Source organism: Talpa europaea (assembly GCF_964194135.1).
Source record: "Talpa europaea genome assembly, chromosome: 9".
In the NCBI taxonomy this organism is placed as follows: Eukaryota; Metazoa; Chordata; class Mammalia; order Eulipotyphla; family Talpidae; genus Talpa; species Talpa europaea.
In genome coordinates, this window is record NC_140076.1 from 23,421,628 (window position 1) to 23,565,806 (window position 144,179).

Below are 144,179 nucleotides of genomic sequence, written 5' to 3' on the forward strand. Positions count from 1 at the left end.
TTTAAGACAAGACTGAGACGGGGACACTATGGATGCCCTCTTACAGCTCCAGTGTGCTGTGGCTTCCCAGGTGAAGGAAGGCAATTTCCAAGTAAGACAGGGTGGAGCCCCAGGGTCTGTGGAAGACCCCTCACGAATCAGCCATCCACCCCATGGCTACCCGATGCCCTCCAGCTAGCCAGTGTCACCTACTCACTCTGCAAAGACATCCCGATCTTTCCAACTAGAGAAGACCATTTTGCCACTGCTGTGTCGTAGTTTGGGGCATGCACTCTGGAGCTGGCCAGCGTCCAGACTGGTTGGGGTCACTATCTAATATTGTGTGATCTTGAACCTTCCTTGGCCTCCCTGCGTTCCCCACTGGTAAAGCAAGAATAATAATACCTGTTGCATTTGTTTCCTATTGCTGATGTGACAAATTTAGCAGCTTACAGCAACACAAGTTTATCATTTACAGGCATTGAAATGGGTTTCACTGGCTTAAACTCAAGGAATGGGCAGAGATACACTCTGGAGACTCGGATTGAGCATGGTTCCTTGCCTTTCCAGTTGCTTGAGGCGACCTCACTCCTGGCCTGCTGCCTCCTTCCTCCTCCGGATGTAGCAATGGCGGCTGCATCTTTCTCATACAGAATGTCTGTAATTCTGCCCTTTCTGCCACCACTTTTCACTTAGAAAGACTCTGGTGATGATATCGGGCCCACCTGTTTCAATATCTTTAGCTTAATCAAATCTGCAAGGTCCCTTTTGCCACGGAAGGTGATGTATTTACAGGTTCTGGAGGGTGGAACATGGAAATCTTTGGGGACCACTATTCCTCACACCATGCACGTCTCATGGCTCTTTCAAAGGACTGGAAAAAATAATGTGTGCAAAGAACTTGAGTCTAGTGCTCAGCACTTGGAAAATCCCTAGTAAGTATTGACTATTATTACTGTTATATTCCCCACCCTGACCCTATACCCACTGCAAACAAGTACTCCATAAATATTAGTAATTATTGCTTTTGCATGTCATTGGGCCTCCCGTCACTGCACTTAGCATTTCTCTACTATGGGATTTGTCACTCCATGTTGTACTTAATTGTTTACATGTCTCTTCCCCCATCTCTTCAAGGAAAGCAATGCAAAGCAAGGCAGCACTGACATCACACAGGACTAGGAATAAAGTGGGCTCCCGGGGAATGTTCCAGGAAAGACTCAGGGCCAGACCCTGCAGCTCTAGCAGGGGAGCAGGCATAGCACAGGGTGGTTCACGGGGCTGACTCTCAGGGGAAGGCGGCACCCTCCAGCCTTCCCGGGCAGTCCAAGATTAGTTGCTGTCAACCAAAAGGGCTGGGCTAGAGAGGCTCAGCAGCATGACCCCCCCACCCTTGCTCCCCATTAAGATGCCAATCTTCTGGAGGAGATGTTCAGCACAAACAATTAACCTGTCCCCACGGGGGCCACAGTGGAGCAGGGCAGGTGCTTGGACTGCATTTGATTCTTTGCCCAAACGCATGAGTAGACTGTCAGCAGTGGGCTGGAAAATTTCCATTTAGCAACACCACTCTCTTCCACTGGGAGAACTAGCCCAGGGCAGGGGCCTGACACACCTTTGCTCCCTGAACTCCCCTCAAAGCACCTCCTGAGACCCAAGAGCAAGTGTAGAAATTAGAAACTCAGGATATTCTAACCCTTTCCTCTTGCAATGATCGGGTATGGGCAGGATAAGCAATGTGGGGTGGGTAAGGAGCAGGTTCTCCCTTTGTTCTTCTGTATCACTTGTGCCACCAAGGTGGCCAGGCCCACATGGCCCCTTCCCTCGGGGCGGCCCAGAAAGGGGGCAGAAGTCACCTGGAAAACAAATCCCTGGTCCTTGTTCTTAAACCCTGAGTTCTCTCAAAACTGTTTATGATCATCTCCTTGTCCACATTATTCAGCCTCATCTCTTTCCAGTCCTCCCACCCTGTGTACACACACACACACACACACACACACACACATTCTTATATGTACACATGCACACATGTACAGAATGCACACATGTACATACATGGGTACATAGATCCTGTGTCTTCTTGTGTGTGTATGCATGTGTGTTGGTGTGCATATACGTGTGCATGCATGTGCACACACACGCTTGCACACTCGATACACTATGCGCTGTCATATTTAGCTAATTGAGTTTCTGAACTCATTGTGCTTCCTCATCTCACACTGCCCCCCACCACCTTTGTACCCACTGCATCCCCTTTCTACAATATACTTTACCCTTACTGAGTTACCTCTTTGTCAGATATCAGGCCCACCTGGAACTTTCAGTACTCAGTGTTGTGCCTGTTTACTCAGATGCCTAAGCAACAACACACACATGTCATTCATCTCACCTTTATATTCCTAGTACCTAGGATAGGCTTGTGATGACTATTTGTAGGCAGGTGGGTGGGTGGGTGGGTGGGTGCATGGAAGGATGGAAGAATGGATGGATGGATGGATGGATGGATGGATGGATGGATGGATGGATGGATGGATGGAAGGAAGGAAGGAAGCACGGATGGATGAATAGATGGATAGATGGACATACTGACAGATAAATGGGAAGAAATAGAATGAAATCACTTGTTCATACCCAGACATACGCCCAGGGAAACTGTTTGAGCTCCAGTCCTCTGGGTTTCTTGTCTAATGCCCACAACGGCCATGATGATTCGCTCCATACTGCCTCTTCCGAGGCTCGTTGGACGTCTTCAGGATAAGGAGTTAGGGGAGACCCCGTAGTTTAATTAGGATCTAGAAATCCCTTCAAGTCCTCAAAAAAAAAATTAATGTTTCATCAGGCTGGCCTTGTGATGGGCCACTTGGGGAGACTGTAAGTGAAAGCTCATCGCTGATAACGTATCAGGGACATCTCCATAAGACGCAGAGCCTGTCCTGGCCTAAAGTGATGGCCGTGCCACACTGAGAGATAACAGGCTGAGGCCTCTGGAAGGGGCTGGTGGCTGAGTACAGGGATGAAAAATGGCTGCCTGGTGCACGGTTTCAGTGTTGGTTCTATCGCAGAACAACTGAGGTTCTTGCCCTGGGGGAAAGGGCTCTTTGGAGTTTTCTTTCTGGGGAGACACAGGGGAGGGGACATAGCCTGGATCACTTATCACATAGACCTCCCCCAACAAGAGCACCTCCCTGCTCCCCACCCACCCCCATGATGTGGCACCTGAGCCATCTCACACACCAGCCTCCTCACAGCCCCTCTTTCTTCTCCGTCCTCCTGTCCCCAACTCACTCCTCTTCCTAGGGTCTCCATATGGTGAATGATGCCACCCCCATAGCTCACAAACTTTACTTCCCAGCCCCTCCCTTCTTCCCGACCCTGCCCCCCAGCCCACCTCATGAGAACATCACTCTCTCATTGGGAATCACTCTCCAGACTCTTGCTGTCCACCCAGTGCCCCACCCACCATCAACACCAGCGTTTCGATTGAACTATTGGAAAAGAACAGCAGGGCCCCCCTTTTTCATTTCTTCCTAACTCAATTCCATCCCCCAGAGTTACCTTTGAACACATACATTTTGTTGAACAAAAGCACCTCTTAAACAATTAGCATGCCCCATGCACTCAGGCGGAGAACACAAAGACAAATAAAACACAAGCAGATAGATCACCCTCCTGGTCTGGGCTCTCTGCTGCTCATATAATAGACTCCACTCTCCTTAGCACCCCAGGCAGGGCCTTCTGAGATGAGGCCTCAAACTGACTTCTCCAGCCACAGCTCCCTCCAAAAACCCAAAGGTTACTAGCACAAGGCAACTCGCTGTCCACCCAACCCAGCGCTCCCTGCTCTGAGCCTTCCTTCCCCATCTATTCCTTCTTTTCTCTTTATCAAAACCCTCTCCATCCCTCAATAAGAAATGACTCAAATGACATTTCTTCTGTGGAGGTGCCATCATCCTCCAGGTTGGAATTAATCACCCAATTCTCTTCACTTCCAAAGCACAGCTCTAATGCCAGTACTATAACATTTATTTCTTCCAGGTTCATGGTTTAGGTAATGAGGTGTGGAAATTATTATCTAATGGCTGACACTAGAATTTCTCTTAGGGAGGAAAATATTGTCCTTTGGGAAAATACCTTGAACTCTAGATGCAAGTCCCTCCTTTGGGGTTCACTGATTCAAGGGAAGGTTTCTCCTGTGACGGGAAGGATGGGGTTGGGGATCCTCCCATGTACTGCCTTTCCCAGGCTCCTCTACTTTCCCAGAATAGAGACATGAATGAAATGAGGGAATTCCAAGGGAAGGGCAGTCCAGGTGTGTGCAACACAGGAGCAAAGGTGTGCTGGGGTGAAGCAGCAGGAAGAGGGAGTGTGTGCAGGGGACTAGGAGCTGCCACTAGCATGTAATATGGGGGACACAGGAGCCTGCTCAGGGCTGCCCGTGGAGCCTGCTACAGGAACATACATGCTTCCCGTGCACTAGTTAGGCCTCAGCTTTCAGAAGGTTCACAGGCCTCTGATGCCTGGTCCTAAAAATCTGATGGGGCATGGACCCCAGGTTAAGAAGGCCATATTGACACCTAAAACAAAGGTAACAAAAGCAAAAATAACTGGGACTATATCAAACTGAAAAATTTCTGCTCAGCCAAGGAAAAAAATGAAAAGATACCTGCTGAACAAGAAAAATTATTTGCAAACCATAAATGTGATAAGGGGCTAAGCTCCAACACATATAAAGAACTCATGTAACTCAACAGAAACATATCCAAATAATCCAATTTTTAAATGGACAGAAGAATGAAACAGACATTTTTCCAAAGGAGACATAGAAATGGCCAACAGGTAGGCAAAAAAGGTGGTCAACATAACTAATCATTAGCAAAACACACAAGTCAAACCCACAATGGGATAGCATCTCACACCTGTTAGAATGGCTATCCTCAAAAAGACAAGAGATTGCAAGTGTTGGTGAGGGTGTGGGGAAAGGGAATGCTTGTGCAATGTTGGAGGAAGTGTAGATTGGTGCAGCCACGATAGAAAACAGTATGGTTGTTCCTCACAAAATCAAAAATAGAAACACTATTTTTATAGGAATTAACGATTCCACTTCTGGGCATTTATCCAAAGAAAATGAAAACACTAACTCAAAAAGATAAACCCCCATATTCACTGTAGCAGTATTTACAATAGCCAAGTCATGGAAACAATCTAAGTGCCCATTGATGAAAGGATAAAGAAAATGTGAGATAGGGCCTCCCCAGTGGCGCAGTGGTTGAGCACTGGGTTGCGAAGCTGCCCGCAGCCTTTATAGAGCCGGTTCAATCCCCAGCTGCTCCCCGGCCCACACCGTGCGCAGTGCGCAGACCTCTCCTGCCATCCGCTGCTCCCCTCAGCAGTGTACTTTGGTCCTTCTGCCTGTTCTGCTCCCCGCTCTGGCTCAGTGAATTCTCTCACCCTCCCACACTTCTGACTGTACCCAGTGCTTGTATAAATAAATAAATAAATCTTTTTAAAAATAAATAAATAAATAAAATTACCACAACTCATTTATTAAAAAAAAAAGAAAATGTGAGATATATATATATAGATATATTTATATATAGAGAGACCTATATATAGATATATAGAGATACAGATATATTGTATAGATAGATATGTGCGTGGTGTGTATGTACATATTATATATATGTACATATTATATATAATTAAAACTGTGATTGATTATATAATGGAATACTATTCAGCAATTAAAAAGAATGAAATCTTGCCATTTGTGACAGCATGAATGAACCTTGAAGGCATTGTGTTCAAAGAAGTAAGTGAGTCAAAGAAAAGACACGCGCCATATGATCTCACCTATACGTGGAATCTTAAAAAAAAAAAAAAAAAAAAACCAACCTACCAAGTTCTACTAAGTTCATAGAAAAACTAAAACTAAAGACAGATTGGTGGTCATCAGAGGTTGAGAGTGGTATGGGCAAAATGGGTGGAGATGGTCAAAAGGTTCAAACTTCAGGTTCTAAAATAATTTCAGGGAATGCAATATACCTCATGGTGACTCTCGTTATAGCACCACATTATACATTTGAAAATTGCTGAGATAATAAGTCTTGAAAGTCCTCATCACAAGAAAAAAAATTTTTGTTGTAACTATGTCTGAGAACAGATACTAACTAGGCTTATTGTGGTGATCATTTCCTAACATATACAACTATCAAATCATTGTGCTGTATACCTGCAACTGCAGTGTTCCATGTCAATCAAGCCTCAATAAAAAAAATAACTTTTTAATTAAAAGAAAATTTATAAAAAGGTAGCAGGGACCTCTCCCTTAAGCCTTCTTCACACCCAAAACTCTGCTAAAATAATACTCCTTCTTATTGGTAAATGGCCAAATAATGCAAAAACTCATTCCAGCAAAGGTCTTTACGGGCCTACTTGGATTGAAGTAACTCATGCTCAGCCTCTAAACACAGCTCTCCTTGACCTACTCCTGCTCTCAGAAGGGAAAAACTGCAAGATGAATTGAAGTCAGAACGAGCAGAGGCATTGGAGAGCTCCTTACTCTCACTCTGTTCCCACAGGGCCTCGGCGTTTCTCTTGCTTGGAGGTAAGGAGAGGGCCACAAGGTCCGCAGACCACCTAGCAGATTAACAGCTTGACAAGAGGGGCTCCAGCCTCCAGCTTTCTGAACCCAGTTCTTTTTTGGCCAAACAACTCAAACATGGGAATTGTTAAACTTCAGTTTTGCTTTTCTTTGGACACATTTCCAAAAATAACAATCATAACACGAATGTTTAAATAAAAATAAATTTTAAAAATCACATTCTTGCCCTGGGACCACAGAGTCCAGGGCACATACAAAAATCAAGGACCACTCAGCACCCCAGGCTCGAGAGGGCCCACCTGCTAGCGGGGTCATGCTACTGCCTGCCAGCAGACAGCCCTTCCAGGACCAATCAGGCCCACTCTGACCCCCCCAGTCCACCTCTGCCAGGCTGAAGTGGCAAATGTCTGGCCTGCCTGGCCAGGCTCCCACTAGAATTCTAAGACAAGGACTGAGATGGAGAGGAGCAAAAGAGGACCATTTCTTTCAGCCTGTGTTCTTCTCAAATGTTTGGATGTGAGACAATAAATGTCTATAAATATTGAGACACTCCATAGTGGTTAAGAGCATGGGTGCTGACATAAGACACGTTGGTTCAAATCTGGCTCCTCTACTTACAAAATGGATGTCTGGGTTGATTATTTTAACTTGTAGCTTGTTCCTTACCTGTAAAAATAGCATAATACTCATGAAAGCTTACCAAATGCTGAACACAGGGTTTATTATACGGTTCAGTAGTTAAAAGACACAGTCTGTCTGGTTTTGAATCCTTGCTCCACTACATATTAGCTGTGCAACTTTGAGCAAGTTGCTAAACTCCTCTGTGCCTTAAATTTTGTCAACGATCAACGGAGCTGATGATCATAGTTGTATCTCTCTCATAGAGGTACTACGGGAATTAAATGAGTTCGTATACCTAAATCATTTAGAATAGTGCCTAGAACAGGTAAGCACGGTGCAAGTATCAGCTATTATTATTTAATAAATATTAGCTATTATTATAAATACACATTTTGTGGTTGTATTTACAATATACATTAGGGGGCAGGTAGCATGACAAAATTATATTGTCAATAATGTTCTGCAATTGCTGACTTTACTGCCTTGCATTGCATCTTGGAGGTATTTTCATATGGATCTGTAAGGATGTCCCTTGCTCATTTTGAACCACTGTACCACTGCTCATGGCACTGAACTACAAGAAAAAAGTACCAGCTTATTTAATGATTCCCCTGTTGGTGAGCACTTAGGTTGTTCCTCATTTGGGGCTTTTATAGGCCGTGCTGCAATGATCTTGCTTGCTCTCTGAATCACTGTGTGAGTTTTTCTCCAGGACAGATCACTACAGGTGGCATGGGTGAGTTGTAGGGGATATGCATTTTGATTTTTGATGGATGCAGCTAAGTAGCTCTCCAAAGAGACACGACCACCCACAGTGCACGAAAGTACTCATTTCCTCACCCTTCCCAACACTAGATATTTTATCCATATTTATAAAGTTCTGTCAGTCTTACAGGGGTAAAAGAACTCATTTTACAGTGGATTTCCCTCTTTCTTGTGAGGCTAGCATCTTTTCGGCCTCATGTTTATAATCAGTTGTGTTTGTCTCCTGTGATCTACTTGTTTACAGCTTTGGTCTGATTTCAGTTGGGTTGTTTGTCTTTTTCTTATTGATTTTTAGAGCTTAGTGATTGCTTGGATGCAGAGAATGTGGAAGTTGAGAGAATTAAAAGTCTTCAGATTTGGGCCAACGTGCCCCAGGGCATCCCTGGCATGGAAGCACCAGAAGGGAGATGCCCAGGCCGGGGCTTTGGTATCTGGGCAGCTGCTATATCCTCCCTACCTCCCACACATGGGTATGGTCCTAAGTGGGACCCCGAGCTTTAAAGGATCAGTAGCATTAGTAACCATTAGTCACAACGAGCCAGGAGTGTGGAATGCCCACCATCCCACACACGTGCCTAGGCGGTGGGGAACACAGCAGTGAGCAAAGAAACAAAACCCCTGCTCTTATAGTAAGAAGAGGCAGATAATCAAAGCTAGCCATAAATAAATAAATTTCAGATAATGGTTCATGTGGTAAAGGCAATAAAACAGTAATAGAGAGGGCCTCCCCTGGTGGTACAGGTGGTTGAGCACAGCACTGTGAAGCTGTCCGCAGCCTCTGCAGTGCCGGTTCGATCTCGGCCAGCCGGCAAGGGTCCCACATGGCGCAGCATACCTCTCCTGTCGTGCCCACTGCTCACCTCAGCAGTGTATTTCATCAGTCTGCCTATTCTGTTCCCCGCTCTGTCTCTGGTGAATCCTCTCACTCTCCCGCGCATCTGGCCTGTACCCCAGTTCTTGTATAAAGAAGTAAATCTTTAAAAATATATATATAGTAATAGAGAGCACGTACAAATGGGTAGTGCCCTTGGGTGTGGTCAGAGAAAGGCATTCTGAGGAGGTAATGTCTGATTGTAGACCTGCGTGAAGAAAGGGAATTCCACCAAGAACTGGGAGAAGAACTTTCTAACAGAGACGATGATGGGCGCCAAGGCCTGAGCCAGGCTAAGAACAGGTGTTACAGGAAGAGAAAGAGGACCAATATGATTGGACCGCAACAAATACTGGGGTAAGGGGAGACAATGAGGGGCAGGTAGCATAAGAAGAGCTCATGAGAATTGGCGGGATCAGGTATGGACCCTTGAAGCCAAGACAAAGAGCTTGGGGTTTATTCCTGTGGCAAGAGAAGCTCGTAGAAGGTCTAGGGTGCTAATTAGGAAGTCATGACATGATTCACACTTAGAAAGTCACTGTCTGAAGAATGAATTACAGGGAAGTAAGAGAAAGCAGCAAGAAGACCAGTTCAGAAGTGACTCAGGTTTCCAGTGAGAAGCGAGTGTGGTTTGGATGCAGATATTAATGATGGGGGTGACCATAGGTGGGAAATACAGGGTCTCTTTTGGGTAGAGTCCAGGAACCTGCTGATGGGCAGATGGAGGGAGGCAGGGAAAGAAAGGAGGCAGAGTAGGTCACTAGACTTCTAGGCTGAGAAACTGGATGAATGGTGAGGTTATTTACGGAGATGGTGAGGGAGGTTGGGCTGATTGGGGCTAGGGCCAGAAAATAAGCAAGTTGTTACTTTACTTACTGAAGGCCTTCACGCATCTCCACCGCCTACTTGAGACAAGCATGTGACTTAAGTTGAGCCTTATCAGGCCCTTGTTCCAGATGCTTTGAAGCTCCTGGTTCAGAGTGCCACAGAGATGGAGGATGTGTTTGAAGGTCAGACCCACAGTTTAGCCAAGGGACATGAGGATAAGGCTGTCTTTGAGGTTCACCCTTCACTGCAGTTCCTGTAGCCCAGTCCCCAGCTCTTTTCCAGCTTGGTCTCCAACTTCCTGTCTCCTCTGAGCACCCCCATAGCCTTTCAATAGATTTATTTTCTGTTTATATCAGCCAGAGTTCCCTTCTGTTGCTCACAACCAAGAACCCTGACTAATAATATAGCATAATTAAAGTCACGTGACTGGAGGAGCCCACCAGGGTGAGAGCACAGAGGAAGGATAGAGGATGAGTTTGCCTATAGATATGAACAAAGATTCAGAGACTGGTATATATTAAATTGTGTCTCAACAAAATTCATGTTGAAACTCTACCCTGGAGATGATGGTATTTTGAGGTGGGGTCTTTGAGAGGTAATTAGGTTTAAATAAGGGTGAGGCCCTCGTGATGCAGTGAGTGCCTTAGAAGAAGATGCCCCAAAGAAGTTGTTTCCTCCCTTTCCCTCTCTTTCTGTCCACACTGAGGATAAGCCATGTGCAGGCCCGGTGAGAAGGTGAACACCTGCGACCCGAGCAGAGAGCTCTCACCGGACGGCAGTCCTGCTGGTGGACCCTGATCCTGGCCTTCCCAGCCTCTGGAACCGGGATAAATCACTCCATTATACAAGCCCCCCAGTCCATGGTACTTTGTTAGGAGATCCCTAGTTCAGCCAGAAACCAAAATCTCCAGGGCGCCAGTGGCTCCCAGGAGTGCAGGGGTTACTGATATCTTTAGAAACTAGCCCTGCCTGAAGCATTTCCTCCCAAGAGGCAGGATGTGTCTCAGGATAAGACCTTCTAAGTGGGGGTCCTGGTGTGGTGAGGGATGCTCTATTTCCTCTAAGAGCAGAATTGGGGGTGGGCAGATGGGAACAGTCAGAAGGACATGTTACCACTAGCAATGCAGTCCCAGGAGGTGAATTGTCCCAGGTAATGCTGCAGTGATGAAGAGGTTAAGAAAAGGAAGAGGAGAGGGAGGTCGCCAGAGGGAGCAAGAGCACCTAAGACCCCAAACAGAGCAACTTTCCCTAAGGCATTCCTTTGGCAAGAACCATCTGGGAGCCAGACACCCACAAAGGGGGTCCACTCCAGCTCGATGGGACCAGACCAGATAGCACTAATACCTGAGAATGCTCACTGCCACCTCCATCGCCCCCAAGCCCTCCGCCTGCACCCGGATGTCATTCCACATCCCCTCAGTAACAGGAACACCGGCTCTAGCCTCTAGCAGTGGAGGAAACCAGTAAAGGGAGTAGAGATCCAGGTGGTGGGGCCAAAGTGTGCCCAGAGTGGGGGTGGGAAGGGGGGACAGCTCCCACCTGGGGGGAGCACCTGAGGTTGGTGCTGAGCAGGGATGGAGAGCACTGAGGGGAGATGTATAAGAGGAGGTGCTCCCACCCACGGAGTCTAGAAATTGGATGTGTAAAATCTGAAGTTGCTGGGCCTGTGGTTTTCACAGTTGTACATTCAAATCCCCCGAGAAGCAGATTCCCTGGAATCTGTGGTTTTCAAAAGCATCACCCACCTCCTACTTCCTGGTGCCTGAGAAATCCCAACCTTTGCCAAAATCATCCAAAGGGGTTTGCTTAGCATATATTCCACCTTAGGCAGGATTTGCCATGTTGGAATATATCATTCTCAACAGCCTTTCTGTTTAAAAAAAAAAAAAAAAGAGGGAGAGAGAGAAAGAGAGAAGAAAAAGGGAAAGAGAAAGAAATGAAAAGAAAAAAACTTCAAAAAAAATTTTTCAAGTCAAACTGCTGCCCCAGTGACTATAACCTTTAACCCCCAAAAAGCCCCACCATAGCTTTCAAGTGTCAATCCAGGTGCTGAGCCTGAATTACCTAACCTTCAGCTTTAAAGAGCCAAAGCAGAAAGGTCAGAAGGAAAACGACAGTACGTTGCAGGAAGTTTCTCTGCTTCGGATACTTGAAAGGTAGAAATTTCAGAGAGGGACAGACCAAGAGAGTCGCCATTTAAAATAAAAGAGCTTCAGCTCAGCAAGCTGAGCAAGTCAAACTCCTTTTTTAAATATTTATTTATTTTATGCATACAAGAGCTGGGGTACAGGCCAGAGGTGGGTGAGAGGATTCACCAGAGACAGAGTGGAGAACAGAACAGGCAGACTGACCAAAGCACATTGCTGAGGGGAGCAGCAGGCGAGTCAAACTCTTGAAGCCATTTGTGACTTAATTTCATCCCTTATTGCTTAAATAATTAGAAAACTTTTGGGGAAAACACAGAAGGGATCCCTTACTCCCATGCCTCATTTAGCTCCCCAATGCCAGGAACAGTGTCCCCCAAAGTGTGACCAGCAGTGATGGCTATTAGGTCAATGGAGGACCCCTGCAGTTGAGTAAGTTCATAAAATGCTGGGTTACACCTCAGTTTTCTATGCATAAATAAATAAATCTTAAAAAAAAAAAAGTTAAGCAGCTTTTGCTCCTCTGGGACTCAGCTGAGCCACAATTATGCTATAGCGTGGTGTTGTCCCTCCTTGGGGATTTCCATTCTTGCCCGCCAAGAAATCCCTGTTTGAAGTAGCATCCCTCAGGCCTGTGGTTCATGGGCCATCTCTGGGACTTTCACTTTCAGCCAGCCCGTCTGGCCTCAAAGCCTCCCATACCTCACCCCGTGTATCCAGCCCATCTGAAGCTGAAGTTCTAATCACATGAGCTTTCACAAAAACACTTAAAACACTTTCCTGCTTTGCTCTCACTCCTCTCTCTGCCCGGAATGTCTTTCCTCCTCCTCCTCTTCACCCTCAAACTTCTACTTGAGTAGAAGCCCTTGAGCTCTTGCTCAAACACACGGCCTCTGTGGACCTTCACCTGCTCCCTCCTGCAAAAGTTAACTGCTCTCTGCTCTGGGCTCTGTCACCTGCATCATGATGAGCCCAAGTGTCTCTGTATTAATTGAGAGCTTCAAAAAGGCTGGAGTGTGAGCCGACGCCGGAAATGTGTGTTGGTAATACTAATGGCTCCCATCTGTTGGCACTTCCTAAGGCCGAGCATTATTGTAAACTCGTGACATGCATTAACACATGTAATCCTCACTCACTGGCTGAGTACAATGATTATCAATTATTACTACCCCAATTTTATAGATGAAGAAGCTAAATCAGAACAGTTACCGTGCCCGGTGAGTGGCAGAGTGGGGATAAGACAAGACCGCATCACTTCACGGAAGAGCAGCAGAGAGGGGCTGCTCCGGGCCTCAGTTCTCTCTCCCGCCACCACTCATCCCGGGCCATCAGCTCTGCCCTTCGCCTGGCTCCCGGCGTGCTGCGGGAGCAGCAACCATTCCAGAAACACTGTCTAGAAGAAAAAAGAGACACGGAGCAGAGGCTATGAGCCTCTGGAGTCCCCAGAGCCAAATAGCTTGACTTCAAGGTGCGTGACCATAGTGAGGGTCTCGGGGAGACACAGCAAAGATGGAGTGGCTGTCTGGAAAGGAGCCCCCTCTTCTCTCTTTCCCCTCAGGTTTTTGCCTATAACATCCTCCCATCTCATCTCTGTCTTATGCACCCCTGTTCTTTTTTTAGGAATGCGCTTCAGCCTTACCTCTTTCAGAGGTTGGCTGGCATGACACCCCCAGGATGGTTCGATGCCCCTACTGTGCGCCTCCGACTATGCTACACTCACCCCTGGAACCCTGGAAATTCCTTGTCTCGTGGTCTGACTTCCACTGTGGAGTAGGAGCTGAGGGAAGACAGAAGCATGAACCTGGCACCGTGTCCGTGACCACCGCAGCTCCCACCAGGGACAAGGGGCTTTAAATACCTACTGGGTGTTAAGCAGAAGACAAGTCACATGACCGAGGTGTTGGTACATGGGCTTGCAGAGCATTATCGCATCTGGGGGGGGGGGGCGGTCGGGGGGGGTCTGGGGAAACCTTGACCCCATGTCCAAAGAACACAGTGAGCCACATGCAAGGAAACTGTCTCCTGGGGATCTCTCCCACATCCATAACCTCCCCAAGGGGCAGTCAGGGGGCAACGTGAAGAATCTTAAGTCAGGGCCTCCCTGGTGGTGCAGACGGTTGAGCGCCACACTGTGAAGCTGTCTGCAGCCTCTGAAGTGTGGGTTCGATCCCAGCCAGCCCAGGAGATACCCACATGGCACAGCAGACCTCTCCTGTCTCACCCGCTGCTCCCCTCAGCAGTGTATTTCAGTCAGTCTGCCTGTTCTGTTCCCCACTCTGTCTCTGGTAGATCCTCTCACCCTCCCATGCATCTGGCGTGTACCCCAGTTCTTGTATAAATAAATAAAAGCAAAAATGTGATTTAAAAAAAAAATCTTAAGTCACACAAAACCAGAAGGTTTGAGCCCATATGTGCCTTCTGCCTGCCCATATTCTTAGGTAAGTCTTATCATCTCCCTGGGCCTCAATTTTTTCATCTGCAAAATGGGGTGAAAGCAATGCTTCAACCAAAGGGTGGTTGGAAATATGAAATGAAACAATTTGAAGAGAATCAGGCGCATGTAAATCCTCAAATTGATGCTATTCTTCTCCGCCACATGCACACTCACAGTCACAAAGCAGAGCAGAAGTGGTGACCTGTTTTATAACCACATCTCTGGGCTTGGTCTCTGCAGCCCAAAGAGATTTGCTATTAGGAAGGGCATGATGGGCTCTGGGTGGGGTGTGTGTTGGCCTGGAGTGCTACTGCCCCTCAACAAAGATGAACTCAGGAAAAGGGAGATGAGGTCATCGGCAGTGGCTGGGAAATACAGGACAGTGGCAGGGTGGATGCCAGCTCTCTGAGTAATCATAGCTAATTGCACAGTGAGTTGGGCAAGTGTTTTAGGAATAGAACTTTCATTAATTTTCCCTCTAGGACAGTTTTAGGAATCCCTGCAGAATGAGTTGCTCAACAGTGTGTTAGAAAGGATGCTGGACAAGGAGTGGGGACGCAGGTTCTTGTCCCTGTTCTCCAACCTTCTTCCTGACCTCGACCAGGCATCTGCTCTGTTCTGGCCCCGGATAGCCAGCAGTATTGAAAGCACCGTGAGCTCTGCGACAGGGCTGACAGCATGCAGACTCAGAGGGCAGCCCTTACAGGCTCCAATTCCAGCTCTCCACTTAGAAACTGTAACCCTCAGCAAGTCGTCTAACCCACTAAGCAAGTCTCGAAGCTTGTTTTAAGTGAATTGAGGATTAAAATTGTACCTACTTCAAGGGAACGCCTACCTCTGTTCTCCTACCATTCTTACAGGGATTAAAGGAGGTAATTACATAAAGCTCTCAGCCAGTCCTGGCACATGAGCACTCCACAAGTAGTAGCTCTTATGATTATTTTGAGTCGGGAATTCTCTTGGCACTTTTGATGACAGTGAAACCTGGGAAAACCTCACACAGACCATGCTTTGACAGGAAGGCATAAATCCCCTCCCAAAGGGGACATCACAGCCCAGAGGACAGTGAGGGGCTCTGGCTCAGGGCTTTGTTGCATTCTGCTTTATGCAGCCTCAAAGCCCCTTTGAACTAGTCAAGCACCTTATCAAGGTCTCTTCCTGTTAGGTGCTAGGTTGATGGCTTCTATTTCCAGCAGGGACTGACTCCACTCAAAAAGTGAAAGGGAAAAAAAAAAGTGCTTATATTTGGGGAAAATGATATTTTGTATCCATTACTAGTTTTTAATGTTCTGTTTTAAAAGGAAAAAGATAAACCTTTGCTCTGCCAGGTTACAAACCTGGTCTGGCAAATCAGACAGACTAGATTTAAATCTGGGCTCTTTACCACTCACTATCCATGACCAAGCTAGTAGCTTCATCCCTCCCTGGCTCAGCTTCCTCTTTTGTAAAAGGGGGCAGAATAGAATTGCTGGTGGGATTAAGAGTGATGATGCAGGTAAAGCTGTTAGCTTAATACCTAGCATGATAATAATAATAACACCACATAGGAGTGTATTGTTATTACCAAGAAAAACTAGTAGGGAGTTCAATTAGCAAGCCAGACACTTGTTAGGAGGCTGTGAAAATTCATCAGGTAACACACCAGTGGGTGTTTAGGCAGCTGGTCAATGTGAGCCAAGCACAAACAACCTAAGAGTCTACTGAAGAGCTCAGACAGGGGTTTGACCCAGTCACACCAGCCCAGATTCTGTCCTCGCCTCCCTCCCAGCCCTGTTCCTTCCTTACTTGCTGGGTAATCAGGCAAGTTCCTTCACTGCTCTAGATGTCAGTTCCCTTGCCTATCAGGGGTGAGGATTGCACTGGAGGGTCCTCCAATTTCTAAATTCCTGTCATTTAAGAATTATGATAAATACCTAAATAATTGTCATTTGCACATTCATCTGGTTACCTAATCAAGTTTTTCATAGTTATTTAAATTTGTCACCTTTAAGCCTTAGAGTAAATGTAGGGTGAGCTGATATCTTTAAATTTATTTATACTCTGCCTCGAGATACGGTTCGAAGGTCAGAGAACCTGGCCCAGAAACTGGCCTCAGTCTGCCACTTTCTAGGTGTGGGACCCTGGAAAGGTCACTCAACAGCCCTGGTCTCGGTCTTCCTCAGCGGTGAAATGAGAGTAAGGACAACTACCACACCCAACCTTTGCAACGATGACAGGAGAGAGGAATGGTTCAGAGGAGAGCAAAGCTGCCCAGCCAGGCCTTGCCAAGGGCCTCTCCTGACTCTGGCCCGCAAGGTGGGAGGAGACACTCCTTTCTCCTAGACTTGTACCTGGTATTTGCTGGCACCATTTCTGGCCACCCTCCAGGGTGAGGCCCACCTTCTAATGGAGTCACACAGAGGAAGCGTGAAGAAAGAAACCAGACCTGAGATGACACTGGGACCCTAGCGCCCATTTCTGATGCTTCATGTTACATGAGGCAAAATGCCATTTTTGTTTAAAAAGATTAAGATTTCATTTTTCCCAATAGTCACCCTCTAAACTAGACAATTTACCTATTTATTACATGTAGCGTCCCTCCTCACTAGAATGTAAGCTCCATGAGGGGAGGGTTTTTATCACCGACACAGCCCCAGCACCCAGCTCGGCGCCTGGCCCAGAGTCGGTACCCAATAAATATCTGTTGAGAGAACAAATAAAGATGCTTTGAAATCTGGAGATTGTTGCAAATGCCTATAATAATATCTATAAGATTTTTTTCATTTGTGATGGATTTGTCATTTAATAACCTGAGACAAAGACACTCTCAGACCCAAAGACAATGGCTAAACTTCAGAGCTTCATCTCAAAAACACAAGGCAACAGGCAGTCAGGTTTTGCATTTGGAGGGTCCACTCCTGTAGAGTTTCTCCCTAAAATGCTGTGTATCTCAGGTTCCTGTCCTTGATTCTCTTCTCATTCCTCATGTTCTTCTTCCTTGTTCTCATCCCCTCCTAGGGCTTTAACTACCACTTTCTATGCTTAAGTGTTCTAAATCTTTCTCCAGCTCTGACTTGTAGAGAAAGATAACAAGCTATTCTCCTGACTGTTCCACTTGGATGAACAGCACACAGATGATGCGTGAGTGCAAATACAGAATCCCTTGTTCAATACTTTATTATGGACATATGTCTCTGCTTCTGCTCCTCACCTTTGCTCCAACCCAGACCACGGTCATCCCTACAACAGCCTCTTAAGCAGACTCTGCCCCCAGTTTCACCCACTCTGAAGCCATTCTGCCAACCATTAGGTAGGACTTCTAACACAAAGTCAGATTCTTGAAAATGGCCTATGGTGTGACTTCTGCTTCCTTCTCCAGCCTCACATGGCAACCCCCTGAATTTTGTTCAGATCCTTCCCACCTGTCATTCTTTTACTTGAAACACTTTTGCTGTTACCCACACCCTTTACCCTTCATTAGGTTTCTTCCTGTAAATATACCTTGACTACTGGAGACCCTGACAAGCCTCTCCTCCAGGCTCCACGCATCAGTTGGTGACCCTCCAACTGAGGGACCACAAGTCGATAAATAAACATGCTCCATCAACACGCCTGCTAAGTCTCTTCAGAAACGATACAAGAGACACCACAACACAAACTTGCACACATATTTCATGCACTCTGGTTTATTATGGGACACACCCATACACGTTTAACCCCCGGAGTAGGGAAGAGACGGCTGCAGAAACAGTCATTCCTACATAGTTCCTCTCTTTCCAGCCTCCACCCACCCAACCCCAATCTGAGCCTTTGGGGCAGGATGATTGGCACATCTGGAGCAACATTTGGGGGAGTTCATGCACCCTAGGGGCAAGGTAAAGGTGCCTAGCCTACCATCTTGTGTCCTAATAAATTTCCTTTTCACAGAAATCAGGAGAAAAGAGATCCTGGATGAGAGGCAAACATTTGTACTCCCGATGACTTCATTTTCTGGTATCCTGATCATTTAAAAACTTGAAAAAGAACAGGATGTCTTTTCTTTACCCACATACCTAATTATCAAGAATACTGAGACTGTTTATATCATTTTAGGGGAATAAGATAAGAAAACATCTTAAGAGGAAACATGACCCATTCTTTAAGAGATGGACATCATATGCGGGAAAACATTCTAAATGAGATCAATATAAACAGGGTTCATTGTATTTTAAATAGCAGGATTTAAGTGGGCTTTTATTCATAACTGTGATGGCCAGTCCTTTAAATTATGCTGAAGCATCAGAGGGACAAAAGGAGAGACAGGATTAAGTGATGGCCTGGAAGCCTATCTGCAGGATCCTAAATGAAGCAAAATTAAAATGCATTTTTTTTCAGAAAGCTAAACAAATTATTAGTAGGAACAATTAAATGATGATAATCTCTAGTAAAAAATTTTTTCTGTTTTCCTATTTATAATAGAGCTAGAAGGTGTCAGCATCCTCCAGTTACATGTGGGTTGGTCCAAAGCCAAGCTTTAATTTAGGATAAAATTACTAAGGGAAGAAGTGGGGAGCGGGGACAGAGGCTGGTCTAGATAGAACTATAACCCACACTTAAGTTAGTTCCAGGTTTTGGCTATGAAACCACCAGGAAATAGACAATTCATCCTGAGGAATAGGGGTTGAGAATAATCAGGAATTTTCTTACGGTCTAAAGAAGCAGGTATCACTTAAGGAGCAATTGTTACAAGCAATCTCAGAAACATGTTTATTTCTTAGGGGAAAAAATAGGCAGCTTTGTGCTTTAAGTTTGGACTTTTGAGCCCAAGTCTATCAAGCAATGCTCAGCCCCATTTTACAGGGCTTCTGGTTAAAGACTCCATTTTCATTTTAATGAAAAGATCAGTTAAATCAACCCAGGCAAACTCCTACCTCCTTCCCTCCATCTATCCAGAGAACACACTAGAAGACCTGAGTCCCAGGAAGTCGGCGACATACGTGGATATTTCTAATTTACGGATAGAAAACTCTCCAGTTAAAAAACAGGCTAGCTAGTAATCTATTTAAAACCACGGCTGACATGATAAATGAAACAGAATAAATGTATACAGCGAGTGAGTCTCCTCGGAACACGAGGGGACCTGAGCGCTTCTGCTGACAGCGACTTTCCCGTCAGTGGCCTGTCTCTCTTGGAGGCAGCTGTCAATCACGGGCCAGCCCGCGCTCCCGGGGGAGTTCATTGTGCCCGCAGACAGTTGTGGAATAACTGCTCCTAGGCGTCGGAGCAGCAGATGGAGTGTATCTGTCAATCATTGTCACTAATTATTAACTTCTGTCACTCAGAGCAAGGCAACATTTCGGCGCCTGATCCGCTGTGATTTGATCTGCCACGCCACCTCGGAGACAGACAGAGGAGTCCTTCATTCCGGTCACACTCCCAGCACTTTGCTGGGTCAGCCGCCGTGACTCAGTGTTGGTGCCCCCGACCGCCGGGTACACGTGGGTGTGCATGCACACGCCTGCCTGCTTCGGGAGGCACCGCCACGGAGAGGGGTCCCCTCTAGGGGCCCGGGCTGGTGGTGCTCCTGCTCATTAATGATTGAGGCAGGACAGTTTTATCTTGGCCGCTGGCGGAACCAGGGCCAAAGTGTAAGAAAAGACCAATTTAGAGGGTTTTCTTCTCTTCACACCACCTTGGGACCAGCAGTTATCAGCCAAGTTCACACTGATTATATTTCTATGATCTTTTCTTAACCCTCTGATTTGGGAGCTGGAGATGTCAGCCTGAATAATTAATTAAGGCATCTGTAGTAGGCTTTGCAAACAGGGACTGCAACCTAAGGGGATGTTTGCTACCCTCAAAGAGCCTCTTCCTGACAAGGGTGGGGAGGGGCCTGGAGATCTTCAAGGCCAACTCCCCCAGAGTGACACACCACTGGCCCAAGGTCATAGGGCCCACTGTACTGGCACCCCCAGGAGACTCCTCACCCATGCACACACATGGAGCTGGGGGGCTCCTGGGTGCTGCACCAGCCCCCTTCTCCCAGTCCCTTTGGGAAGTTGGACCAGGCTGGATCAGCCGAGTGGTTCCCCACTCCTGCTCTAGAGTCAGACTGCTGGGTGACTGTGCACACGTTATTTTACCTCTCTGACCCCTGATTTCCTCATCTGTAAAGCAAGAATAATCTTAGAGCCTCCCTCAAAGGCAGAGTTAAATGGGAATATTCCGGGTTAAAGTACCTAGCACGGTGCCTGCCTGGCACATCTGAAGTTCTCAATCAGTAGCAGCAACAATTGTCTACACCAGACCAGTGTAGTTAGACCAGGGGCTGGTCTAACCTCAAAAAGTAAAAATTGGAGTTTAAGAACCACGGGGAAATGCTCATCAATTATTATTTTTTAAGTGCAAGTGACTAGATTGATGTTAGCAAGGCTCTGAGTCTAACAAACCCAGTTGTAGTTCCCATAACTAGGTCCTTAGGGGCCCACTTTGGTGGATTGACAAGGATTTGTGGTAGACATATCAATATCAATCGTTTATGTATAAATAGTAATGCACTTGGCTGGGTCTCTTCAAAATCAGTTGTCCTCTTAGCGAAGTAAAATACTCCCCCTCATGCATGTTGCCATCCCTATTTGCTTCTGCAAACCCTTTCTTGATGGAAGGTACTCTGGGGAGTTCTAGCCAAACCCTGATTAGAGACCAAACCAGATTCCAAATTCTAAAATCACAAGGTCTGACTGTGTTTGCAAAAGCACCCTACTGCTTTCAGCACCTGCAGGGATGCTGTGGACCACCCAAGATGAAAAGCTAGTGCTTTTTCCAAACCTCCAAGATCCCACTAGACCCACTATTTCAGTTTCAATGGCTGTATAATAAATCATTCCAAAACTCAGTGGCATAAAACATTCATTTCTTACCTCCTGGTTCTGCAGGTCAAGAATTTGGACAGGGGGCCTCCCTGGTGGCGCAGCAGGTTGAGCAAAGTGCGGTGAAGCTGCCTGCACCCTCTACAGTGCGGGTTCGGTCCTGGCTGGCCAGTGAGAATCCCACATGGCATAGCAGACCTCTCCTGTCTCGCCCTCTGCTCCCCTCAGCAGTGTATTTCAGCCTGCCTGTTCTGTTCCCCACTCTGTCTCTGGTGAATCCTCTCACCACCCCCATCTCTGGCCTTTACCCCAGCTCTTGTATAAAAATAAAATACATAAATCTTAAAAAAAAAATTTGGACAGGGCTCAGCAGGGATTGGTCTCTGTTCCGTGATCACTGGGGCCCCAGCTAGATGCTAGACCAGCTGGGGCCTCCCAGACATCTCTCTCCTTGTAACCTCTGCACATGATCTTTAGACAGTCAGACTGCTTACATGGCAGCTCAAGGATCCCAAGAGGCATGGAGAAGAAAGGGAGGTGGAGGGAAGGGAGAAGAAAGCAGGGCAGGGGAGGAGAGAGAAGCTGCCATTCACTTATTGACCTAATCTCCCAAGTCACGCATGCTCACTTTCTCCACACTCTCCTGGTCAAGTTAGTTACAAAGACCCAGGCAGGTCTGGCAGCAGGGTCAGCCTCACATTGTAAGGGCGTGAGTGGGATGTGCATGGGAGCGGTCATCTTTGGAAATGACCCCCTGCCACACCATCCATATGCCCTCTCCTGGAGGTGGGAAGACAGACACATACCTCCCGCTGGGACAGAGTGAGAAACCTAGGGCCTCAATGGAAGGTCTCAGGTAGGCAGACCCTCTGAAACTCTATGTGGGGAAAGATTTGAGAGCCTACTTTAACATCACGCTCAGCCTCCACACAGTGGGTTCCCTCATGGTCCATGTCCTTGCTTAGCATTTACCCTGTTAATTCCTCAGAAACCTTCAAGCCCAGGAGAACCTTCATTCTCCTCCTGCCTTAGCATACTCCGTTCCCTGTATAGGAATCCTCAGGCCCAGAGGGGATAAATGAGTCACAGCATCCTCATGGTCATCTGGCAGAATCACATGCCAGGGTCTCACTGCACCCCAGCCTGTAGGGTTCCTCAAGGAGAGTCCAGGTATGGATGCCCTTTCCTCCATGGGCTCTGGATGGGCTCCTTCCTGCTCTCTCCCAACTAGCAGTAACCCTAACTGTGTGAAGAGCATAAGACCCTATGAGCTCAATTTCACACCCTGAGTATATTCAAGTCTTTCAACTTGAGTGACCAGACCCAAGGCCTTAGGCAGACACTGTTCAACAGAACTTTCTGTGTTGAGGGCCTCCCTGGTGGCACAGGGGTGAAAGTCTCAGTGCTATCAAGCTATCGTCAGCCACTGTAGCATGAGTTCTATCCCCAGCCAGGGAGCTGACCCACATGGAGCAGCAGACCTCTCCTATCTCACCCACTGCTCCCCTCAGCAGGGTATTTCAGTAGATCTGCCTGTTCTGCTCCCCACTCTGTCTCTGGTGAATCCTCTCACTCCCCACACCTCTGGCCCACACCCCAGTTCTTGTATGCATAAACAAATAAATCTTTAAAAAAAAAAAAAACTTTCTGTGTTGACAGAAATGCTCTGTATTATCCAGTTCAGTAGCCATTTGCCACGCCTGGCTATCAAGCTTTTAAAATACGGCTCTTGCGCTGGTTCTTTGAAAAAATCAATAAAATAGACAAACCCCTAGCCAGGCTCACAAAGGAAAAAAGGGAGAAAGCACAAATAAACAGGATCATCAATGAAAGAGGAGAAATCACAACGGACACAGCAGAAATCAAAAGAATAATCAGTAACTACTATGAACAGTTATATGGAAACAAGTTTAACAATCTAGAGGAGATGGACAAATTCCTACAACTCTACAATCACCCAAAGCTAGATAAAGAAGAAATAGAACACCTAAACAGACCAATTACAATTAGCGAAATTGAAATGGTCATCAAAAACCTCCCCAAAAACAAAAGCCCAGGACCTGATGGATTTACAAATGAATTCTACCAAACATTCAGAGACGAATTAGTGCCTATCCTTCACAAACTCTTCCAAAAAATTGAGAAGGAAGGGACAATACCAAACACGTTTTATGAAGCCAACATTACACTAATACCAAAACCGAACAAGGACAACACAAAAAAGGAAAACTACAGGCCAATCTCCCTAATGAACACTGATGCAAAAATCCTCAATAAAATTTTAGCTATCAGAATCCAACAATGTATCCATAAGATAATTCACCACGACCAAGTTGGATTCATTCCAGGGGCACAAGGATGGTTTAACATCCGAAAATCAATCAACGTTATCCAACACATCAACAAAAAGAAATATAAAAACCATATGATAATATCAATAGATGCTGAGAAAGCTTTCGACAAAGTGCAACACCCATTCATGATAAAAGCCCTTGAAATTCTTGGGATACAAGGAACATACCTCAACATCATAAAGGCCATCTATGACAAGCCAACAGCCAGTATCATTCTCAATGGTGAAAAGCTGAAAGCAATTCCATTAAGATCTGGAACAAGACAAGGATGTCCACTCTCACCATTGCTTTTCAATATAATACTGGAAGTCCTAGCCAGGGCAATAAGACAAGAGAAAGACATCCAAGGAATCCAAATAGGAAAAGAAGAAGTCAAACTATCACTATTTGCAGACGATATGATATTATACATAGAGAACCCCAAAAACACCACAGAAAAGCTAATTCAACTCATCAATCAGTTCAGTAAAGTGGCAGGATACAAAATCAACACGCAAAAGTCAGTAGCCTTCCTATACACAAACAATAAATCTGAAGAAGAAGAAATCAAAAAGACCATCCCTTTTGTTATTGAAACAAAAAAAATCAAATATTTGGGAATAAATCTAACAAAAGAGGTAAAGGACCTATACAAAGAAAACTATAAAACACTGTTAAAAGAAATAGAAGAAGACACAAAGAAATGGAGAGACATCCCCTGCTCATGGATTGGAAGAATAAACATTATTAAAATGGCCATCCTTCCAAAAGCAATATACAGATTCAATGCTATTCCAATCAAAATTTCAATGTCATTCTTCAAAGAAATAGAACAATTATTGATGAAATTCATATGGAATCACAAAAAACCCCGAATAGCCAAAGCTCTCCTGAAAAAAAAAGAAGGGAATGGAGGCATCAGACTCCCAGACTTCAAACTATACTACAAAGCCATAATCATCAAAACTGCATGGTATTGGAACAAGAACAGACATACAGACCAATGGAATCGAATAGAAAATCCAGAAATAAACCCACAGATTTATGGTCAACTAATCTTTGACAAAGGAGCAAAGAATATGCATTGGAGCAAAGAAAGTTTGTTCAATAAATGGTGCTGGGAAAACTGGGTCGCTACATGCAAAAGAATGAAGCTTGACCACCACCTCACACCATACACAAAAATCAACTCAAAATGGATTAAAGAACTAGACATAAGACCTGAAACCATAAAATATATAGAAGGAAATATAGGCGAAACACTACGTGATTTGCACATCAAAGACATCTTTACAGACACATCACCCAAAGCAGTGATAGTGAAGGCAAAGATAAACAGCTGGGACTACATCAAATTAAAGAGCTTTTGCACAGCAAAAGAGACAATAACAAAAACAAAGAGAAACCCCACCAACTGGGAGAACATTTTTGCACCCAACACTAATGATAAAGGACTGATCACAAAAATCTGCAAAGAGCTGATGAGACTCAACAACAACAAAGAAAATAATCCAGTCAAAAAATGGGCAGAAGAGCTTAAAAGAAACTTCTCTGAAGAGGAAATGCAAATGGCCAACAGGCATATGAAAAAATGTTCAACATCACTTGTCATCAGGGAAATGCAAATCAAAACTACCATGAGATACCATCTTACACCAGTGAGAATGGCACATATTAAAAAAACTAGCAACAACAAATGTTGGCGAGGGTGTGGAGAAAAAGGAACCCTTCTGCACTGTTGGTGGGAGTGCAAACTGGTCCAACCACTGTGGAAAGCTGTATGGAGATTTCTGGACCTACTAAACATAGAGCTTCCATATGATCCAGCAATTCCACTCCTAGGTATTTACCCAAAGGACACAGAGACATCAATTCCAAAGAACACCTGCACCCCTATGTTTATAGCAGCACTGTTTACAATAGCTAAGCTTTGGAAACAACCCAAATGCCCAAAAATAGATGACTGGATCAAGAAGATGTGGTACATATATACCATGGAATATTACTCAGCATTCAAAAAAGATAAACACATGCAATTTGCTGCAACATGGATGGCGCTGGAAGGGATCATGCTCAGCGAAATAAGCCAAAAAGAAAAAGAAAAATACCGGATGGTCTCACTCATAGCAGGAATCTAGAAAACTTAAATAAGGGACCAGGAAAATGAATAACTATAAGAAAGTGAAAATCAAAATCAACAAAAAACTATGAACCAGAGACACTTTTAGGGGGGCGGGGGCGGGAGGGGAGGGATTGGGGTCAGAATGGGGGGCTGCAATTGTATGGGGAATATAACAATAAAATTTATAAAAAAAAAAAAATAAAAAAATAAAATAAAATAAAATACGGCTCTTGCAACTGGTGGAGTACATTTTAATTTTCACTTAACTTAATTAACTTGAACTTAAATTTAAAGAGCCACATGGGGCCTCCTTGCTGCTACACTGGGCCGGGCGGATTACCTTCTTCTCAGACCTCAGAGCAAGTCTGAATCCTGAGGCAGAAAAGTGGCTGAAAGCTCAAGGGCAGCCCTGCGGAAGCAGGCTCACCTCTGTGTCTGCAGCCCCCTGGGTCCTGACTAGCTGGGAGCTTCATTTAAAGACAGGGAAAGAAGAAATTATAGAAGGTGAGTTCAGAGCTCCTCTCTGCTGATTGCTCCATTCAGTACACTCTTTTCTGAAAATTATATTCAGACTGCTTCTCTCACTAAATATTAGAAGGCAGGGAGCTAGAATTCAGCATCAAAAAACCAACAGGCTCCTTGCTGAGCATCCTCTCCATCACCCCGACACCTGCTCAGAAAGCAGAAAACATCCTGGGCCAATTTTTTGTCTTTTAATTCTGGGAGACCAGAATGCCAGAGCCCCCCTGCAGGCGGGAAAAGGGCGTGCAGGGGGAACGGCGGCTGGAAACACAGGACCAGCCACGAACTTATCCCCGAGCTCAAGAAGGTTTCAAACAGAACTAATGGTTCAGTGATAGACCTCATTAGCCAGGTGGGCTTTTACCTTTTTCCTTACTATGATTGGATTTCCACCCCACCCCTCTCTGCTACTGAGCAGAAGGGATTTTGTAATAATGTTAAATTATTTGCCATTTCCGAGAGGGGGAAGAAATCAATTAAAAGGGAGTCAGGGAGAGGGTAAAAATGAAATTCTTCATCATTTGTGCTGATCATTTCAGATAGGATTTTCCCCTGCGGGGCTACTGCAGAGAATAACAGTACTTCTAGGGCATCTGCGAAAGCAAAAGTCCTCTCTCTATGGTGATTAACGCGTTACCATCTCCCACCACTTTCCTAGAAAAAGCACCAGGAATTCTTCAGTTCCACCTCCAGCAAGGCATAGCCCCGTGGACTTCACAGTCGACTCAGATTTGGGGTGCTGGGCGAAGGAGGTCCTATGGAGAGCCAGCCGCTCCACGCTCACTGTGGACGAAGGCAGACCTTCCACAAAATACAAATCCCTCTGTCCCTCCCACAGACCTTTCTGGGGAAAACCTGACTGTCTTCTAATGACAAGAGAGAAATGAACAGCCCAACCCCTAGCCTGCCCTACCCCAGTACCTAGCCAGAAGCTTCCAGCATTGCAAGCAAGCCTCTCAATGTGCTCTCATAACCTCTGACAACTGGAATCGCTAACAATATTTCCGCTGGAGAAACTTTTATAAAATATTACAATCAATTCAATTGCATTAACACATCTGAACCTCTAAGTTCAACACAGTGGAAAACAATACTTCTCTATTACATCAAGTGTCTGGTCAGATATATATCACACGGCACTGAAACCAGAGGCACTGGAGGGGGACTGTTTATCCCAACTTAGCAAAAGGAATTATCTGACAGTTGGAAATGAAAAACTACTAATAAACATTACGGTTTATTGAAAAGTTTAAACAATAAGATTAAGGAAACTTCTGCAATATTAAGAAATGTATATTATCCTACTTTACCTTGCTTGGGGAATTCCTCAAGGATTTATTATTCTGTTACACCACCAAAAAGCCTGTGTTATGTTAAGGGATTCTGCCTTCCTGCCTGCATTCCGCATGAATCTAAAATTAAGAGGCAATCTTTCTTCAGCACATTGTACTTCCCTAAATTAGGTTTGGTTTCCAGAGCAGAATTTGGAAGTCAGTGTTTTTTCTCCCAGTACCACTGGCCCTTAGTAATAAATGCTCTAGAGAAAAGAACCCCCTTATCTCTCATGCTCTTGTTGTTAACCCTGAAATGTATGCACATGAGGATGGCCGAGGAGGCTGGCATTGGGAGCTGATCCCTGGGGCTGAGACTCAGGACACGATGCATGGAGAGGAGCAGTTGAGTGGTCTGGACTTTGGCCACCCAGGAACAAAGAGGCTTGGGTATTTCAAGCTTCCAGAAAACAGCCTCCAAAATACTCATAGATCTCAGGTTAAGTGCCCTTGACCCAAAGCAAAGCCCTGCTCCCTGGATGGCCTTGTTCTGTACCTTCACAGATTATCTCTCAATAGGTTGCCACTTGGCCCCAAAAAGCTCACCAATTTTCTCTCCAGGCATGATTTCAGGAGAAGCAGCTAGAGTGTTTTGGCCAGGCTCTAAAGCTCCAGAGAGAGAAAGAGCTGAGCAACCTCTCAATCGCTTAACAACTCCTCTCTGCAAACAAGGGGTGCTAAGAACACAGGCAGATGGACCCCCAGCCTGAGAAACCTACACAGGGACTTTTCAAACTTTCCAGGATGTGATTTGCATCCCTAGGCCCCTGCACCTGTGGTCTTGATGGTGCTCCCACGTGATGTCTTTGTTCTGTCCCACATCACCCCAGGTTTAAAACTCAGGCCCTTGATCAGGACCCACTGGAAATCCATTCACACTTAGCATTTAGTGAGTTTTGGTGCAATTTGTGTAGATTTAGGAGCAGCACAGGGTGTGGAGAGAAAGGGAGAGAGAAGAGATGTGTGCACCACCACCCCCATGCCCAGCCCTGGCTTACTAGGTTCCCATGACTGGTAAGTGACCACAGGCATCCCACCACGCCTGACACGTCCTCTGCCACATGCCCATGTCTTTGAACTGCTCCTGCAATAAAGGGACAAAGCACCTGAGTCATCCACCCTGAGCCTCCTAGAAAGATCAACCGCAGGTGACGCCGCCAGCTCTCCCTCACATGCGCCTCCTAGGATTTGGCTTCTCCCCTCCAGATTGCTGATTAGTACCTACAAAAGGTGAATCTGTCATTCTAGTGGCATTAATGCGGCCCAACCTAAATAAGAGGGTGTTTAGATCCAGATGGCGAGGACCCATTTGGAAGACCAGGACACAGGATGCAAAATACCTCGGTTTCTGAGCCTCAGTTTACCCCTACTACAGAATGGGAATCATTGTATGCCTATACTGGCACCAGTTAACTCTTCACCGGTGCTGGCATCTTGTATAATCTGAAACGCCAAACCAACACTTTTTGATCCAGAATTGCTTTGTCTCACCAACCTGCTGCTGCAGCTGTTGAGCCTGCCCCTCCACTTACACGCTAATCAGCTAAAGATCCAGTGGTCTCTCGAACCACCCTCGTGGTTGGAGGAGTGAGGGCAGAGCCTGGTTTCTGCAGGTTAGCTCATTTAGGTCTTACTTTTATCCACTGTGTTCGTGTATGTTGGAAATGTCCCCAAATGCATTTTAATCTCCATCTGCCATTATAGGGAAATTTTCCCAAATTTTTTTATTATTACATCTTGTAGCTCTAGAATGTAATGTTTAGCCATCAAACCTCAAGGCAGACTTGTACTTCAAACTCCAAATCTTTCCTGTCTTAGAAACTTTTGCATCGTGAATTGTTAGCTGTCACCCCAAAAAGTAGTGGTTTGCTCTGGTATTCAACTGTATTCTTTTTCCAGCATATTAGGTCCATGGGAAGTCACCAGGAAACTGCATTTTTAATCCAAGGAAAGTTATTTTACCAATTGAACATCCTGATGATGACCATATATCTAATTTACACAATTGGGGGAAAGTAGACAATGAGGCCAAACAGAACAGAAACAATCCAAGTCCACAGGAATATCCATTCATGATGACATTTGTGCCTGGCCCTGTAGCCACAGCCCCCATATAATCTAAACCCTCTTAATGTGGAAACCTCCAAGCCCATTCTATGCTTTGTGGAAAAGATGTGGGGGTGGGGGAGGAGATGCTGCAAAGAGAGACAGATACAGAAAATGTTTATCTTACTAAACATTAGGGAAGATCGTCCCAGCTTTGCAGGCTTTCTGGGTAAAAGAAACAGCATTTTTCCCATTATCCAATCTGCTCATCACAACCTCCTGTGCCCATCTCATAGATGGGGAAACGAAGTTCAGAAAAGTGGTTACTTGCCAAAGATCGCACACTATTGGGGATTTGAGAGTTGGGAACTTGGACTCAGGTCAGCCCATCTTTAAAGCTCTGCCCTACCCCCACTGCACTTCCCAAGAGCACTCTCATCATCCAGTGCTGCATCCTATGCAGCGCCCATACCTAGATGCTCAAACATCTGCAGGAGCAGGGGGCTCACTCCTTTCTGAAACACCTTCCATGCTCCATTCTTTTTTGCCTCTCCAGTGCGGGGAAGCCAAGAAGCTTTCACCTCCTCTGAGGTTGGATAATAAGAAAGAAGTCTTAAAGATAACTTCCAAAAAATTAAAATTAGAAAGAATCGTTCAAAATAAGGCAAAAAAAAAAAAAGAGAGAGAGAGAGAGAGAGGAAAATACAGCAACTGCCAGGTACCTTGCCAGCTCCGAAGCATTTGGCAATTTCAGTTCTTTAAGGAAAACAGGAGCAGGTGAAGGGAATAGGAGATGGAGACCGCATCACTCCTGGCGTCTCGTGTCCAGATCTGCTGGGTCAGGATGGGAGCTCCACCTGGGAGCTGCTCCTATCGCCAACCCCACGGAAGCCCAGGAAACTGGGGTTGGCTTTTCTCACACCCTTCCTCTGTGACTGCCAGCAGGGAAAAAGGACACATATTTTGTGGATTGGCAGGGAACTGCAACTTTTAAACTGATTGAACACTACTGAGGGATTACAATCAATTTTGCTGTAGTAAGTCTCATGACTTACGGTGTACCAGGCTCTATGCTGACACCTTTTCTTGTCACAGCATCTTTTAAGAAGACTCTGTTAATGTCCCTGATTTACAGATGAGGATTTGAAAAACTTTTTTATCTCTTCGCTCTGAGGCAGTCAATTGCCTCTTTGAGCTTACTGCTCTCTGCTGCTAGCAAGTGGCAGAGCTGGAAAATGACCCATTGGCTTTCAGGGCCTGTGCCTTAGCTACACTGCCTCAGTACCTTGTGGCTATATTGCTCATACAACAGTTGGCAGCATGGGTCCGCTGGTAACTTTTTTCAGCCAACTAACTAGCCAACTATCTAGCTAAATCAGCTAACTAGCTAATCAGCCAACTAACTAGCTGAAGAAATCATATAGAAACCACAAGTCCCAAACCACTGGTCAGAGCAGAGAACACTAAAAAGCTTCTTGAATCTGTTTCAAAACCAGTGTAACATTAAGTGCTTTTAGTGAAAGAGCCCACAATAAAAATGTTGTATCTTGTTTGTGAATAATGAATAATAATCAAGATAGATTAATGGCAACCAGAATCCTGCCACGCATTAGAAATCTAACATAGCATAACTAAACGAAGTTCATCCCAGGAATGCAAGGTTGGTTCAGTTTTAAAGAATCTATTATTATAATTCACTATAATAACAAATCAAAGACTAGGGACCACATTATCATTTTATAAATGCTAAAGAAGAAATTCTAAATTTCAAGATTCATTTCATAGTTTAAAGCAGAAAGGAAGACAAAATAGGATAGATTAATTTCATTAAAATGAATTTTATATATTAAGCATCAAAACAAAATACACACAAGAATGTGTCGACAAGAATGCAGAACAGCCAGAATTTCATACTCTATTGGTGGACATGCAAAACACTTTGAGAAAGGGTCCAGTCTTTTCCGTAAAATTAAATATACACCAACTGCAACCTAGTAATTCTACTCTTAGATGTTTTCGCAAGTGAAATGAAAGTAAATGTCCCCAAAAGACAAATGTTTATGGACTCTTTACTCATGCTGGCCAAAAAGTGGAAAGGGTTCAGTATCAATCGACAGAAAAAAGGTTATACAAACTGTAGTATATTCATATAATGAATGTCTTAGTCTGCTCAGGCTGCCAGAACAAAATACCATAGACTAAGGGAACTTACACAACTGAAATATATCTCACAATTCTGGAGACTGGCAAGTCCAAGATGAAGGTGCCAGAATGGCTGGGTTCTGGTGTGAGCTCTCTCATTTGGTTGTAGATGGCAGCCTTCTCACTGTGTCTTCACATTTAGGAGAGAGAGCACAAACTTTCTGGTGCCTCCTCTTATTAGGGCACTAATCCCATAAGACCAAGGCTCTACACTGATGGCATCATCAACCCTAATTGCCTCCAAAAGGCCTCATTTCATGGATGGTTAGGGCTTCAACACATGAATTTGAGAGTGGAAAACAGACACAAAGATTCAGTCCATAACAATGAAACATTACTCAGCAATGAAAAGGAACTACTGATACTGGATGAATCTCAAAAACATTATGCTTTGTAAAACATGCCTTACACAAAAGTGTGATTCCTTTTATATAACTAGAGCATAAGTCTGACCTATGATAGAAATATATCAGAATTCTGGTTACCTCAGGTAGGGAGTTGGGGACTGAACTGAGAAAGAGCACAACAGAACTTTCTGGAGACTAGGTACCAGGAGTGATGTGTTCCCCATAGTGGAGTAGGGACTAGCCCTACTTCATATTAAAACATATTACAAAGCATCAATAATTAAAACTATTTGGTACTGAAACATGGACAGACCAAGGAATATGCAGAAATAAACATAAATAAATATCAGAATGTGGTATATAATAAAGATGACATTTCAAAACAAAAAGGAAAATTTTCATTATTTAATAAATAGTATTGGGGTAACTGGCTAGTCATTTGGGGAAGAAAAGCTAAATTTTTCCTTCATTTCTTATAGTAACCATATTCTGGATAGATAAAAAATTTGAACATTAAAAATAAAAATGGTGATTTTACAAAAGAAAATATAAGAAATATCAATGAACTTTTGAAAAAAAAATTTTTTTTAAGATTTATTTATTTATTTATACAAGCACTGGGTACAGCAGACGCACGGGAGGGTGAGAGAATTCACCAGAGCCAGAGCGGGGAACAGAACAGACAGACTGATGAAATACACTGCTGAGGGGAGCAGTGGGCGACAGGAGAGGTCTGCACGCCATGTAGGACCCTCACCAGAGGCTGGGGATCAAACCGGCACTGTAGAGGCTGCGGGCAGCTTCGCAGCCCAGCGCTCAACCACTGTGCCACCAGGGGAGGCCCTGAAAAAAATATTTTAAGAACTTTCTAAGATACTTATCCTAGAAGCCATTTTAAAGTTAATAAAGTTAGCCACATAAAAATTTGAAAATTTTTGCTAGATAAAAAAGCTAAATCAGAAGACCATGGTAATTGGAAAAAGGCTAATTTCTGTAATATTACATAAGAACTTTGAGACATAAGAAGTCCAAAACCCAACAGAAAAATGATGACCAAAAAAAAGGAGTACAAATGACTTCAAACATTTGAAAAGATTTTCAGCCTCAATCATCACTAAAACAATACATTATTATTTTTCACCTATCAGGTTGGCAAAGAAATATATAATAATATCTAGCATGGAGGAAGCTATGGATATACCAGCAAGCTCAGGACTTTCAACAAGAGTATAAATTGGTGCAACTTCTTTGAAGTACAAATGGCAATAAATTTCATATTTTCAACTGTCCTTTGATCCAGCATTTTTACTTCTAAGAATTTTTCCTACAGATGTATTTACACACAAGTACAAGACTGTTCGCTGCAGCTTCTTTATGCAATCACCAAAAAAACCTTTGAAAGCCCTAAACATTCATCAATGGGATTATTAAATATAATAGAAGTTTAGGGAATGTTGCAGAGAGAGACCTTGAAAAACACACTAATAAAAGCAGATGCCGGAGGTGGAACACTCACAGGGGAGACAGGGATACTAAGCAAGGCTTCTCAATGTATTCCTGTTGCTACTGTTTTGATATTTTAATCTGTTGATGGCATTGCCTATTCAAAAGAAATTTTTTTAATTGAAAAAACAACAAAAAGGTTGAGGTTTCTCTATATACACCAATACAACATGATCTCCCAATATACTGTTAATTGGGAAAAACAAGATTTGCAAGCTGGTGAGCAACCCTACCATTTACCTGGGGAAGGATGTGCAATGAACTGTCTGCAAAGACAGGTGAGAAACTAACAGAGGTTTCCTTTGAAGAGGAAACAGGAACACAGATTGGAAGAATCACTTTTCATTTCACACCTACTCGAATATGGTTTTTGCCAAGTAAATACAATTTCAATTCTTTCATCCCTAGATCAAAATCACTGGGCTCAGTACCAGGAGTGATATATTGAAGGGTCAGGGATGAAGGCAGCAGCATCCCACAGAAACTGGGGTGGAGCTCTTCTGTGGGACAAGGAACTGCGGGGTGGGGAAAGCGACACACACACACACACACACACACACACACACACACTGCCAATATGTGGTGATGAAGCAATACCCTGAGCTTCCAGGAAAGAGCAAGACTCCAGCGTTCAGTCCACGTGGAACTGGAGCCACTTACTGGCCGTGTGACCTCAGGGGAGTCCCTTGGCCTCTCCCTGCCTGTTTCTTTATTCCTTAACACTTGCTTTCTGTTTCCATGATTAAATGACACAATACAGGTAGAAGCCTTAGTTAAAGGTCTGGCAAGTAGCATGCATTTAATTAGTAGTAGAAGGAGAAAGGTTAAAATAATTACTGTACACCAGTATTCTGGAATATTGTTACATGACTTTTGGAAAGAATTAGGTAGAGATTCGCCCGATAACTTGAAAAGGTGTCCAGGCAGGTGGAAAAACGCAAGGGAGAGACCAGAATCTACAGCAGGGTTGCAATGGGGACGGAGGGGAACTATACTATGTTTCCATTTTGAATTATTTTTTAACCAAAATGCTAAGAATATTAAGAAGTCTGAACGTCGACTTACCTATGTAAACGGTTATCTCTGGAGAGGTTTGTGGAAGGAAACGTTGCAGGGGCTTTGACATTACACTTTATGCTTCGCTGCATTGTTTGGGTTTTTCACAAGTATGGATGACTTTTTTGTTTCAAAAGAAGTAAATGCGTTTTAGTTAGAAAATGACTGGGAATTAGGAATCAGGTGCAGGCTCCGCAGGGGCTGGGCCAGGGGCGACGCGCGCATTCCCGGCTCTGGGTACCGGCCGGGGCCCTCGGGCTCGTGCGCGGGGTGGGGGCGCGGGGGCGCGGGGGGCGCGGGGCGCGGGGTGCGCAGCTCGGCAGGCCCCGGCACCCGCTGAGCCCGCGGGCCGCGCCTCCGCGCCATCAGCGCCGCCATCAGCCGCGCCGCGTGCGGCCCCGCGCCCCGCTGCTCCCGGCCGCGGCCCCCGGCAGCAATAATGAGGCACAGCGCCGTGACCAAGGCCCCGGGCTGCGCCGCCGCCAGCCGCGCGGGCGCCGCATTAGCATTGGCGAGGCCTTCCAGTTGGTTCCTTTGTGCACATTTTCCAGTCCGAATGCACGGCACATCCCAGGCCGAGTACCTTGCAGCGGGGCCACCCAGGCACATGCAGCTGCCCTGGTTTTAGAAGCCGTGAGGGCCACCAGCCCTGCCTCGCGCCCAGCTCAGCCACACCGCCCCTGGGATCGCATGCCAAGGAAGGCTGGGAAGGGAACGGGCAGCGACAGGCCTCGCGGTGGAATGTGCCCTGAGAGAGGTGTCCCTTTCCGCGCCTGCACCTGCGGCCCAACGCACAGGCTCTGCAACCGCAAGGTGGGCTTGAGTCGGATGAGGCGCCCTGGCCAGCAAGCGCTCCAATGTGTGCCTCAGTTTCCTTGCCTTTAAGAGAGATGATGAGTGCATACCTCAGGTGTAAATGCTTGTAAAGCACTTAGCTTAGTGCTTGACATGTTAGCTCATTTATTCTTCGACAATCCTGAGATTGTTGTCAAAGAAATAGGGCTCGAAGGGGTAAATTGGAAAAGGCCTTGACAGCTAGGAAGCTACAACAATCTGAGGAAAGCAGCCAATACAGAAGTTATGTCTTTCTAAGGTAGACTGAAGCCCGTGCACTTTGCATGTAATTAAAGTTTTCTGACCCGGGAAGGATCTCAGGAACAAATGAATTCACAAAAAGGGGACTGGAAAAGAAACCTGGGGCACCTTTTTAGAGGGAGTTAAGAAGCCCTGAGGTTCAAGTGTCTTGTGCCTGCATCTGCTACTGCAGCATGAGTCAAAGGGATGGGCTGCCTCTTTTGGCCATTTGTGCACCAAGTATATACTAAGCACCTGCAACTGCCTGGAAGGGGTGGGGGTGGGGGTAAAAACTTACAAAACTACAATAATCAAGACAGTATAGCAATGGGATAGAATTGAGAGTCCAGAAATATACCTTTGTAGCCCACTGATTTTTGACAAAACTGTCAAGATAATTCAATGGCAAAAACTAGTCTTTTCAACAACCAACCCTAGGACATCTAGTCAGCCACATCATCATATGCAAAAATTAGTTAGAAATGGATCTAGGCTTAAATGTAAGAACCAAAACAACAGAACTCTTATAAGAAAATATAGAAGCAAATTTTTGTGGCCTTGGTTTATGCAGTGGTCTGCATATGTCAACAAAAGTGACGCACACCCATCAAAATTAAAAATCTTTGCTGGAAAAAAAGAGAGAAAAGACAATCCCCAAAATAGAAAATATCTGCAAATGATCTATCTAGGAAGGGACTTGTATCTAGAAAATATTTAAAAATACTCTTGGGGGTGCCCTTGTGGTACAAGGGGTTAAGTCTCAGCACTATGAAGCTATCAGCAGCCACTGCAGCACAAGTTCGATCCCCAGCCAGGGAGTTAATCCACATGGCGCAGCAGACATCTCCTGTCTCACCCGCTTCTCACCTCAGCAGTGTATTTCAGTCTCACTGTTCTGCTCCCCACTCTGTCTCTGGTTAATCTTCTCATCTCTAACCCCTTCCCCTTCACCCCCACACCTCTGGCCTACACCCCAGCTCTTATAGGCATAAATAAATAAATCTTTTTTAAAAATATAAAAATACTCTTACCACCAAGAAATAAAAATAAACCTGAATTTTAAAATGGGATAAGAATTTGAATAGACATTTTTCCAAAAAATGCTATGCAAATGGCCAATAAATGCAATAAAAGATGTTCGACATCATTAGTCATTAGGGAAATGCAAACCAAACCACAATAAGACACTACTTCACACAACTAGGATGGCTAGAACCAGACAGACAGGGAGGATATGGACAGAAATTGGAGCTCTCATATAATATTTGGAAATGCAAGATGGTGCAGCCATTGGAAAAACAGATTGATAGTTCCTCAAAAAGTTAAACATATGACCCAGCAATTCTACTCCTAAGATATAGATACCAAAGGAAATTGAAAACATGTCCACACAAAAACTTCTACATGAATGTTTATAGCAGCATTAGTCATAATAGCCAAAATGTACAGAAAAACAATTGTATGCCAACTAATGAATATATAAATAAAATATAGAATGTGTGTGCAATGGAACATTATTCGGCCATGAAAAGGAATAAAGTGCTGATCCATACTACAACATGGTTGAGCTTGAAAATACTATGCTAAGTGAAGGAAGCCAGTAATAAAAAAAAAGCCACATATTATTCATTCCATTTATATGAAATGTTCAGAATAGGCAAATTCCATAGAGAGAGAAAGTAGGTTAGTGTTTTCCAGGAGCCCGGGAAGGTGGGTAGGTACAGCAGGGAGAGAGCAAGAGCAGGTAACAGGAAGTAACTGCTAACAAGTACAAAATGTTCTGGAATTAAATAGTGGTGATAGTTGTCCAATTTTGAATGTACTAAAAATCACTGAATTTCTATGCTTTGAAAAGGTGAATTTATGGTATGTGAATTATATCGAAATAAAACTGTTTTTTAAAAAGAGAAGCAAAATGCAAGTAAGATTCATTTTAAAAGCAAGGCAGGTTGGGAGGCAACGTGGAAATACATTCCAGGCAAAAGGAACAGCATGTGTGAATCTAAGATCTGGCAGAGAGGAAAGAAGCCTGATGGGCCCCTCTGGCCCACTGGAGGTCAGAAGGGCTAAGGACTATAGTGTGACGGAGGCATGAGGTGGACAGAGACTAGCTGGACCAGGAAGGGTCTGTGCACCAGGGCAAGGTATTGGGGTTTTCTCCCAAGGACAGAGGGCACTGTCTCTCACTGATACACACTGGCACAGACTCCGATTCCCTTCTCCCATGCTTTGTAGCATCCTAACCTGATCTCCCCTGGGATCTCTCAACATAACACCCTCTCTTACCTCTACACCTGCTCTTTCTTCTACCTGGCCAATATTTGTTCTTCAAGATGCCGCTCAGATGTCACAGTCCAACCCCACCACCCGCCCCCAGTCACAGCCTACTCCTACCTTCAACTTCAGAAAACTCCACCCCTCCCTCTTTCCAGGGAAAGCACCCCCTGTCCCTGGACTGTGAACTAAGAGCCTCATGGGGGCGTGCCATCCTGCTCAGTGCCAAGGACCCAGCACTGTCCCCTGGCACACGGTATCAGCGTTGAGTGATTGAAAATGGGAAAATGAAGAAGATAGCTGTTGAAAGCCAGCTCTTCATGGGGTATTTCAACCACAGTTCTGGCCTTTGCTCTGTCAGCCTTTCCAGGAATGCCACCAATGCATAGTCTCCTGGAAACACAGCTCAGGACATAAATAAACCCCAGCACTGAAACAGCATCGTCCCCATGGAAGAACCTCGGTTCCCCAGCCCTGGCAGTGTGAGCTTGCACTTGCCTCCTCTGAACATACTGTTTACCTGTCAATGCCTCCCTTCCCCACCCCCTTACCCTGCCCAGGGCTGTGTGGCTAAAATGGAGAGAGTTTGGCAAGTAATAAATGCAATCTGCAAACTCAAGTGTCCAAAGGATATTTTCATTTCCTTCAAATAAACCCTAAGTCTGCTCTGAAGACCCATGGGAATTCAATCAATCATTACTGGGGCTTTTCCCTGCCCCGGGGCTGCTCTAGGATCCTGGCAGCTTGGGCAGCCCCCAGCCCAGACTGCTGTGGCCACCAGCAGTCATCATCCCCTACCTGTTCCCATGAACATGCCCAGGAGTCCCAGTCTTACGGTCACTCCTGCCAGACAGCTCTGCCACCTCCATGGCACTCAGCCAGCCTTCTAAGGTCATGTTATCTCTCCTGGAAAGGGGTCCCTTTTCTTCCTTAGAGGAACTCACTACATTCTAGGTTCATGAAGGCTCTATGTTCTCTCCAAGCTTTCCAAGGAACTCTCCATTCTCTAAGACACCCAGTATCATTCATTCAAGGAGCCTAGGCTTTTGCAGAAAAGGGCCCCACTCTTCAATCAGTTTCTGCTTTGCTCTGTGGGAGAATCCCCAAGGCAGAGGAATTGGGAGGACCAGGCTATTGACTTGAAGCATGGAGTCTGGAGAACAGGAAAACAGCAAAATGCATTCATATGTCAAAAATAGATCCTGCCACAAGCACGAGCCAAAAAACTAACTGGTTATGAAGGGCCGTGCCTTGGCTAGGAATTATGCTCTGCCAAGCCCAGCTGTGTGGTGCTTCAGTTACCTCCCTGTGTGGACATCACTTGGGAAATACCTACTCTAACTGACCATTATCAAGCAATAATATGTGGAATAGCTAAAAGCACAGAAAGGTATGCTTCCTTCCGTTCCAAGCAGCAAGCTTTCTTGACTTCAGCCAGGTCATCAACATCTGAAAAACAGACACTTGACACCTGAAGTCAACTTTGAACTCTGTGGTTTCTCTGTTGTTCTAGATCAAGGGCACAATCTGCAGCCTGAATTACAGTGCTGACTGCCCCAGTGGGCTGCTCCTTAGGAGAAGAATCTTCAGTCATCCTGGAAATAACCAAGATCAACATAACATTGGACTAGTCCTTTGCTCCTCCCATGCTTAATCTGCGTGGGAATCCTACTGCATCCCCCCTTTTACATTGAGAAAAATCACAGCACAGAAAGTTGGGTTCCCACCTACATCTGTCTGACTCCAGAACCTGAGTTCCTAAACACCCTGGCACATACGGCATCCAGCTGTTTTTTAAGTCTGAAAATATACCGATTATGGAAGAAACAAACTTAGTAACTTTGCAGGAGTTGCCCTGTCCACTCAGCACAAGCCCACACACAGAACCAGGAAGACTGCGACGTCACACCAGCCCTTGCATCTATGATACTTTCCTAGGTGCCACCCTCACTACTAGGCCTGGGGCTCAGAAGGCAAGGTCAAAATGCCCAGGTTGTCCAAAGCATGCCATACCCCACTCAAGCATCTTCAGTGTTTTCCCAGCACCCCCAAAACCAAACCTCTCAACCTGTTCCAATGGGTCATGCATCAAGCCTTGGCCTGGAGTCTGGAGACCCTTCTGGACCTTGGCTCCTGCATCTGGAACACGTCTCTCGGCCCTTGACTCAGAGTGTTTTACTCCCTGAGCATTTCTGCAACCTCTTCTTCTAGTACACCCCTTACTCGCCACCCAAACCCATTGTCTTGGACTCCTTTCCTCTGGGTGTCTGTTTCTGATCTCCTTCCGTGAATGCTTCCCTCTCCTCTGTGGCCACACAAATCCTTCTGGTCCAGTATCACTTCCAGCCCAGCCCAGTATCACTTCCTTCAAGAAACCTGTTCTCGTCCTAAAACAAAGCCATCCCAGCCCCCTCAACTCTCCTAGCATAATGACTCCCCCATGGGACATCACTCCCTCACCTCCCACTTTTTTGGGGGGGCTTTCAAAACACTGCAGGAGATACAGTAATGTTTGGTTACAGGCACAGGTTTTGAGCCAAACTGATGTAGGTTCAAATGCCGTTTCTCCTGACTGTCTTGATCTTGAGCAAGTGACTGCATGGTTCTTCACATCCCTCACTATAAAATAGGAATAACACAGCATCTCCCTCAGAGGGTCGTAGTGACTATTAAACGAAACAAGGCATGTAAGAGCTCAATAAATAGCAAGTGTTACTATTATCTTGTCTTCCTTTTTATGAAAGCTCCTATGGGCAAAGCATCTTTCTCATCTCCTTACAGAAGAGCTAGCACAGGGTCCTTCCTGCACCTGGTTAAACATTTTCAGAATAAACAATCAAGCAGTTTTAGGCTGCACACCTATGTTCATAGCAACATTATTTACATCAGCCAAAAGATGGAAGAAATCCAAGTTTCCATCAACAGATAAACAAAATATGGAATAGACATAAAATAGAATATTACTCAGCCTTTAAAAAGGAAGGAAATTCTGACGAATGGATGAATGAACTTCAAAGACATTATGCTAAGTGACACAGGGCAGTCATAAAAAAAATGCTGCGTGATTCCACTTTTATGAGTGAGCTAAAGTACTCAAATTCACAGAAACAGAAAGTAGAATAGTAGTTTCAAGGGACTGGGGTCATGAGGGACCGAGAGTAGGGAGATGTAGTTTAATAGGTGTAGGGTTTCAGTTTTGCAAGATAGAATGCATTGTGGCAATTGATCACACAACATTGCGAATGAACTTCCCACTGCTGAACCATGAAATGGTCAACACTTAAAAATGGTTAAGATGCTATTATATATTTTATGTTAAGTATACTTTACAAAAATCAATTTTTAAAGTAAAATAAATAACTTGTGGGAACTTCTTATCTTTTTAAAAGATTTATTTTTTATTTATTTATGCATAAAAGAACTGGGGTATAGGCCAGAGGTGTGGGGGGTGAGAGCATTCACCAGAGACAGAGTGGGAGCTGAACAGGCTGATCTACTGAAATACACTGCTGAGGGGAGCATTTGTAAAAGAGTAGCTTCAGGTTGAATCTCTCAAATGTCTCAGTAGGAACACAGCAACAGAAAAAATGCCCTTAAAGCTGAAAATGCTCAGTATAAATATTTTTTTCTGTCCATGAGTCTACCCATATGTACACACACTTAAAAGGAGCTCATTTTTCTTCTCCTTTCTGCTCTGAAGGGTGACATAGAGATCATCAGCACAGGAAGGATCTGAACGACCTGCTGATTACAGGATAATATTCATACAATGAGGTTAAAAGCACTGGCTGAAAAGTTCTTTCATAAAACCTGCTACATAAGAAGAGAAAATAATTTATGAGAACATGAACAATTAGCACTTTGTAAAAAAGAAATAATGCACTTAACTTGATCCCTATATTTAACATCAATTAAAGATTATCCTCATGAATGAAACTCGACCTGGAAATTAACAAGGGATTTAAATTGCATTATGCAAGAGAAAGAAAAAAACCGGTGCACCAGTTCAGGGCTTCCAATACTCAGCAAGGATACGATTCGTACAATGACACCTGACCATTTTTTCACATTTCTCTGAGCTGCAAGATGTTGCTGCAACATATAGGCGCATTTGTTTCAGCCCCAAAACCCTGTGATAAAATCTAGGTAGCTGCAAGCAGAAGGTTGGCACCCTTCATTTTTAAAAATAACTTCTGGGTCATTTTTTTTTAACCAATAAAACTAACCAAGAGATTCCTCTCACAAAGGATAACTGCTCTGCTCTTAGATTTGAATCTGGATTATTTCCATAGGATTGTTCAAGTGACTCCACAGGGCAGGACTAGATCAGAAATCATATTCTGGGTCACCTGGTTCCATGTCAGAACATTTCACTGCCTAAAATGAACAACTCAGAGGGTGTGAAATGGGTCTTAGAAAACAAGTGTGGGCTATAGCTATTTATGTGTGGTTTTTAAAAATAGCTGCCACATATTAAGCCAGACTGTGCCAAGCAGATCAAAACCCAGGAGGGCAGTACTATCTCCACTTTACAAGTGAGAAGACTGAGGCTCAGAGAAGTCACGTATTGGGGTTCACACAGGCAGATCTGGGGCTGAGACCCAGCTCCCTAAGTCCCAGAGGTCGCTGGTAGCCACTACCGTTTTGCACGGAGGGCAGATATGACGGCAGAAACGCAGAAACCCTCCAAGGAGACATGCACGAGACCCCCCTCACTGCTCCAGAGCCTGCATCTAGAACCGGCTCTCTGAGTCTGTCTCCTTCTGATACAAAGCATCCTGCTGCTTCCCGGGGGACATGTCAAGACCAGGGCTCTGATGCTGATTGCTAAGAATTGCCCCGCTGGGAGGAAGCTGAGAGCTTCTTGCAGGCTTCCAGACCCCCTGGAAGAAAGGGTCTTGTTCACAGCCCAGAAAATGCCCCCTGAGAGACTCACTTTGTGGTTTTTTCTCCTGTCACTGTCACTTTTGCTACATCCAAGTTTTCTGGTTATTGTTCCTAGTGCCAGATCTGGGGACAATTTACCTCTTTGCTGAGAGAGTGAGAGAGACGGAGAGGAATGGGCTCGCACCATCCCGGCTGGTATGTGTGCACAGAGCACAGGTTTTCCCCATTGTTATCTTGGGAGAAGAGAAAGCAGATGTCAACCATTACCCCTTGAGAATTCACCTTGCTGTGCTGTGAAATTCTGCATTATTAACATTCCAAAATCCCTCTACTCTTGTACACGTCTTAAATGGGAGTGAATTTTTGAGAATTCAAAAATGTGGAGAGGATGGAGGTGGCAGAAGTTTATTAAATTGGCCCAGGGCAGTTTTGAAATTTGAAAGTTTCTCACTCTCCATGGCTCTGGGCCAACTCACAGCCAACTTGGCTGAGCAGCCTTGCAGTTTTCTCATGGCTGGTCCTCTTTCCATCCTCACGGCAGGGGAAGGCAAGTGCAATGGGGTGCAGAGGGAGGGCTGACCTGTCCAGCCACCACTGGACTCCAGGGCACACCAGGAAAAAGGCTCTGGGGCACAAGGAAGACATGCCAGATGACTTTGCAGTAAATGTATCAAATACTAGTTACAGTAATGGCTCATTTTTTAAGACAAGCAATTCTAAGCCAACTTCTGTTTCATATAAACCAGCAATGAAACTCAGTTTTTTTCTTCTGATCCGGCTGGCCCATTGGCAAGTGAAAGACTTGGGATTTTGTTCTTGTTTTTTGCTCAGTTTTGGGGGGAAAAAAGGAACAAAGCAGCAAAATCAAAAGTCACTCATTACAAAACTGTAAATGTTAAAGGGTATTTCCCTATACTCGTGATTTGCAACAAGATAATTCTAAGTGTGTGACAACAGAGGAGAGGGGTTAAGTCCAAGGCTTTGAGACCAGGATTTAGGTTGAGTCCTGCCTTTGTCCCTTTCTAGATCTTAAGCAAGTTAATTAACCTCTCTGAGCCTCAGTTTCCTCCCCTGCAAAACAGGGATAACAATAACACCTGCTCTATAGGACTGCTCTGAAAATTAAATAAGATAATGGAAATGAAGTTCACAGTACCTGGCACGTACTAAGCACCCAAGAAATGCTAACTGCCAACATCATTCCTTACTGTTGATGAGAGCTTTTTGAAGCACCTTGGCAAGGGGAAGCAGTAGCATCCACAGGTCCTGCCCTGAAGCCACAGCTGGGATTTGGTTTTGCATCATGAACTAGACCTGCCCCAAGATGCAAAATAAAAGCCCCGTTCAACAGGCGGAGCTTCTTCTCCCAAATTCTCCCTGCCCTAAACTCACCCCTCTCCTATATTTTGATTTCAGGATTCCCAGCTACAGATTTACTAAGATTCCGGGTAGGGAGAAAAGAAAGACAACATAGAATCTGATTTCTCTAATGAACTGATTACCTAGAGGCCTCAATGAATGGACTTTTTCAATGCACTGCCTTTTAAAGAAGAGATGACTGGATATGCACCCTCTCTGATCTCCTGTCTTCCCAGAAGTAAACTGTTCCCTAACCCAAAGGCAAAACACCACCCAAACAAAACACTAGTGAGTCCTGGCACCTCCTGAGCCTCTGTCATGGAGAGAGGGAGGCCCCCGTGGGTGCGTCGGGAAAGGTTGAACCTGCGGGGCCTGGAGGAGAGCAATAGGCGTTTGCACCACACAACTACAGACCAGGATGAAACCGAAAAAAAGGCCGTGTCGTTAAAGCAAAATAACCCACCAAGTTAACTGACCTAGAGCCCATATTCCAGGAGCATTTTGGGAAAGGGAGTTTGACGGCGCGGCGCGCGGGTGTGGGAGGCTGAGCGCTGCTCCCCCGCCTGCGTAGACAGCCATCCATCACTTCAGGAGAGGCAGCGGTGGGGACGTGAACCCGTCACCTCCTCCCCCTCGCCCCTCCCCGGCAGGTTCTGCGGAGCCGAGCCGAGGCGGCGGCAGCAGCGCGAGGAACAGAACGCGCTGCAAACTGCTTGGCTACCCCTTTGCAAGACTGACGCCGCCGACACAAGTTTTTCCATTTCCCCAAACAGCCTCTCCGGCTGCCAATAAAGCCTGCGCTAGGCCCCTGCGCGCGGTCAAAGGGAGCCTTATCCAGCGGGCTCAGCGAGGCCCTCTGCGCCCAGGGCGAGCGCGCCGGGGCCTCCCGGGACCGTCACCTCCCCCCTCTGTCTGCTGGCGGGCTCGCCGGCGACCCCCGCGGATTGCACGGCCTGCGGAATAATTACCGAGAAATCTGATGGTGGGCCTGATAGGTGCCAGGTCCCAGGCCCCTTGGAATGGAATTCCGCTGCCTTGGCGTGCTCCCAGCGGAGGGCGCGGTGACCGCCTCAGAGCCCATATTCGCGGGGCTCTAGGGAGGATGCTCTGAGTCACTGCGGCCTAAGCCGAGTTGACAGGCTCGGTTAGAAAGAGGCTCTGTCAGGGAAACTGTGATTTTAACGGAGGGGCATGTGGTGGATACAAATTAAGCGCACCTTCCTACACTGCCAGGCAGGCCTTTTTGGAGTAGCAGGGCTGGGAGGCGCCGAGACTGAGAGGTCAGTGACTGTTCTCACTACGGTTCCCAAATCCCAGCTCCACAGGCTTACCCTCATGGGACCTACTTGCAGCCTCCGGATTGGGCAAAACCCAGCCTGAAAACTCACCACGAGGACAAAAAAATGCCCCCTTCCATGCCTGACCCCACTGTCAGGGCCTGCTGATCCATGCACTCTGGGGTAAAGTCTCAGAAACTTCTCAAAATCAATGCAAACTGCAAGGTCCTTTGCAAGTTCTTTCATACCTAAAGTTGAAAAGTCTTTTCAATAGGTCTTAAAGCAGCAAGAATCCTAGAATGGGACACCTGGATGCCCCCTGGGACCTTGGCAAAGCTTCCCCTACACCCCCTAGCCTGTGCACCTCCACCTCCAAGACAAGACCCAATTTCTCAAAACCTGAAGAAGTTCAGGTCTGATCCTGCCCAATGAAGAAAGAGGGCCACTCACTAGGCCAATACAAATTCGGATTGCACCCCCAACCCCTTCTCAGGAGCTCGCTCCTGAGAAGAAACGACTGGAGAAGGTGGGAGGAGGTTTGTCAACCTCACCTGCCCGGGAGGCAGCTCCCTGCAGAGTAAGGTAGGACCCTTGACTGCAGAATCCTAGAGACTCTGAAACAAAAGACAGGGGCCAAGAGAATAAACTCATATCCTACACTCCAGGGACCAGAGGACCGGCCCCAGCTCCCTGGTCCCGCAACCCCTCTACTCAGGAAAAGGCAGGTGACACACACCACGGTCACCTCTTCGGCCCAGACGAACAACTCTCCAGTATCTGGGCCCAGGTGTCAGCCTCAGAGCCAGTCAATCGCTGTCCCCCAAAGGTGCGTTCCTCCGGCTGGGGGAGGCAGGTGCGATTCTGCCTGCCATTGAGGGTCCTGAGTGGAGGGAGCATTGCTGAGGCTGGAGGCGCGCAGTGACTGCCCGGGTCACCGCACAGCTCCGGCGCAGAACACCCAAGTCTGAGGGAGAGAGGGAGGAAAGGCCTTAAATCACTCCAAGGGACCGGGACGGGACAGGGCAGGAGCCTCCCACTGCAGATTTCACCCCGCGAGCTCCCGCCCGCCGCCCCTCCCGGCCCTGGGGACGCCCGGCTGTGCCCGGGAGGAAGGGGCGCGCCACCCCGCCGAGCTCAGCGCCCGCGCCGCGCGCCCTGGTCCCCGCGCGCGAGAGACGCCTAGAAGCAGCCCCCGTCCCCTGCAGGCAGAGCAGCCCGGGCTGCTCCCAGCAACTCTCTTCCTTTGGCCCCATGAACCCGCCCCCCCCCCCGGCCTCGGGGGTCAGCGCGACCCTTGGAGCCGCCCGCGGGGCTCCGGCCGGCGCAGCGGAGCAGGGCGGCGGGGCCCGCCGAGCCCCCCGAGGCCCGCGCCCGCGCCGCGCCGCGGAGACCAAGGCTGCCATCTAGCGGGCGCGGGGGGCAGGCGCCGCGGGTGACCCGGCCCGGCCGGGGCGCAGAGGGGCGCGCGGGGGCTGCGGCTGCTCCGCTGGGTTTGGAGCCCGAGCACTCGGCGCAAACTTCACCGCGAGCCGTGTGACCTTGGACAAGTCCTCGGCCGGCTTGCAAGCAAACCTCCTTCGCGGTGAAACGCAGAGGATACGACTTCTCCACTCGGGGTCGTCGGGAAGCGCGAGACCCGGGGAGTGGCTGGCGCGCGCACCTTCCTCCAGGTCGCCCCTCCACGCGGCCGCGCCGCACCCCATTCTTGTCCAGCTGAGTCTGGAGCTAACCCGGCTCCCAAAGACCGGAGAAGAAGGAGGCGCTGCGGAAAGCCAGCAAAGCAGGAATCCGCACTGAACAGCAGGATCCTTTTCTAGGAATTGTAAACCCAGAATTGTAAATAAAATGCTAATGATTTATTCGTGCTCAAACTCCGGGGGCTGCGTCGCAGCTTTTGAAGACAACTCCAAGCGTGGCTTTCCAGGAAGGCGGGCCTTCCCCGCAGCGCCTTCCAGGGTTCTCGGGGGGCTTACAGGCAGGGATTTTAGGCGGAGAGTTCCGAGCTGGCCCTTTGCTGAGACCGGGGTGGGGTGGAAGAAGGAGGACCCGTCGTTTTCAGCGTCAGCTGAATCAGGCTCCTTGGCATTCACCCATCATTCATTCAACCAACACTTACTCATGGCCAAGTACCTACTAAACCTAGCTGAATGCTGGTAATCAAAACAGAAGTGGGATTCACATCTGGCGGGGAAGGTTGGTTTAATGAACACTCTCACAAATAAATACATACAAATGACAGTGACAGCCTCCAAATGAGAAGGGATAGCCCTTTCACTTCCAGGATGGATTCCATGAAAGTTCTGGGAACTCTCAGGTAACGTTGAGAGGGTTGATCTTGCCATTCTCAATAAGCCCTGAGAGTCTGAACTATTTTAAGATATTTATTTCTTCAGAGGATGAACATTTTTAAATTTTTTAAATAATTCAAGCAGTATTCATTTGCACCTGCCGCTGCTCTGATGCCTGACCTAGCAAGACAAGGGCTCTCACTTTCAGCTTCCTCTGCCCACTAAGCAGGAGGCAGGGGAGACCTTGGCTCTGAGCCATGGGGGAAGTTTCAGTGGTCACAACCTAACCCACAAAGCAGGAAACCTGGAGCAGCCAGACCCAGCCCTCCAGCAGCTCCCTGCAAAGCACATTGAAGGGGGTGTAGCTCAGTGGTAAGAGAATCTGACTGCAAAAGCACGTTGCAGGCTTTGTTTGTTTTTAATAAGAGCTTCTCTTCCCTATGCTTCCTTTTATGTAATTTCTTGAGAAATAGTAAGTCCCCATACTCCCTTTTATGTAATTTCTTAAGGAGTGGTGAGTTGCCGGTGAATACTGACCTTTTTAAGGTTCTTTTGAATGTAAGACGCAAATGTACTAAGAATGATCAAGATTTCTCCCCGATAAACTGGGGTTTTCCTTTGGAGGGCCTCCATTAGACCACCAAGGAAATAGTCTTCAGTCACTGGTCACTGAAGACAGCATTGGTGAGGAAATTCAGGCGTCCTGCAGAGGACTGCACTGAGTGACCTTTATTCTTTCGCTCAGTGGACAAATGTTTATTGAGCTCCTGCTATGGACCTGCTCTATACTGGGCCTTGGGGGGATAGGACAGATAAAACAGCTCCTACCCCAGAGGGCTGGGCAGGGGCTCACAGTCTATGTCAGGCACCTCATTTGCAAAGCAAGGAACTGTGGAATGCCCTCCCCCACCTGTGCAGCTGCATGGGATCTGGACCCCAGCACAATCCTGTGTCCCTTAAATTAGTTGTGTTTAGAGAGAATTTTTGAAACAAGCAGATCCTTAAAGCTATAAAAAGAGGCTGGTATTTGATCAGAACAGCAGGAACCAAAGTCCAAAACCAACCTCTTTGGGGCACATTGTTCTAACACCAACCCCTGAGGCCCAGACTTAAATTTTAGATTTGCAACGTTACTAGTTCACTGTTAAGGATCGCACACACTTTATTTCACAGGGCAGTGTTCTAGTAAGTTTCTTTAAGATAATTTTTCTATTAAAAAAAAAAGATACTAGCAAGGAAATGAATGAAATTCAGCTATGGGGGACAATGCAGATGAATCTCTCAATAGTGGAGCAAAGAAACAAAATGCACAGAGTCCAGACAGACAGGATGATTCCATTCATGTCAGGTGTAAAAGCAGGCTTCAGTAAGCCATTTTGGTGGAAAAATTAGGAGGAAAGGCAAATCAGGGATTACTTCAAGAGAGAGAGGATTGAGAGAAGGGAGGGGTGTACTGTGGACTCTGGCTGGGCTCTATTCCTTGACTTGAGTGGTGATTGCAAAGGTATTAGCTTTATAAATTCTTTGTCAACTGTATGCACCCTTCTATAAATGTGTGATAGATAACAATAAAAAAAAAAACATGTTCAAGAAAAGGAATGTTCAGCCTGTTTTTTTAAAAGCATTATAATTTTTTCAAACTGAATTCTTCAGTTTGGATGTCTCCCCTGCCTGAATTGTCTATAACTGCTTGAATCAACCCTTTGTTTGATTCTCCCATGTGACTCTAACAGGTTCTGATCCTGATTCAGCCTTAGAGCTGCAGGAAAGGCAAAGAGTTTGGCCCAGGAGACTTGCATTCTAGTTCCACCATGTTACTAACTCACCATATGACCTTGGGTCTGTTTTCACTACTGCATAGGGTGGGAATTCGAGATGATTTCCCAAGAAGTCATCATGTGAGCGATGCCTTGTATGTAGAGTGAGATTTTCTCTGTTCTAGAAATACCTTCTCCTGCTTAGGACCCACCCCTGAGCCCAGCAAATCCTGCAGGGCTGTCATACTAACAGAGCAAGTGGGCACCTCTACAGCAAGGCCATTGAACACATGAGGTAGCTGTCTACATGCCACAAAGGCTGTTCCTGGGGGGAGGGCACCCCACCTTTCCCCACCTCCAAGAACGCATACACAGAGAATCACAGCTCCATCAGTTCTCAGAGTCCTCCTCTCTGCGTAGGCAAGTGCTGTCTTCGGGCCTGCTCTCCCTCGGCGACGTGCACACCGCTAAAATCCCATTGATTAATCGGGTCCCACCCTTGGATCAATGGCTGGCATTAGGCGAGCTTAGCGCAGTTTTATTAGTCTGGCTGCCCTCTTGCAGATGTTATAGATGAAGAAATAAAGCGAGGAGGAGAGGGAAAAAGGACAAAATCATTAGTCTGAAAGTAGCAAAATAGCATCTTCTCTATTTTGTATTCAGATTCAGAGCTGGTCTGGGAGCACACACAACAATCCATTTTGATGCTGTTTCCAGAAGTTCAGCTCAGCCTCCTGATTTCCCACTTTACCTGATCTCTAAGATCCCAGAAGCATTGGTCCAGAACCCTGGAAACAACAAAGTCCCATTCATACGTTCATCCATTTCTCATGAAGCAGAAGGCTTTTTGCCTGATACAGGGAAACAGGCCTAACTACCATCAGATAATCCATCTTGAAAGTGTCCTACTTGCTCCAAAGAGACTGGTCCTTCCACAGAACTCTCAGGCAAATCCGCTCCAGAGAGCCACCTTGCCCAAGCTTTCATTCCAACAGAAGCAGCCCTGGACCTCTGCTCACTGAAGCTCTCCAGAGGAGCTTTGAATTAAGACCAGAAATGCTTTTAAAAGACTTCAGTCTCTGGCCTTCTAATGATGACCTCTTCCTTAATTTTGTGATGGCTTCATCTGCCTCTTTCGATCATCTAGGTAGCTATAAAAAGCTAAACACCTCCTACTAACCCCATTAGGATGAAAGCGGAGGATTTTATTATTCATTTTTAATAGGAAGAAGTTCAAACTCCCCCAGGAAGTGTAAAAGGCAGGGTTTTGATGTATTTGGTATGGAGAGGTTGCAACAAAGCAGACCCCCGAGAGTGGGAAAGTCTTGCTGCAGGACAAACCTGCAGAAAGTCTAGATGGCCAGCAATGCAGAGAAGGGAATGAGCTCATGCAGCCTGGCTGACCCCTATGAGGCACCTGGGCTCTGCAGCTGGACTGATTTCAGAACTTGCCTGGGAACCGAGGGAAAATGCAAACCCTCTAGAACCCTGTATCCCAATAATTGTCTGTTAAACATTTGTAACACACACACAAAGGTAGCTAAATGGAATGGTTCCCTCCAGGACTGCGCCATTCAAAGCAGTAATAAAGCCCCTACCACAGACAGCGTCATTATCCAAACGCCATTAACATCAATATTCGTATCAAATGCCATCTGGCAAAGGAGCCTGCAATCCTAGGCCCCTCCCACTCTAGGACTTGGCAGCCTGGCAGGGAGAGGGCAGCCCACACCCCTCCGCCTGCCTCGGCCTGGGATTAGGACATGAGGGGCCAGGGATGCCTGGGAGTCCAGGGTTGAGTCCACAGGCTCGTCTGGGCAGGATATTAAGGTGTCTCTACAGAGGAAAGGACAAGCAGGGCGAAAAACATCGAAGTCTAATGTATTCACTGTCATTGACTTTTCTTCAAGTCTTAATTATGAAGATGCAGCCAACTGCTCCTTCACGTTGTCATAATAGAAAACTGATTGAGTATTTATATAAACCTCAGAGGAATCATTGTTTTGAAGAGAAACAGAACTTAACCTCCTGCCAGTCCCCAGGGTAGCCTTGCAGACAGTGCCACATACAGAACCCTATACTTAAGTAAGAAAGAGCTTTCTGCAGGGAGTAATTATGTGACCCTGGACACCAGTTCTTCCTGGAGAGAGAGGCCGGGTGCTCAGGGCACAGCTCAGCTCCTCCTCTGGGCTGGATCCTGCTTCCCCAGTCACTGCATCTGTGTCATCAGCCCGGCCTCCTGAGAACCAGGGGTCACCCCGCCAGGAGGCCCAGCACCCCTGAGCCTGAGCACGTGAAAGGAAGGAAGAAGCAGAAAACTTGTGGTCAGGGGCTTACAAAGTGGTACTGGAACAGGCAGAAATGAATACTCAAGCAGGCTTCAAGGAGATCAGGACAAACCATGCCAAGCTTCCTTTTCACTCTGTTGATTTTAACTATTACAATCATAAATATCCATAGATGAATAAATGAATACCTGCCACATGGGGTTATGGTGAAATTCAAATGAATAGTAGTGATGATAATAATAATAACGACCATTTGTTGAGTTCAATATGTGTGGGGTACAAGACTGAGTACTTCATACTTTATCTCACTTAATCCTCACCACCACCACCATGTGAGGCTGAGAAGTATCCCCAGCTTATCTGAGGTGAAAGAGAATTCAGAGAAGTCTGGTAACCCATGCAAGCTAAGTAAGCTAGTAAATGCGAGAGATAGACTTTAAGCCCAAATTCACCCAACTCCAATGCCCAAGCTCCTGACCACTATTCCACTCCCCTGTCACAGGCATGTCGTAAGCACTGGCACACTGAACACAGGATCCTGAGTTAGAAAACTAGAATTCTAGCGGACCTCCCTGGTGGTGCAAGGGATTAAGATGAAGCACTATGAAGCTATTCACAGCCACTGCAGCATGAGTTCAATACCCGGCCGGGGAGGTGACCCACATGGTGCAGCAGACCTCTCCTGACTCACCCACTGCTCCCCTCAGCAGTGTATTTCAGTCAACCTGCCTGTTCTGCTCCCCACTCTGTCTCTGGTGAATCCTCTCACCCCCCACACACCTCTGGCCTGTACCCCAGTTCTTGTATGCATAAATAAATAAATCTTTAAAAAAAAAAAAAAAAAAGGAAAGAAAGCTAGAATTCTAGTCCTGACCCCACCGCTTCCCAGTCCTGGGACCTTGGCTTAGTCACTTACCTCTCTGAGTGTCAGTTTGTCTGCCCGGTGATGCTCTTAGTAGAGGAGGCTGAGACCAGCTGTTCTCCCTTGGGAGCAAGCGCTGCACAGGGAAAGAGCAGACCCAGTGAGCTTCTGCTATGAATAGCACCAGCCAGCAGCAAACAGCTGGACAGCAACAGCAGCAACTACGAAGAGGAGTGACTTCAGGGACATGCCAGGGAAGGAGGCTCTCTGTGAGGCCAGGGTTGAGGCAGACAAAAGCAGACACGCATTTCCAACATGGACTGAACTTTGGCCTACACAAGCCTACTTGGGGACAAGCACACCCCAGACCCAGGGGCCCAGACAGTGGTGACCAGATCAAAATTACCTTTAAGGGCCTCCCCAGTGGCGCAGTGGTTGAACGCTGGGCTGCGAAGCTGCCCACAGCCTCTGCAGCACCAATTCGATCCCTGGCCACTGGCGAGGGTCCCACATGGCGTCCAGACCTCTCCTGCTGCCCACTGCTTCCCTCAGCAGTGTATTTCATCAGTCTGCCTGTTCTGTTCCCCGCTCTAGCTCTGGTGAATCCTCTCACCCTCCTGAGCTTCTGACTGTACCCAGTGCTTGTATAAATAAATAAATCTTTAAAAAAAAATTACCTTTAGCAGCAGCTGCAGCATCTTTCATTCGGAGCTGTGACTGGCTGGAAGCAGCATTAGAACTACTCTGGCCTGTGCTGAAAGTGAAAAAGATGTTATAAGGCAGAAGCTCTTCTCTAGCCCCACTTTAAATCCTTTCAGCAAAGATGCAGGACTTGATAAATTTTGAAACGAAGACAAAATGAAATGAACATTGAGGACTACACACAGAGCCCTCCAGGGACTTTGCACATAGTCCCAAAGAGGGACTTAGCAAAGGAGGTCTTCAGTCCTGGAACTTTGGTGCTGTAGCAGCCCTTGGTAATCACCCAGCTCAAAGCCTGTCTCTCTAAGACAGGGACACCCGTGGAGAGGGGCCACAGCTGTCTCCTGGGGGAGTCTAAGTCTTTGACTCCAACCCACCACTGTAAAGTTAATCATCCCGCACCCACTCTGACCCCCGCTTGCCCCTGGGGCTGACATGTTGGACATTTACCAAGAGGCTAGGCTGGCTTAGGTTTGGAGGCCAGGACAGAGCTGGAGTTCCCGACCCGGGAAAACAGGACACACCACAGCCAGAGGGGAGCAAAGGCAGAACACAGCTCAGAGTCCAGAGCAAAGAGAGGAAACCGGTGAGGCAGGTCAGAATATAAGGGGAAGCCGGTATCACTGCACCAGCCAGCATGCAGAGCTTGCCTTTACAGCCAGTGAGGACATGACTCATGGCTTGGCCAGTGCTGTTCAAAAAAATACCTGGGCAGGGTGGGTGCTTGGAGTGAATAGGAACCAGCTCCTGCCACGGAGCACTTGGATGCTAACACCCCATCCATGACTGCCCGCAGCACCCTCTGAATACCTCGGGCACGTCCCTGACTCTGGCCTGAAATATTGCAACCTTGGCAAAGGAAACTTTTTCCCTTTCTACTGTTCCCTAATGCATTCAGGCAGAAGCGCCGTTAATACTTCACAAGGAATGAAAAATCAAAGGAGGAAGACAATTTTTTACTGTATTTTTTAAACATTTGGGTAAGAAAAGTCAGATGTCAAAAAATATCCCCATTTACATCTTTTAAAATATGAGCAATTAATATTTTCCGTGGAGGTTCACGCTCTCTCTCTTCATTCTGTTTGCAGGGTATTGTTAAGCCATGCTTTGTAATTTGTTGCATGTTTAAATATTCAGTCTGTATTTCATTTGGGCTACACATTTAATTCAGCCAACATGTTCATTTTAAGATCAATACTGTCATAACTATGTTGAAAAATTAAATTATTGTAACTTTATTTACATTTCTTAAAAGTACTGTGAAAATTATTCTTAACCAGGACCTAATCAATGTTAGATTCTAAAAATATGCCACTCTGCATGAAGCTATAAAAAGATTAATGTACATTTTTTTACAAGAAATTAGTAGCTTAATGAAGTGGATAAAAACGCTGTCACAATTTTTATTGGATCTAAATTGCATAGTAGTGGAGGTACAGTAAGTGCCTTCTACATAATGACATAATGAGTCATGACTGGTGCTGGAAGGCTAATTTGCCCTTAACTGACACAAAACCAGGGAATTAACATCCCAGTCGCTCTACGCCAATAGCAGATGCATTATTTCATTGCACAGCAGGGTTTTTAACTAAACTCTTAACTGTAGAAATATTGATCTATTCTTCTGTGAAATGATGAAATTGGAATTTTTTAAAAGGACGTCTTAAATTATGGCTGCTGCAGTGACATTTGCTTTCACAGTACTTTGCCTGCCGACAGAGCAGATGCAACAAGAGAAGTTTGGGGAGACACATACCTGTGTTTTAGGGTCTTTAGCCAGAGGAGAGAGGAGAGGGGATTTTGTGTGAGAGCAAATGCTGGTATTGGAAAAAAGGACAGCCAGCCTGTAGGTATTCAAGTTCTAGAGCAAATGTTTTTGAATGTTGTCCTAATCCCTAAGCTGGTTTACCTAGAAGATTATTTAGTGCTTGTAAGTTGTTTGGGCTAAAACATTACCAAAACAGTGATATCCAGCTTATGTCCCAAATAAAAATTAGTGGTGAAAATTAGAATGGATAGTAGTTGAAGGGACAAGAGACGGCTACAAAATAAGAGACACAGCACCACCCTGATACTTCAGCTTTGCCATTCATTTATTTATTCACTCATTCATTTCTTCATTCTTCCAGTACCCATGATGGCTAACTTGCATCTGTCAAATAGTGCGATGTGGGGCCACCCTGGTGGCACAGGGGTTAAAGACTGCGCTATCAAGTTATCGCCAGCCACTGCAGCACCAGTTCGATCCCCAACAAGGGTGCTGACCCACATGGCACAACAGACCCCTCCTCTCTTGCCCGCTGCTCCCCTCAGCAGTGTATTTCAGTACAGCTGCCTGTTCCACTCCCCCTTCTCTCTGGTGAATCCTCTCACCACCTGCACCTCTGGTCTATACCCCAGTTCGTGCATGCATAAATAAATAAATCTTTTTTAAAAATAGTGCAATACAATATATTTCTTTATTTAACCTAGTGGATTAAAATTCATCTTGCTTTAATATTTCACAATAAACCTGGTATTAACTACAGATACTTTGAGCTATCATAACCTGAGAATTTAGAAGAAAAAAGAATGGTGAACTGACTAACAGATATGTATTTGATATCTCTTACATGTCTCTGCTGACACCTCAGGTTAGCAAAAAAAAAAAAAAGACCAACAAATCAGAATTCTTTATGTTTGAGGAGCTGGGAGACTAATCTTTTTTAGCTCAATTCAACAAGCCTATATTATGTCGTCACATGACCTAGGCCTAGGCATACAAAATAGCTCGATGTGGTTGGATCCAGCCCACAGGTCAGTGGTTTTCAACAACACTCACTGACATTAAGTCACATGGGAATAATCTTATTTAATTGCTCTGGGATGGACCTGATTATCATTATTTCAAAAAATCACTCCAAGTGATTCTTGAGTGCAGCTAGGGTTGAGGAAGCCTATACAACATACAACAGGCAAATAACAATAGAAACTACACAGACCAGCTCAGAGAATTAGAGAACTTGATGATCAGGCTGTGAGCAGGAGATGAAAGGAAGAAAGCCACAGCAAGCCAGGCCAGGATGCACAGAAGAGCAATCTGACCCCTGGAGACTTCAAACAATAAATCTGGTCCCCAGCTGAGTCTGCCCCCTGGGTCCCTGCTTTTTAAAAATCAGTAAACATCTCCTTGTCTTCCCTTCAATTTTTATCAGAATCTTGAAAATGCATACATGGGTACTATTAATTTAAAAGGATACATATTCATTGTTTTTAAAAATTGGAAAACACAATAAATAAGGTAAAAATAAAGTAAGAGGCTTCAAATCTCTGTTCCTTTACATCCTTTACATCCATTTTACAGCACCCTAAAGGAGATTGCTAACATAGAGGAAAGATCCTGTTCTAGCACTCTCAATATCAAACACCATCCTTTGGGGAAAAAATGTTCATTCAACAACAAGAAAGGGAAGCTCACTGTTATTTTAATTTGGATTTCTTCTGTTTCTGAGGGGGTCTGTGGATTTTCATGCTTTTGGTCCCTTCGACTTTATCTGTGTGAGTCACACTGGCCTGTTCCTCATTTTATTTTCAGATGTGTTTCTTACTGATTTGTAAAACCGTATTAAGAATAATAACTTTGGATTATGGAAGACCTTCCTATTCTACATTAGGCATTTCTGTACTGTTTGAACTATTTACGAGTATATATTGTTTTGTTTTCGTTACCAGAAAAAATAAACCTAAAAATGCTAAGTTAAAAAAAAAAGAAGAAGAACTTTGGGACCTTCCTGGTGGTGTAGGGGGTAAGTCTCAGCACTATCACCGCTGTGAACTAAGTTTGATCCCCATCCAGGGAGTTGATCCACATGGCACAGCAGACCTCTCCTTTCTAGCCTGCTGCTCCCTTCAGCTGTGTGTTTCAGTAGATTTGACTGCTCTGCTCCCCACTCTGTCTCTGGTGAGTCCTCTCACCCCTGCACCTCCGGCACACACCCCAGTTCTTATATGCATAAACAAATAAATAAATCTTTAAAAATTAGCCTCTAGGACCTCCCTGGTGGTGCAAGGGGTTAAGCACCACACTATGAAGCAATTCACAGCCTCTGCAGCACAAGTTCGATCCCTAGCTGGCCAGGTGGCAACCCACATGGCACAGTAGACCTCTCCTGTTTTGCCCGCTGCTCCTGCCAGCAGTGTATTTCGGTCAGTCCACCCGTTCTGTTCCCCACTCTGTCTCTGATGAATCCTCTCACCCCCTGCATCTCTGGCCTGTACCCCAGCTCTTGTATGCATAAATAAATAAATAAATAAATAAATAAATCCTTTAAAAAAGTAGCCTCTAAATTTAAAGGAAAAAAAAAGGAAATATTAGCTTTATCTATTATGTGTTAGTAAACATTTTTCCCCTAGGTTTTCTTGTTTTGATCAGAGTGCATTAAGAAATTTTTCATTGTCTAAAAAATTAAACAGAAAATAAATAAATAAATAAAATAATAAACAGAGTTCTGTTCAATTTGCCTCAAATATCTATCCTAGCTCTGTGTAATGATAAGCACCTGGGACCTGGAGTCAGCTCTGTAATTCAGGGCACACAATGTCACTGCTCTGAGCCTCTGTTTTCCCCTACCTGCAGACTAACTTTGTCAGCATAAACCCCACTCACCACTATAATAGCAAGAAACATGCTACCTCATTCACATACACAACCTAGAACAGAGCCTTGCACTGAATAGACACTCGATAAATATTTGTCCAATGAATGAATAAGCATAGGGCTTGGACCTTAGCCTAGAGCAAGCAAGCAATAAATACTGGTCACCCACAGCAAGTCAGCCATCACTGTTCCCAAGAAGTCTTTAATGGGTCAGAAGCTGTCTGCCTGGTGCCTGGTGTTCACCTGTTTCCCATTATTCCCAGCACAGCAAAGCACACACTGAGTGTGAAGAGGCCAGCCCTGTAGTATCTGGTGGATACTCAAAAGAAGACTAATGCACAGACCTGACCTTCACCCATGTGAAGGCCCTCTAAGATTTCATTGCACATATAGAATAATTTAAAAAGTAGAGAAGGGGGCCTCCCTAGTGGCACAAGGTGTTAAGTCTCAGCACTAATGAATCTATCCACAACCACTGCAGCACAAGTTCGATCCCCAGCCAGGGAGCTAACCTACATGGAGCAGTAGACCTCTCCTGTCTTGCCCACTGCTCCCCTCAGCAGTGTATTTCAGTAGATCCGTCTGTTCTGCTCCCCACTCCATCTCCGGTGAATCCTCTCAACCCCCGCACCTCTGGCTTGTGCCCCAGCTTTTGTATGCATAAATAAATAAATCTTTTTAGAAAAAAAAGAGGAGAGAAGGGCCAGAATACAGGCCAGGAACGTTACTGAGACACAAGATCAAGAAGGGAAAAGCAGACTCAGGGAACCCAATGAGGGATTTAAAGAATGAGGGCATTTCGCACATACAGAAAAGCTGGCAGGACAGATGGTAAACCGAGGCTAACTTTATTTCTAAGACAGTTGGCCTAACGTGCTCCTTAAACACGAGACAATCCCACTTTATATGCTTTCCCTCCCCCAGACTATTTCACTTGCTCATCAACACTTGTACCATTTGCTAATGTATTAGTTTCAAAAAAGGCCCTACTTTTATACTTTCTCCATTTACAAGGGGGAGATTCAGAAGCCCCAGGGGAAAAAAATGTAAAATCTAGAACATTCAGCCAAATCAGGCTTTTCATTTTTGCTCTAAATAAGCTTGCTCAGTGATTTGTGTTCAGATTCTGAACAGCTGGTTCTTCTCCTTGAATGCAGGCCCCTTGGAGAACACAGTGGCAAGCCAGGTTCCCTATATGTAGTCAGGCCATGTGATTTGTACACAAATTCAGGAGCTCTCAGAATCCCTCAGCTCACCCACTGACTCCCAGTGTCACATGTGAACTCCTTGCCTTGAAGTTTGCCCTGAAGAGTATCCAGCAAACCCCACACCTCAAATTCTATCATTTTCTTCAGCTGAAAAACATGTGGCATTTTGCAAGTGGCCACAAAACCTGGATCTTTTTGGTTTACTTCTTTGCAGAGATCAGTTCCTATCTCACTCACACACTGCCCGAGCTCCTAGCAGCATCGTGGTGGATGTGTAAGTGAGGATAACACTAGCTGCTCTAACAGACAAAGCCCTCATCTCAAGACCTCACCCCAGACTTCATTTACTGTCCATGTAAGAGCCCAACCTCTGTTTCCGCTGAGCAGATGCGCCCCCAGCAAGGCTCACCCAGAATGATCAAGAATCCAAGATCCTTCCAGGTCAACTGCATTTTCAACAGTGTTACTGTGCTTATCAACAGAAATCTAGAGGAAGGAGAAAGGACATAGGTAATCAAGCAGGAGAGGATTTTATGGGCTAGGCCTAGAAGTGAGGCACATCACTTCCACTCACATTCTATTGGCTAGAACTCAGTCACATATCCACCCCCCACGCCCGCCCTTAGGTGTGCTTGTTCAATCTTCAGCTCAGCCTTCCTCCCCTTCACCAGGTCTCATCACTCCATTTGTCCCAAGAACATTTCCCCTGATATTCTATGACCCCTGATGCCTAAATAAGTTCCTTTTTGCCTAATAGCCTGCCTTTCCCAATTATCCCGTTTCCATCAATTGATGGCTACATGGATCATATAGTGAGGAAACAGAGCCCAAAAACCCTTCTGCTTAGAGATCTAACCCGGAAGAGCCACTGTAGGGTAAGGAAAGATGTCAGGCTTTTCTTCCCTCCCGCCATCAGGATAGATGATGGATCCTTGCGGTCCTGAATGCATGCCTGATGGCGGGCACCTGGAGTAGGGTATGGGCATAGGTGAATGAGATGCACCTGGGCTGAAACTGGGCTTTTAAGGGCGGCGTCATGGGGACGCCAGTAGAAGCCAAGAATGAACAGAAGCTGAGAGAGAAGAAGAGAATACCAGAGAGCCCAGATAGAGTGAAGACTTGCTGGGGGCTGGGAGGCCTGCCAGCCTCCCGGCCCCCCAACACCCCTGCCTGCCATGTACCTGGTAACCCCAATAAAAACCTGCAAAACCACTGAGGACTCTGACTCCTCCTTTACCCGGTCTGTTGGATCATAGAAAACCTGCTCTGTGTCATTCCTGCCCTTTACAATTGGCGTAAATCGGAAAGATGATCATGCAGACGGGTATGGAGCCCTCCAAAGACCTGGAGGGACAAAGGAGTAGCAGACTGTTTCCCTGTGACCGTGCTGGAGGTGTCATGGCGCCACAGAAGGTGGACAAGTTCCAGGAGCTACGGGATAAGACCTCGCCCAGAGGAAGAGGAGGAGACGCCCGAGAGGACCAGCCAATGATCCCTGAGGCAGCAAGAATCGTCAGAAGAGAGAACCACAATTTGGAGCTCACCAGCGCCGATGCAGGGAGAGGCCAACAGACTTGGACTAATGGACTTGGACTGACAACCCCGCCAGAAGGCGGAGGACCTTGGCAGGTTATGTTTTTTTGAGAATCTGGGGGTGGCCAGTGGGCCTTGATGGCCAAAAGCAGCCTGTGTATGCCCAGCAGTTAGGCGGAGGAGAAAAGCCAACTGAGAAGGCAAAAGCTGGTGCTGATGCTGAGTTTGGGAAGCCCTAAGTGGTTGTTAAGCACTAAGTAAGCTGAGGAAGGCCAGTGAGTCTCATAAAATCACTTGTGGGTGATGCCCTGCTCATTGTCGAGTGAGGGTGAGGAGCTGAGGAACCCGTCCTTGGGGGACGGGTGGGGAACGTGGCTTGGGGTGGAGCCCAAGCTGAATGCAGAGTTTGTATCCAAGGATCCCCGACCCATGTGCTTGTGCAATGGGTTGGCCTGAGTGCAGGGGTCTGCGAGTTGCATTGGTGGCTATGAAAGCTGAATGTTGGAGTGAGCGCAGACAGAAACCCTGAGGGTTGGCGATTACCCCCAACAGTATAGAATTGCCAATCCCAGAGTGAGTGCATCCTGGGGGTGGATGCTGTGTGTGGCTTGTAGCTGAGACTACAGCCAGAGAAGGCCAGGAAGCCTGACGACTCCTGGTGTTACAGTAGATGCCTTGAGTGGTTCCCCTCTTTCATATGAGCAGTGCCTTCAGCAGCAGATTTGGTGGCTCATCTGCTGGTACCAATAATTGTCTTTTTCCACTAGGTTGGGGCCCTGCCTGGACTTATTTGTGTTCTGTTGTTTTTTGTTATATTGTGATGTATTTGCTTTTGTGGGCTATGGCTGCATTGTTTATGTTTGCTAAGAAAATTGTATATATGAAGACTATATGGCAGAAAACCCTGAGGTGGTGGACTGTAGGGTAAGGAAAAATGTCAGGCTTTTCTGCCCTCCCGCCATCAGGATAGATGATGGATCCTTGTGGTCCTGAACACATGCATGATGACAAGCACATGGAGTAGGATGTGGGCATAGGTGGATGAGATTCACCTGGGCTAAGACTGGGCTTTTAAGGACGGCGTCACGAGGACGCAGTAGAAGCCGAGAATGAACAGAAGCTGAGGGAGAAGCAGAGAATGCCGGAGAGCCCAGATAGAGTGAAGACTTGCTGGGGGCTGGGAGGCCTGCCAGCCTCCCGGCCCCCCAGCACACCTGCCTGCCATGTACCTGGTAATCCCAATAGAAGACCTGCAAAAACCACTGAGGACTCTGATTCCTCCTTTATCCGGTCTGTTGGATCATAGAAAACCTGCTCCGTGTCATTCCTGCCCTTTACAGCCACAAAGCAACAAAAGAGCACCCTCCACAGATGGCAAACAGCTTCAAGACAGGGGGCAGGGAAATGGTTAGTAGGACTACGAAATTAGTTCTCAGTCCATCTTCCAAAGTTGTAAAGTCAAAGTCTTCTATGAGACAAAACCCCAGTACAGAGAGCTCCAGCACTGCTTTTCAGGATAACCTAAACCTGGTCGGCCCAAATAAATGCCCTTCTCAATTGACTCATTACCTAGAACGTGAAGTTTGCGTGCCAGTGTGAATAGAGACAGGAGAGAGGAGGTACAAAGAATGGGCTATTTACAATTTACCGAGTGTACTAGCATCTTAAAAAAAATGACATTGTAGAAGATTAATATTCCATTTTTATAGCCCACGCTTTTGTCTTTTCTGGGGGTTATTCATATTAAACCAAATCAATCAAATGTCAGATCCCTTCTGACATTTGAGTACTTAAGCTCAAAAGATTCTTATTAAAGTGTAAAGATCTTAAAACAGAAGCTGCAGCACTTTTAGGGCCACACATTGGTAGCAATGGCGGTTGGGGGAGGGGCGAGTAGTTTCCTTCCACTCAGTTCCTCATTATGACTGTCCTTTTGCAGTTTTCTCAATCATATTTTAAACAGTTTGAAGATACATTGATGTGCCTAGTTCTTTTTCCATTAAATTTGTGGAACAAAGTCACAGCTGGGGATTGTTGGAAAGATGATAGGGCTTTAGAAGAAAAACAAGTGCTGGTGGAAGGATAATGTGCTACAGCCTTTTCCTTTGCAGTATTTCAGCTCTCAAGTGTGAAATAATTGCAGCAAACCTCATTTGAGGCAGAGGAAAGTGATGAAAGCAGATATTTTAATTCAAATACGTGGCATTTCCTTCCCTGGGAGCCTTTAAGAGCACACACCTCTACAACAGATGGCTTAAGGAGCAAATAGATCTGCCTGCTATAGGAATGTGGCTAGGGCAGGCTTCTTAAGACCTCCTGGTAACCCATAATCCAAGAAGCCAATGATGGTAGGACAGGCATCCTCTCCAACCCCTTGTTAAAACACTAACAGACACAAAAAGTGAAAATCTCGGATGGTTTCACTTTCAATAAAATGATTCATATCAGTCCTGAATGTTGTTTCAGGGGAAATAACTTCAGCTTTTCTTTGGATCTCTAAGTTAGATCCAAACTTGGATGATACAATTTAAAGTTTCAAAACAGCAGGAGCCCAAAGGCTGGGAGCCGAGTTTAACTAATGCAACACCGCCACCTAGAGGTCAAGTCCTAAGGAACTGAACGCTACTGCCAAATCAGGTGGCAAGCTGAAAGCTCCTGACCAGACCAGAAAAGCGCTCTTCCCTTCACATCAAGGCTACGAGAGACAGTTTAAACGAACAAGGGTTTTCCCTCAACTTACAGAATATTGTGGGGGCAAAGACAGGGTTGCAAAGTATGCCTCCCCCATCACTACCTACAAGAACAGGTGCTGAGGAAGGCCTCAAGAAACAGAGAACAGAGATCCGCTCGTGGCAAAGTGGCAGTGGTGGGAGCAGAGGCAGGAAAAATGGGCCGTGGAGGAAGATTGAAGCTGAGTTTATTAAGATGAATAGGATTTCTACAGACCAAGGGAAGCAAATTCCAGACCAATGCAGCAGCAAGAGCTACAAGCACATTTATGAAATGCACAAGTTTTATTCTATTTGCAACCGGTCTACAGAAGGCAGTATTAAGACATTTGGGAAATAGTGTAAAAATCCTATTTCTATTCCCAATGAAAAAGTCTCAGTAAAGTATCCTTCAGTGTATTTATTACATGCAGATTGAATAGCTGTTTCTTAAGGGGGCAAATAAACTTAGGAACATGGGATATAAATCAAAGTAAACAGGTTTCCTTATTGCAGGTCATCTCAGAGACTAATATTTGATCTCTGAGATCAAAAAATGTTTACAAAATGAAATTATAGAAATATTTCTCTTCAAAACACTCCATGAGCAAACCCTCCTCCCTACTAAGGAAGCAAGGTCATGTGGTGGTTTAAGGATGCAGATTCTAGAATTGATCTGCATGGATGGGTTCCAATTCTATTTCCACCAATCACAACTGAGCCTCTCTATACCTCAGCTTCCCCATCTGCAATAGGAACTTATCTGCCTCTGAAGGTACCAGAAAGAATGCATGAGCTAAAACATACTAACCACCTAAAATAATTAGTAGAACTTGCCACCCTTTCCCGCCCCTCCTGGAAGCTCCTTAGATCCTCAGTCTTTCAATTCTATAGGAGCAGTTCAGAGTAGAGGCTATTTACAGAAATATGCTATGACCACCTGCTGCCCACACTCCCTATAGAGACTGTGGCCCTTTGGGAGTTCTAAGGGAAAACCAGGGGAGTGTTTGAAGTCACTTTACTTGATTAAATGAAAAAAAGATTATTCACTAATAATTTCTTTTGAGTAATTGGAAGGGCTTTCAGCACTTGCAAAACAACATGGCAAATAGTCTTACCAAAGTTCTCAAGTCACACACATTGCTTTCTCCAACTACAAAACTTTAACATCATAATTCCATCTGTAGTCATGCTTCTCCCTGTAAGCACAGACTCAAACTATAGAAAGCAATTTGCAATAGCATCTAGATTGGAACATTATTACATGTCCTCCTGCTGTTGTGTGTATATACATGTGCATGTGTGTGTATGCGTGACTGTAAGGATGTGTGAGTGGGAGAGGTTAAACAGCTAAAACACTGTGTTGCAAAAGATTTTAAAGGTGTTTTGTTATTTAACCATCTGTCAATTCTCTCCAAGGAAACCTGGCAGATAAATGTCCATCAGAATGCAAAATATTTCAGGCAAATTCCTAACTTCCATGTGATATCCTTTCTTGGGAGTTGTGTCCTTCCCTCGCTTTATTTCTGTTTCACCATTTTTCACTTTTTCTCCTTAATCATTCCCTAAATTTTTAATTTCCTGTAGTAGGAAAAAAGCTTCTTGGGCACCTAAGTGCCCAAGTACACTCACCTTGAGGCATTATCTCCATTTAACCAATGGGAGCCTGAGGCTGGCAAGAGGCAGGCAGCACTGAGGGGCGGGGGGGGGGGGGGGGGGCCCAAACCAGGAGCGTAGCCCCACCCCCACCCCATCACTAAACCTATGAGTAGGTTGGCCACCCAAGGTTTAGCCCCACGCAGGTCCGGTTTACACCTAATGCTCTGGCATGAGTGGCACCCCTCCCACTGTCAACAGTATTTGGCATTTAAGTTACACAGTTATTTGGCATTTAAGTTACACAGTTATTCTGCGTATAAGCTTTTCCTCCTCTGGACTTGTTTCCATAATTAGAAAAAGATAACAGTATTAGACAGCATTTTAAAAGTTTTTTTCTTCCATCTTTTTCTGAGATTTCCAGTTCAGAGTTTTAAAATTGTATTTCTGAAATAGCTCAATTATGAAATTAAAGCTATTTCAACCTCTAATGTCCCTTCTATAAATTAGTGTATATTCACCCCAAATTAGACTCAACCTAACCACGAGGATACTGACATTTAATGGTCAATAATGAGCAACACAAAAATTAGAAGAGCTGAACAACCTGGAATAAAATTTTCACCTGGTTCTTCCTTGCTCATGTCTTTATCCTATCTGAGGCATGGATATAACACATACCAAGAGCTGGATACTCCCCAGCCATGTGTGAGATTTGTTGGTATGAATCACCAAAACCAAAAACTAACTTTCACCTAGGCACAGACCACCTATTCTGAGCATAAGGAATGTCTGGACACAAGGCATAAAATTCCTGCATCAGGAAAGACTCCAATGTCCTCAAACACAGGTATGTTGGCCACATGAGGCAGCAAAATAAAATGGATAGAATGATAAAGTAGGACAACGTAATGTTCCATCACCCCACCCTTGCATACCTTCAGCAAATAAAAACTGCTTTTGGAGTAAATACATTTATTGATACCCATTTTATATAGTTCAATGAAATAATCTATAAATATAAAAGCATTTTTCTTTTGGATATCACCATGGTCCATGTAAATACTCAACAGTCAGAATCATCGGCAGGAAGCACTCCAAGTCACACTGTTAGGTTTACAGACCTGAACACATGTATCCCATGAAACAGTGGCACTTATGTACTGAAGTGGTCCAGTGGCTTTGGAATATATGACTAGTAGGCATGTGGAGTAAAAATAAGTTTAAATCAACGGAGAGGGTATCAACAATCAACAAAGAGAAACAACTGTGAATTAACATAGTAGGCAAAGAAAGTACCACAGTTGACACTCGGTGTCAGAATACTGGAGAAGACGCATGTTTAACGACACATGTTGTGGCACCATGTGCTCTCTCCAACTCCAAGTGGACAGTCCACCAGTGCCTTAGGGTCATCCATGGTCAACAAAACGGCAGTTCTTAAAGAATAGCTCAGAATGAAAGGTATGTAGCGGCTGGTATCAGGTGTAACGAAAAGTGGGCTAAGTATTTCAATGACATAATGAGTTTCTCCCATGGAAGGAAGATCTTGAGGACAACAATTTTTTTTTTAATTCCCTTTGTTACATGGATCATGATCATTTACCTAATGCAGGAGAAAGAACCCAGAACACAGGTGCAAAATTTTTCTTCTGTTTTAAAGTTTCTTCCTCTATACTTCAAGGGAACTAGTGCAGCAGCCACTGTTGACCTTGCTCTTGACCTAATGCAGCATAAAACCTTCCCATGTCTTCAGTAACAAATACAGGAATATCCTGTGCTGCAGTCATACCAGGTGTCTTCTGAGTTAGCAAGCATATGCATTTAAAGGTCTCAGGTGTGCAATGTCCAAAAGTGAAATCTTAGAGGCAGTGTTAGAACTTAAGCAAGGCAGAATTTTTAGAGACTACTCAAATGAAAACCTAAGGGAAGCATAAAAAAATCAGTCCTTTCTATTATTTCCATCTGATATTAATGGCAACATTCCCTGGTAAGGATGGGCAAGAGGTGTTATGTCCAGGTCCAAAATATCCCAATTACTTAAAGTAGGACCCCAAAGAGGAGAAAGACACGCTTGAGTTCTGAGGTCTCTAGAATTCTTTTTTGCCATTTTTTGAAAAAGCAATAGTTTCAGATGCACACCACTGCTTGAAGGGGTTTTCATCCGAATGAGAAACTCTACCCCTTGTCTCTAGTGGGACAGGCACCAGACTCCCACAAATGACAACTCCTATGTCCTGTAGCATGTGGTATCTGACCCTGGAGTGGAGAGTGAGCTGACACAGAGCCCCAGCCACTGGGATTCAGGCTAGATGGCATTTCTCGGTGTGCCGTTGTGTGTCAGCGCTTTCAGGCTAGGGGCACTGCTCTGGTGACCACAGCTCCTGTGAGAAGTCACGCCCACCTCAAAAACCTCATGGATAGCTTTCCGGAAACAGTGGAAGTTGTAGTCTATTAAACCTGCAAGAGATAAAAAGATGAGGCTGCTAAATGTCAACTGTGAAATTATCTGCTTGAAAACATCTGGTTAACAGAAAAAAAAAATAATTGATAGGTAAACACAAACACAAACACACACATACTAACCCCCAAATGAATTCTCCAAGTTGGAAACATAATAAAGCTATACTCAAACTGTTAATAACTAGTTACCCCTGGGTTCTGGGAGTGGACAGGGTAAAAATATAGCTATCAGGGAGGTGAATTTGCTAAAAGAATATAATAATAAAATCTAAAGTCAAAGTAAAACACTTTTGAAATATTAAGATTTTCCTTCCTCAAGTTCTTGGTGCAGCCACTAAAGGAAACAACTGGAGCAATAGTTTGGCAACTGCTTGGGTCTGGGAGGACACATGAGAGGCTCATCAGGCAGAGCCCGAGGCAGCCTGTGCCCTCTTCTCAGGCAGGGCAGATCCTCCTCCATCTGTTTTGTGAGCTGGCTTCCATGTAAGATTTTGAGTGAACAAAAAGGGCTCTACTTTTTTTTTTAAGATTTATTTATTTATACAAGAACTGGGGTACATGCCAGAAGCACTGGAGGATAAGAGAATTCACCAGAGACAGAGTGGGGAGCAGAACAGGGAGATGACTGAAAACACTGCTGAGGGGAGCAGTGGGCGCAACAGTAGAAGTCTGCCGCGCCATGTGGGTAGCTCCCTGGCTGGCCAGGAATCAAGCCTGCGCTACAGAGGCTGCAGACAGCTTCACAGAGCTGCACTCAACCCACTGCGCCACCAGGGAGGCCCAGGGCTCTGCTTTGTAACAGAAATGGCTAATCACCTACTGAAGATCCATTTTTTCCATTCTTCCTCAAAAAGAGAGCCACAATCACATTACATTCCCAGTCTACCAAGCAGTTAGGATGACCACATAACCAATTCCAGCCACTGGGATAAGTGGAAATGTGTGAGATTTCTGTGAAAGTTCCTTAAAAGGAAGAAGAGTTCATCTTTAATGCCCTGATTATGGGTAAGATGGCTGGGGCTGGAGAACCCATTATAAACCATGAGGTGACCCTGAGACTAGAAGTCTGTGTAAGAAAGAGAAGTGTCTATGTGTTCAAGGATCACTGGGCCATAAGACACTAACTTGTAAGAAATAAATCAAAACAATCTGGTGTCAAATTAACGACAAATGAGAAAGAAGTCCAAAAGAGGGGAGAATGAGGTCCAGGAAAAAAACAGTCAATGAAAGTTTCAGCGATGAGGCAGAACTTTGGGGAAACTGACAAGATTTAATTAGGCAGAAAAAGAGGAGCAAAACTACAAGCAAACAGCAGGGAGTTGCAATGAGGACATAGCACTAGTGGAAAACAAAAAGAAACTGGCCTCCCTGGAGAGAGAGTAAAAGATTCTGGGTAGGAAGTACTGGGAACCAAATCTGAGTAAGTTGGATAGTCATATTAAGGAGGTTGTGAAGACTAAGGAGGAGAAGCAACATAAAAGAAAAGCTTGGTAAGTTTACACATTAAATTTCACTTCTGTGCTAACAATGAAAGAAAGCTGATAACCAGCGAAACTGGGACACTCCCAAATATTTGATATTATGGTATTTTTATTACTTATTTTATATTTATTAATAATACCATTATGTTTAAAAAAGAGCACAGCACTATCTTAGAGACACCTACTAAAATTTGTATAGAAAATTATTTGCTGTCAGGGATTCACTTCAAAATAAACCAGCAGACCAGTAAGGAAAAAGGTATATAACAAGACTAACCATGATACTTATGAATGTTGAATCTAAGTGACAGATGATAAATGAGTTCATTATATCATTTTCTCTACTTTTTCATGTTTGACAGTTCCCACAACAAAATAACAACTTAGCTGGGAGGAGTATATTCAGGAAACAAGATTGCCCCTGTATTGATGACTGCTGAAGCAGAAAAATGGGCATATACCTGAATTCATTATATTTTTATGCGTATTTTTAAATTTCCACAACCAAAACCTTTAAAAATGTTTCAAGATTAGAATGGAAAAAATAAAACCACACACACGAGAGTACAATAATCAGTACAAAAAAGGTAATGAAACAGGTAACTAACCAAAGAAGAAACCTCACCAGATATTAAAAAGGTACTTGCCATGAAAAAAATGTTGCTCTAACTAGTAATTAAAGTAAAAATTAGAACCAAATGAGATGCCACTCAAACCTATCAGACAGACAATAATTAAAGTGCTCTAACAACATCGAGCACTGTCAAGGACATGAAGTGACAAGAATTGCCAAGGGTGAAATGGTAATGTCCAGTGAAGCTCCATAAATTCAACTCCTAAATACATACGCTGGAGAAGTTCTCCCTATGTGCAATGGCAAAACTGTTCATAAGCATCTGTTGCAAAACTATTTATAATCTTAGAAACGATCTAAATGTCCAGAAACAAACAAAAAAAAAATTGCAGTAGAGTCAACCAAAAGACTACCATGTGGAAGTGAAAATGAATTCACCAGGGCTATGTGACAATATGGCTAAATCACAAAAACAACCTTGAATTAAAAGAAATAAGTTGCAGAAGACTACTAACATGTTTATATCACTTACACAAAGATATAGAATATTCTATTTTGTTTAAGGACAGACATCAAGTAAAAGAATAAATCATGCATGGGAAACATACAGCGCTACATTCAACATAACACATAAAGGAGAAGTTTCAACTAAGAAATACACAGAAACAAAGATGTAGTTCTTTAAATCAAAAGTGAATACCCACATTTTTTGTTTTACCAAAAAAATTTTGTTTATCGGAAATATTTCCTTATTATTAGCATTAATGAAGTATTAATGCATTTGGCATTAATACTAAAATCAACATAGGAGTCTGCCTTTGAATAAAATAGGATACACAATGAGCCCTCAATGTCTCTGTTGAAGCACTAATAATTTCCAATTGCAAGTTATTGCAGCTTCACAGACCTGGAGGATGTGGACCTGGACTGGAGTAATCCAGAGTGAAAAATGGAAGGAAACCCAAGGAACAAATAAGAGTTGATAAATGTTCAATGCAAAAAACTAGAAAAAGAACAGAATGCCCTCTGAGGGCCCCCTCAGCAAAAATACCACATGATTACCTGACTACCAGAAAAGTGTCATAACTAGTAACAGGAGTAGGCTAGCCAGGAAGGACATGAAACAAAGGAAGAAATAGTCATCAGTTTTTGGTTTTGGTTTTTTTTTAAAGATTTATTTATTTATACAAGCACAGGGTGAGAAGCTCGGGAGGGTGAGAGAATTCACCAGAGCCAGAGCAGGGAGCAAAACAGGGAGACTGACAGAAATACACTGCTGAGGGGAGCAGTGGGCGCAACAGGAGAGGTCTGTGCACCATGTGGAACCCTCGCAGGCGGCCAGGGATTGAACTGGTGCTGCAGAGGCTGCAGGCAGCTTTGCAGCCCAGCACTCAACCACTGCGTCGCTGGGAAGGCCCAATAGTCATTAGTTTTTGACACCACTGACAAGATAACAATATAAGATTTCAGTGAAGATGTCTTACTAGCACTCCAGTGTGGGATCGGAACATGGGCCCAAGTCAGAGCTGGAGATACGAATTTTTCAGTCAATCACATAGAGAAAATTAACTAAAGCCATGAACTGGATGAGCTGACCAGAGAATAAATGAAGTGAGCAGAAAGACCTGGACCTGAAGAATGTTCAAAACTGAGAAAAAGTCAAAACAAATAAAGGAGGTGGTCAGAGAAACAAATGCTTCAAGTAACCTGAAGTTCAGCTTCAGGGAAGCAAACTGAGGCTTCAAAAGAGGAGGGACTGACAGGGTCACATGGCTCAGAAGCCTGAAGAGCTACAGTGTGTACAGGCCACTAAATGCAGCAAAGGGGCCTCTCTAGTGACGCAAGGGGTTAAGACGCAACCCATGAAGCTATCCACAGCCACTGCAGCACAAGTTCAATCCCCCGGACCGGCCAGGGAGCAACACACATGACGCATCAGACTTCTCCTGATGCCCGCTGCTCCCCTTAACAGTGTACTTCCGTCAATCTGCCTGTTCTGTTCCCACTCTGTCTCTAGTGAATCCTCTCAGCCCACGCACTTCTGGCCTGTACCCCAGTTCTTCTATGCATAAATAAATAAATCTTAAAAATGTATATAAAAAATACAAAATAAAATAAATGCAGCAAAGGAAGGTGATCTGGTCACCTCTCAAAAATCAGTCGGTTCAGATGGAAGCCAAACTGCAGATACTCAGGTAAAGAAAAGGATCAGAAATAAGAGGTTGCAATAAAAAGGAGACTATCTGGACTATTTATAGAAGGGACAAAAGTAGTTTGACCTGGTAATTGTTTAACATTGCAATATTATTTTCTTTTTTCAGAACCTAAGAAATTATGACAAAGAACTTGACATAAAAACAGCTTTTTAAAATCCCATTACCTTTTCGTTCAAAACTTTCTTCCCTAAGAATGCAGACCAGAGCTAAAAATTTAGTCACTTCTTTTAAGTAAAGGACAGTTGTATTATTCAGCTTGATAATTGCCATAGATTCTTTGTCATAAGCACTTCCACTTCCATCTTCCTTCAATCTGTTTTAAAAGAAAGTATTTTTCATTATAGGTTTCACAACTGGCTATTTTGTCCCACTTAATTTGCATAATGACAAGTCTTTCTACCATTTTTTTGAGTATCTTTTGAGAAAAAATAATACTGGCTTAAATATATTGGAACAGAAGTTGTCAGTTAGGTACAGATACAAGGTTCCTAGACTTTGGTAGAATACTGCATGCAATCACACCTTCATCTTATTTACTTAGGATGCACCAAAGGTTTCTAATCTTTCCTCATATTAATCTTTACTGACAGAGTCTGCAAATAAAAGTCCTAAAATATGAAAACTACTATTAGTCAAAAAGGAGCAAGTATAAAAGCTAAAATAAATACAATCAAAGATACTGTGGAATCCTGATGCTTACACAGTGAGCCTTACATGGTCTTAAAGCTATTTCATTTATTAAATTCGAATTGTCAGAATTATACGTAGTCCCCCCTCAAAAAAAGTAAATCAAGATTCAGGTAAGAAGCAACTTAAGTTATAATAAAGCAAATTACAGCCTAGACTGTGTTAAGAGTGACGATAATGGACATTTTTCTCTCTTTATAATGTACTTTATAATGTGTATTTCACAATGTACCTTACACTGGGGGGGGGGGGGAACTTTACAACTACATCTGATTTCTTTTAAAAAAAATTGGTTTATAAAATTTTGATTTGCTTTAAAGAAAAAAACATTATTTCATCCATTTTTAAAATTAGGAACATGAAACTTTACTGATTAATAGACATCTCATTTTCATTACAGAAAGAACTGAAAAAAAGGAGCACATGTGATCACAAAGTGAAAAATAGACTTGATTGGAAGACGAGATAGGTAAAAAAATGGTAAGACAAATGCGTTCTCCTACACAGAGACAGCTGGAGAAAGACACTGACAAATTAGGCACCAAGACCCAGAAGAGTGGTAGGGACAATGACATGAAAAAGGAGTTTAGACTAGGTGGAGCAGAGCAGGAGAACAGATAAAGGACTCAGGTATTAGAACACTTAGGGAGCATCGGAGTGCCCCGGGGTTGAGGGTATTGATAAATAATCAGGGCCACTGGAAGCATTAGAGATTACCAATTTTTGAAATACAAGTAATTCCTCAAGGTTTTCACTCACCTGGGCTATTCTACAAAATCTTTGCTGGTTTTTATAAATTTCTGAATTTATATAAAAGGTTTACATTTTAGAGATTTTGGAAACTTAAATGTATGGATCAAATTTTTATATGTGTAAATCCCTATGACATCTCAAATTCTAAGTTCCTTGTTTCTTAGCTCTTTGAAATATTAAGGAATCCCTCATTCCACAAAGCTTGAGGTCAACTTAGGAACCAGTACTTCAGGAAAATTTTAAATAAATTACTCTAATTTTCTGATCTAGCTAAATCCCAGAAATGAGAAGACACAATGCAAATACCCCAAGTGACAAGGAGAAACTTTCAGTAATAATTAACTCTGGCACTAGTCACTCTTTTTCAACTGCTTTTATCCATCAATGTGAAGGAATAAGACTGAGAAGTTCACTGACAGAAATCATGGCCCAAGTAGAAGCACTGTGGTCAGAGCCAATTCCATTTCATACAGTACTTGCTAAGGTCTCACAAGTTAAACCCCTGACCAAAAAAAACTGGTAGTCTGAGATCTTGCAGAAATATGTATGACTTACCCATATATACAAGATACATCAATTACAACATCAATCATGTCACAGCAAAGTTCATAAGATTGCATATCCACAGGAGAACTGTCTGTTGCAATGTAGATTTTGCTGACAACATCAAAGAGAAATGCTTTTTCAATACCTGAATTCTTAGAAAAACAAAATTGAGGAAGTGTTTATTTTCTTTTTTAAGAATCAGAGTTTATAGCAATCAAAGATCTTTAAGTACTAACATACCAGGAAGTTTTCATTATATAACTCAATACAAAAATAAATAAATAAATAACACCTAGCTAAGAGAACTTGTAATCCAAAGAGTAAAAGTGGAGTTACTGTTCTGATTTACTGACATAACTGTACTAGTAAATTCAGTTTTTCCTCCTCTTTACTTAAATGATTTTAAAACACCACCAAAAACAATCCTTCAGAGATCAAGCCATGCTACATTTTCAATAATCCTTTCTTATTAAAATAATCAGTCTCTAATTGGAATGATCACTACACACTGAATCCTTCAAATGATGCTTGGAAAATATGACTGCTAAGTTTACTGGCAGAAGATCTTTTTTCACTAAGCTGAGTCCTCATAATAAGAATTGGAAACATGATACTCAGACTACACTTAGCAAAGAAAAACATAAATTTTTCAACATGACCTCCAATAAAACAGAGACAATTAAATTCACAAAACTCAGTCTTTTCCAATTACGAATCTTCCTTCAGGAAACAGAGATCATGAAAATATTAATTTAAAAAGCGCAAGATAATTTTTCATCAGATCATTGTAATACAAAAAGGTGAGTACTAAGGGAAGAATTCAGAAAATAATAACTCAAGCCATTTTTTAAGTTTGTAATATTCCTTTTACATATTAAATGTGTCATTAGTCTTTAAGCTCAATTCAGACTAATTCAAAACACTTTAGAATTTGATAACACAAATACATTCAACAAATGGAATCAGAAACAAAAATGAATTTAATAGCTCACTTACTGATATAAAGATATTTAATAGGTTTTCCAAGGTCGGCAGTTGTGGAATGAGTTTCTGTACCACCTTACTAAAGGCTTCAAATATTGAATGGTCATAGATACTAGTCAAATAAAAGCTGAAAAACAACATGGTTTGATTAATTTGAGAAATAAGTTCAGTGACAAATTATAATACATAAAATTTTAAGTTTCCTAATATTTGATTTCAGTCAGTTCAAATAAAACCTTTTTATTTTGCCCATTATCCAATCATTCAAGATGACAAATGCAGTTTCTCCACCTGATTTGTTGCTATCTATCCCCCTAGTGCATTTACAGAGGACAACTGAGGTAGTTCCCAGGAAAGCATCTGCAGATGCAGAAACTTGAATACACACTTAAAATTTGCAATCTGATCCAAAGACCTTGGTTTCTTAAGTTCAAAACTTACAAAAACAAAACAAAGCTCAGAGGAAATAAGAGACAATCATTACATGAGAACCTATTTCAGGTCTCTACCTAAGATATCACCTCCTCAGAAACGTCTTTCTCCTTAAATACCTAAAATACTTACATAAAATAGTACCCCTGGACCCACTGCTTTCTACCACATTCCTCTATTTTTCTTCATAGCACTAATAAGTACTTAAAGTTACATTGCATATTTATTTGTAGGTGCTTCTGAACTGTCTCTGTCAACATAATGTAAGCATCATGCAGACAGACTTTGTCAGTATTGCTTGTAAGTGTAAGCCCACTGGCCTGAACAGGGCTCATATATTATTTGCTGAATAAACCAACATATTCAACTGGTGCTTGGAATTTATGTGAATAACATATTCAGGAGGATGGGAGCTGAGGTCTTACAGAGAATGGAATACAGTAGAGAAGTAACAAAACACAGACAAGCCTTTAACAATTTAAATAGTATCGAAAATTTCATCTGCTTTTCCCCTCAGGGAGTATAGCTTCATTACATAATTGTAGTCATAAAACTTACAAGTATATATTATAAAGTCAGAAACACAGAAATGTATATGTCACACTTTACATGTAGCTTAAATATATTTTCAAGGAACCCAAGAACCTAACCCTTTGCAAAATGGGACTCTAGAAGTCAGAGCACAGGGACAGGTGAGGCCATGAGAACTCCCTCACAGGCATTAAGAGAAGGGACTATTTTAATGTCTCTCTTAGGGAAAAAAGTTAGCTATGTAAGAAGGTTGATGGCAACAAGGAGAACCTGCAAGGCACAGGATATTTTAGTAAGCTGAGTGTCTGAAAACTGGAAATCAAGTAGAACTTCATCCAGAGGTCTGCTAGTAATTAATAAAAAGTTTGAAGCAAAATTCTACTGATAAAAAGACAAAAAAGAAAAATTCCATTAAGGTTAACAAGGCCTAGGCCGCCATAAAAACTGGGGGGGAGGGTTGATGTGCACCGTTGGGGCAGATGCCTTAAAAAGGGACAAAGACGTGGTATAAAGAGGATCAGAAGAGTCCCATGAGCAATAGGGAATACAGGGTAATCGTGGTTTAAAATCCAGTAACATGGGGAAAGGAAGGACTAGAGTCAAAATAAGGGAAGGGTGGAGGGGGGGTGCAACTGTATGGGGAATATAACCAAAATGAAAATGCATACATTGTGCAAAGATGAAAACAGATGTAAGAATTATATAAAATAAAATATTTAAATAAATTAAATTAAAAATAAATAAATAAATAAAATCCAGTAACGATAGCAGATTCCCAGAAGACAAGACTGAGGAATTTTATGAGGAAGCACCTTCTCTGTCTCTTACAAATATTGCTGAATTTCTTTGAAGTATGAGTTACTTACAAATATGTCAAACTTTTAACTAAAGCAAACTAGAAGTCAATGAGACTTCTACATGGTTTCTTAGAATAATAACTGAAAGATCTGAATGCCTAATACCAGAGATGAATGGAATACCAGAGACCAGAGTTAGCATGGGGGTTGGTTTGAGCCTAGAGGGAAGTCACTATATCAGAACAGGGATAAGGAAATAACTACACTTGTGTGTCTCTCTCTGCTTCCCCTTTAAACTGTTTATATCAAGAGAACATTTTGTTGGGTACTTTTTATTACTCATTTCTACCTACACCACACACACCACACACACACACACACACACACACTCTCTTTCTCGCGCTCTCTATAGGAAATACTCCCAATATACTTTTAGAATGCAAGTACAAAAATCATCCATTCTATCAAGTAGGTTTGTTTTTTTTTTTTTTAATTTTTATTTATTTATTTATTTACACAAGTGCCAGGGTCCAGGCCAGATTCACAGGAAGGTGAGAAGATTCACCAGAGACAGAGCAGGGAACGAAACAGGCAGACTGACTGAAATACACTGCTGAGGGGAGCAGTGGGCGCAACAGGAGAGGTCTGCAGCGCCATGTGGGATGGTCGCCAGCCAGCCGGGATCAAACTGGTGCTGCAGAGGCTTCCGACAGCTTCACAGCGCTGAGCTCAACCGCCTGCACCACCAGGGGAGGCCCTCTAGTAGGTACTCTTTAATAAAAATTTCTTAATGAGGGCCTCCCTGGTGGCACAAGGGGTTAGGCACTGCACTATGAAGCAATCAGCAGCCTCTGCAGCACAAATTCGATCCCCAGCCGGCCTGGGAGCAACCCACATGGCACAACAGACTTCTCCTGTCTCGCCCGCTGCTCCCCTCAGCAGTGTGTTTCTGTCAGTCTGCCTGTTCTGTTCCCCACTCTGTCTCTGGTGAATCCTCTCCCCCCGCCCCCGCATCTCTGGCCTGTACCCCAGCTCTTGTATGCATAAATAAATAAATCTTAAAAAAAAAACATATTTCTCAATGATATTTAGTTATGAATCAGCAGTTCTTTAAAGTAAATAGCAGGGCCTCCCCGGTGGCGCAGCGGTTGAGCGCTGGGTTGCAAAGCTGCTGGCGACCTCTGCGGCGCCGGTTCGATCCCCGGCCGGTTCGATCCCCGGCTGCTCCGATCCCCGGCTGCTCCCCGGCCACCAGAGGAGGGTCCCACATGGCGCGCAGACCTCTCCTGCCGCCCGCTGCTCCCCTCAGCAGTGTACTTCGGTCCTTCTGCCTGCTCTGCTCCCCGCTCTGGCTCTGGTGAATTCTCTCACCCTCCCGCGCTTCTGACTGTACCCAGTGCATGTATAAACAAAACGAACGAACGAACAAACAAATAAATAAATAAAAACATGCCTCTATTAAATAAATAAATAAATAAAGTAAATAGCAGCCTAGGCAAATTTACAAGATAAACTCACTTAACCCAAACTTCAGAGCTTCACAAAAGCATGAAGTATTTTTAAAAATAGATAAACAAGACACATGGAGGTCCAGGCTTGAAAGTGGATCCTCTTCAAAAGACACTTCCCAGGGCCTCCCCTGGTGGCACAGTGGTTGAGCGGTGAGCTGTGTAGCTGCCCGCAGCCTCTGCAGCGCGGGTTCGATCCCCGGCCTCCTGCGAGGATACTACATGGCGCGCAGACCTCTCCTGCCGCGCCCACTGCTCCCCTCAGCAGTGTATTTTGTCAGTCTGCCTGTTCTGTTCTCCATTCTGGCTCTGGTGAATTCTCTCACCCTCCCGTGCTTCTGACTGTACCCAGTGCTTGTATAAATAAATAAATAAATCTTTAAAAAAAAAAAAAAAAGACTCTTCCCACTGAGGGAGATACTGTCAAGACTCAAACTACAGGATTCTACAACAAATGTGACAGATATCCCTTGAACTGAGGCAAGGGGGAAAAAATGATGATGATGAAACCAAGAGAGCAATCCCAAGACAGAATTATGTCATTAGGAAACAGCCTGACTCTAGTCTCTTGAGATGAATTTATAAAGGCACGGATGGAAACACTTCACATGACTTCACCTCCAGGAAAATGAAAAAAAGGGGAAAAGTAACTTCTCAATAATATCAGGCTCCCAAAACTGCTTGAATTCAACAAAAAATAAGTGAAAAACATCTGAGAGTTGGGAAGAGTATACCAGTAAAAGAAAGCTACAGCGTTTATAATGACATAGATGGGAACACATTTACACACTTTCAGGGCTCTCATATCACACACACATGTTGTTACCTAAGGTGGAGTTTTTCTAGCCCAGCATCTGCAAGGTCATCATTGGCCCTTTGATGAATGTCCCTCTGTGTTTCTATTTTGTGATCATCAGATAAACCATCAACTTTGTGAATAAAAACCTCAAAATTCATGTCTGGGTTAACTTTGTAGGCTTTAGAAACAGTAATGTGAAGTCTTGTTAAAGCCTCCATGTAGTCATCCTGTAAGTCAGAATAAGATATTTTTTAAAAAGGAATCTTACAGAAATAATAAGTTAAAAAAGCCTCAAATCACCTCTTCTCCCCAACCACAGAAAATGTCATCTTAATTATTCACAAATATTCAAATACATTAACTTATATTAAATAGATCTTCACTCTCTTAAGAAAAAAAATTCAATAACAAGTTAACCTTGCAATTTTTAAAACTTATAACATAAAGAGAAAAAGAAATGGACATTTCCACCCAAATTTTAAATAATGCCAGCTCTGCCATTTATTAGGTGTATAACTTAAGAAGGTTGCTTAAACTCTGTGATCTCAGTTTAGTCATCTGTGAAATTAGAATTATAGTACCTGCCTCACAGTAAAGATTAAAATAAATTAGATCATATATGTGAAAGCACTCATTACAGAGCATGTCACTCAGAATGCATTCCTAAGTAATGTTTAAGCTTATAGAGAGTAAGCCTCTTCAGGACAAGGACAAGCCCCATTCATGAGTGTCTACCACATACTAGGGCATCAATAAATACTTATGAGCTAAACTCAATTTGAACAATTAAGGAAACTATTCAGTTCAGTACATACTAGTTCAGGTGTCATACTCCTCACATTATGGGCATTGATGAGATCTTTTCAGTGCGTGACATTACCATTGTAATAGTTAATAGAGCAACATCTACTATTAATCACTAAAAGTGGAAAATTGCTCATTAACAAGGATGAAAACTACATCTGATACCCTCTACTTGCACAATGGCATGCCTGCTCCCAAAGCAGTCTGCAGCTGCATCTCTTCTATACTGCTAGGGAACCTACTGGCCAAGAAGTAAGCTATAAAAAGCACATGAGAAAGAAGATAAACAACTTTCCTTTTTCTACATCTTTGGCACCAGAGGAGAGAAGTAAACATCATTATTCTTAACTACCTGTGCATCAATGACATAAATCAATGCTCCCGTTCCCCTGAAGATCATCTCGTAGTCAAAAGTTGGGTCAAAAAAGTCCATTTGCCCAGGAAAATCCCATATCTGGAAGTTCACAAAGGAGCTATTGGAAATGTCATCTTTATAAATCTTGTTGGTACTTTCCAAAAAGAGGGTCTCGTTGGGTGACATTTTATGAAACACCACCTGTTAAAAGAAGATAATTTTATGACTATTCAACTTCAGTATTTAAAGTTCAAAATTCCAACCCGAATTAACATAAAGAATTTAATGCTACAGCAAAAAAAAATTAAAAGATAAACACAGAATGATGTATCCATTGGTACTCACTATTCTTTTACTTATTGAGCTAAACTCAATTTCTGCCAGAAAGAAGACAACATATTACTTTCCATTAAGCCTATTTTGGAGCTGAAACTTTCCTATTTCCTCTGAACTCTATTTAGGACTAGTAGTAGCACTGCCTCTCATCTCCACTGATTCTTCTTCTATTAAATCGCATTAATTTAAGGCCGGGGTCCAGCTGACTAAATCAACCTTAAGATTATAAGAGCTTATAGCTGAAGTTTAAGAAAATTTGTTCTTTGAAAAATTAGTGGAACACCTACTTCAGGTTTTGAGGAATAATCAGAGATTAACAAGTTTGCATTCTTGTCTAAGGACTAAAAGAAGGACAGTATGCTAAGAAGAAAAACGCTCAAAGGAGAGAGAGCACAGGTGAGTTGACAGGGGAAAGTCAGCTCCCCTGAGGAAAAATATAGTAAAGACAATCAAAATAATCACAATCCGCACCATCCTAACATAAAACTAATTTGCCTCTCACTGTCACTTTCTAGAAGAGCAAAATGGATAGTTACTCCCAAGGTTTAGTCAGCGAGCAACAAGTGAAAAGAATTTAAATCAGTTTGCCAAAAACCCATCATAAATGAACTCCAGTTTTGCTGTGGAGGTGAAAAGCAAGATAAATAACACATAGTGCTCTAGTCTATCTGGCTGGCTACTTTTTAAAAACACTGTGTCTAAAAAATATCACAGATTTATGGTGGAGAGACCTTGGCAACAGAGTGGAAAGGGCCAAAGACGGGTTATCTGGTGTTTCTTGACCAGCTCGCTCGCTGTGAGGGGGGTGGCTGGTGGGGATCAGCCTTGCCTCTAGCCCCCCCTCTTCCTAAAAAGCACACAGCCCTGCCCGCAAGCATTCCTGACAGACCCGAGCTAAAAGCCAATGAACTGCCTTAAGTCTGCAAAGAGTCTCAAGGTCTCAGGTGTTTGCAGCGACACCCCCGCCGGGGGATGCCCCAGCAGCGACGCTCCGCCGGCCACAGCCCCGAAGAGGGGGGTCAGCGCCCCGGGCCCAGGAGGCTGCGGGAGGGTGTCCTCGGGGCGGCAGCACGCGCGGCACCGCGCGCCAGCGGCTCCGTCACTCTCCTCCCGACGCGCCCGCGGCGGCCACCCCGAGCCCCGCGCGCCCCGCTCACCCCGAGCACGAGCGGCACCTAGAAGCCGGCGGGGGGCGGGCCCGGGAGGTCCCCGAGTCCGAACCGGGGCGCCGCCTCGGCTTCGCAACCCCCAGGGGCCGGGGCCCGCAGGCGGGGGTCCCGGCGGTGCCGGGGCACCTGCCTCCCTCCGGCCACCTTCCCTCGCGGGCGGCGCGCGCGGAGGCGTGGGCCCGAGGCCGGTCCCCCGCGGGCCGGGCCGCCCCGGGAGCAGACGCCGCCCGGCCGCCGCCCTCCTCGGGCCGGCCCCGCGCGAGGCCCCCGCGCCCCGGGGGGAGGGGGAGAGGGAGGGGACGGCGGGGGGGCGGGCCGGCGCCCCTCACCTTCTGGATGGAGGACTTGCCGCTGCGCCGCAGCCCCATGAGCAGAATCCGCGGCTTGGAGCTGTCCGCGCCCCCCGGGCCGCAGCCGCCGCCGGCCCCCGCCCCGACCCCGCCGCCCGCGGCCGCCGCCTCCTCCTCCTCCTCCTCCACGCCGTAGCCGAAGTCCTTGGGGAACGAGTCCGCCGTGCCATAGCTGCCGGCCAGGGGCGTCTCCTCCGCCCCGTACTGCAGGGACATGGCGCTCGCGCCGCCGCCGCCCGAGCCCTGACAGGCCAGGCCAGGCCGAGCCAGGCCGCCGCCTCCCGACTCCGCCGCCGCCGCCGCCGCCGCCGCGCGGCCCGCCCCCCGGGGCCCGGCTCTCATAGGCTGGGCGCCGAGGCCCAGCCTCTCATTGGCCGCCCGCGCTGTCACTCAGAGCAGCAGGGGCGGGGGCGCCCGTCACGTGCCCGGAATCACCTGACTCGGCGCCGCGGAGGGGGGGGAGGAGTCACGAGGAGGCTGGCGCGGCCCGCGAGCCCTCTGCCCTCCGCCGCGGCCGCGCGCCGGCGCCCTCGCTTCCCGTGACTGCTGCGGAGCGCCGGAGGCCACCGCAGTGGGAGACGCTCTCCGGACGTGTGGGGGACGGAGCGATTGTCCTCATACTCCATCTGTGCTCGCCCGGCCAAAATTTATGGACGCCCGCGATGTCCGGGGGCACAAAACTGAAAGCGACTCGGACCCTGCCTGCCCTCGAGTTGCTCGAAGGTTACTGGCGATCGGAGTTCTGCGTAAGTACCCTCGGCACGAGATATTGAGTGGGGTGGTCGGAGGGACAGATAAAATGCTCGGGAGTTGGGGGAGAGAGTCTATAATGAGCGGACGTCTGAGTAGGTCTCGATGATGAATAGGGTTGGTGTATACAAAGGTATGGAGGAGGAACCAGTCGCACTGAAGGCAAAAAGCCTCAGTCAAGGGTGTGATACTCTTTTTTCTAGCAGGTAACTGGACCCTGATAGGGAAGCAAATACAACCAAACTAGAATATCTTACTCTTCAGCAAGTCACTGACAGTGGGTGCTACTGCCACTTCAAACTCAACAGCACTCAATTTCCCCACTTTCCCTCTGTCAGTCGATTTCTCCACTAATTCCATCCCCGGCTCCCTAGAACATTGCATCTTCTATATCTTCTTCAACTCTGGGACTAAAGGAATGGATAATGAAACCAAGGCAAATGCTTGTCATTGAATATTTGAGAAAGGTAGAAAAATTTTCACACTTCACAGGCTCTACAATTGGAAATTTGACAAGAGGATCCTCCTCCTAAAGTGGGAATGGGGATGGCCCTGGTTAATTTTAGAGAAAACTAACTTCTTGATTATGAAGGGAAATCTTATCCATGCAGGTCTAGAATTTGGGTATGTCTGGATCTAGTCGTTAAAGGTAGGTAGTCCAGCCTCATAGAGAGAATCCACTCTACAGCATATCTGACTGACAGACATGGCAGCATTACATTTAAATAGTTCAATAGGAGTAATCTTAATCTTTTCTACAACAGCCCCTTCAAATCTAGATCGGTCTTCATTACCCACGAAGCCACCTCTGTTCCACATTGAACCATCCTCAGTTCCTTCAACCGTTCCTTCTATGGCAATTACTAGTAGAATTTTCTGTGATGAAATATTTTACATCTGTGCTATTTACTGAAGTGGCCAATGTGGACTGAACACCTAAAATGTTGCTAGTGTGACTGAGGGTCTGAATTTTTTATTGAATTGCCAGTCATGGCTAGTGGGTACCATATTAGACAGCAGAACCTTGTATTTTCAAATGCCCACTCCCCGTTGGCCACACTCCTTTACATACAATTGAGCCTGTCAATATCCATTGGAGGCCTGGCACCTCCAACACAGCCTTCAGGATGACTGTTTAACGCCTGGACAGTGTTTCAATAAATGCCTTCCAGAATGGAATATTTAAAATATTCATACAGTATAGTGGCTCACTCTGATAATCACAGGAACTAGTATTTTGTTAACAATCATAAACTTGTATAACTGCATTTGTAACCTAAATATATTTATATTTCAGCCTATTGGTTTAGGCCTACATGTTTGGGTACTTACTCCAAGTTGCTAATCATTTTCAAGCTTGTTTCAATCTAGTCTACCTAGCTGCCCTTCCAACTTTGTGGCACTTACAGATCTTGCAGTACACTACCATATGTAGTACAATTTGCAAGGTACTTTTACATTATATTTATCAATAATGTGATCCTTACAACTACCTTGTGAGATAGGCAAGTTATAAAATCTACATTTCATAAATAGGGAAGCATAGCAGTAACTGAATGTGTGGGATCCTTTTTCTACTCAAGTAAGCATCTTCTTGGCCTCATCCAAATCCTTGAAATAAGTGTTGAGGAGGACCTCTGTAGGCCAGGCTGGCCGTGAATTCTTAAATGGCACTGACTGGTATAGCAAGTCAGTTACACTGAAAAGTGTAATTATCCAACCCACATGTTGCAATTCTGTCCCAAAGAAAGGTACAAGAGACAGTCACCTGACTTGTGTAAATATTAATACTAATTTCATTGGGGAAAAGCAAATGAGGATTGGCTGTCCCCCAAAATTTCTACTTGTCTGTATCCACAAATAGACTGTCACATTAACTGGTTAAAGAAGCCAAGTCTCCTTTTCGCCCACAACCCCATGGAGCCATGTTTTATTATTCATATGGCTCTTAGAACATCTATCCCACGTTGTAATCGCTTATATACATGTTATTGCTTAATAGCTAGTATTTATTCATAACATCCAGCACTTAGCCCACTGTTGTACACGTAATAGGCACTTAAACTGGTAAAAGATAAGCCAATTCAGGTGGTTGTTTGCCCAAAGTTTCTTCTACTCCCACCCCCAAAAAAAGTTGTGACTAGAGAGGCATGGACCATTATCACATTCCTGGCAACATGACTGATTAAAATGCCCTTATAATCAGCTTTCATTGGGTCATTTTGTTTTCTATGTGTGTTTTGATCACAAAATAAAGACTGGTTCTCCGACAATAGGTATAGAATACATGAAATAGGACTACTACTTAGTAATGTCCGTCAGTCAATAAATAAGTGACTAATAAAACAAAACATCTGACTGTAGATCTTCCAAGAAAAAAAGGACTAACAAACAAGAATATAGTGCTTTACCATTTACAGATCTTTCACATACATTCTCATTTGACCCTCACAACAACCCTGTGAGGTAGGCAGCACAGATATTATTCTTCTCATTTAACAGATGAGGAAAGTGAATCTCAGAGCAGTTAACTGATGTGCCCAAGGTTCTACGATTAGTAAATAATTTGTATTAATATCAGTCTTTGGCCTAAGAATTCAGCACCCAACCTCCCTCATTCTTGCCCTACCTACTTCACAGGGATAATGAAGATAAAATGAATTCAAGGCTAGAAAAATACTTTTGAGGGGGGAAAAGCACTATATAATTATACCCGCAAGCTATGATTTTCCACGATATATGGCTCATTCCCCTTCTTATCCCAGCTTGTGCGTTGAATCCAGAATTTTATATTGCCTCTGTTCTGTGCTCAACTAACTAAGGCAGGCAAGGGGAACAGTGTGATCCTGTTTAAAATTATATAAATTACAGAGTAACTGCAGTTATAGCAAATTGAAAAACAACACAGAAAGGCCAATGTGCAACTAAAGCCACTGAAGCACAGAGCAAAGCAAGGCAACATTATCGGATAGGGTGTGATTGCATAGAAGGAAAACGTGGTGTCAGAGTTCAAACTGGCACACACACAGTTATCTAAGGCAAAGTGGTGGCAAAGAAGAGTTATTTGTTCCGCGTTACATAAACGAGCAGAAGATTCGTGGGAACCCATGCAAAAGCATCTCATGTCACACAGATCTTTCCAGCTGCCGACAGAGAATATAAACAGTGTCATCTTCATATTAGAGAATGACTGTACCTGTGCTCATATCCTGAATTAAACCAAGGAATAAGCTCCCTGCTAAACTTCCTTGGTTAAGTACAACCAGCACCATCGTTCATAGTCAGACTGATGAATGTCTTTTAAGGTAATGAATTAGATGGTTGTGTTCAGATTTTTTTTCAGGATTCGCTTTGGATTCTCCTGTTTTTAAGACCCAAAGAAAGTTATATTGAGTTTTTATTGGTGATTCTAAGTTTATGTGTTTTATAACAGTTAAAGTGTGATCGGTGAATTTAACATATTAAAAGAGTTCTATAGCATCTGTTTGAAAAGATTATATACTATACAAACTATTCAAGTCATACAAAACCATTTTTCAGTGTCTTTTCAACTGAGAAGAATCCTATTCAGCACGCTTCTCCTCCTGAGGTGGTTCATACTGAGCAAGCTATGGGGCAAAGACAGAGGAGTTTAGGTGAATTTTATTCTAAATTGACACAAAAGCTAACTATTATATTCATTTTAATTACCGAATAAGTATTAATAGCCTATCCTTTTTAAACCATTCAATAAGATTAAATACAATCAAATTTAATGAAAGCTTTTTTCATATAAACCTTTAAAAATTACTGAGAAACTAAAATGTGGTTCCAATTCATGACTGTTCAAATATTTGACATGCAGTAATCTAGATCTTCCCCGTGATGTGGCTTATAATAAGCTACTTTCTTCCTCTCTACCAAAAGTTTACTAAACTTTCTCCTAAAATGTAGAAAAAAGAATTATGTGACATATATTCATCTAGCCAGTCACTGAAGAGCAGCTAATGTCTTTGACTTAAAAGATGCCACAGAGTTGGCCTTCACACTTTGTGGTTTATTGGATAATTTAAGATACTGTCTTTTCTCTATGCCAAGTTGTGGTTCTCTGCAAGTCACTAAGCAGTGATTTGAGTTGTTCCAATTAACTATTGGATTTGAGAAGCTAATTAGACTCCATTGTATTTTAATTTCCTTACCTATAAAATGATCTGTGTACCTGTCTCACTTATCTCAAAAAGTTGTTGAGAAGATAAAACACATTATGAGAAATGCCTAGTGTAATGTAAAATGCATTATGCAATTCAGAATGCGCTAAAACCTCAAAGGTAAGAGTTTATGAAAAATCTGACAGGAGTCTGAACTAAGAAAAAGCTTCAGTACTAAACAAAATTAAGTGCAAATAAATTTACTGAGCTACATTAACCCAGGGACACCACACACAACTATACAGATTGGGCACTGCACAGCTGACAAGTGCCATTCAAGAAGGGGGTGGCCGTAAGATTGACCTCCTTAAATCAGAACTGCTTAAGACTCCCAGAAATCTCCATTATTATAAGCAGCATTAACCAATATGCTCATCTTTTTTTGCTGATGCAGGTTCCCAAGAACCTCTTCTTGACCACACTTTGCTTATCCTATTTACAATTCATCTGTGGTTTTCTAGACAGGTCATCAGTTTGGCCTTGTAGTTAACTTTACTGTAGTTTACTTTACATTTTGGTGAGGTTTTGATCATTTAATCAGTAAAGGAGAGATGATTTTTAACAAATTCTTTTAAAAACTTTACCTTTGTTTTCAGTTTTTTATTTTCTTCTACAATAGCTTCATATTTCTCTTTCATTTCTGCCAATTCTAGGCGAAGTAGCTCTATTTCTGGATTTTCTGGGGTAGCAGCTCCTAAGTGATGCTTTAAAAAACTAATATCGAAGTTAAGAATATGCTTCTCGAACTGATTGAAACTAATGAAATAGCCCAGAGTGGCATTAGTATCTCTGATCAGTCACCCCACCCTACCACCACTATTTACCTCGAGATCATTCAAAAACTCAAAAGTAACTTTTCAATAAATGTTTTAAAGGTTATTATTATGTGAAAAAATAAGAATTCAAAAAATAATGCCTTTTTCTGACTTGGAAGATGAAAGGATACTCCAAAGCACTATTAGGTTTCTCTGGTTCTTCATATAAGGCTACCAGTACTGCAAATTAAAAGGCAGAAAAAGCAACAATTAAAGTCTTAAATTTGAATGGCTAAAATTGTATTCCATAACGTAGTAATTATATTCCATAACATAGTAAGTATTACATGTCTATGATTTACCAAGTATATTTCTAGAACTATCCATACAATAATGAACAAGACAGACAAGGTCCCTTGTCAAGGAATTTATAGCCTACTGCAAAAGATATGCAATGAACTGTACAAAAGTAAGTGTGTGTGTGTGTGTGTGTGTGTGTGTGTGTGTGTGTGTGTTTTCAAGTGGCAATACAGGACAGTAGGTTATGGGAAGACATTTAAAGAAAACCTAACTCAGCCTAGGACACCAGTGAAGGCTTCCAAAAGGAAGTGAAATAAGTTCTGAGTTCTAGGCAAGGAGTGTTTCAGATAAAATAAATAGCAAGGGTGGGGAGAAGAACAAGAGAACAACATAATGAGGAACTGAAAAATTCAAGTATGGCTACGTGGAGTTGTGAACAGTGATTGTCAGGGAGTAGAAGATCGTGCAGGTTCAGTTGGACTTTGATTCCAACAACAACAGGCATATAATAATTTTAAGCAAGACAGTGACAGGATCACTTTACTGCTGCGTGAAAGATCTATATGTGGGACAGGGTAAAGGCAGAAAGAGAAGTAGAAAGCTAATGTGGTAATCCAGCTGATCTGCACTAGAGTGAAAGAGGAGTAGAAAGAAGATAGCTACATTTGAGAAAAATTTAGGAAATTTAGGAGAGAATCAATAGGGCTATAGAAATCACTGGAAAAGTTTTGAATTCAAAATGTTCTTCAAGATTGATGTTTCATATATAGCATGTTAAATAACCACCAGCCAAAAACTTTACCTGTAATTAGCATGTTCAAATCAACATTAAAATGTATGCTTTAGTGGTTTCATATCCAGTAGTTCATGTCCGCAATACCTTGCTCTTCTTCTATTGAATAATTACTCCTAGAATTTACTACTCAAAAGTCTCTCTAAACCACTGGTTATATTAGTATTTTTCTGTATGCAACCCTTTGAAAATGCTGTTAAAAGCCAGAACATGTTAACTACACCCAAAAACTGACCCCAAGAACTACTGTTGTAAACTGCATTATTTTCTTTTTTTAGTTTTAATAACTCATCAAAATAATAAAGACAGTATGAAAAATTCAAATGGGCAACTACTTTTAGCATTGAGTTCTGATAGTTATTTACTCTTCCTCTCTTGAAATATATTTGCAGCACTATTTTTAAGAAATTGGTGTATTTGCATCACCACTATTCTCTACTCTTACCTTTCATTATCTATTATAGTACTCTTTAATTCCTCTACTCACTACCTTTTTTAAAAAATTATATGCTCAAACTTATTTCATCTTCCATTAACTTCCACTGCTTTCTACTGAATCCTAATTTTCTAAGACAAAAATACTCAACCTTTCTTCCTTTTCTTCCCTGACTCCTTTTCTTTCAGCTTCTAAACTTCTATCAGTGTACAGGGTTGATAATTACAGAACATAGTGTAAATGTCAAGTTTCCTGTGCTTTTATATAGATAAAATACACTTCCTTTTAATCAGACAGAAACTCTATACCCAATTCCCCTTTTTGCCTTAGCAATCAGGATCTTTAGAGATTAATATAGTGCTCAAAATAACTAAAATTTCTCTTTCTCAAATAATTATCTTTAGCTGTCTTGTCCTAGGGTGTTTTAATATTAGAAGCAGATTCAAATCCTCTTAGAAATAGCTGGATAATAATTATAAATTAAGTCTATGTAAAGTACCTACATTTGAAGCTGAAATGAAATTTTAAATAGATAATATCAGTAGATATTAGATGAAGCTGTCTAATGTTATTTTTAGGAAGCTGGAAATCCAGTGAGATTGAGTTTCTTAAGATAGAAAATCCAGGTATAGCCACATGGCTTTACATCTTTAGTTACCTGACATACTGGTCACTTCTCTGCCCTTTTCTATTTCTTCTCTCATTCCATCCAACCACTCTGGCCTCTTTAAATTTCTTGGAACTCAGGACATACAGAGTATTTCATTCAGGTCCCTGCTCAAATATTACTTCTTAAGAAATGCCTCCCCCCCACACCAGCTATATAAAATGATATACCCACTGCTCCTTATTCCCTTACTTTTCTATTTTACTCATCACACTTACCACTTACTAACACTATGTATTTATTATCTGTCTTCCCCAACTAGGATATGAGCTCATTTAGAGCAAGGACTACTTCTCCCCCCTTCCCCTTTCTTTGCTTCCAACAGAAACCTGAATAAAATGGTCAAATGAAAGAAATGAACTTGTGGAGTTTTTTAAGGGGAGGGTACCTGATATAATTTCAAGTATCTGTGACATTACCAGAGACCATAGAGCACTGCCTTTTCGTAGAGTAGTTTGCTGAAAATTTATTTGCAAAGTTACAGAAAAATTAGTCCCTGAACCCAAGGTAGGAGCAATTCAAAATCACCAGCCCATGCTTGGAAGCTGCTGTTCGCCCAAAATTTTCTCCTAACCTTTGTTCTGGTCAAAGAGCAGTCACCATGTTATTTCCCAGGAACTTACTAATTATATGAATCCTAGTTATCATCCCTGCCAGCTCTTCTGTTCCACATCCTTTAAAGTCTCAATCAGGGCCTCCCTGGTGGCCCAAGGGGTTAAGCACCACACTATGAAGCAATCCGCAGCCACTGCAGCACCAGTTCCATCCCCGGCTGGCCAGGGAGCAGCTCACAGGGCGCAGCAGACCTCTCCTGTCTGGCCAGCTGCTCCCCTCAGCAGTGTATTTCAGTCAGTCTGCCTGTTCCGTTCCCCACTCTGTCTCTGGTGAATTCTCTCACCACCACTACCACCACCACCACCACCCCTATCTCTGGCCTGTACCCCAGCTCTTGTATGCATAAATAAATAAATCTCTAAAAAAAAAAGTCTGAATCAATGAGGTAAGCGAGCTTGTTCGCTGCTGTGCTCTTGAAATAAGCAGTGCCCCAACTACCTCTTGAAACCCTAGTTTCTAGCACCTTATCTCCTTAGATCTTGAGCCTCAGAGTAAGAGATACAGTGTAACAGACACTTCCAATTTTAAAAAGTGAAAACAATATAACATTTAGACAAGCCCTCAAATTCTTTAGCTGAAATTCTACTTTGAAATCTGCAAAAAATGGGACTTGATAAAGACTATGAAAAGGGGGTTGAAAAGACACGGCCAAATTGACTGATGAATCATCTACTTTGGGAATTAGGTTCGCTCAAATGTGGTCATTTTTCGAATTTGCCTTTTGTTTGGGGGACAAACCTGTTCATTAACAGCATTTCGAGGGTCTGCAAAAACTATAAGGCGGAAGGAATTGGGACCTCAAGGTCTTCAGCAAACATGCCCACTGCGGCTGCTCGAAGCAAACCAACGGAAGTTGGAGAGACTTTGCAACAGCTGCAAGAGTTTCCCTGCCCGCCGGGAGAGGGGTAGGGTGAGGCAGGTAGCCCCCTCGGGCGGCGTCCGGCTGCCAGGCGTGCGCTGGTGCCCGCCCAAACCCCGAGGCCCACCTCACGGGACCCCGGGCGGGCCCCACCTGTTCCCCCTCCTTGTCCACGCCATAGCCCGTCAGGGCGCAGCGCCGAGGAGTACGACGAGGGCACGAGAGACAAACTCCCAGCCCATGCTCACCCTTGGTCAGCGTGTCCAGCACCCCCGACTTCTCCAAGTACCTCCGGAACTGCTCGCGCTTCGAGTCTGCGGCCTGAGGAGACACGGCGGGTCAGTGGTCGAAGCCCGGGGGCCGGAGCAGTGAAGGCGCTGGGAGTCCGGCGACCCTCCTTCGCCTCGCCACCTCAGACCCCCAAAACCTGCGCGCGCGCCCCCACTCCCACCCCGAGCCGACCAGCGGCTGGCTACCGCCCACATGCCCCCAGCCACGCCGCGCCCCCCTCACTTTGTAATGGGCCATAGTGACAGCGGCAGCCGCGTAGCTGGCGCCCGAGACCGTGGCTGGCGGGCTCTGAGCTGCACTGCTCATGCGCGGAAGGGCACGTGCGCCTGCGCACTTGCGAATCACGGGCCTGGATCGCCGGGGTGTGGCCTGTTTTCATGGCGACCAGGACGCTCTGAGTGCCCCTTAGTGGGCTGAGCCAAGGGAGGCTGCGTGTGCCCGCCCCTCGGGCTCTGGGAGCGGCACCTCTCCTTCCTCTTCCGGTCCCCTCAGCGGTTCGGTTGCTTAGAGAGGGGCGAGGTTTTGGTAACCCGGGACAAGTGTCCAGGTGGGGCACCCAATGGGGGTGGCGTCGGGGGCGGGGCCTGTGGGGCTCCGGAACGCAAAGACTCGAGCGGCGGGAGGGTGTCGGACGTTAGTAGGCGGCGGGACCGCGGCAGCTGCGGTGGCCTGTCTGTGCTGGCTTCTTGACACTCGTCCTAAAAATGTGCGCACGACAGAGTCAGGTCGACTCTTGGGTTTTCAGTAGCTTGAGGAGTTGTTTCGGATCGTGTGTTTCGGTTCCAGCTTTTACTTTTGGAATCTGCTTTGTGGCTGGCTGGACGCGGGCCTCTCTGGAGAGAGAGCCGTAACGTGCTAATAATAGCACTTTGAGCTCTTACTTTGTGCAGAGCGCTGTGTTAAACACATGTCTCATATTTTAGCCCTCACACCAGCCCTGTAAGGGGAGGTTAGTGAGTGGTAGAGGCAAGACTCCAATCAGGGCACTGAATCAAGATACTATAAACTGAAAGAAAGCCACTAAACTTTTTAATTTTTTATTTCTCAGATAGCCTACCTAACTATACTCTAGACATATCAGGAAACCGAAGTCCTGGGGGCAAACAAAGTTTAATCTTTCAGAAGTGAAAGACTGGTAACTAAACTAAAGGAGGAATTTTATACCCCAAGAACAATTAAGACTGTGATCCCTTCAAGGAAAAACCCGGCTCCAAACCAATTAGCCTCAATTCTGAACATGACAATTTTCCCAAAATTAACTTTCAAGAATTCTGAAGGGAATCCTAGAAAAGTATCCGTGTCTGGATTTAATGGCAGGCCTTTAGAACTGCTCTTACCTGTTATCTCTCTGCTCTACAAGGCTATCTCTACCATAATGTACAAATGCCTAAAAGAACAACAGCTGTTCAAAGCTGAAGGTTTGTAGAAGTCCACTTACCAATGTGGTTGTTTGTCAGCAACACTAAATGATTTGGAGGATATTCAGTAGAAGTCTTGCAGTTTCTGACCAACTCAGATTCAAAGGACAACTCTCTCAAAAGAACCAGGAGTGCTGGAATGTCACATGGTTGCAAGTCAGCCTATGAAGGAGGAAGTGTTCTGATAGAGTCCTCTCTGAACTGGCTGCTGAGGTCACCTTTAGGAAATAATGCCCTGTTTTTATCTTCAGTGAAGGGACCCCACATACCTAAAAGCCACTTTGGTTTCCAGGAGCAGTTATAGCTGGTGGAGAGAAAACTCTTTGGGATGCCTGCTCCAGGCATTTGTCCAGATCTATAGCAACTCCTTGAGGAGAATAGTGATCTCTAGAGCAGTGGTTCCTTTTGCCTCTTTGTCATCAATTTCTCCTTTTTCTCTAAACTGGTTGCCATTAGCTTTCTTTCCAAATAATTTATGAGTGTCTTCCTTATTACTTGAGCCAATGGGTTGATGACTACAGGTAGTACTAAGTGTGCACATCTCACTAACAGTGCAGTTTCTTGTTCGTTCATGACGCATACCTTATCATTTCCACTGTGATTTGTGGGATCTGTCTTAAATGCAGGTGAATTTAAGCTATGGCACACTGGTGTGTGTGTTTGCTAGTCTATTAACAGATTACACAGGTACAGAAGATTCGCTTCACTGAATTTGCAGATGTGCTCTGATATGTAGCAAGACTTTGTTTTGACTTGTTCACATAGAATTCATTATGCTCATGTTTCAATTTATATTGTCCCCAAAGCCCTTTTATTTTTTTTTAAAACCTAAGTGGAAAATTTCTAGAACATTTAAGGAAAGTGAAACACTGGCTATGACTTGAATAAATAATAGGAATATTGTCTTTTTTGTTGGTCTTGAGACAAAAACATATATTTGGATATGGGTGACTGTGACATTTAAATATAGGCTATAAGTAAAATCCATGTAAAAGATACTGTCCAATCATGAACCCAGCTTCAACCACAGAGCGGGTGAACATGTGTATCACATCAGTACAAAGTAAGATTCCTCTGAGTGGAGCTTTATTTAGTTTCCTTTGCTCCATCGGCAAAGTTCTTGCCCCAGTCTCCTCCAATCTCCAGGCATTTCAGAATCTACCTTCCTCAGTTCTCCTCTCGTTTGAGCTTTCTTCCTCTGTCTTGCTTTCTCCAGAACTCTCACTTGGTATAAAGCATGGTCCATGTAAAACAGATGGTGAAGACACAAATATCAAAACCCAATATCTAATGAGGGAGCTAGGAAAGGCCTGGCCTTAGCACACATTTCTGCAGTCAGGTTGTTCTGTATTACAGATGAAGCCAGACTGCTCATCATTCCAGACATCTTCAGCTGCTACACCCAGAATAAGCATTCAAAATATGAACAGGATGGTGAGCCAGATCTTTCCAGTCATGGTGGAGTGGATGTGAACTTCCTCCAGAATTCCTCCAAGGAAATTCCAGTCCCCCATATTTTCTTAGTCTACTATCTCAGCTCTGAACCCCCTAAAATGGGAGGCAGATAAATTTTTCCATTCTGCTATTTCTCAAAACAAACCTATGGAGCTGGGGTACAGGTCAGAGATGCAGGGCGGGGTTGGGGAGCGGGTGAGAGAATTCCCCAGAGACAGAGTGGAAAACAGAACAGGCAGACTGACTGAAATACACTGAGGGGAGCAGATGGCGAGACAGGAGAGGTCTGCTGCACCATGTGGGTTGCTCCCTGGCTGGCCAGGGATCGAACTCATGCTGCAGAGGCTACAGATTGCTTAATAGTGCAATGCTTAACCCTTTGCGCCACCAGGGAGGCCCCAAGGATTTTTAAATCACATATGTTTAGACCTCATAATCAGTGAAAAAACAACAACAAAACATGATATTTGGGGTAAGGCTGAATATATTCTCTATTAAAAATAGAACTGTAGCATTCCTCTAGGAAAGAAGTCTTCCTACTTGACTGAAGTTTACTGTTGTTATTATTTTTTTTATAGAGGCATGTTTTATTTGTTTGTTTGTTTGTTTGTTTGTTTTGTTTATACATGCACTGGGTACAGTCAGAAGCGCGGGAGGGTGAGAGAATTCACTGAGCCAGAGCGGGGAGCAGAGCAGGCAGAAGGACCAAAGTACACTGCTGAGGGGAGCAGCGGGCGGCAGGAGAGGTCTGCGCGCCATGTGGGACCCTCCTCTGGTGGCCGGGGAGCAGCCGGGGATCGAACCGGCGCCGCAGAGGCTGCGGGCAGCTTCGCAACCCAGCGCTCAACCGCTGCGCCACCGGGGAGGCCCTACTGTTGTTATGTTTTATGAGAAATTTTAAAGATTTATTTTATTTATGTATACAAGAGCTGGGATATAGACCAGAGGTGTGGGGGGTGAGAGGATTCACCAGAGACAAAGTGGGGAGCAGAACAGGCGGATCCACTGAAATATACTGCTGAGGGGAGCCACAGGCAAGATAGGAGAGGTCTGCTGTGCCATGTGGGATAGCTCCCTGGCCAGGGATCGAACTCATGACACAGTGGCTGCCCACAGCTTGATAGTGCTGAGACTTAACCCCTTTTGCCACCAGGGAGCCCCTTAATGAAAATTTTAAAGAAGTTCCTAAAACAACTGACTGATCTTATGAATCTACTTAGTAAGATTATTTTACTGAAAAGTTATAACGAAAGTCAATGACATTAAATTTTAATTTATACACAAAGGAAATGAATGTGTTTCATTTGATAATTCAGTAAGATCTAGCATTTGATGAAGCCATAAAAAAACAGATCAGGCTTTTGTTATAGAAATTTAGATTACTCCACATTTTTTGAGTGAATTTTTTATTGAAGTCATTAGTTTATAATATTATATAGGTTTCAACTATGCAGCATTATCAATCAATGTGTGTATATACTACAGTACATTCACCAGAAGTCTAGTTTCCTAATTCACATATAGAGCCCTAAATTCTGGTTTCTTTCTGGAAATTATTGAACATTTTTAGAAATCCATTTCAGTAATAATTATGAAATTTGATAAAATTCTTATACTTTGCTAGGACTTTTGTAAATCTTTATCATCTTAAATGAACTAAAAATATTTCAACTATTTTGTATTGCACAAATGCTATTAGATATTACTTGAATTAAGTGGCCATTAGGGTGGTGGTAGTATTACAGAATTTTCATTGTAAGAGTGTTTCACCTATTTAAGACATAGCTTGCTTTTGTGGGAGGGATCAGTTAAGGCGAGTTATAGTTGAAATGTTCAGATTATCAACCAGTAAGTTACATATTAAGGTTGATATTCTAAGATATCTAATAGGAATATAATCCAAGGGAAAGATTTAAAAAAGTGAATGTTTTTATTCACTTTCACTTAAAATATAAATGTATATTCTACGTCCCTCTTATCCAAACAGAAATGCTATACAGTAAAATACTGTATTAGGAAACTATAGCTACATAACAGGTTCATCACAGAAATTCTATGAGGTGGGTATATTGTTTCTCTCATTTTATAGATGAGGAAACTGAGGCACACCTTAACTCACCCAAGATCACATAGCTGGAACTTGCATTCAGACCCAGTCAGTAAGTATAGCTCTAAAGTTAGCTCTTCACTGTTTTTATTAAGTTTATTTTTCCTCTACCAGCAAACCTGAAATTTGCATAAAAGAGGTACTAAGAAGTTGTCTGTTTTCTCTTAAAAGTTTAATCATTTAATTAAGTAGTCAAATAGTGACAGTTTTGACTTTTTAAATAACTGGTTCTAGAGTCTTTAGTTCCTTTTTTTTAAAGTGTTATACAGTTTAGAAGATTTACAAAAGCATCAATTTCTACGATTTACTTCTATTCCTAAGAGAAAAAATTCTCTTTGACTTTATCATATCAATAATATGCCCTTTGGCCCACCAACCCAAAGAACTTTGAATTGTGTTATTATTCATGTTGCTGTTTATAATAATCATAACTTAAAAACATCCAAAATAATTATCAGGCTGATCATACATAATAAATAATAATACATCCACAGTATGGAACCTTGCAACCAGTAGAAACTATAAGCATATTCTAACATAAAAATACATCTGATATACTGTTTCAGTGATATTCAGGTTATAAACTGGAACCATATGACCCCCGTTATTATCACTTTTTTATATTAGAGACATACAAAAAATCCTAGAAGGATATTCACCAAAATATTAGCTATGAGTATACCTGAACTGTGTGATTACAATTGATTTATTTTTTTTAATTACAAGTATTTTAATTTTTTTAACTAGGAACTCCTTACTATTATAATAACAAAAATAAATAAAGGATTTTTCTTAAAGGACAATAATATAACACTTCCTGAAGGAGCAGTATTATTTAGCTATCCATCTTAAGTTCAAAAACTTTAACAGCAAATGACATGAGTACTAGTATATATAGTACCATAGAATTCAAAAGTAAAATACAAAAACATTTCAAATGATTTTCTTAATTAGCTAAAACACAAACATTAACACAAACCTTCTTAGTACAGGTAAGTGGAAAGCAAATCATACTTAAGTTATACCACCGCTGTCTTCAACTTGTTCTCTGAATTTGTTCCAGTGTAGGTGTAGAGCAGATTCAGTTCAATTCAATGATGAGCTAAAATCTATTTCACTTTTGGCTCATTCTTGCTTTTGAAACAGCACTGTCCAACTTTTTGCAATGATATTGGAATAGACTCTATCTGTACTATCTAATTAAGGTAGCCGCTACTATCCACACAGATAGCCTTTCAGCACTTGCAATGCTGCTTGTGTAACAGAGAAACTGAGTTTCTAATTTTATTTCATTTTAACTAAAATTTAAATAGCTACATGTACCTTGTAGCTATTTATTTGGACAGCACAGATAAAGAATATTTATATTTCTAATATTACAGCACAGTTTAGAAGACTAAGGTTATTCAGTTAAACTGAATAAATGTTTCCTCTACAATTCAAAGTGTTGAATTTAAAACACCAGATATTTGTGTCTTTTAATGGTTATTTTGCCCCCTGGGGAATACAGCAAGATTATATTGTTTTTGGTAATGTAGATATTTTCGTGTACCAAAAAGACTTTCTTTTTTTTTTTTTTAAAGATTTATTTATTTATGCATGTAAGAACTGGGGTACAGGTCAGAGGTGTTGGGGGTGAGAGGATTCACCAGAGACAGATTAGGGAACAGAACAGGCAGATTGACTGAGATACACTGCTGAGGGGAGCAGCGGGCAAGTCAGGAGAGGTCTGTTGCGCCATGTAGGTCACCTCCCTGGCTGGGGATTGAACTTGTGCTCAGTGGCTGGGGATAGCTTCATAGTGCTGCGTCTTAACCCCCTTGCACCACCAGGGAACAACCCCCCCCCACAAAAAAAAAGACTTTCTAACTAAATAATAACTCCTTAATCTTCAGTCTTACTATCAGTGAGTCATGTCCCATTCATGATTCTCTTTCTCTATCTAGTTTTCTGCTGTTAACAATTATCTTGTACTATAAGTCTTTGGTAGGTTGGCCATGATAGATGAATAGCTCTTCCCTGGACCATTTGCTATTACCTGCCCTTCAGATTAAAGGCAGACATGTCATAAAGGGGAAAAATTATATATGTAAATATATATATTATATATTCATATTTGTATGTTATATACAAATTACATGTCACGTGTAATATATGTTAATACATTTGAAATACACTGATCCCCACTAAAAAGAGAGATATAAATTAAAATGAAACTTTTAACTATCAAAATGTAAATTCAGATTTATACCTTCTTTTCACAAAAGTATGAGGCAACTTGCTCTCATGTACTGTCAATAAGAATGAATACATGGGCCTCCCCGGTGGCGCAGCGGTTGAGTGCTGGGTCGCGAAGCTGCCGGCGACCTCTGCGGCGCCGGTTCGATCCCTGGCTGCTCCCCGGCCACCGGAGGAGGGTCCCGCATGGCGCGCAGACCTCTCCTGCCGCCCACTGCTCCCCTCAGCAGTGTACTTTGGTCCTTCTACCTGCTCTGCTCCCCGCTCTGGTGAATTCTCTCACCCTCCCGCGCTTCTGACTGTACCCAGTGCTTGTATAAAACAAAAACAAACAAACAAACAAATAAATAAATAAATACATGCCTCTATAAAAAAAAAAAAAAAGACTGAATACAGCTACTTAAAAGGCAGTTTACGTCTATCAAAATAAACAGCATTTCTGCTTCTGGGTGTTTGGAATATTATTCATTCATTGAACATACTCAAAAATATACTGCATGTACTATGGTGTTCCTCTAGCATTGTTGGTATAATGGTATTGAATGTCCCAGCAGAGGACATTCATTATTCAGCAACTCAGAGAATAAACACCTCTACAAATGAACAGATCTCTAAATCATATTATAAAGCAATACGTGTCACATCTCATTTATCTTATTAAAACCTATCATTTCTGTGTATATTAAATCAATAAAACAGACTAACTCAAACCTTTCTTAGATTAGGTAATTCTGAAAAGCAAATCATGCTCAAAAGTTACATCATAGCCATCTTCAAAACGCTTCAACTTATTCTCCAAATTTTCCCGTAGGGAATGCAGAACAGATTCAGTGCAGTTCAATGCAGTGAGTCAGCCATCAACTAAATCTGTTCCCTTTTTTGCTCCTCCTGGGTAGGAAAAAAGTCTGCAAGAATACAGACCCAGTTGTTGACAGCTGTCACCACTGGGGAAAAGAGCAGCTTTGAGGTAGGAAGGTAAAAAATACTTCTTGTTCAAATCTTTGTTTAACTGCGAAGATACCCGTATTCTTTTTTTTTTTAAAGATTTATTTATTTTATACAAGAACCGGGGTACGGACCAGATGTGCGGGAGGGTGAAAGGATTCACCAGAGACAGTGTGGGGAACAGAACAGGCAGACTGACGAAATACACTGCTGAGAGGAGCAGCGGGCAAGGCAGGAGAGGTCTGTCACGCCATGTGGGACCCTCGCTGGTGGCCAGGGATCAAACCAGCACTGCAGAGGCTGCGGGCAGCTTCACAGCCCAGCGCTCAACCGCTGCACCACCAGGGGAGACCCCATACCCATATTCTTATACTCAAATTTTTAACAAATCCCAGATCCATTTTTCCTGAGATAATATCAATATTTTTCTCACTTTATCGAATGAAGTGTGTATGCTCCTTTCAGAAGACAGCAACATGTCTAGATGGTGTTTCTAAATAAAATACAATGATGATAAAAGAAAAAAAAATGTTATTTCCTGTGCTTGGATTACCCAAAACCACTATTTTGGAAAGGAATGTCCAACAATCTGCGTTGTCTGCAAAGAAAGGACATGAGCTTCAAGCTTTCAGATATGACAATTTACCTCTGTAAATAAGTCCCGCCTGCTCTGAGGAGAGCAACGTGAAGAATGAGAATCTTATGGATGAGAATCCAGAGTCCAGGTTCCTTGGAGTCCTAGACACACTCTTAAAACCTTTAACAATCCAGAAAATTCTCATTCTTCGTCTGTAAGGTGTGTCTACTATTCATGGCACACCCACAGAAATGTTTATTCCTATACTACTGGTCCTCCAATAACATCATTTTGTTCAAGGTTTTTTCATTATAATGTTATGAGAAAAAACAAAATTCACTAAGTTAATGTTATTCAAAGAGCTGCAGCTTTTCTTAAAGCCCCAGCTTCTAAAAACCTACTGACAATGTTAAATAAGGCCTCACTGTGCTCCTATAATGCTCTTAACCTTCAATGTTCGGGGAACACAGCACTGTTAGACCTAGTGTGGGGTTTCAATGTACCATAAATTCTGCCCTTTCTTAGACAAATTACTTGATTTGTTTAAAGAGTCTCCACATACTCTAAGATACAGAGTAATAACTACCATTCTGGGTTGTTAAAAAGATTAGCACTAATTTCTACAAAGCACCTCAAACAATGATCAATCAATTCAAACAGTGATCCAAAGTGATTATTAATAGTCTGACACAGATATGAAAAGTGTTTATTGTCAGCATAGTACAGAATTATGGATTCTAGTAAGCAATCTGCAGAATATATCGTCCCTTTAAGAGGCCACATACATGTGCACCCAATGCCTGGAAAAGACCTAATCTCTAATTTTCACTTCCCTTTTTTCTCTTCCTCTTCATTCCCACCCTTAGTATTCAGAAACCCCTTCCTTAAACTGTAAGTCCTTTTATAAACAGTCTTTGGAACTGAAGACCTGAGTGGTGCTTTGCCCTGCATTTGCTGGCACTTCTCAGTTTCTTCATAGATTCTCCAGCTTTTTTCCCAGATGGCTCTCTTTATTAATTGGTTTATGATAGAGCAGGTCAGTTTGCTGGAGACAGGAAAATGTTGAACAGCACAGCAAATAAAACACAAGCTAAATAAGCTGCAATTGCTGCCCAAAACCTTGGATCTTTCAGCAGTGCCTGATCAAAGCAGCTAAACACAGTATAACCTATGGACATTCCAGCAAATCCACCTGCAATGTGAGCTGCGAAAGACACCTTGGGAGGGGGGAGAGGAATGGAAATAAGTGATGAAAATACTACTTGCATATTTCAGTTGTATCTCTCTAACTCAAAAACAAATACCATCACAGTCAAACAAGTCTTAAAATTCTAAATAACAAGGAAGTAAATAAGGCAAAGAGCCACAAAGCCTTGTGTTCACATAGAAGGAAATGTTCTAAGACATGAAAAACTAAAAAATTTCATTTCACAGATGCTCCAACTACCCAGAAAGAGCCATTGTTCCTCATTTCCCTTGAGTATCATCACATTTATGTTATTTCTGCACAGTGCCAGCCAAGAGAGTAAGAGTTGAGTTGCTGTGATGGATCTCTATGGGAGCATAATCTGACCCCACACAAATGGAATGTCAGAATTAAAGCATAGATGAAACAAAATAAATACTCAGAAACTACCAAATTCAGGCTGATTCCAATAAAACTGGAAATCTTTTGTCAGGTTTCTTTATATTTAAAGCCATCTGGATCCAAGTTTTCATTGCTAATTTTCAATTTGCTTTTTACTCGCTGTGGACAATGCAGTCCCTTCCCTCCTGCTCTGAAACAGCGACCATACAATGTGGCAGCTGCAGAGAAGTTGAGCCAGTTGGTCAGGGCTATGAGAATTAAGTAAAAGTCTGATTTTCTTGGGAATTTTCTTAATTTCCAAATGGCAATCTGAATGACCTACATAACAGAATTGTCCCATTTAATGACACTTCTCAGCTCTTGATATGATAGGTAAACAATTTTTCATCAGAAAATAATAAATTGAACTCACCGGTGACCCGCTTGCAGGGACAAAGAACCTCCTGTAGAGAGCAAATCCCATGTCTGACCCAACTAGAAGGAAAAACAACCTGATAAAGCTCCAGCACCATGTGTTTCTGCTCCCTCTCCAGAAGTAGTAGCAGCTAACATATACTGAGACTACTTCTGTGCCAGGTGCTGTTCTGACATGTGTTAACATGCTTTAACCTCTCATTAATAGACAACCCTGTGAACTAGATACTACCATTTTCCCATTTTGCATATTTATTCATCCAGTATTTATTGATTGTATTCTAGTGTCAGGCACTATTCTAGGCAGTGGAGATATAACAATGAACACAGCAGACAGCCCTGTCCCATAGAGCTGATGGTCTGGTAGGGTGAGGCAAACAAAGAAGTAAAACATACAGTTTGTCATGGTGCTAAGGAGAATAGGGAATGCTGGGAGTAGGGTGTACATTTTAGTAGTCAGGGAGAACCACACTGAGAAGATGACATTTGATGGAAGTGAATGTGCAAGTCATTCTCCAGGTGAAAGAAGTCTTTCAGGCTGAGGGATGAACAAGTGCAAACTCCCTGTGGCAGGAATATGCCTAGTGTTTTAGAATACCAAAGCAGTTGATCTGCCCAGCTCAGTGGTTTGCAAAGTATAACGCCAGCGGTGGCAGCAGCCAAGAGAAGCAGCAGCACCACCACCTGGGAACTTATTAGAAATTAAAATTCTCAAGCACACCCCAGATGTATTGAACCAGAAACAGCAAAGGGAGGGCTCTGTGTTTTAATAAGACCTCCAGGTGATTCTGGACTAAAGTTAGGAATCAAAGGGATAGGGAATGAGATCAAACAGGTAGCAAGGGACAGATCGTATAGGGGACTTACAGGCCACAGGAAAGATTTTGACCTCTTCTGAGTGATAGGAAGTCTTTGGAAGTTTTTGAGTGACACAGCATGTTTTTAAATGACCATTCTGGCTGCTTTAAATAAACAGACTACGCGGGAGTAAGCACAGGAACAGGAAGACAAGCCAGATTACACTAGTGCAGCAATCCAAGTGAGACGTTTTTATATATAAAGAAATCAAGAAACAGAGCTGAAGTACTTGCCCCAGGCCACACAGCTCAGAGGCAGGCACAGGACTTGAATCTGTTGGGAAACTCCACTTTCACCCACCACACTCATTGCCTCTAATTATCAGGAGTACTGAAGGTGGGCCAAGAAAAGAAATGAGTCCACAGTCTCCAATGGACAGCAAGAATCAAACTTAGACATTCTTCAAATCAGTGAGCTCTGTGCTGCAAAAGCGCTTCTGGGGCTTCTTGGCCTAGAACTCTGCCAGACATGTGCCGGCACTTGGAAACATCTCATACAGCTGTCGCATTCCACCCTAGTTCCCTGCGCTCTTGTTCATGAGCCACCGTGTCCTAGTAGACAAAAAGACGGAGTCCTTGCCTTTGGGAAAATAGCACCAGGATCATGTGTTCTGGCTCGCTTTCCGTTGAATACAGTATTGACCCTGAAGTCACTGGACAGGAATTGAGGTCGAGTCAAGTACTCAATTTAATTGTACGTGACTATTACACAAAATGCTAGATAAATGTGCTGTATGGTATTTTAATCATGGTTCGCACTTCCTGATACAGTATAAATAACACAGAGAGATTGGGCCAGGAAAGTAGAACTTTTTGAAACTACTGCCAGAACTAGCAGCACTGACTTATTGAAAACAGTTACTCTGGTTTAATCTTCCAGGACAGAAGCCTCCTCTAGAGAAGTCTTTATAACCTTCGCATGTCAGTTTCTCCATTCCTTTTCTCTCTTATCTTGTCCCTGTCCGACATACCTCTGCCTGGCTCTTACTGCTTCCTAGGGAAGTTTGCTTCTAAATTGTGGCAGTGTCTAAATGGAGATATGTCTTCTCACCTAAAAAGAAGCCCTTATTCTCATAAAACAAATCATTGTCCTTACTAAAAAACTGATACTCATTTTAAAAGATTTCCCTTTAAATAGACTTTTTTGATGGATGAAAATGAGATTTTTCCAAAGGGAAGCTACTGAGCTTTGCTAGAATACACAGCCAACAAATAAAAGCTTGATGATGGAGATCCTCCAGGTCAACTGTCCTTCACAATTAAGGATACCTAGCATTTTTTTAAGATTTATTTTTTATTTATACAATAGCTGGGGTACAGGCCAGAGGCGTAGGAGGGTGAGAGGATTCACCAGAGACAGAGTGGGGAGCAGAACAGGCAGACAGACCAAAAGCACTGCTGAGGGGAGCAGCGGGCAAGGCAGGGGAGGTCTGTCATACCATGTGGGAATATCTCTGGCCGGCCAGAAATCAAACCCGCACTGCAGAGGCTGTAAACAGCTTCACAGTGCTGTCCTCAACCTGCTGCGTCACTGAGGAGGCCCAAGAATACTTAGCATTTGAACAAAAAAAAAAAAACCTGGACACATTTTTCCCAAGGAGACATATTTAAAATGAAAATGTACTTGTATTTTAGTAATCTGGTATGTGTTTTAACTTGCCTCATTTTCAACAGTGGGCAAACTAGGGCAAAGAGCTTTTAGAAGAGATGTTTACCAGGAAGTGGGACAGGTGAGTGTCGGCTAGTTGGTCCTGTCTACCCTGTAAGATGTCTGTGAATATAATCACTCAGTGACATATCACTTACCTCAAAAATGATGTAAGGTTACATAAGCTATCTTTGGCGCTTCCCTGTGCATGAGCAAGGGGTTTTTATTCCAACACTGAGGCATATTAAGAGTATTAAGACCATTTCTCCATCAAGGGTTTGACACTCATTTTACAAAAGCCATCCATCATCACAGAAGAGAAGCAGACTGACTGGAGGCCCAGGTGACTTAAGAAACAACATTTTCATCCAAGGATTTATCTCTGCTCTGGTTGGCAAGTCAGGCAGCAGCTCTGCTCTGCTCCTTAGCCACTTGCCTGCTTGCCTCTCCACACTCATAGCATTCACTCACTGAATTTCTTATGGAAAAAAAAAAAACTTATTTACAAAATGGTATAAACTGTAAACAAGTGATTTCCTTTCTCTCAGAGTGAATTATTGTTTTTACCATTAGGCTGTTCACAAACTCAGTTGAGTCTCTTTCCTCAGAGGCAGTAGTCCCTCTTCCAACAATAGAGATAATTGAACTCCTGATACCAATTAGCAAAATTTTCTTTACCATATGACAGTCAAAACATTAGGCTTTATCAAATGTCACCTCTGTCTTGCCTTCAAGTCTGACAGGTCAGCCTATGCCCCCCCCACCTCCCTACTCCCCTTACATTCCCACCCCCCCAAACCTCACCCTCTCCACCCACCTCCCCACCATGCCCTGTGTGTATACAGCTTTAGCTGGAGCAGTTCTAGAAACAAATTACTGGCCCTGACTTTGCTTTTATTTTCTTCTCCACTGTATGGCCTGTCACTAGGCAGAAATCTACCATACTTCAGATGCAGCTAAAACTCCATCTTTCTGCTTAGAGTAATGAAGGCAGCCAATTCATTCTGTTTCTAGGCAAGCCATCATTCTACATTTTAGTGCTTAGGAAATATGAGAAGACCTTCCGAAGATCCAACAACCCATAAAACTGAAGTGTGAAATGTTCACAGAACAAACTTACCTATAAGGACGATGATCAGTAGTCTGACAATTCCAAAGGCAGGAATCATTTCTCGAAAATTCTTGCAAAAGAGATAAATAACACTAATATAAGCTCTTTATCTTTATTGGCAAATGAAACCTCAACCTTACTCCCTCTTCATCTCCTTGTTCACTTAAAATCAAGTTGGAGTGGTAAATAATTACAAATCAATGCACTGGTGTAACAGCTCAGTTTTCAAATGCCTTTAGGAAGTACAATGCTGTTACACTTTGGAGAACAAAAGGCAACATGGTATTTCATCCCATGGGAGAAACTAGACACAATTTTATTAGCAGTACATAACCAAAATATAAAGTAATTTAGGATCAACACTTAATGCATCAATAGATTTTAAAAAAATGCTGTCAAAACTAAGTCTGATGAAATATTCCCCAGGTTGGTTTTGTTTAGTTTTGGTTAATGTTCACTTGATATTTCTCTATCCTCTTTCTGTATAGGGGTTAGCAAAGACTTACTAAAATTCAGTATTACCTTAGTTTTTTGAGGTAATTGTCAAAAAATTGAAAATGTTGGGTAAATAGACATTGATTTTAACTTTCCATCTAGCTCACAGCAACCTGGTGTGTAACTAGAGAACTGAGTCAGAAAGACACTTCTATTTTAATTGATTGAGTTACTTTTCCTATCAGTTTCAGTTACTAACTCTTTCCAAGGAGTAAAGATGCTGAAATCGCTACATTTGTTCTAAATTGACTGTTTTCAAACTGTTGTGACTGTGACTTACAGTAGAAATAATCCAATCCATAACAATCCTATAATAAACAATAAAACAATATTTACCCTTACTACCCTGATACATACTGGATTTTTTTTGTCTTTTTCTCATTTGTGGGTAGAGCATATAAAGCTCCTTTCAAGTTAGACAGAGAGCAGGATACTTGATCGCCCTTGGGCAATAAGTACACAGCCCCGAGGTTTGGCTGGGAATGCCAGGGGGCTGGTGACTGATATGCTTTGCACCCCAGGGGCTGATCAGAGGAATGCCTTGTTAATAAGATTGGAGCCATGAGCGCATGTATATCATTGCTCTCCCTGAAGCCCAAAATCCAGTGTTCAGTTTAACCCACCCTTCTCTATCAATAAAAAGGCCAGGATCTTGCTCTTAAGCAGCATCCTGCATCCCACAGCCTGCTCTATCACTCTCTTTTCTTTATCAGTGGTATTGCTAACATAACACTTTCTTTTCTTTTTGTTTAATTTTTGGGCACAGTCCCTAAAAATGAGCACACAGCCACTAATGGGTTACAACCCGAAGTTTGAAAATCATTTTTCTAAATGACTTCTATATTTGGAAAAGTTTTCATAATTTTATACTGCCTCTAGGAGAAAAATTTTTAAGTATGCTTTCATAGTTAAAGGATTAAAAGCAAGTTACGATTTTTGCCTGTTTTAAAAAGTGGTTGGCATTCTCACACACTGTTCCATGAGAATGTACAATGGTGTGCTGTTTGACATCACTATGAAAATTTAAATCCTTCATCTATTAAATACACTTCTAGGAATTTATCCTACCAAAAAAAAAAAAACACAAATGGAAAAAAACAAATGTCAAAGAACATTTCTAATAGCATTATTTGTAAATCTGAACAGCTAGAATCAATACAATTTTTTTTCAGTGAAGGAGTCCATAAATCATGATCCACCTATACAGCAGGTACTGCAGAAAATTTAAAAAGCCTGAGGTGGGCTTCTATGTACAAACCTGGGTCAGGATGCTCTATGTTACGATGTAGAACAGCATATGTAAGGCTGATTCCATTTTGTAGCATTAATATTGGTAGGATTGTGAATACACAGAGAAAAAGGGCTGAAAAGATATATAGCAACTGTTAACTGATACTATCATCAGAACTTTGACTTTCTATTTTTCAATGTAAAATTTTATTTAGGTGGCATTCATAATGCACATGCAGGTATGGAATGTATGCCTGAATTCTATATAATGTTTTAAACTAATATTCAATAAAAATTAAAAATTAAATAAGATTTTATTTAGTAACCATAACTTTTGAGATGGGGGGCAGAATAAAGATAAAATATGAAAGGAAAACTCTGGTGTTTCTACAATTCTCTAAAAGAAAAAGAGTGCTCATAAATTTGGTAAGTGAAGGTTTCCTGGAGCAAATACCAGTTTTTGTTTTTTTTTTTTAAAGGGGTCCATAGATTGTGTTCCCAAAGTTCTTACCACTAGGACATTCATAAAATAGCCTCCCATCAGAGCATAGACTCCTCCTGAAGCACCCACAAGAAATTTGAGTGGGTCAAAGATGGAGCTGGCAAGGGATCCTAAAGAAATAAAAGCAACAGATCAGAAATCATAAATGATAAAGCTTTGTAGGGCCTCCCTGGTGGTGCACGGGGTTAAAATGCAACCTATGAAGCTGTCTGCAGCCACTGCAGCATGAGTTCGATCCCCAACCAGGGAGCTACCCACATGGCACAGCAGACCTCTCCTGTCTCGCCTGCTGCTCCCCTCAGCAGTATATTTCAATAGATCTGCTTATTCTGTTCCCCACTCTGTCTCTGGTGAATCCTCTCATCCCCCACACCTCTGGCCTGTACCCCAGTTCTTATATGCATAAATAAATAAATCTTTACAAAAAAAAGATAAATCTTTGTAATCTAAGGTAAAAATGTGGGGAGCTTGGATCATTGTTATTGACAAACAGCAAATTAACTTTGTCCATATACAGAATTATACCGATGAGTGCTAGCTACCTCAATTTTTCTGAAACATAAAATTTTTGATGACAAGAGCACTGTCTCTGGAGCCAGAATTACTAGGTCTGTGACTTGAGTAAGTTTCTTAATTCTGTGTGCCTTAATTTCCTTACCTAGAAAATGGGGTTTTAAAAGAACTGACCTCCATGGATTGCCAGGGGAAGGAAAGGAACTGATATGTGCATCACACTTAAAACCCTGCCAGACATGAATTATATATGTTAGTTATTTGGTCAAAATATCCCACACATTTAGTCAAAAATACCTGAGATATTCTAACTTTTTATTATCTAATGGCAACTTTCTCACAGAGTCAAGATGTGGCCTCAGAATCCTTCTCAACATACCATTCAATCAGATTTACCAAACAAAACAAAATCTATGTGCTTACCCCATCTTAGATCATATAAACCAACACAAAACTTTAAAACAACCTTTAAAACTCTAAGATGTTCTCTCTGTACTGCTTATTACTTGGTCTCTTGCTTTTAAAGCCCTCCTTCATTCCCTAAGATACAATACAATACCTATTTTATACACAAAAGACAAAGTGACCCTAGGGAGCTTATAATCGGATGAGCAAACAATTACCATAAGATGCATATTTTAACAACTACTCTGATGAAAAAATGTAATAAACTTGAAAAATAAAAAGTATAATAAATTTGCTATGGAAGCACATAGGAAGGAATGACTTTTTCACTGGAAAATAATTCTGCTTCTCTAAGAGTCTTTGTATTAAACTTTGAGGAATCGGGCCTCCCTGGTGGCACAGGTGGTTGAGCGCCGCACTGTGAAGCTGTCCACAGCCTCTGCAGCACGGGTTCGAACCCAGCCAGCCAGAGAGAATCCCACATGGCAAAGCAGACCTCTCCTATTGCTCCCACTGCTCCCCTCAGCAGTGTATTTCATCAGTCTGCCTGTTCTGTTCCCCGCTCTGTCTCTGGTGAATCCTCTCACCCTCCCGTGAATCTGGCCTGTACCCCAGTTCTTGTATAAAAATAAATAAATCTTTAAAAAAAAAACTCTGAGGAATCTAAAAGATTTGGAAACGCAAGAAGGTATTCAAGACATAGGAAAGTAGAAAGGCAAAGACACAGACACAAAGGAATATGGATGACTGAGATCGGAGAGAAGTCATTTAATAGGGTTACGGCAGTGGTTTTCTTTTTTATGGGTAGAATAGTGGTTTTCAGATGTTAACCTGAATTTGATGGGGTAGTTGCATCTTTGTCATATATGTAATTTATTTTTAAAATCCAGATACAGGGCCTCCCCGGTGGCTCAGCGGGTTGAGCGCAGCGCTGTGAAGCTGTCCGCAGCCTCTGCAGTGCGGGTTTGAATCCCGGCCGACCAGGGAGATACCCACTTGGTGTGGCAGACCTCTCCTGTCTTGCCTGCTGCTCCCCTCAGCAGTGTTTTTGATCCATCTGCCTATTCTTTTCCCCGCTCTGACTTTGGTGGGTTCTCTCACCCTCCCGCATCTCTGGCCTGTACCCCTGTTCTTATATAAATAGTCTTTAAAAAAAAAAAGATAAAATACAGACAAAAATGCTTGCTTCTGGCCATAATGGAGTAACAAGGGTAAGATTTACCCACCTGATTGAAACAGCGTAAAGCGCTAGAAAAAAAAAAAATAAACAATGGCCTTCTAGATATTGGACATCAGACAACAAAGGACAGTGAACCCTAGAGTAAAAATAAATAAGTTGTCCACTTGCTGGCTTACTGCCTTGAGAGAGATTATAGGCTGCAGTGCCTGAAGGGGAATTCAAGCAGAACACAGTAAAATTTAAGATGATAAGATAGTTTCCTCAACTAAAGCTCACAGGACAGAGTTTAAAGAGGAGAGGGTTACACAAAGAGGAACATGTAACAAAATTGCCCAAACCAAGGAGTGAACCAAGAAGGAGTAAGAGGAAGATGACCTGTTGCTCACACAGCCCCCAGAAAGGCTGAGTAATTTTCCAAATAAGAAAACCTTGTAATCAGGGAACACAGGGCAAAGTATACTCAAAAGTACAGCATTAATAATAGGAAATAACTAGCATTGAACATGACTCAAAACAGTTTCACTTAGCAAATTTTACCAGAAAGGATCAAACTTATCCAGATAACTGAGTTCCAAAACAAACTAAGGCATAGTTTGTCAGTTTCTTAAAAGTTAGACATACCCTTATAATAGGATCCAGCCATTGCATTTCCAGGGTATTTACCCAAGAAAAATGAAAACAATTGTTCACACAAAGACTTATGCACAAACATCTATAGTAGCTTCATTTGTAATAGCCCCAAACTGGAAACAACCGAAATGTCCATCAGCAAAATAATAAACAAACTGTGGCATTTCCACACAGTGAAATGTTCCTCAGCAGTAAAAAAGGAGCAACTTTCGATACAAACAACAATATGGATAAACCTCAAAATGCTTATTCTGAGTGACAGAAACCTAACCAAAAAGTAGTACATATTCTATTACTGCATATATTAAAAAATTCTAGAAAATATGAACTAATTGGTAATGACAGAAAATAGATCAGAAGGTAGTTGGCAGGGAAATATAGGGGAGGGCCAGGGAGAAGCAGGAAGGAGGGATTCCCTAGGGTTGTTCACATTTTGGAGAATAATGGATATTATGTTCTTTATTTTTATTGTAGTGACAGTTCCATTATTATATACATATATCAAAACTTGTCAAATTGTACATTTTAAATATGCATGGTTACACTTGAAACTTATGTAATGTTATAATACAATGTTACCTCAATAAAAAATTTAAAAATAAATGTGTGCAATTTATTGTATGTCAATTATACACTAAGCAGAAGGGAGGAAAAAAAACAGATCTCAGGGCCATATCCCCGGAGATTCTGATTCAGTAGATCTGGGTGGAATCTGCATGGCTTTGGACATATCCAGCTCTGTGGGTGATTCTGATGAGCAATCAGGTGGAGGACACTGGGCTGGGGTGCAGACCAGCACTTCTCAGTCTTCATGTGATACAAATCACCTTTGGATTTGTCTAAATGCAGATTTGATCATGGATCTGCTGATTCAATATGCTGCATTTTAATAAGCTCTAGGTGATATCGACACCACTGATGCATGACCTACATTTTGCCAGAGCAAGGGTATGGAAAATGGAGATGTATTACTTATAAAGGAATCTAGAAAAAAAAACAAAGCAAGAAAGGCAAGGGGTGGAAGGAAACTTCTGGAGCTGGCATTGACTGTGATGGTTTCACAATGTATGCTTCTCTCCAAATTCACATTATATACATTAAATTTGTACATGTATATGTCATACCTTTAAAAAGTGGTTATAAAAAAAACATATCCTTTCCCCCTAACTCCATGTATAATTTCTTTTTTGAACATTCATAAAGAAGGTTATGCTTCCTTAAAAAAAAAAAAAAGAAGAAAAGAAAAAAAGAAAAGCAAGGCAATGGGACCAGGCAGTGGAGGATAATGTAAGGCAACCTAGGTATTCTGACTTTCTTCTGGCCACTATAAATGTGTTAGGAAGGGCAAAATCTGACATAATCTGTGTTTGAGGAAAGTGACCAGGGCATCACCATGAAGGACAGACAAGAATGTTAGAGAGAAACCTGGCAAGACGCTATTGCAAAAACAGGCAGAGGATGTGAACAGGTTATTCACGTTCTCATGTCTCTCTCTAGTCTGAAACCAGGACAGAGCTGACTCCATACGCTGAAATCAAGCTGGGAGGGAAACAGGAGTGTCGAAGATGGAGCATTGCAAAGCTTCCCAGGGCAGGTAAAAGTGACATGTGCAAGAACAGAAGTAGAAGGTTGGAAAACAGGATCCACAGAAGCAGGTAGGAGGCAGGGAGGGGAGTATGTCACTAAGCCTTGTCAATCCTAGCTTTTTACAGGTGTCATCACTGCTTCCTGCTTCCTAAGCCAACCCCCAAGGCTGACAAAGTTGGAATAGGTTAAAAAAAAAAAAAAAAGCACTGCAATAAGTCAGATATTTCCCAAAAAATATATATTTTAGAGTCCTAACCTCCAGCACCTGAGAATGTAGCTTTACTTGGAAACAAGAATGTTGCAGATGGAATAAGCTGAAGTCCTCTTGGAACACAGAGCTCCACTCAGCCAATATGACTGTATTCTTACAAGAAGAGACACAGGGCCTCCCCTGGTAGCGCAGGCGGTTGAGCTCAGTGCTGTGAAGCTGTCCGCAGCCTCTGCAGCGCTGGTTTGATCCCAGCCAGCCAGCGAGGGTCCCACATGGTGCAGCAGAGCTCTCCTGTAGCGCCTGCTGCTCCCCTCAGCAGTGTATTTCGTCAGTCTGCCTGTTCTGTTCCCTGCTCTGTCTTTGGTGAATCCTCTCACCCTCCCACGAATCTGGCCTATACCCCGGTTCTTGTATAAATAAAAAAATAAATCTTTTTTTTTTAAAAAAAAAAAAGAAGAGACAGACAGATGAAGAGAGCAGTGGAGGCGGAGGCTGAAGCACAGCAGCAGTGAGCCAAGGAGGGCAGCAGCGAGCCAAGGAGGACCACAGACACGCCCTCCATGTGTGGAGGGCATCACCACCACCAAAAGCTAGGAGAGGCGGGGATATCCCCCACAGGTTTCAGAGGGAGCATGACCCTGGTGATACCTTGATTTCAGGTGATATAGTTCTATTGTTTTAAGCTACACAATGTATGGTATTTTGTTATGGCAGCCCAATGCAATATATTTATCTACCTACAAATCATATATCTGTGAAGGAATAGGCCTTTTCAACAGGTTGTTCTAGAGTGATTAGACATCCAAGTAAACAAATAGCACCTCAATCTAAAGCTTACACCATATACAAAAGTTGACCAACTCAATATAAAGCACATCTTTAAATGCAAAGGGTAAAACTACAAATTAGAAGTTAACATAGGAGAAAATCTTCAAGACCTAGGGTGCAGCAGAGTTCTTAGACATTAACACCAAAAACAAGATTCAGGACCTCCCCGGTGGCACAACGGTTGAGCGCTGGGTTGTGAAGCTGCCCGCAGCCTCTGCAGCGCCGGTTTGATCCCCAGCTGCTCCCCGGCCACCGGAGGAGGGTCCCACATGGCACGCAGACCTCTCCTGCTGCCCGTTGCTCCCCTCAGCAGTGTACTTCGGTCCTTCTGCCTGCTCTGCTCCCCGCTCTGGCTCTGGTGAATTCTCTCGCCCTCCTGCACTTCTGACTGTACCCAGTGCTTGTATAAATGAATAAATAAATCTTAAAAAAAAAGGATTCAAAAAAAGAAAAAATTAATAAGTTGGACTGCATCAAAACTAAAAGTTTTTGCTCCATGAAATACCCTGTTAAGAAAAGGAAACGATAAGCCACAAACTAAGAGAAGATATATATAAATTACACATTTGATAAAGCAGTAAGATCTAGAGTATATAAAGAACTCTCAAGATTCAACAATAGAAAAATGTAATTATAAAAGAGGCAAAAGACATGAACAGACATTTCACTAAAGAGGACATATAGGTGGCAAATAAGTACATGAAAAGGTGTTCAACATCATTAGCCATTAGGAAAATACAAATGAAGATCATGTTGAGATTATCACTGCATATTACAAAGCATAGCTAAAATAAAAACTAGTCACAACACCAAATGCTGGTGATGATGTAGAGAAACTGAAACACTTATACACATATAGCATATATCTATCTATATGCCGAAAGGTGTGGAAAATGGAACAGACATTCTCAAAAATATTTGGCAGGGTTTTTTTAAAGTAAACCTCATCTACCATACAACCCTGCAGATATGCTTTTAGGCAGTTATCCTAGAAAAATATTAACACATGTTCACAAAGTCTGTGCTAATGTTCACAAAAATGTAGACAAATATTTGTAGCAGCTCCATTAGTACCAGCCAAAATCTGGAAACAACCTAGATATCCTCCAACCAGTGAGGAGTTTAACAAGTGGTGGTATATCCATACCATGGAATACCCTCAGCAATAAAAATGAATTGTTAATATATGCAACCACCTACATAAATCTCCAGAGAATTATCCTGAGTGAAGAAAACCAACCCCAAAAGACTATATATATTGATTGCATAATTCCATTTATATAACTTTTTTAAAGATTTATTTATTTGTGCATACAAGAACTGGGGTGTAAGCCAGAGGTGCATGGGAGGAAGATGAGAAGATTTACCAGAGAAAGTGGGGAGCAGAACAGGCGGATCTACTGAAACACACTGCTGAGGGGAGCAGTGGGCAAGGAAAGAGAAGTCTGCTGTGCCATATGGGTAGCTCCCTGGAGGGCCAGGGATGGAACTCTTGATACAGTGGCTGGCGATGGCTTGATAGCACTGTCCTTAACCCCTGTGCCACCAGGGAGGCCCCCCTATATAATATTTTTGAAGTGAGAAGTCTATAGAAATAAATAGGAAAAGGAAGGTCCGCTAGTGGGAAGGAAGAGAACATAATTACAAGAATACAACATGAAGAATCCTTGTGGTGTTGGAAATGTTTTGTGCTTGGACTATATCAATGTAGATATCCTGGTAGAGATACTATGCTATAGTTTTGTAAGCTCTTGCCATTGCGGGTAACTGGTTAAAGGTACCTGAGACCTCTAGATATTTATTTCTTAAAACTGCATGTAAATCTATAATTATCCCAGCAAGTTTAATTTTATTAATATTTTCAATAAATTAATGGATGGATGGGAGCTCTAATATTTTCTGACTACTCCAAAATGAATTACCTTTGACACCCTCAATTTTAGAGCTCACTGGCATATGCTGCTGGCTGCTACTCAGTCTTTGGGCCCCTTTAGCTCTTTTCTTCATTCTCTTAGCTCTTCTCATGCAAACTTGGTGAGGTTACATCCAAAAATCAATAGTCTAACACATAAAGGTCTTCATGATCTAGCTTCAGGCATTTACCCAATAAAGGTACCTGCGCACCAACTCCTTAAAATTTCCAATTATGCAAAACTTGTTTTGATCAAGATACCCAAGAACAGGCACAGCAACTTATCTCTAAAATGCTTATCTTATGTCTAATTAACTTATCCCTAATGTTTATCAAGTTTCCTAATACATCTGGGATGCCATAGATCTTAACTAAGATGTCCACTGTAAATATGTATTACCTGCAATCACGCCTGCCAGGTACACCAGCCCCACTCGGAGACCTTTGTGGACCATTTCCAAGGGAATACCCAAAATGAGCTGCATAATAAGATTCCCCAAGATGTGCTGAACTCTGCAGAGACAAAAGCAGATGTCAAATATTAACCAGATAATGGACATGAAAGTGCCCTATCATTAATAAAGCACCAAACAAATGTCAGGGGTTACAATTACTTATAGTCTCCCCAACATCAGGGATTTAACTGTCATTCCTTACCCGGCATGTACCAGCATGTATGAGATAAACCTCCAGGCTTCCTGCCTCTTCATGGGATTGTAGGTGAAGGGACTCTCCAAGATGCCGGTGTCCAATGTGATCCACTGCTTCTGAGGCTTCCACACAGCATAGTAAATAAACACTGCCAACTGACAAAGCAGGGCAGACGTGAACGTTGACCACAGCTTCTTCAGAGAGTGCCCCATTAATGCCCATGGACATGAACTTTGCTTCTAATGTTTAGCTGTCCAGTGGGCCACTGCATAGTACATGCTCAGAAGATGCCAGGAACTAAATTTCCCTACCATACAGAAGACCACATAGCTGTGTTCCTAGCCTGCTTCCTCTAGTGTTTAGGAGAAGCCCTGGATCAAATGATAAAGATTCTTTCTGAGTCTTTCCCCTCTTAAATACTCACTTTCCTCCCCCATTTAGTCCTTCATTTACAACTTTTATGAAATTAAGCTTCATGAAATTTATTTGCTGGCTTCCAAAGAAGAGAGCAGGGAATTTGGAAAATGATAACTTCACAGTGGAAAAACCAGGCAAACATGCTCTTAGCCAAGTGATAAAGGCTAATGTCACCAGGGCTGTCATGTGGCGGTCCCCTACTCCCTGATGTGATGTGTAAGGGTTTTCTTCAAAACCCTTAACTCCAGTCTAATCATGAGAAAAGCATCAAACAAACTCAGGCTGGGAGAGCATTTTACAGGCTGTCTAGCCAGTGCTCAAAGCTATCAAAGACAAAAAAACAAAGACTGAGAAAGTGTCACAGATGAGAGGGACTGGGGACACATGACAACTAAGCGCAATGTGACAGCCAGGTTTCAGGGCACTGAAGGGACAGAAAGAGGACATAAATGGAAAAACTAGTAAAATCCAAAATTAAGTCAGGAGTTTAGTTAATAATCACACACCAGTGTGAACTGTTTCATTTTGACAAGTGCACCATAGGAATATAAGACACTAACCAAGGGAGAAGTTGGGTGAAGAATATACAGGAACTCCCTGGGCTGTATTTGTAGCCCTTTTATAAAATTAAAATTATTCCAACATATGGTTTATTTTTAAATTTTAAAATAAAAGAACTGATCTTTCTGTGAGAGGCAAATATCACAACACCTGCCCCATTGCCTTTCTTTGTAAAACTGCCCTCTCCACCGCACTGACTATGGCAGCCATGTTTGTGCCCTGTACCACATCCCATTCTCTCCAACCCCACCATCAGCACATCACCACACACACACAGTTGACTGGACCATGGGCAGGCCAGCCAAGCCACAGGACCATGGGCAGACCAGCCAGGGAGATTCCCACATGGTGCAGCAGACCTCTCCTGTCTCACCAGCTGTTCCCCTCAGCAGTGTATTTCATCAGTCTGCCTGTTCTCTTCCCCACTCTGTCTCTGGTGAACCATCTCACCCTCCTGCACATCTGGCCTGTACCCCAGTTCTTGTATGAATAAATATTTTTTTAAAAAATCAGAGCTAAGTCCCTCCGATCAAAACAGGCTTAACAAAAGCTTTTCCTGGGAATGTTCACATATTAGTCTTATCTTTATCTGAGCCATAAGAAGCTATGTTCCTGTGATAATTAACTTTTCATGTCAGCTTGGCTATACTGTGGTATCCAGGGATTTAGTCAGACACTATCCTAGAAGTTTCTGTGAAGGTGTTTTTTAAATGAGATTAGAGTTTAAATCAGTAGACTTTGAGTAAAGCAGATTACCCTCCATTTGTGGGCCAACGTTATCCCAATCAGTTGAGGCCTTGATAGAACAAAGGCTGACCTCCTCTAAAGAAAAGGGAATCCTTGCAGCCATTGATTTCAGAGCCAGTTGAAGCTCTTACCCACTAGTTCTCCAATCCACTGGCCTGCCCTGTAGATGGTGAACTTGCCAAGCCTCCACAATCAATAAAACAATTTCTTAAATCAGTCTCTTTCTGAAAATATATGTGGGTGGGTGGATGGATGGATGGATAGATAGGTAGATACATAGAAGCAGATAATAATGTGTGTGTGGGTGTGTGTGTGTGTGTGTGTGTCCTGGTTCTGTTTGTCTAAAGAACCCTAATAGAGTTCTTGACAAAGAAGTTGAATTAAGAGGACTACTCTAGGGACGTCTTAATGTCCCTGAAGTCACAAACCACAGGTGGTCATTCGCTGCTGGTTCCTTTCTGACACTTCATGCTGTGGTAGAAAAGCTAGGTATGATGAGGTTCATGAGAAGCTCGGACCTGGCCCAGCCAGGTCCTTCCAATCTCTCTGGATCTTGCACCCTTTTCTGAAAAGCAAGAAAGCTGACTAGATCAGAGTAAAACAAAACAAAACACTGCATGTTGACTGTACTAGACATCATCACAGGATCCCATGTTTTTCTACTGAAATTTGGAGGCAGCCATAATTCATCTAAACATATGGTTGGGGGCCCCCCTGGTGGCGCAAGGGGTCAAGCACAGCACTGTGAAGCTATCCGTAACCTCTGAAGCATGAGTTCGATGCCCAGCCAGCCAGGAAGCAACCCACATGGCGCAGCAGACCTCTCCTGACTCGTCCGCTGCTCCCCTCAGCAGTGTATTTCAGTAGATCCGCCTGTTCTGCTCCCTACTCTGTCTCTGATGAATCCTCTCACCCCACACACCTCTGGCCTATACCCCAGTTCTTGTATGCATAAATAAATAAATCTTATTTAAAAATTAAAAATAAATAAAAAATAAACATATGGTTCCAGACAGACCTGAGCTATCCAAGTTGATTCATGAGATCAAATATATTTACAGTCCCAACATTATTTGAGCTTCCAAAGCTCACACCAGCTAACATAAAATGGAGCCACTAAAATTACAATCACTGCTGGGCAGAGGGTTTGTTTGAAAAATGAAACCCAACTCTTCACTGAAAGTGACTGGCAGCGAGGAGAAGCCTAGGAAGGAGGTCTGGGAAAGGTTAGGTGGAGGGGATGTGCTGTCTCCCAGTCTCTTATCTAGATCTGATCTAAACCCCCAGTTTGCCTCATCAGTGCCCACTACCCAGCATATTTACCTCGGCGATGCTGATGGAGATGATGAAGAGAGGGGGCGGGAAGCAGTTTGCTCTCTCCAAGTACCTTGTCCGCACAGTTTCAGGCAGCATCCATTTTGAAACAATCCTGTGAACCTTTTTACTCTTAAAAGAATCCTTAGCTTCCTTATCCTCTCTCATTTTCTCTTCTTCTTCAAGTCCTTCTTTCGCACCTCTATGTGCATTCAGACTCATCTCCTCCATCTCCAAATAATGAGTAGCAGCCATTGTCCTGGGTCCTCCCTCCCAGGCTCCACCTGAAAGAGGCATAAATGTCAGGGGGAAACAGCAACCCTATAGTCTTCTAGCCATGGCCCTTCCCTGGACTCTCTGGCATAACCATTGATTTCCAAGACCTTTACTGTGCTAATGATTTAGTGTCAAAATACTCACATGATCCATACCCTCACCACCAGTGCATAACCAGAGAGGACTCCCAGGGGTCGATTCTAGTTTCCTCTATTGCTACCACCCAAGGGAAAGGACTGGAGTCTTAGGAAGGCAACACTAGCTAGGATACACCTTCCTTTTCCTCTGTCACTGACTTTCAACTATTAGCATAAGATATTTCTTAACCTAAGACACTGTGGTTCCAAAGACACCCCAATATCCTTGGAAGAGCACCTCCAGGGAAAGCAAGCTTGACCACTATGCCATTGTCAAGTTCCCATGAGCACCAAGTCTGTGTGAAGAAAACAGAAGACAACAACACTCTTGTGTTCCTTGTGGATGCCAAGGCCAGTAAGCACCAGATCGCACAGGCTATGAAGCTCTATGACCTTGAGGTGGCCAAGGCCAACATCCCGATCAGATCTGAGGGAGAAAAGAAGGTATATTATTTTCCACTGGTTCTGACTATGATGCTTTGGGTGTTGCCAACAAAATTAGGAATCATCTAAAGTGAGACCAGCTGCTAATCCTAAATATAATATTTTTAGCACAAAAAATAAATAAATTTTCTAAATGATTCAAAATAAAGCATTTCACAATAGTTTTTCAAAAGCTTGAGCAGTGGAATCAGATGACTGGGATTAAAACACCACTCTACCACCTATCAGCTGTACAGTAATCTTAGATAAATCACTTAAATTCTCTAAGCCTCAAATTATATATATTTTTAATTATGGTAAAACACATAATGTAAAATTCACCATTCTAAAGATTTTAAGTGGAAAATTTGATGGTATTAAGCACATTTAAAATGTTGTTCAGGGCCTCTCCAGTGGCGCAGTGCGTTGAGCGCAGCACTGTGAAGAGGTCCACAGTCTCTGCAGTGCCAATTTGATTCCCGGCCAGCCTGGGAGATTGCCACATGGCGCAGCAGACCTCTCCTGCCTCGCCCACTGCTCACCTCAGCAGTGTTTTGGGTCCATCTGCCTGTTCTGCTCCCCACTCTGTCTCTGGTGAATTCTCTCACCCTCCCACGCCTCTGATCTGTACCCCAGTTCCTGTATAAATAAATAAATCTTTTTTTAAAAAAATTTTAAAATGTTGTTTCAGGGGCCTCCCTGGTGGTACAAGGGGTTAAGACACAGCACTATGAAGCTAGAAGCTATCCACAGTCACCGCAGCACAAGTTCAATGCCCGGCCAGGGAGCAGACCACATGGCGCAGCAGACCTCTCCTGTCTCACCTGCTGCTGCCCTCAGCAGTGTATTTCAGTAGATCTGCCCATTCTACTCCCCACTCTGTCTCTGGTGAATCCTCTCAACTCCCCTCCCCCTGCACCTCTCACCTAATTCCAGTTCTTTGCATAAATAAATAAATAAATCATAAAAAAAAAAGAATGGCCAACACTATATTACTAAGGTCTGCTGCAAATTTAAATATCATACCTGATCATCTCATGAGGAAATAAAATTCCACATTTTTAAAAATACAACTTTAAACCTATAAACGGAACTAGAAAGATGAGGATTATACTGCCCTCAAATTTTTCTCTTTTCTCCAGATTTCAAAATTTCCAGAAATTTGGGCCTCCCTGGTGGTGCAAAGAGTTAAGACGCAAATTGCAAAGCTGTCTGCAGCCACTGCATCATGAGTTCGATCCCTGGCCAGCAAGCTACCCACATGGTGCAGCAGACCTCTCCTGTCTTGCCTGCTGCTCCCCTCAGCAGTGTACTTCAGTCGTTCCGCCTATTCTGTTCCCCACTCAGTCTCTGGTGAATCCTCTCAACCCCCACCCCCACACCTCTGGCCTGTATCCCAGTTCTTGTATGCATAAATAAATAAATCTTTTTTTAAAAATTCCCAGAAATTTTACAACTTCCGGCCTCCCATATTAGGTATTTTAGTGAAATGTATTTCCACTGTTGCAAAAGATATCTGATTCATTTGGTCAAACCATATTCATGGTGTGTCTGCTTCCCTCCCTGGTGTGTACAGTAAAGGGATCACATGTAGTTCAACTACTTGAGATTCTCACAACAGATAAGCACACTGGCTAGTGACAGCATGTTGATTTCACCTCTCTCTTCAGTTGGTCACCAGCACACTGACCTCACACCTGTTTGGGTGCCAATCCCTGAGGGCAGGGCCTCTCTCAGATTCATTTTATCTCCAACATCTGGTGCTTGATGTTCACAGGTGCTGCTTCCAGTCTGACATCCCCAGTGCCTCCCACTCCTATTTATCTTCTGCTCCCACACCCGAATTTATGGGCACAATTCACCACCTTTGTTATCCTGATCAGATTGGCAACAATGAAAAAGAATGATGCTCATTTATAAGGTTGTGTGGAAATGGATGTTGTTTATGAGATATATGTGGGTTGAGACTTTTTGGAAGGTAATTGAGCAGTATCTACAAGATAGGAAAAGAAAGACCTTTCAATAGAACCATCCTACTCATAGAGATCTACCCTATAAATGCAAGTGAACAAGTACAAAAAGCTACCATTCAAAGATGTTTGGTGCAGAACAATTTATAGAAGTGAATATTACAAAGAACCTAAATATACTCCAATACTTGCTACATTTTTGTTGCTAGTCTTTCAGCAGCTCTTCCCTAGAATGCACTGAAATCTGTTCACCAGCATTTCTGCTCCTGGGTCAAAGGGGTCCCTACCCAGGGCGTCACAGAACAAGTCTAATCTAAGGCCAAGTTGTCATCAATTTTGTCCTTGTGTGGTTGTGGCCTATATACTCCAAGGATTCTGAAGGTCACACACAGTTGGGACAGAATATCAAGAAGTACACTTTGAGGGCCTCCGCGGTGGCGCAGCGGTTGAGCGCTGGGTTGCGAAGCTGCTCGCGGCCTCTGCGGCGCCGGTTCGATCCCCGGCTGCTCCCCTGCCACCAGCGGAGGGTCCCACATGGCGCGCAGACCTCTCCTGCTGCCCGTTGCTCCCCTCAGCAGTGTACTTCGGTCCTTCTGCCTGCTCTGCTCCCCGCTCTGCCTCTGGTGAATTCTCTCACCCTCCTGACTGTACCCAGTGCATGTATGAACAAAAACAAACAAACAAATAAATTAAATAAAACATGCTTCTATAAAAAAAAAAAATAAAAAAAAAGAAGTACACTTTGAATTACCAGAATTTTAGGAGGCTCAACTGAACAGAGCAAGTGTCTCAAAACAAGCCAGCAAAGATCACAAATAAATTACAGTCTCACAGGGTTATGAAAACATACACAGCTATCCAATTATTTTCTCTGTCACTCTCATCTGTGTTATTCATCGGGTGGAATTATTTATTACACTGACTGTGCTTTCTTACTCACTAAACAAAGGTCATGCAGGTTTCTTGAGCGTTCTTTAAGGTTGGTTTGATATTATGCTTCCCTCCCTACCTGTTGTCTACAGCATGTTGCTGCAAAAACTTTGCTGAAATTGTACACACATATGCACAGATGAAATCTTGGTGGCACTGCAGAGACATGTCCTCATCCTACAGGTAGGAAACAACTGAAGTGCAATGCAATGGCTAGACAGAGATGTTCCCTGCACACCAAGAACCGAAGATCTCCCCTTCATGGGTACAAGTATTCTTTAAAAGGAAAAGTGGAAAAAACTTCCCTATTCCCTGGACTTACCTAGGTGTTTTATGAATCAGGGAGCCAGTGTGTTGGCCAAGGATTGGAAAGGGCAGGTTTGGGCTCATTTACCCAGAACAGTGGTCTGCTTTTAAAAAAAAAATCTGGGGGCCTCCCTGGTGGCGCAGGCGGTTGAGCGCTGCACTGTGAAGCTGTCCACAGCCTCTGCAGCATGGGTTCGATCCTGGCCAGCTAGCGAGAATCCCACATGGCCAGGCAGACCTCTCCTGTCTCGCCCACTGCTCCCCTCAGCAGTGTATTTCATTAGTCTGCCTATTCTGTTCCCGCTGTCTCTGGTGAATCCTCTCACCCTCCTGCACATCTGGCCTATACCCTGGTTCTTGTATAAATAAATAAGAACTCTTTTTAAAAAATCTATAGAAAAAGAAAGTTCTATAAGGAAATTTACCCAATATTGGTCAGACCCCAATATTGGTCAAAGATTTTTTTTGCAAAAACTTTTCAGGTGCTTTAATTCATTACATGCCAATGAGTAGCTCCCAAAAATAAATTATACACTGAAAATGCTAAATGATTCCATTTCAGACTAGATACAGAAATAGAGTTATTTGTAAAATTTGTTGTGAGAGTAGTATTAACAATGTTAAATATTTTGCACCCAGGTCCCAAAGAAGAAAGGAAAAAGAAAAGTTGGTTAGTTCATCCTTTAGTAAAGTTTCAGCTCTTCTCAGGGAGCAGTTTCTGCACTCATGGAAGCACATACTAGAACTTTTCCATGTGGTTGTGTGACACACAAGGAGAATCTCTTGAAATCAGAGGCCCCAGGCACTTGAACTTAAATTTCTCAGGGAAAAAATCACTTTCATGAGGCATCTTCTCTTTCTTTTCATTTTTGTCACTGACAATATCAAGTGATTTATTTTTGAGTCTTTTCCACTCCAGCAAGAAACAAAGATTTTAGTGATGGCATGCAGCTTGTAGCTTACTTAACAGTGACAACTATGGATAGTAGAGAATAAAATGAGGTGAGACTTCAGGATGCAACAGCAGGCCTGGTCCATTAACCAGTTAATGACTGGCTCAGGCAAAGCCCAACTCACCTCCATTTACAAAGGGTTTTTGAGGGTAGCTAATGCAGTATAAGTGCTGAATCTGCAAATGTCAAGAACTCCCAGTGTACTCTTTTCATAACATTTCTGTACTGGGCATTTGTCAGTTTTCTTGGGATACTTCTTATCTCACGAATCTTGGTGGACAATATGGGTTCCTTTCCACTATAGAGTTAAAAATGCCCAATAGTTTCCAGGTCCCTAAGGCATGTAGGGTTCAGGTACATAGCCTTGACTTGACCAATCAGCTGAAGTTGCTTAGGATTTTTTTTTTCCACCTGATATATTTTATTATTTTCTTTTGAATAATTGCAGGAATAGTTCATAAATTATTTTGGTCAGCAAGTGTTCCAGACTGAGCCTTGTCAAATTAAATTGTCAAATTAAGACAGAGAGGTTACAGAATCCTTGTCTGTGATGGTTTAACTTAGAGCTGAGGATAGGGAATATTCTTCATAACAGTGAACTTTAAACAGCAATACCCAGCGTAGGGGCAGGACTGGACACAGTGCAGGTTTTCTATGATCCAGCAGACCGGGTAAAGGAGGAGTCAGAGTCCTCGGTGGTTTTTGCAGGTCTTTTATTATGATTTACCAGGTACATAGCAGGCAGGGGTACTGGGGGGCCGGGAGGCTGGCAGGCCTCCCAGCTCCCAGCAAGTCTTCACTCAATCTGGGCTCTCTCTGGCGTTCTCTCTCTCTCATCTTCTGCTGTTTCTTTCTTGGCTTCTCTTTCAGCTTCTACTGGCGTCCCCATGACGCTGCCCTTAAAAAAGCACAGTCTTAGCCCAGGTGAATCCCATCTACCTATGCCTACACCCTATTCCAGGTGCCCACCATCAGGCATGCATTCAGGACCACAAGGATCCATCATCTATCCTGATGGCAGGAGGGCTGAAAAGCCTGACATTTTTCCTTACCCTACACCCAGTGTCCAGCCTTGCCACAGGGGTCAGTGCAGCAGCATCCAGCATTCAATGCCAGCAATGTTGAGCCAGGCTTCAGCAATAACAGCACAGCAGCAAAGGGTCTCGCCTTACCTACCCAGCTGTGCAATGATTTTGATGAAGTTCTATGTGCCTGCTCTTCCTTCTTTTTTTGTTTTTTTTTTAATTGTTTTCATTTTTGTACAATGTATTCATTTTCATCTTGGTTGCAGTCCCTGTGAAATTCGCACTATCCATTCATCCGTGAACCATCACCATGGTCCCTTGTGCTCTTCCCACACTTGTTTTGATACTACTCCCTTCTCCCCCGCTGCAGAATGTCTCTGGTTTATAGTTGCCTGTTCTGGATCCAAATAAGGGATGGGGGGGGGGGGGGGAAGTAATTACAATAAAGTTAAAATCTTCCTGTTTTTGCAGCTTTCCAATGATCCTGTAATCTACCAGTGATATCATGATATACTAAGAAATATTTATTTGGTATTTATCTGGAGTTCCCAGCAGGAGTCTTATATCCGTTATACTTTCCTGAGTGATGGAGGAGAGGAACGTCTTTTATTATGCACATTAGGCCTTTCAACCACACCTGAATTGAAGGGAACTCTTGCAGGATGGGAGTAGGGGGAGGGCTGTTGCCTGAGGAATCAACTGTTTGATTAGAGAAATCAACCATGTGATTAGAATTTCAGTCCAAGGGCTGGGAAGGAGAGAAGGCCTAGAGGCTGAACATAATTACCAATGTTCAATAATCCCATCAACCATGCCTACACATCGGTGCCTCCACAAAAACCGTAAACAAAGCTTCCAAGATCCTCTGGTCTGTGAACACATCAAAGTGTGGGGAGGGTGGTGTGACAATACAGGCTGTGGAAACTCCATGGCACTTCCCCTATCCCCTGCCCTACTCATCTCTTCCATCTGGCTGCTCCTGAGTGAGAGTTTTTATAGCAAACCAGTAATATCATTTCATGAGCTCTGTGAATCATTGTTACAAATGCTTGAACCCCAGGGGAGGGTGATGGGAAGTCCCAATTTAGAGCTGGTCAGTCAGAAGTACTAAAAGCACAGACTTGCAATTGACATCTGAAGTCCGGAGGATATCAGTAAAGTGGGGCGCCCTTGTGGGACTGAGTCCTTAACCATTGTGGGGTAATTAGTGACAACATTGCTTGGTGCAGAAAACCCACACATTGTGTCAGAGCGGCGAACTGGAGTCAAGAAGTAGTTCTTCTTTAACTACCCCATGCACGTTCAATAAAATGTATTTAGTGATTTAATCACAATCAGTTTTTGTCCCTGGAAACCGAGAACCTAACTAGTAGAGCTGAATAGCCAAGAAGCCTTTCTAGACTCTCTCTGGGGCAACAAGAACTAACCTCCAATTAATCATATACAGTTATGCTATCTCAATTTTTAAAAAACATAATTTAAAAAATAGTAATAACAGGGGCCTTCCTGTTGCACGTTAAACTCATGTCTTGTTCTGTGGTTGAGAGACACCATGTAAGGAAAGCACAGAGCCACAAGATCTGCTTTCTCCTCTAGATGCTTCCACTTCCTGGCTGAATAATCAGGAACAAGTCCCTTCCTGGCTCTGAAACAAGGTTTTCTCTCCTGCACAGTGAAAAGTAGTTCCCCAAAGTGGCTATCCCTTAGAATCCCCTCAGACATTTGTCATTCAGCATCTGTTTTCCTATAGATTCCTCAGTCCCACTCCTGAAGACATTAATGTAATAGATCTGATAGATCTCTGACAAGCACACCAGTTAAGGGGAGGCAATGGCAGCTCTGAGAACCACAAACTGAGGCCCACTCCATCCCTGTACGTACTTCCAGGGGAAGGCGGAGGTTTCATTGCTGACTACCTCCTGTCCAGAGGGCTCCTGGCACAAAGGAGGTGTCCTGAAAATATTTATTTCTGAGTAACGGGTAAACAGAAATTGTAACTTTCCTGCAAATCTAAAATTATTCCAGAAGAGTCTATTTAGAAGATGACTGGAAGGAAGGGCGGAGCGATGAACGGAAGGAAGGAAGGGAAGTCTTGTCTCACTTAGTCTTGTATATGTTGAGAAGCACCTCCCAACACCCTTTTCCTCTACACACACACACACACACACACACACACACATCATTGTCTCCTCTCACAGGAGACCTGTGGACCCACCACACCATAAAAGCTACAAAAAGGGCTTAGTGCCTGCCTTTGAGAAACACCATCCCTTGTGCTCCACTCGGGGAAGACCCAGCTTCTACCCCAGCATCATCCACACTTCATTTCCCTGGGCCAATGAGAACACAGCTATAAACAGAACTCATCTCTCCTTTGAGAATCACTGCAAGAATCAAATGAAATAATCAAAGTTGTCATAAAAGGGAACAGTTACTATGTGCCAGGTTGTACGCTAAATACTTTATGAGCTTTCTTATTCATTTTCATCACAACCCTATAAGTTAGGATAATAACATCCCCATTTTACAGGTAAGGAAACTCGGGCTTCCAAAGTAACTTGCTCAAAGCCATACAGCGAGAGAGGGGCGGGCTGGAAGAAGAGTCCAAGGCATTGAACTCCAGAGACCCCACGGGCTCCTCTGCCCTGTGATTTCTATGTGCCAAGTATTAAGGTATACATCTTTATTTTGATTATTTTCATCCCATCATTCCCTCCACTCTTATGGCTCTCTCCTTCCTCCAGATTCCCAAACAGACCTAGACTAGCCCTTGGGGGTTCCCAAATGGGAGCTGAGAATTGGCAGGTCACCAGCTTGTAGGATGAGTCTGGGAATCCCCACCACTCCCACTGCAGCCACAGAGGGTCAAGATGGAAAAAGACATCCAGGAAAGGAAAAGGATTTGCCTCTTGAGAATCCAAAGGACTTAGTCAGGCATACCTCCTCTACTTCGCCTCACCTGGGAGAGCACTGGCAATGTCACCCACCTTAGGACAACTCCTCTTTGGCAGAAGAAACTTTTGATCATTAGCTTGTGCTGCTTTCCTAGCTGCATTCAAACAAGCAGATTTCAAATATTTGAACTGCTTTTTTAAACAGCTGGCCCCACCCATTCATCGGTACCAGGCAGGGCCCTGCTGAGGCTGAGTCCAGCCTTGATGTGGCCGGGGAGCCCAGGAGCCTGGGCGGCAGGCTGTGCTGGGTGTACCCAATTGATGGCCAGCTGGGCCTGATGGGGAGGCGCTTGGTTGTGTTGCTAGGCAACCTGGGAATTGGAGAGGCCACAGATGAGGCTTCTGGGCCATAGACATTAACAGCCTCCTTCATTACACTGCAAACCATCATTATGCCCAGTTCCAGGGGCCTGCAGCAATCTTTCTGTGGTTATAGCCTGAAAGAGTGCTTTTTTAGCTACAGAAATTAAAAACTAGCTTTTCAATATTATGGGTTTGTGGCTATGGTTGTTTTCTTTGTGCTACATCTCTGAGGATATACTTGGTATAAATAGGCCTTAAAAAAATTAAAAACAAAAAATGCTTTCACAAATCTCCTTTTCCAAAGCTTTCCTTCCTCCCCAAGCCAAGGGTGCTTGCCCTCAACTGGGAGGGCAACTAAAGTAGGGGCTCTGGCCTCCCTGGTGGCACAAGGAGTTAAGACGCAGCCTGTGAAGCTGTCCGCAGCTTCTGCAGTATGAGTTCAATCCCCAGGCGGCCAGGGAGCTACCCACATAGCGCAGCAGACCTCTCCTGTCTCGCCCGCTGCTCCCCTCAGCAGTGTACTTTGGTTGATCTGCCTATGCTGTTTCCTGCTCTGTCTCTTGTGAATCCTCTCACACACACCCCCAACACCTCTGGTCTGTACCCCAGCTCTTGAATGCATAAATAAATATTTTTAAAAAATAAAATAAAATAGGGGCCTCTCCGGTGGCGCAGCGGTTGAGTGCTGGGTTGAGAAGCGCCCCGCGGCCGGTTCGATCCCTGGCTGCTCCCCGCTCCCCGGCCATTGGAGGAGGGTCCCACATGGCGCGCAGACCCCTCCTGCTGCCCGCTGCTCCCCTCAGCAGTGTACCTCGGTCCCTCTGCCTGCTCTGCTCCCCACTCTGGCCCTGGTGAATTCTCTCACCCTCCCGCGCTTCTGACTGTACCCAGTGCATGTATAAATAAAATAAATAAATAAATAAATCTTTTTTTAAAATAAATAAATAAAATAAAATAGGGGCGCTGCTTCCTAGGTCATTGTGTGCCCACTATGTGTCTAAAGCTTCTTCCCACAACCTAGGCAGGGGGTCAATGGTAATTGGGGTCCATTACTTGAGTCTGTGGTAAGGCACTGCCTGCGAGTTTATTCTACCCTAATCTACCTAATTTCTCTGCTCTTTCAGGAACAAAGCATTCTCCTACGGTCCATTGGTGTCTATATCCCCAAGCTGTGTACCATAGAAAGATTCAGGATGGAGGTAATAAAGCCAAAGTAGGGGAACAATAAAAGCAAAGCAGAAAAGGAGAACTTAAAAAAAAACCCAGACAAGCAGGCTGCTTTTAGGAACAAGTACCTGAATTTTTGAGTATCTGGAAACAGATTCCCTTATCATGTTCATGTATGCATAAATAAATCTTTTTAAAAAATAAAATAAAATAAAGTAGGGGCACTGCTTCCTAAGGTCATTGTGTGCCCACTATGTGTCTAAAGCTTCTTCCCACAACCTTGTATCCCAGTTTCAGACATATCCAACACAGGCAGAATTCAGTATAATTCCTAGCGCCCCCATCTAAAAATCCACCTCTCTCTCTCTTTTATATAAGAAAGAACAAGGTGTTATAAATTAGCAAAGAGTATAGTTTTGAGTTTGCTCCAGATTATACATATGTAAATCATTTGCAATTTTCAGTAATTTTATTAGCAAGAATAGCTTAGTTGTAGCACAAAACACAGAGAGGACAAAGAACCAGATATGGACAAGTCAGGAGACCCCTCATGAAATATAAAGACCTAAGAAGAAAGCCCTAATCCAAGTCCTAAAAAGAAAGTCTCATATCCTCAGACACGTGGGAATCCATTAAGCTGGAGATTTTGACATCATCCTCTCCATCCCACACTGGCTATACTTCTGTACTAGAAATCAGATGGTCTCCTTCCTTTGCCAAATGCCTGGTTACCCAATGCCCTTGGATTTGGGTATAAAAGCCTTAATAAGGCAGATGGGGCTTCATGACCCAAGTCTTGAGTAGCCTCAGTCCTTACCATTCCTCCTTCTACACCTCACACTTCAGCCACACTGAGCCCCGAGAAATTCCAACTCCCCCCCCTCTTCTAGGCCTTTCCATGAGCATCTTCTTCTGTTACACTATTTTCCCTCCCCAGTTTTGTTCTCCTGGTGAAGTCCTAACACCGCCTTCAAGACTGTCCTAAACACATGTTCTGCAATGCCTTATTGAGCTTCTACCCTGTACCTGCCATTGTACTGGGCTGAGAACACAGTGGAGAACAAAGCACTCATGGTAGATTGAAATGCACCTCTCAGTTCCCCCAACAACCTCTGCTCCTGTCTAGCGTACCTTTGTCTTTTCTGTGTTATCACTGTCTCCTCCACGGGCTGCAAGCATTCTAAGGGCATAGCTTCTGTTTTGGGGGCCTCCCTGGTGGCCTAGGTATTAAGTCTCAGTGCTATCACCACTGTGGCCTGAGCTTGATCTCCAGCCAGGGAGGTGGCCCACGTGGCTGGCAGGTCTCTCCTGTCTCTCCCATTGCTCCCCTCAGCAGTGTATTTAAGTAGATCTGCCTGTTCTCCCCACTCTGTCTCTGGTGAATCCTCTCACCCCCTGCACATCTGGCCTACACCCCGGTTCTTGTAGGCATAAATACATAATAATAAATCTTTTTAAAAAAACTTTGTTTTGTTCATCTTTGAATCCCCATTATGGAGCCCATAGAGTGCCTCAGTAAATGTCTGTTGGACTTATTTACTCACAAAGGAGTCAGCAAACATTTCTGTCAGAGCATACAAGGTATTGGCTATAGAACTATCAATCAAGAGACATGGCTTCTCTGGGGAGTAACAGAGCACTTGATGGAATGAATGCTGAATAAAAGAGTGAATGAATTAATAAACCAGGGAAGGAGTGTACACCACTCCACCAGGTGAAGAAGCCCAGAGCAGGTGATATACAGGAAGGGAGAAGCAGGTGTTTAGGCAGTTGGGAGAATAATGGTGCCCTTTGTCCTTTCTGATATAGTGCAATTTGAAAGAACACCAAGAGTTTAACAAAGAGCATAGTCTAGAGTCTGACCTAGATTTGAATTCTGGATCCATTAGTTATTATCCACCTTAAGCAACTCTTTTCATCTGATTATATCTCCATTTTCTCATCTGTAGAACAGAGATATAGTACTATCACAAGATTATGATTAAAATGACATAAAGTATTTAAAAGTTCTTATCCCGAGGCCAGGCAGAGTAGGTGTTTCCCTCACTTTCTCTCTGTGGGTGTGCAAATTCAGAAACTGCAGGAGGGCCTGCAGGGGCCTTCATCTCCCACCAAGCCTGAGGTCCCAGCACTGGCCCAGAGTTCTCACCTCATGCCAACAGAAGCCTTGCACGTGCCACCTATTCCCACACCCCTTGGTGGCATCCCCCTCCCTTCACCTCTCCCTACACTACGCAGTTCTGTGTTTAAAGTCTACAAATGCTTTCAAGGCCGGGAGCTGTCTTCTGTATCTTTACAAGCCTGTAGAGAGGGGGAGGTGTTATGGGGGTGGGGGGGCCAAAGGGAAAAGCACAATGTGTACCGAGGCCCCACTGAACTTGGTGCTTGAAGGTGCCTAATCTCATTTCAATTTAACAATCCCCCTTTACAGATGAGGAAGCTGAGTCTCAAGAAGTGAACAGGCGAGGTGGGATACAAACCCAGGAGTCTCCATAACTTCAAAGTAACTTTCCGCTATGCTACGCTGCCCACCAGCTTGTAAGTGACTCAATGCTTGTGAAATACATGTATTTTCTTATTCACAGGAAGAGCAGAAATTGTGTCACCCTCCCAACTACCCTCCCACCCCCCAGAATTCAGGTGCAAGCTCAAACAATGATAAATGCATAAATGAATACTATCAAATGAATGAGTGAGTGAAATCCCTCAGCTACTCATACCAGGAAAGAGGAAACAACCCTGGCAGTGGCGGCGGGCTGGAAGAAGGCAGGAACTGCCTCCCTGACATGCTCTCCAGTGGGCAGGGCAGGGCCAGAGTTCAGGCAACACGGAAGGGTAGGAACTGGCTCAGTTGGAGGGAGAAAATTACTGGGGGCAAAAGTGAGGGGGAATAGCAGAAGAGAATGCGATGAAGGGAGAGAAAGGTAGTGATTAACCAGGGCAGGGAAGGGAACAGGATTAGCTGAGCCCCCCACGACCATGTTCCTGACCGAGATGCCAGAGACTGTTGCCAACTTATGAAAGTTGGGAGACCCCAAAGTGGCCACTCCAGAAGGCTACTCGGGAAGGGAGGTTGACAAGGGAGCACCTCAGGAACTGCCCCTCCAGGCCTCCAAACCCGCCCCGTGTGCTTCCTGCCTTAGTTCCCCAAACCTCGCAGGCCTGGACTCGCTCCACTCGCTCCCAGCGCCGCTGCTTACCTCTGTTAGCTGAGGCAGGGGCGTCCGGCAGGACAGGCTGCTCCCCGGTGTCCAGGACCGAGGGGCTGCCTCTGCTGGCCCGAACTCCCGCCCTTCCAGGCGCTCCTTGGTCCCTCCCCAAAGTTAAACAGTCAGGACAAGTTCCCAACCGCGCAGCCCTAGGGGAGGGAACCTGGGGAATCCCCTCCCCCAGCCTTGAGAGGACCGGGCGGGCCAGTCAGCTGGGCAGTCCGCTCTTGGGCTGGCGCTCAATGAATGAGTCCTCCCCGTCGCCTTGGTGGGTCTGAGCCAGGACGCCTGGGACAGCCTCTGCTCTCTCTCCGGGCCTGGCACTGATACCATTCCTCCTCGAGCCCTACCCTCCCGCTTGTGCGCTTGTACCTGGATCTCTCACCATTTACTCTGCGCATTCTGGGACCCACCTCATCAAGGGGTCTCCACTCTGCATTTGGTGTGCTCTGGTGCCCAACCAGGTGGGCTACCTGGGCGGGATCACTTTGCTCACAAACCCCTGGCCTCTGTTTGTTACCCGTGGCTGAAGCCATAGCCTGTTTCAGGTGGTGGCTCCCTGGAGCCGGTTGCTGGTGAGGATAGATGCTCCAGGGAAAATGCTAAAAAGTATTGCATTTTGGGGTGAGGCAACAGATAAGAAATATAAGTGACTGCAAAGGGGACGTGGATTCAGTCAATCTTTGGGATTCAAGGTTTTTGGTCCTTCAGCATTTGGGGTCAGAGGATTCCGGCCCCTACCATGTCTGTCTCTGCTTGTAGTTGAACTGAGAGAAGTAATTCTGGTTAGATGCAGAGTAAAACTGATCTCCATGGCACTCTGGGATGAACACACATAACATCCACCACATGGATTTCAATTATCTATGTACCTGTCTTTCTCTTTTCCTGGTAAAGGGCATGCCCTGAAATTGTGAGTTCTTTAAGCGCCAAAACTTCTGTTTCATTATTGTATCCATGCAAATATTTTATTCCCAAAATATGATACAAACTATGAAACAGTAAATGTTTGATGAATTTTCGAACTGGGAAGCATAAAAAGCTTCCCACCTTTAGTGAATGAAGTGACAGCAGCAGATGTCAGGGCCTGTGCCAGTGGCCACCAAGCTCCTCATCTGAATCCTGATCCATAGCAGGTGGTAAAACCACAGGTGAGTCTCGGGAGGTGTACAGAGTGACCACCTGCAGCACTCCTAGACCTAGGGTGTCAGGTCACTCAATATAATAAAGCCTGCATGAAGTTACTAATTGTAGTTTTTCAGATTCCCTGGAGCCCATCATCACCATTTCTATTTAATATTATACTGACGATCATAGAAGTACATTAAAAAAAAGGAAAAAAGCTTTTAAAAAAAGAATTAGAAGGGAAAAATAAAACTAAGTACTTGAAGATAATATGCTTGTCAATGTAGAAAGTCACCCCCAAAACTACAGTTTATTTGAATGAATACAAATTTACCAAATTTGTCAGATTTAGGATACGTTTTCAAAGCCATTTAAATTTCTGCACAATAGCAATTAATATAACATATTAATCTTAACAATTTTTTTAAATTTAAGAATATACCATTAACAATATTTTCAAGAATTCTGAAGTACCTAGAACCAAATCTAATGACATTTTCCAAAACCTGTACGAAGAAAATTGGATCTGGAAAGACATTAAAAAGACATAAGTAGATGGAGGAATATGCCATATTTAAGGACAGAAAGCTGAAAGAGACAATAAAGAAGATCTCAGATAACGAATCACCATACCAACAGCCTGATTTCAGCACTGTGATACTGATTCAGATATCTGCCCTCTAGAACAATGAAAGAATCAATTCCTGTTGTTTTAAACCACCAAGTTTGTGGTAATTGGTTACAGCAACCACAGGGAATTAATACATTCCACTTGTGGATTAATCTGAAGACCCAAAAGAAGTAACTTTCCTAAAATTCTGCAACAAAGCCAGATTCACATCCAGGTTTTCTGGCTCCAGAGCCTATGTTCTTAATAGCTACACTGCCCTCTACTACAAAAACAAGTCTCCTTTTCCTGCATTGCCACAGTAGCCACTTTCACTTGTTTAGAACTCCGAAAGGCTGCTCCTTGCCACCCCACTCTGATTTCTGCTTGTTTATTTCTGCATTATAAACTCTTTTCAGGTGAAAGGAAATAAATGCGTCCCCAGGTTCATGTGTTAAAGATTCTCAAAAGAGAGAAAAAAAAAAAAACAGGTTATACAACCTGGCTTTATGGAACTAAACTCTCATTCTTTGCCATTCAGGATACAGTGAGAGTGCTAGTGCAGGAAAAGCAACACCTATGTCACTTCTCAGCCCACCCACAGGTGGTCATCCATTGCCACCCTACCCAAGTCACACTTCCTTTCTCCTGACAGTTCCTTTCTGTCCTTGTCACTACTTCTTCTTGCTGCATCTACTGCTGGCTTTCACCCCTATTCTTCTTCTGTGTCCCATTGATTTCTTCTTTATCCTAGATGTCACTACCTCATGGCTTCTGCTTCGTGCCTTTTCTCTCTGTGGCTCTACTGCTATTTCCCCATCACCAAATGCCTCCACAAAGTACATGTTTAGGCTGGTCAAGCACTATCTGATGTGGTACCCTCATTTGTCTGAGTTCTCATTCTAGAGCCTGAGTGCTTTATAGTGTTTAGAGGCCATTCTCTGTATTTAAAAGGGCTACATAATTTTTTGTTTCAAAAATATTGATATTTACAGTATGCTGGAAATCATATCCTTTACAATATTTCATTTTAGTATGAACAATTTTAATGTTAATTTACATGCAAGCAAGGGAGGCATATAATTTTTTAAAACTGTTTTACAGGATACATAAGCAGAAACAGTTGATTCAAAACTTTAATGGTTTGCCATTATTTTGCAAAAATATATAAATTCACAAAAATACAGAATTTCACACCTCAACATCCACACAATTCTCTTGCCCTCCATGGCCGTTCCAATGTCAGCACACTCTCAAGTTACCCCCTCCACATGCTTGTCCCTCCCCAACCCCTGCTGGAAATCACCATAGTTTCCAGAGGACCTAAGAGTTATTTTTGTTGTTTTGCTTGTTTGTTTTCTTTGGTTATTTATATTCCACAAGTGTGAGAAACCACCCGGTAACTGCCTTTCACTTTCTGATTTATTTCACTTAGCAGAATTAATCAACTCAAGGTCCATCCATATTGTCCCAAAGTCACTATTTCATCTTTTTAATACCTGAGTAGTATTCCACTGAGTATTTATTTACACCACAATTTCTTTATTCAGTCATCTGAGGATCAAAGTTGATTCCATGTCTTGGCTATTGTGAATAATGCTGCTATCAATATAGGAGCTCGTTGTGCAACTTCTTTCTGCATTGGATTCCCAGAGCAAATACTGGGAAGAAAGGTTGTGAGTTAAGAGTAAAGAAAAACTAGGGGTCCTCCCCTGGTGGTGTTGTAGAGCAACCCCGATACAAAACGGGGTGCTGGGATTAGCTCAGGACATCATTTCCCCCTAACAGTGGCACAGGCGGTTGAGCGCAGCGCTGTGAAGCTTTCTGCAGCCTATGCAGCGTGGGTTCAATCCCAGCCGGCCCCGACGAGAATCCCACATGGCACAACAGACCTCACCTGCCGCGCCTGCTACTCCCCTCAGCAGTGTACTTTGTCAGTCTGCCTGTTCTGCTCTTCCCTCTGGCTCTGGTGAATTCTCTCACCCTCCCACGCTTCTGACTATACCCAGTGCTTGTATAAATAAATAAATCTTTAAAAAAAAAAAAGAGTAAAGGAAAACTAACCAAATACAAGTCTTAGCACTGAGGGAAACTTTGACTTTTTTTTTTAAGATTTATTTATTTATTTATACAAGCACTGGGTACAGCAGATGCGGGGAACAGAACAGGCAGACCTTCAGATGAAGCACACTGCTGAGGGAAGACACGGGCGCAGCAGGAGAGGTCTGTCAAGCCATGTGGGACCCTCACAGAGGGCCGGGGATCAAACCGGCACTGCAGAGGCTGCGGGCAGCTTCGCAGCCCAGCTGCTCAACCACTGTGCCACCAGGGGAGGCCTGAACTTTCTGACTTTCTTGATAATAAGATCTTATCCTACATAATTCTGACAATGAACCTATGATGTAGATTCACTTTACAGGTCGGCAAACTGAGGCTGAGAGAGGTTGTGACTGGCATAGGCTTCTGCAGAGTGTTCCATAACACAGCTGGAATTTTAACCAGTATCTGCCTGATCCCCAAGATTGTGTTTTAATCATCTCACTTTGCTCTGTGGCAGAGAGATGAGAGACCTCTGCTGCCTCCCATTCCTGGGAATGGTGGTGAATGCACCAGCAGCAGCCAGCAGCAGGGACAGCCAAGAGCCACAGCAGGAGAGAGAAAATACTGGACCACCTCAGGAAGGGATGTCAAGTAGACTCAAAGCATTATGGCACCCGTTGCCAAGATTCAACAGGTCCTGTAACCCAACACTGGAAGCCGGAGTGCCCCCTGGTGGCCCAAGAAGAATCACTGTTCCCAAACCATACTGAGACCAGGAGGGGAGACCCCTGCTGTCCTGTTCTGTCTTGGGAGTTGAGGAGCAAATATCTGCTACCAGATTATATTTCCCCTTTTGTTTGATGCTCCTTTGATATTCATGGTATTTAGCCCTAACATTCTCCTTTTTTTTCTTTCGTGCTTTTATTTTTTTTCAATATTTATTTATCTATGCATACAAGAGCTGGGGTACAGAGATGCGGGGGGAGGGGGTGAGAGGATTCACCAGAGAGAGTGGGGAGCAGAACAGGCAGACCGACTGAAATACACTGCTGAGGGGAGCAGCGGGGGAGACAGGAGAGGTCGGCTGTGCCATGTGGGTTGCTCGCTGGCCGGCCGAGGATCAAACACGTGCTGCAGAGGCTGCGGATTGCTTCAGAGTGTGGTATCTTTTTTTTCCTCTCAGTTTTACTGAGGTATGGCTGACAAATACATGTTGTTATTTACTCAGGTTGTACAACATGATATTTTGGGGTCAAAATTATCAAAAATATCACCAACATTGATGTCACGCAGATAGTGGCCCTCAACATGGTAGCCCAAGACTGGGTGTCCCTGGGACCTCTTTAATAGTTCTAGAGAATTCTCTAGAGGGCAAAGGCAGAAGGTACCACCTAAATCTGGACTTGTCTATTCTGAACCACCAACTTCACTATAATCCTCAGACCCTTCCAGTCACTGGTTGCCTTGGCAATGTCATCACCAACCTTTTTTGCAGATAAACCTAAGGGGCCAATATTGGGAGTCAAGGCAAAAGTAACATCAACTTCCCCCCCCAGTACACTTCAGGTATGTGGTTTTGATCTTGTCGGGGTTGAGTTCAGGTGGCAGGTGGCTTTCAGCTGGCATGGAATGAACCTGGATTCAGATGACCAAAGAAAACTGTATCTCACCTCCTCTGAGTCAAAAGCCACAAGTTCAATGTGATTTTTTTATTTTTTTAAGATTTATTTATTTATGTGTACAAGAACTGGGGTGTTAGCCAGAGGTGGGGTGTGAGAAATTCATCAGAGACAGAGCAGGGAACAGAACAGGCAGGTAGACTGAAGTATACTGCTGAGGGGAGCAGCAGGCAAGTCAGGAGAGGTCTGCTGTGCCATGTGGGTAGCTCCCTGGCCAGGAATAGAACTCATGCTGCAGTGGCTGTGAATAGCTTCATAGGCTATGAATTAACCCCTTGCACCGCCAGGGAGGCCCAGCCAATGTGATTTTTTTAAAAAGATATACTAGAACATTATTTAATATTTGTGTACGTGGTAAAATGATTACCATAATCAAGTTAATTAAAACATCCATTACCCTACATAGTCACCTTTTGTGTGTTTGTGTGGCAAGAACAGTTAAAATCTTCCCTCACCAAATTTCAAGTATATAGTACAGTATTAACTATCATTACCATATTGTATATTAGGTACTCTGCTATATTTCCTTCTAAGGTTTTTTTTATTATTTTATCTTGTGTTTATATTTGAATGTAAATACTTAAACCATCTTTTCAAGTCATACGAAATGGAGTCAAATTCTTTTTTTCCATATGGAGAACTGGTTTAACAACATCATTTACTAAATAAATCATCTTTTCCCTTCTGTGACAAATGGCACTATTGTCATATACTGAACACTCTTGTATACCAAGATCTAGTTCTAGATTGTCCATTACTTTCCATGAATATAATCCTATGCCAACATTATATAAATTTGGTTATAACAGTTTTATGAATGTTCTGATATCTGTAGTACCTCTTCACTATACTTCATTTTCATAATTTCCTTATTTATGCTGGGGTATACAGCCTTTCATATAGATTTTTTTTAAGATGTATTTATTTATGTTTACAAGAATGGAGTACAGGCCAGAGATGTGAGGTGTGAGAGGATTCACCAGAGACAGAGTAGGGAACAGAACAGGTGGGTTGACTAAAATACACTGCTGAGGGGAACAGCTGGTAAGACAGGAGAGGTCTGCTGCGCCATGTGGGTCACCTCCCTGGTTGGCTAGGGATCGAACTTGTGCTGCAGTGGCTGCAGATTTCTTCATAGTGCTGCATCTTAACCCCTTGCACCACCCGGGAGGCCCCTGTCTAGATCAATTTATCACAAATTGAAAATATGATAAATGAAAATGTTGACTGAGTTATAGCTCAGTGCTGCTACCCAGCTTCATGAGAGAGTACTATCTCACAGTTTTCTGCTCAGTGAGACTCACTTTCATGCCATCATAGCACAGAAAAATCATAACTTGAACCATTGTAAATCAGGATCAACTCTATTCTTCTAATATGAAACCATATGGTAGTAATTCACGGCAGTATTTAATAACAAATAGTGACTGTGGTTATCCCTGTCTGGTTTTATTTATTTTTTAAAGATTTATTTATTTATGCATACAAGAGCTGGGGTACTGTCCAGAGATGCAGGGGGTGAGAGGACTCACCAGAGACAGAGTGGGGAACAGAACAGGCAGATTGACTCAAATACACTGCTGGGGGGAGCAGCGGGCGAGTCAGGAGAGGTCTGCTGCACCATGTGGGTTACTCCTTGGCGGGCAGGGAATCGAACTCATGCTACAGAGGCTGCAGATTGCTTCACAGTGCAGTGCTTAACCCCTTGTGCCACCAGGGAGGCCCCCCGCCCCATCTGGTTTTAATTATAATGGCTTAAGGGTTTTTGCCATTTGGAATGTTATTCTCTGTTGGTTAGAGATAAACATTTTGTTCACATTTAAGTAAATTCTCTTCATTCTTAATGTTAAAATTATTTTTCAAAGAAAAATACCGGATGGTCTCACTCATAGCAGGAATCTAGAAAACTTAAATAAGGGACCAGGAAAAAGAATAACTATAAGAAAGAAAATATCAAAATCAACAAACAACTATGAACCAGAGACACTCTATGGGTGGTGGGGGGCAGGGAAAGGAGGGGTTGGGGTCAAAATAAGGGGGTTGTAATTGTATGGGGAATATAAAAAATGAAATTTCAATAAATTAAAAAAAATATTTTTCACTTCATTATTTTTTTCTCATAAATGTTGTCCCTTTGTATATTAAAGGACTTGCATTTACAATGATAGGGCAAGATTGTTGTTGGCAGGTGATTAGTGAAAATAGCCTATTCTTATAAGAATACTATTGAATTTTATTAAAGCCTTTCAGCATCTACTGACATAATCTTAAGACTTTTCTTTTTTGGATTCATGGAGTTTATGAATTATATTGATACATTTCCCAATATTCTAACCAACCTCATATGTTTGAAATAACCCAATTGATCACAGTATGTTATTCTTGTGTGTCCATTTCCACTTGCTAATATTTTATTTGGAAATGTTGCTTCTGTTTATTAGTAAAGGTGGGTCATAGTGGTTTCTTAGAATTGTTTGTATCAGAGGTTTTTTTTTTAATTATGTGAACTTTATAAAATGCATTGGGCAGCTTTCCATATTTTGAACTAGTAGATTAAATAACAGTGAAACTGTTCTTTAAAGATTAGGTGGAATTTAGTTGGAAGACCATTACATTCTGATCTTTTTATTAGATGGTACATCTCTAATCACCTTTAAAATCTCTTCCATGATGATTATTATACCACAGTCTTCCTTTTCTTTTTTATTTAATTTGCATAATTTATAACTTAATTGAAAACTATCCACCTCTGCAAGTTTCCAATGTATTACCATTATGTTTAAGTAGTATTCTCTTATATATTTTTTTTCTTTTTAAAGATTTATTTTTATTTATTTATGCATACAAGAACTGGGGTGTAGGCCAGAGGTGCAGGGGGTTGCGTGAAAAGATTCACCAGAGACAGAGTGGGGCGCAAAACAGGCAGATTTACTGAAATATAGCAGGTGAGACAGGAGAAGTCTGCTGTGCCATATGTGGATTAGCTCCATAGCCGGGATCAAACGTGGGTGAGAGTAGTGGACAGTATGATAGCGCTGAGTCTTAATACCTACACCACCAGGGAGGCCCCTCATATGATCTTTACCTCTTCTGCATTTCTGTCTCATTCCTAATCTTATATGGTCTTTCTTCTTAGACTTCTAAAGAGCTTATCTTTTTTATGATCCTTTTAAAATAACTTTTCCTATGTCTGCTATTAAAAATAATCAGTTCAAAATAATCCTTATGCCAAACAGACATATTTTGGGGTGGGGAACTTTGCCCCTTTATAATAATTTGGAGATCATTGGTATTTCAGTGGAATGGGAGGGACAAAAATCAGGGTTGATGGATTGTGAGTGGGAGGTAAGTAAAAGAAGACAGCAAATATAGGTAAGTTCTATGGAAATTTTGGGCAAAGTATCCTGGAATATTTTTGAAGATGATGTATCTCTTTTCTTTCATTCTCAACCCAATGTTAGCCTACCTATTCCCCAGGAACCATATGTCTTTTCATGCCCTAGGAAACTCAACCTTTATAGCATAGTGCCTGGCATATGGAAGGCACTTAGTAATGTGTGCATGTGTATGACTCGTCACGTATCTGCATATGCAAAGCAAAGCTAACCTGAACTGTGATGACCTCATAAGAGGACACCACACTGAGTGGCCATCTAGCAGCCTATCTGCTTCCCTCAAGGATATCTCTCTGGTTGGGTCACTGTCAACTACAACTTATAATAGGATATACCACCTACTTGTTTGGTTTCTGAATCATCTGAATCCACCCTTCTTCAGCAATGTGGACTATCAACTTGTGGGGAGAGAAAGAACAACCTCAAAATAATTAACCATTTATTCACTCAATCAATATTTATTCTGTGCCTACCCCTACTGATTTCAAACACTGTGCTGGGGTTAGAGAAACACAAATGCATGAGTCTTGGTTATTATACTCAAGGAATTCATAGTTTGAAGCACAGTCAGATACGTAAACAAATTATAACTTCCTGTTTTAGCACACTAATATTACAAGGCATGCTCAAAGTTTTAAAGGTTCACAGAGAAGAATCAAGCACAAAACCTTAGCTAGAAGTACTATTTAGAATGACTACCCAAGGACACACTTTTCAAAACTTCTAAACTTTGGGCCAATTTATCCCACAAGAAAACAATTTTCTTCAACTACATTAGACCAGACTTTAAAAAAAAAAAACCATCAATATGTAGCTTTTTATGTTCTTGGCTTTTATTAGACATAACGAGATATACTGTATTCATATGAATGGTACTTCTACATTTGTTGTTACCTTCTTGATTACTCTTACATCATTCAGTAGTTTCTAATAAAGGCCCATGAGAAATTATCTTTAGAATATGGTGCTATGGGGGGAAAAAAAGAACTATGGTCTGTGTCCTCTAATGAACTAATTCTTTTCAGATGACGACGTCTATTCAACATGTAGTGTTTTCAGTACTGTAGCTCAGACTACATTTCAAATTCAGTCGGGATAATTATGATCTTTTTCTATGGTTCTAATGCTCTATTTCTAGTTCCCTATTATAAACCTTCTTTTTTGTCCTATGTCCTTATCGAAAAGAGGTGGGATAAAATAAATGTAACACTGGGTATTCCAGTGTTTTAAAATTATTTCTGCTTTGTGTCAAAAATAAATGAAAAAAAAATCAACTTGCTGTGTTTGGGGCTTTACAAAGTTCGGAGTATCTGGGAAGGACTAGAGGTAAGCAATAGAAAAACAACAAAGAATGTGACGGAGGTATGCCCACACTGAGGCACATTGATCTGGCATATGGCCTATTACAAGACTATCTAGGAGCCCTCCCTGGTGGCCCAGGGGTTAAGTCTCAGCGCTACCACTGCTGTGGCCTGAGTTTGAGGTCATCCCCTGGCCAGGGAGCTAACCTAGATGGCACAGCAGACCTCTCCCCTCTTGCCCACTGCTCCCTCTAGCAGTGTATTTCAGTAAATATGCCTGTTCTGTTCCCCAGTCTATGTCTGGTGACTTTCATCCCCAGAACCTTTGTCCTACACCCCGGTTCTAAAAAAATTAAAATAAAAATAGAATTTAAAAAAAAAAGAGTAAAAGAAAATTGGGTTGTTCTGGAAAAGCCCAGAGATAAATGGAAGCAGACAAATGCCAGGAGGCATGGTCATTATTTAATGTATATAGTCAGAGAAAGACTTTAACCTTTTTTTGGATCACAGAGAGAGAGATCCCTTTGATAACTTGAAAGCATTGCACCTGCTTCCCAGTAATGCACAAGCACATACAGTTTTAAAAGCAGAACCCTCCTGTTACCCACTTATCCTTCCAGAATGTCAGAAGCACTTTACAACCGGCACTTTCGTAAAGAATTCTGATAGAGCTGAGGAAAAACCCGAGCCGCCAGGTCACATGGGGAGACCGGCAAATCAGCTCTCGGTTGAAGTTAACACTCTGACACCATTCTTGGATGGTTCAAGCCAGTGGGTTTTTTGAGTGCCGACTCCTTCGATGAAGGTGTGGGTCATCTATACCCAAAAACACCCCAACATACACAATTTTAAGGGGGTGGTGGGGTTCCCAGAGCCCATCTTCCGGTCTCGGGCCATTTTTCAGGGAGGACTTCACCCGAGTCAGGGCAATGCCCTTGAGGACCTTTTATAATCACCCTTTCTTTTATCACCAGGGCCGGAGCGGCCTAGAGAGGAGGTTACCCACGCGGGCGCTCCGCCCCCCGCGGGCTCTGACGGGCCCCTCCGCGCTCCCCCCTCCCCCCACGCCGTGTCACGCAGGTGCGAAACCCCAGGGGCCACCCGGGAGCGACGCTCAGGACGCGCGGGGATGGGGGATAGGAGGGGGGGATGGGCCCTGGGAGGAGTGGGGGCGGGGGCGGGGCCTTCCCCGGGTTGCTTGGTGACCGAGCTCTCCGCCCAGACCGTTCCATTTCCTCAGGAGGGGGCGCCGCGGGCCGGACCGTTGCGGACGGACCTCCCAGATCGGTGAAGGGGAGAGGCCTCATTAAAAGTGACTTAAAACCAATTAGACCATCCTGCTCTTTAATTGAACCATATGAGTTGCCATATTTATAGATCAAAAACTGTCCAAATATCAGCAATTATAATTTTTATGAT

General features: G+C 43.5%; 4 protein-coding genes across 5 annotated transcripts; all 4 read right to left on the reverse strand.

Moving 5' to 3' along the window:
- Nucleotides 1-67,289: 67,289 nt before the first annotated feature.
- Nucleotides 67,290-81,982, reverse strand: RRAGC (Ras related GTP binding C; the record flags this gene model as incomplete). Of its 2 annotated transcripts, none has more annotated exons than XM_084243580.1 (7): nucleotides 67,290-67,441; nucleotides 71,880-72,028; nucleotides 73,711-73,853; nucleotides 74,698-74,812; nucleotides 78,780-78,979; nucleotides 79,909-80,010; nucleotides 81,746-81,982. In XM_084243580.1, the coding sequence occupies 7 exons, from the start codon at nucleotides 81,980-81,982 to the stop codon at nucleotides 67,290-67,292; spliced, it is 1,098 nt and encodes a 365-aa protein (XP_084099706.1). The 2 variants fall into 2 exon arrangements, with proteins under 2 accessions (XP_084099706.1, XP_084099705.1); XM_084243579.1 differs by having other exon boundaries at nucleotides 79,909-80,112.
- Nucleotides 81,983-86,079: 4,097 nt separating this feature from the next.
- Nucleotides 86,080-91,725, reverse strand: MYCBP (MYC binding protein; the record flags this gene model as incomplete). Its single annotated transcript, XM_084241882.1, has 5 exons — nucleotides 86,080-86,124; nucleotides 87,288-87,417; nucleotides 87,650-87,698; nucleotides 91,377-91,449; nucleotides 91,642-91,725. 5 exons carry the CDS (start codon nucleotides 91,723-91,725, stop codon nucleotides 86,080-86,082), a joined length of 381 nt encoding a protein of 126 aa, XP_084098008.1.
- A 182-nt stretch (nucleotides 91,726-91,907) lies between these two features.
- On the reverse strand, nucleotides 91,908-94,351 carry GJA9 (gap junction protein alpha 9; the record flags this gene model as incomplete). Its single annotated transcript, XM_084242274.1, is given in 13 exon segments — nucleotides 91,908-92,117; nucleotides 93,170-93,246; nucleotides 93,249-93,386; nucleotides 93,389-93,500; nucleotides 93,504-93,523; nucleotides 93,526-93,654; nucleotides 93,657-93,765; nucleotides 93,767-93,808; nucleotides 93,812-93,951; nucleotides 93,954-94,087; nucleotides 94,089-94,153; nucleotides 94,157-94,252; nucleotides 94,256-94,351. Coding segments are annotated over 13 exon segments (1,368 nt in total).
- A 6,845-nt stretch (nucleotides 94,352-101,196) lies between these two features.
- On the reverse strand, nucleotides 101,197-119,227 carry RHBDL2 (rhomboid like 2; the record flags this gene model as incomplete). The annotated part of the gene is made up of 7 exons (XM_084242031.1): nucleotides 118,970-119,227; nucleotides 115,928-116,076; nucleotides 115,671-115,783; nucleotides 108,014-108,114; nucleotides 105,787-105,847; nucleotides 102,160-102,221; nucleotides 101,197-101,376 (listed from the first exon to the last, which is right to left on the reverse strand). Exons 1-7 carry the CDS (start codon nucleotides 119,213-119,215, stop codon nucleotides 101,197-101,199), a joined length of 912 nt encoding a protein of 303 aa, XP_084098157.1. The 5' UTR covers nucleotides 119,216-119,227.
- Nucleotides 119,228-144,179: the final 24,952 nt, after the last annotated feature.